Source organism: Sus scrofa, chromosome 13, assembly GCF_000003025.6.
Source record: "Sus scrofa isolate TJ Tabasco breed Duroc chromosome 13, Sscrofa11.1, whole genome shotgun sequence".
Taxonomy (NCBI): domain Eukaryota; kingdom Metazoa; phylum Chordata; class Mammalia; order Artiodactyla; family Suidae; genus Sus; species Sus scrofa.
The window spans coordinates 198,815,887-198,960,065 of record NC_010455.5 but is presented as its reverse complement, the minus strand read 5'-3'; the positions used below and the strand labels follow the sequence as shown (position 1 = coordinate 198,960,065).

At 39.4% G+C, this 144,179-nt stretch overlaps 1 long non-coding RNA gene across 1 annotated transcript; it reads right to left on the bottom strand.

The window, feature by feature from the left end:
- LOC106505851 lies at nt 88,051-141,492 on the bottom strand. The gene is made up of 3 exons (XR_002338058.1): nt 141,383-141,492; nt 94,335-94,427; nt 88,051-89,159 (listed from the first exon to the last, which is right to left on the bottom strand). It is a non-coding gene; the product is annotated as an uncharacterized LOC106505851 (long non-coding RNA).

Below are 144,179 nucleotides of genomic sequence, written 5' to 3'. Positions count from 1 at the left end.
GCAATGAGAGGAAGCTCAATGATTAGAGAGCAGATGTTTCTCGATTTCCTTTGCATGGGTTTTTAGGCAAACCCTATGTTTTGCACTGAGTACCTCTCTTAAATGTTTCCATCTCATGAAGCAAGACCAACCTACCACAGATGTTTTAGGAACCTTTCATTTTTGAACCTGTCACAGTGGTTTCATACAGGATAAAAAAGTAAGAAACTCACTGTCAAAGGTTGTACATTTTTCTTTATTGGCATCAGTTGTCAGAGTAGTAGTAAAGGCAAGCATCCATAACACAGAACTATGGGGGATGGGAGAAAGAATTCGTGGAAGTTCAAAGATCCTTCAGGCTGCACACTGCATCTCAAAGGAGGAACTGAGGCATGATATCCACAGCGAGGAAGAAACAGCAAGCTGGAGAGGAAGAGGAGACCGGGGTCACACCTGGGAATCTGCTCTCCCAGGTCTGTGCTCTCCCAACTTCGCTCTGCAGATACAGTTATTCTCTATGTCCACTGAGTTGTATATCTGAATGAACTCTATCTCATTTGCAAATAATGTCAAGATAAACGAGTTCATATAAACATATCAGGAAGTAGGAGTTAAAAGTTGTGTGTTGCAGAAAAAGAGACTCTTTCAAGAACATATTTATTGGACAGCATCACAAGCAAGCGTTTGAGGAATTACTGAGTTACTCTAACACGAATCAAACATGTTAATGTGATAGAATTATATTTTAAATTTAATAGCTTTGGAATTCAACTATAGTTTAAGCCACTGAGTGGAACCATAAGTAAATATCCCTTTTGACATTGACTTTACTGTGCTTACTTAGATATATTTGTCACTTAATCTCATGCTTTTCTAAAGAATGAATCTTTGATAAAAAATTCAATATTCAAGTTCTTACATATAAAAGGAGAGTAGACTACTTATCATTTAATGATGATAAAACCAGAGTTCCCGTTTTGGCACAGCAGAAACAAATCCGACTAGGAACTGTGAGGATGCAGGTATGATCCCTGGCCTTGATCAGTGGTTTAAGGACCTGGCATTGCCATGAGCTGTGGTGCAGGCTGCAGACGCAGCTCGGATCTGGTGTTTCTGTGGCTCTGGCATAGGCCGGCAGCAACAGCTCTGATTAGACCCCTAGCCTGGGAACCTCTGTATGCTGCGGGTGTGACCCTAAAAAGACAAAAGAAAAAAAAATAATGATAAAACCAAAACAATAAAATAAACATACACTCAAAGCATGGGAATCCCAAACTTGACTTTCTTGTTGTTATAGCTTGTTAGGAAACCTGCTGTTTATAAAATGTGGTCTCTTAAACCACTCTGATGTTCAGCATTAACCTTCCAGGGTTCAGCTCTTATCCCTCCCATTGAAGTTACTGCTGGCAGTTACATAGTAGTTTCAATTCAATCCAACAACAAAAAAAACCAACCAACCAAACAAACACATTTATAAACTACTTAGGAGTTGTCAGAAAGAAACAGAAATTGCATGTCATTCGAAGTAAGGAGTGGGTGGGTGTGGGAATCCATGCTCTGTGTAAAGAAATTTGAAGTTAAAAGCAAGTATTGGAGACATATGTGAGGCAGAAACAAAAAGTTAAAACAAGAACTACTGCATGATTCAAAATTCCACTTCTGGGTATTAACTTGAAAAGATGGAAATCAGGATCTCCAAAGAGATATCTGCATTCCCATGCTCCCTGCATCACTAGTTACAGTAGCAAGAGTACGGAAAAAACCTAAATGTCTGCTGACAAATGAGTGGAAAAAGAAAACCTGGTCTGTACATACAACAGAAGACTATTTATCCCTAAAAATAAAGTCCTGCCATATGCAACAACATGAATGAAGCTTGAGGAAATTCTAAGTGAAATAAACTGGTCACAGAAGGACAACTATTGCATGACTCTATTTCTATGAGGTATCTAAATTAGTCAAATCGGTACAAGCAAAGGGTAGAATGGTGGTTGCCAGGGTCTGGGAGGAGGGGAAAGAGCTGCTGTTAATATGGTTATAAAGTTTCAGTTATGCTAGAGGAATAAGCTCTAGAGAGCTGCTGTACAATATAATGCCTGTAGTTAACAGTACAGTAATGTGCACTTAAAAACATTTGTTAAGAGGGTAGATCTCATGATAAATGCTCTTGCCACAGTAAATTTTTTTACGAAGGAGAAGGAGAGGTATGGAGCACCCAGCAAACATCATGCACTGGTTATGCATAAGTCACTGGAGAAAGCCCAACAAAGTCTCTTTGTGATAGATGCCATTTACAATAAAGAGGGGCAACTCCAGATAGGTTAAGGACTTTGCCCCAAATCACAAAAGCACTAGAAGCATTCGACTTCATCATGATGTCTTGGTGAGGTCATGACGAAGTCATCTTTGGAGGTGACGGGTGGAGGGACAGTTGATCATTTGCATCTTCTACCCAATCTCTAAGGCCAGAAGCCACAGGCTAGTTGTTCCCCAGTTACAAGCTGCCCCATCCCGTTGGAAAAAAAGCTCTTAGAGCAGTCTATATGGGGTGAACTAACTGCAGCAATAGCATGCAACTCATGCATGGGAAAGCACCTGCCGAGGGACCAGGAGGCATTGATGAAGTGATAATACTGTCCAGGCAGAAGATCAGCTTTCCCTTGCCCGGATGTAGATCAGATTTTGTAAGTTTAGCTTTTCCAGCAATCTGGGCATCTGAAGAAAGAAGGGAAGCCTTCCTTCAATTTTAAAATAATTAGCAGTTGGGAGTTCCTGTTGTGTTTCAGTGCTAACAAATACAACTAGTATCCATGAGGATGTAGGTCCAATCCTTGGCTCCGCTCAGTGAGTTAAGGATCCAGCGTTGCTACAGCTCTGATTTGACCCCTAGCCTGGGAACTTCCATATGTGGTAGATGCAGCCCTAAAAAGACAAAAAATAAATTAATTAAAAATAAAATAAGATAATGAACCGTCACCGCCAGGCGTTCTGAGTTCAGGTAATGTATTCCTGTGATCTATCCTCTAGATTAATCTGCAGGAATCAGAAGCACAGCCCTGACTAGAGAAGACCTTCACTGACACTGTAGAGTCCCTTCCCATCCTTCTCTAAACAGGTCTAGTTATCAAGCTTTCATACATAATATAAGGCTTATCTTTTCCAGTGTGCAAAAGGAAGATCATAATTGCCTCTTCAAAAAGAAAGTTCTGATTTTGAAACTTGATAAACCTTCCAAATAATGATTTGGTTATGTTTACCTAATTCTTATTCATTGGTGAGTGTTTAAAAGAAATCATTATTAAACCTGGCTCACTGATTGCTTTCAATAAGTGTTAAATAATAAATAATGCATTGCTACTTGAATTCATCTACTTAGACATCTCTCAGGCCAAATGCTTTGGTGGAAATGTTCTAATCTACAGAATCAATCCACAACACGAGACAGCCTCTTGACATTTTGAGCTCCATTAAGAGAGTGTTTTTAATGCCAGATAACGAGGTAAACGGATAATTTAGATGACCACGTTCTGTCATTGTGCTCAAACTAATAAGATGAGGTACTATAATGACAAGTTACAACTCTACTTGAGACAGAATTTGAAGTGACTGCGCCCTCCCCCCAAAGATAACTTTGTTATCAAGGCAAAGCTTATATACTGCTTACTGCATTACAGGCCAGTAACTCGGGAGAGAAGTTGTTGGGGCAAGGAATAGTGACTTTTATTCAAAAAGCCAGCAGACTGAGTAGATGGTGGTCTAATGCCCCAAAGAACAATCTAACTGAATTAGAATTCGGGCTTCTTTTTCACCAACAGGGGAGGATGTATGGTTGGTTGCTGAAAACATTTTTTTCTCTTTTTCTTTCTTTCTCTTTTTCTTTCTTTCTCTTTTTCTTTCTTTCTCTTTTTCTTTCTTTCTTTCTTTCTTTCTTTCTTTCTTTCTTTTTCTTTCTTTCTTTCTTTCTTTCTTTCTTTCTTTCTTTCTTTCTTTCTTTCTTTCTTTCTTCTCTCTCTCTCTCTCTCTCTCTCTCTCTCTCTCTCTCTCTCTCTTTCTCTTTCTTTCTTTCTTTCTTTCTTTCTTTCCTCTTTTTCTTTCTCTCTCTTCCTTCCTTCCTTCCTTCTACCTCTCTCTTCTTAGGGCCACACCTATAGCATATGAAAGTTCCCAGGCTAGGGGTTGAATCAGAGCTGTATCTACCAGCCTACACCACATCCACAGCAATGTAGGATCCAAGCCCCATTTGTGACCCACACCACAGCCCAAGGAGTGAGGGCAGCAATCGATGAAATCCACATCCTCATGGATACTAGTTGGGTTCATAACCTGCTGAGCCATAACAGGAACTCCTTGCTGCAGATTTCTTGGTGTTGAAAGCCTTTGTTCTCATAGTTGTCCACCCAGGTCAGTCCATAATGTTCCTATAAACCTCCAACAAGACAAATGTTATTCTCTGTTCTGCAACATTTTATCTCTGTATAAATGGAAACGTGTTATACCTTTAAAGGTCAGAGCCTTGAGAATGGGCTATCCTATATTTAAGACTATATACAACATTCTTAACTTGTAGCAAAAGCAGTAGAATACAAAGGTTAAAGTAAAAGAAACAGATCCAGTATGGAGTTAGATTTGTTCTTTATTATTATGATTTGCTTTTTAATCTTATGTTTGTGTATTTTTCACCTTAATGGAGGCCCTACAAATCACCCCTAACTAGTTTTTCAAAGTGCTATGTATATTGTCCTATTACTGTGGTGTCTATTAAATGATTTAAATTTTCCCATTTTATTAGCATTGCTAAAAAAATTATTACCAGAAAGTCCAAGGACTTAAGATACCCAAAACCCTCTACATATTATTAGCTGTTATGTCTGTGTATTCTCTTCTGATTCTTCTGTAGATAGTATATACTTAAATAGTTTCTGAGGTTGAAATCAAAAAGTATGCACTGTTTTATAACACTTTTGAGGATTTGTATTGAACATATTTCCATGTGACAAAGGTTTTATTAAGTTTTAATAGTAATTATAATGCCATAACTTATCTAAATAATGAAGCATGTTTAACTCTTCCATTACTTTTGAAAATTCAGCTTGCTTCCATATTTTTAGTCATATAAATAATGCTGAAGTGAACTTTTTTTGTGCATAGAGGTTCTCCAGATCCCTTTTTCTCTGGGAATCAAGAATGTGGAGACATATAGTCCAGTTGCCATGTGTAAGCCTACTTATTCACCAGGTTAAGACCTTAATACTTTGTAAAGTGTATGGTAATACAATAAATGGAAAGTTACTTCATTCTAAGTCTATGTTTTAACCACTAATGAGGTTAAGCTTTTTCCCTTGTCTGTGTTCATCAACTGAATTTCATCTTGTATCTCCGCATATCATTTTTCTTTTGGGATCACTGTTTTATCATTTTGGGAAGACTCCTTTCGCATTTGGCCGGATTTATAACCACATCTGCAAGCATCGTATAAGATGAAAGGCAATGAATTGAAAGTAAGGATAATTAGTGTACATTTCACATGCTTGTAATTTCAAGCAGTAACAAACATATAAACTTTGAAGTGGGAGATAGAAAGTTCCCTGGAGGCAGAACTTCCCTTCATTTGTCCCACACTTTGCAATTCTCCTGGAGAGTTCTCCATAAATTGTTGTGAAATTGACTTGGGTACCTTGTACCATGTTATCTCTGCTCTCTCCATGCACCCTCCCTATCCAAGTATTGCTCTCTATGTCATCCCTGAGAACTTTTAGACATCACCTTTTCTAGGCTATGTTTGCAGTTTCTCATCTGCCTCCTTTTCTGCATACACATTTCCACTGTGGCTCACAATGTCCTGTAGTTAAACTTCTTTACACCTCAGTGTCCCCAGTGGACTGAAAGCTCCTGTGAGAGGACATTAAGGCTATGCATTTTCTTCTCCGCATCCTTAGTGTATAAAACGGTGCCAGGAAGAGACGGTGGTGCTCAATAAATGCTTGCAGGTGCTTAAGAGATTAAATTTCATATCAATATCACTTCTGTAATCCCGTCACATTATCTACTTTTAGGGTCTAAATCAACTCTTAGTTATAATGGACCAGGAGCCATACTTGAACTTCAAGGTTTTAGCTGTTTCCAGCAGATGCCAACACTCCCCACTTACCCCCTGTATCACATGAGCCAAGGACTTCACATCTCCTTCCAGGATCTCAGGATGTGGTCCAACTCCATTTGTGTTTTTTTGTTTTGTTTTGTTTTGCTTTTGGCTTTTGTCTTTCATCCTATTAAGTCCGCAGCAAGAACATATGGAGGTTCCCAGGCTAGGGGTCGAATCGGAGCTGCTGCTGCCAGCCTATACCACAGCCACAGCAACGTCAAATCTGAGCCATGTCTGTGGCCCACACCACTGCTCATGGCAACGCTGGATCCTTAACCCACTGAGCAAGGCCAGGAATCGAACCCACCACCTCATGGTTCCTGGTCGGATTCGTTTCCTCTGTGCCATGATGGGAACTCCCCAACTCTGTTTGTTTAATGTTGAACCCTTCCTTCCAAGACATGATGGAGTGACTGATAGCACTGAAATATAAGCTACTTTGCTGTCAACAAAGAGACTCCTTCTCTACTTCTTTCCTCTGTTCTTTCATTCCACATGCTTTTTAAAAATAAAGTCTTGCTCGCCTTGACACATCACTGTGTTTCGTAAAATAATGTCACTGTGCTGTGACACAATTGGAAATATTTGTGTACATTGCACACAACTCTCCAACTTTGGGGAGGAAAGATACATATGTCCATATCCCTGTGGGAGAACAGACTTAGAAACGCAAAAACCCTCATTTTTTTTTTGTCCAAAATAAATACATTTGTCAGACCCAATTAGACACTGGAGAAGATAGTGTCCAGCATGTTGGTGCAAAGGCTGAGATGAGTTCATGAGATCCTCAAAGATGAAGGTTTTCCATTCTGTTATTTAGAGAAAACCAGGCAGACTGCTTTGAAAGAAATTAAGATATTTCTGTTTACATGTTTTGATCTCATGATTATTGATATAACAGTTGTTCTTGCACATGGTTTTACAGCAGGCAGAAAATATCTCAGTTGAGTCTATACCTGAGTGATTATGGAGATTTGAGGAGCAAATCATGTCTATAAGTTATTTTCAAAATTATGTAACAAGAGCACTTAGAAACAGTCGTCTTGGGGCACTGCTTATAATCATGATCTAATGATGTGATTGTGACCTTGGCAATGAAGTAAGTAACAAAGTCAGTGTTGTCTCAGCCAGGAAATCTGTAGAAGGAAGCCACTTGATCTTTATACTTAAGTGTCTTGCCCTGTGACTGGTTTAGCAAATAGCTAGTGATGTCTTACCCCAGCTTACCTCCCACAAGATGTTAGAAGACAAGCATTTGGGAACAAAGGATGCAATGTAAGCACAATGAATGCTCCCATATATTTTAACATGATCACCGGAGTAGCTGGAATTTCCAATTTGCTCTTCACATAATCATCTCACTGAGAAAGGGAGAGGGGTTTCTTGAAGACAAGTATGTTGATTTGGTTCCCAATGGAATATTCTTGAGCTACAGATTCTTCTGAATATATAGTAAAGACACTGTATTAAATGTGTGACTTTTATGGCAGGAGAGTTAGAATTTGATTTGGGAGACCGCACGTAGGTTGAGTGTACTAACAGAACAGTGAGAAAAGTCTTCCGTAGATTCTGTAACTACATACCAGCAGCCATCATTGACAGATAAGAATGCTACTGCTTGTGGTGACAGTGGGTAGCCACACTGTGGAATTAAAAAAAAAAAAAATGCTGTCTGCAAAATAAACACTTCCTTTTTTTGAAAAAAAAAAAAAAAACCCTTACATTTAGACTCACTTAGAAGCAAACAGTTGTATCAACTTCAGAAATTTACCTTTGCTTTTTCTTAATTTTTCCTAACGCCTTGATAGGATAAACAAATTCTGGATTGCCAACTGAAATTTCCAAATACTCGTTCTGAACTAGAGTTTCAAATAATAATAATAATAATAATAATGGAGTTCCCTGGTGGCCTAGTGGGTTAAGGATCTGGTGTTTTCACTGCCGTGGCTCTGGTAGCTGCTGTGGTGTGAGTTCGATCCCTGGCCCAGGAATTTCCTTCTGCTGCACGTGCAGCTAGGAAAGGAAAACAACAACAACAAAACCCCACAAAACAATGATGAACCAGGGTTTCTAAACCACAGCATTATTGATATTTTGGTCTGGATCCCCCTGCTATGGAGTATCCTATGTGTCGTAAGATGCTGAGCAGCATCCCTGGCCTCTACCCGCCACATGCCATGGTCCCCTTGTCACAGCTAACATGGCTCCAGATATCGTCCAGTGTTTCCTTGGTTGGCAACCACTTTTCTCCTGCTTGGGAACCACTGCTCTAAGCCAAATCAAACTCAACCAAAACTGGAAAAGAAATCTAGGAACCTGACTTTTTTTGGCCTTTGTTGCTTCTTCACAAGGCAAGACCTTCCACCTTTCATGCCCCCTTTGCAAATCTATGAAATGGACATGAGGCCACTTGCTTCCTTCACTCCATAGACATATGGTGAAATCATTGAAGCAGCACCTGGCACATGGAGATACTCAAGAGAGATTTAAAGGATGAATGAATGATGAATAATTCAAGTGTACAATGAGCATATCTCTCGGAAGAGGACATCCTTACAGGTCCCATCTGCAACCCCAGAGACTCCTGGCTTCTGTTTATGTCTAAGTTCCCACAGTGTGGCTGCAAGGTGGGAGCCTTGCCCAAGAACTGTGTGTCTGCTTTTCTTAAGGACTAGATCCATGTTGCACAACTGACAGCTCTAACCCCTCACAAGATCACCCCAGCAGTATATACCTGTGTTTTTGTTGTTGTTGGCTTATCTTTTTCTGTCTTTGTTTTTGATTGTCAAAATGTCAAACGTCAAACTAGACTCATACCATAGCGAAGCTCATGCAAAAACAGAATTAATTGGTTTTACTATACTCCTCTTTAAGAAGTTTACATCCCGTTCTCCTGGTGCTAGTAGGATTCACATGTTCCTTTAGAGTTTCCTCCAATTTCTCCCTACCCTTCACCCCGACAAAGGGCTAATGTACATAGAGACACATGTGCCTCTATGAAACTAAAAGCTCACTTTAGATTGTTTTGCTTATTGTAATTGACTGAGTTAAATCACCAAATAAATCACTGTAGGAAAAAAATGAATAAATACTAGTGGCTTTACATACATGCCTTCTGTAGGAGAAGAAAGAAAAATCATTCATAGGTATTGATAAAATTGACTTACAGGGGTTTAACAAATAGCCCTAGGAAATTACTGACATTGTTATGTAAGCACTTACAGAAAATACCTTTGAATTATAGAAACTCCTTGTTTACTTTTCCAAATGCTGTCCTCAAAGGCTTTATAAGCACATTTATTTTTAATATGACTCTGTGGGAAACTAGTTGTAACCAGGCTTCCTTTATGTATTTAGGAAATGTTGTAAATACAGAGGTGAGAAAATTTAAGTTCCTTCAAAGTTTTGTAGGCTTTCCAAACAGCTTACTTTTCAGGTTACTTTTATTTTGTGATTTTGCAAAAGTTGGCACGCAGCTATTTAAAAACAATAATTGGTATAAATAAGTAAGTACTTACTTCCCTGATGATTATTTTGATAATCCAGAGAGTACCTTGTTGCAAAGTTCAATGATATTATCCTCACACAGTTTATAGAATAATAGTCCTGAAGTCAAAAGAAAATATTGTTGACAACAAAAGCAGTCATATTAGAAGCACTGAAATTTGGAGAGGTGATAATAACAGCACATCTAATTTCTACTTCCCAAATGTCATTTAGCACATTGAGGATTGATTAAATTAAGTAAGTGAATGAAGCAAAGTTCGGGGACTGCAAATAGACATTTTAAGAAGTTAAAATTCTAGGCCCAGTAGTAATCTGATCCCTACTGTCCTGTTAGGATGCTTCCTTCTGATCTCCTTGGGTAGGCTCTGGTCCCATCCAGTCCACTCTCCATTGACAGCCCGAGTGACTTCATCAAAGTGCAAATGTGGTCCTCCATTCCTGAGTCTGCCTCCCACACATCAGACTCTCAGATCCCAGGGCACACATCATGTCTGTCTTTTCACAACACTGCATCTTCAACATCTTGCATTGTGCTCAATGCAGAATAAGTATTTGGGAACCATTTATGGAATTTAGGAATATGAAGAAATTACACCCATGCCTTCTCTCCTCTTGTATTCCTGTCCAGGCAACTCCATCAGGCAATCATGTCTTTTGCTTTGTCAGTGGGAACAGAAATGTTCCCCAGCGGGTCTCATTCTGGTTCTAACTCTGCCTCTGCAAGATGGACTGAACTTCACCCTTTTCTACCTCATGGACCTCTACACAATTGAAGCCATTGCTACGTCTCCTCTGAGCCCTCTTAGCCCATTTCTCCCCATTTTCTTTAGTCATTCATCAGACATTTCTTCATTTTCTTTCCTCCCAGATATTCCAAGCTGTCCTATCAGACTGTTTCAGGTTATCTGTCTCTCTTATGGGAGAATAATGAAAAGCACATCTGGACAGCTTTCTGGGTGAGCTTCCTTATCTATTGCCAAATATTAATCTCCTGATGGTGGGGTTGGGCTAAGAGTCATTTCAGATGCCAGCAGAAGAGGCATAGTAATGGCAGACTGATTCAAGTTAAATTTTCTACAATATTGTCTTTGACAAACATAATCTGTAAAAACTGATGAGAATATACTATCATTTATGAATTGTCATTCAGTTTGTATTTCTAGTACCAAAGCTAGATTTTTTATAATGATTTTACTTTTAACATTACAGCTGGTTTACAGTGTTCATTCAATTTTCTCCTATACCACAAGGTGACCCAGTTACACATACATGTATACCTTCTTTTTCCTGATGTTACTATGTTCCATCATAAGTGACTAGATATAGTTCTCAGTGCTATACAGCAGGATCTCATTGCTTATCCATTCCAAAGGCAATATTTAGCATCTAGTAACCCCAAATTCCCAGTCCATCCCACTCCCTCCCCCTTGGTAACCACAAGTCTGTTCTCCAAGTCCCTGATTTTCTTTTCTGTGGAAAGGTTCATTTGTGTCATATAGTAGATTCCAGATGTAAGTGATATCATATGGTATTTATTTATCTTTCTCTTTCTGATTACTTAGGATGAATCTCTAGTTCCACCCACATTGCTGCAAATGGCATTATTTTGTTCTTTTTATGGCTGAGAAGTATTCTATTGTGTATATATACCACATCTTCCTAATCCATTCATCCATCAATGGACATTTATGTTGTTTCCATGCGCTGGCCAATGTGAATAGTTCTGCAATGAACATGTGGTGTATAAGTCTTTTTCAAGGAAAGTTTTGTCCAGAAATATGCCCAAGAGTGGGATTGCTGGGTCATATGGTAGTTCCATGTATAGTTTTCTAAGGTACCTCCATAGTGTTCTCCATAGTGGTTGTGCCAGCTTACATTCCCACCAACATTGCAGGAGGGTTCCCTTTTCTCCACACCCCATCCAGCATTTGTTATTTGTGGACTTATTAATGATGGCCATTCTGACTGGTGTGAGGTGGTACTTCATGGTAGTTTTGATTTGCATTTCTGTAATAATCAGTGATGTTGAGCATTTTTTCATGTGCTTGTTGGCCATCTGTATATATTTGGAGAAATGTCTATTCAGATCTTTTGCCCATTTTTCCATTGGATTGTTGGCTTTATTGCAGTTGAGTTGTATAAATTGTTTATATATTTTAGAGATTAAGCCCTGTCAGTTTCATCATTTGAAACTATTTTCTCCCATTCTGTAAGTTTTTTTTTTTTTTTATGGTTTGCTTTGCTGTACAAAAGCTTGTCAGTTTGACTAGATCCCATTGGTTTATTTTTGCTTTTATTTCTATTGCTTTGAGAGACTGACCTGAGAAAACATTTGTAAGGTTGATGTCAGAGAATATTTTGCCTTTGTTCTCTCCTAGGAGTTTGAGGATGTCTTATCTTACATATAAGTTTGATGGTATCTTGTCTTACATTTAATTTAATTTTTTTTTTTTTTTAGAATGAGTTTGCTATTCTGCCTTTTTCCTGAGAGCTGAGTGGAAAGCTCTAGTGATTTTAATGAAAGGATAAAGCATATGAATTTCAGCCAATGTTGCCACTAAACTCTCAGGTCTATAGATACATCAGGAGACTAGGGCCAAAGAGGGAATCAGACTGGAAGCACGATCTGATCTGTGCATCCTCTCTCCTTTCCAGAGGACCTCTTGGCCAGGTCATCTGCATGGACATGGTATAAGATCTTCAGACATTTGAGTGAAGGTGACTAAAGCCATTTCAGCATACTGATGAACTTGATGTTGATTTAGATTTCTCCTGGAAGTAGATATTCCAAGTCCAAGCTGTCAAAGAGTCTGAAGATAATTTAATACATATCATTTTGAAAAGTGCTACCTAAGTGCAACTTAGGAATCATAATTGCTATTTACTATTGTTATTGAATGTGTGATTGGTCAACTTGATAGTGAGACGTAATGTTAGATGTATATCGACAAATCTTCATCTGATTTCACCATCCTTCTGGCCATTTTTATTTATAATGAATCTTCCATCAATATCAAATTCTTATTAGCATTATTAGGATTCTACACTCTTCTTGGTAGTACAATGTAAAATTGATGGGATCAAATTTCTATTAAATGCAGAGCATGCTGCTGGGTTGTTATTTACACGGAGCCTTCTGGAAGGCTTGGATCATAATATCTTGTAAATAAACATTACATTCAGGGATATCACCTTTCATTTTAAAAGGGTCTTTAGAAAGCTTTTAAAATGGCACAGGGCTGGAGCACTCATTAAGATTGGAGGGAATGGAGCAATCATTTTATGCCTATGGAATTTATGGGTAATAAGTGCAAATTAACACTACAGAGAAATAGATGCAAACAAAATATATCTAAATTGAGACAGGATTCTCTGAAAAAGAGCAAAAAAATTTTTTTCATGTACTCATTTGCCCAGAGGTTTTTTCCAATTATTATAAAGACTAGAGTTTTCCATTTTGATCCTTAGTTATAATGGGGCATCATACTGGATACTCAACATGGTTCAAATGATGAAATTTTTTTTTTCCAGAGACCCAGGAACAGCTGCTACTTATTGAGTTACCAACACCACTTCCTTAAGAATGTGATTTTGTTTCAAAGATAGCCAAGTCTTGACCAGGCAATCTCAGCTCAGTTTGAACTATGATAACGTGGCATGTTGTTGTCCTATTATTATTACTAGGTACAGTTCATTAAGTGATTCCAGATCCTTCCCTCTTGTACTTCGGGAGGGGAAGCTTTATTGATTTTGGAGGCCGTAAATCAAAATGGCACTTTTATGATTGAGAGATATATACCAGTTGGAATATTTGCATGATGTGTTAGGAAAATTAGAACATTTCAAAAACTCTAAAGGAAGAAAGATTCATGGGGTAGAATCTGGATTGCAAAATGCATGGAAGCTTACTGGAATCTGTGAACTTGTTAGGGTTACAAGAAAGATGCTGATTTGCTTGCCAAGTCTCCCTCCTATGGGATTAAATTGAAGGCCGACTTTCAAAGTATTTCTTGTGCTGCAAGATTTTGGAATGTCTCCTCAGTGAGACAGTGCAAATACCATTGGTACTTTTAACTCATTCAACTTGTCTCCACCCTCCATTTTCAAACTATTTTTCTGCTACACAATGTAAATAGAGAGAGAACTTTTGTACTTAAGATGCAGCATCTTTCCCATAATCCTCTTTTAGATAAAAATAAACATCTTGTCATCAAAAATGTTCTTGATCTGCAGCAAAATTATCTCTCAAGTTGAATTGTGAAAGTTAGAAAAGGATGAAAAATACCCATACAAGTTCATACAACAGAAGCATTATTGTGAGTCAATATTCTGGCCTTCAAAAGCTAGAGAAATGCATGGAATATTTAGCTCAAAGTAATTTCAAAATTTAATTTGACCTGAAAATTCACTTTTTAGAATTTATTCTAAAGGAATCAATAAGGATATACAAAAATTATTCCTAAAATGATATTCCTTGCAAAATTTTCTATAACAAAGAGGTCTGTTCATACATAAGTATGCTAATAGAGATTAATAATTCTTTTGGTGGACTATAGTTATATATTGTAAAGATGTTCACTATTAATGCAGATGTATTCTTCAATACCACATAATCATTTCTCAGGAAAATATCCTTTTTTTTTTTTTGGTCATGCCAGTGTCATGTTCCTGGACCAGGGATGAAACCTAGGCCACAGCAGCAGCCCAAGCCACTGCAGTGACAATGCCAGATCCTTCACCTACTTGAATACAATGGAATTCCCAGGAAAATATTCTTTTTTTTATTTTTTATTTTTTATTTTATTTTTTTTAGTTATTTCTTGGGCCGCTCCGGTGGCATATGGAGGTTCCCAGGCTAGGGGTCAAATCGGAGCTGTAGCCACCGGCCTACACCAGAGCCACAGCAACGTGGGATCCGAGCCGAGTCTGCAACCTACACCACAGCTCACGGCAACGCCGGATCCTTCACCCACTGAGCAAGCGCAGGGACCGAACCCGCAATCTCATGGTTCCTAGTCGGATTCGGTAACCACTGCGCCAGGACAGGAACTCCCCAGGAAAATATTCTTTAGTCATTTTTCTGTTCCTATGTTATCAATTAAAAAGGACGATTTAGAGCAACTTCCTGTACAAAGGCTAGACTTAATTAACAAATGCAACAGCAATTAAACAACTTTTAGATGACGTTCAGCCTTCCCAAGGGACTTGATCCATTTCAGATTTTGACTATTGGAAACCTGCTTGTTAGGATCCTGAGCAGTCAGGGTTTACTTTGGGCATATCTGTTAAATAAAGTAGATATTTCATAGGAGATTTCTAGAGTGTTATTACTTTGAGGTCTTCAGCTCCTTAGTTGATGAGGATGTAAATGCTCCTAAGTGGAGAATGGTACCTGGAACATAGCGGTCCGTGGATACATGCTGAGTAAGTGCGTGGATACTGGCATTAGAGCCAGGGTGACCCTGAAGAGATCTGGCAAATTATTTAAAAACATTAACTGAGCACCTACTATGTTGAAGTGCTGGGGATACAGGCATCAGAAAATACTGTTTTGAGTTCTCTCGCAGCACAGCGTGTTAAGGATCCAGCATTGTCCCTGCAATGGTTTAGGTCACTGCTGTGGTGCAGGCTCCATCTCTGGCCTGGGAACTTCCACATGCTGTGGGCGTGGCCAAAAGGATAAAAAAAGAAGAAAGAAAGTAAAGAGTGTTCCGAAGGAGCAGTATGGTCTAGTGTGGGTCTGATCAAGTCGGATTAGCCTAATATAAATCAGAACATCCCAGTATAAATTTAGAAAGAAAGATCTGTGCATGGAATTATGGAAATGCGAGAAATCTATCATCTCATGGTCCTGGAACCAGAAGTCCGAGATTAAGGTGTTAGCAGGGTTGGCTACTTCTGAGGCTTTGGGAGAGAACCTGCTGCATCCTTCTACCCCAATCCAATGGTTTCTGGAAGCCTTTGGGTCCATGGCATAGAAGCATCACACTGATCTACCTACTTTACCTTCATATGGTGTTCTCCCTGTGTATGTGTGTGTGTGTGTGTGTGTGTGTGTGTGTTTCCAAATTTCCCCTTTTAATAAGTCACAATGGATTTGGGCCCACCCTAATGACTTGATCTTATTTGAACTAATTATATCTGTAATGGCCTTATTTCCAAAGAAGGTCACATCTTAAGCTACTGGGGATTAGGACTCCAACATATGAATTTCTAGAGGATGCATTGCAACCTATTACAATGGGGATGAAAGGATGGGGACACTGGAAAGTCTGGTGTCCTTCAGCCCAAGGGAACTTTTGTCATCATTGGTTCATGGTGGCAGAGACCCCAACAGGGAAAGGGTAGATTCCATTTCAGTCCAACAGATACATAATAAGGGAACAGAGCTAAGCACTGAGAATAGGATTTGGCATCACCTAGTCCTCTGACTGTGAACCTGAGAGGGAGCTGACCACCCCAACTGGACAGTGAGAGGAGCAACGGGTGAGGCCATCTACTCCATCTGCAACACTGGGTCTGCTGAGGGCTCTCTTCAGTTAGGACTTAACTGGATAAAATACAACCTACAAAAAATACTCTATGTTTAGAAGAAAGACTTGTCAATTTGAGGAGTGTATTCTGTGGAAGCCTTCTAAACACAGTCTACCAGGGTAACCAGAAGAAAATAATTCAGCAATGGGGATGCAAAAATATATGGTCTCTCTGAAACAGCACCTGAAAGCTGTGAGAAGATGACAGTGCCGTAAATAGATACCCAGATGAAATAAGGAGGATTGAAAAGAAAGTAAACACGGAGCAGGGTCAAAACTTCATTACACCCTGTTCAAGGCAGAATTGACACTGCGGAAAAGAGCATTTACAGTTCCCCAGAACCCAGAAGTTTAAGACACAAGGATGAGAAGAGTGGAAGAGAAAATGAAAGGCAAAGGGCCAAAAAACAGAGGTTTCACATGTGATGATGGGTCCTTATAAAAAAAGACCAAGCTAATTCAAAGAGAAGATAGTTTAATAAAGTACTCTTTTTTATTTTATTTTTAACTGAAGTATAGTTTATTGAAGAAAATGTGTTTGATTTAAAAAATACATAACCATAAGTATATTTAGGCTTTGTTTTCACTTATTATGATTATGTATTTAATTTTCATAAAGTTGCAATCATATATTACACATGCATTATTTCTTTTTTCCCATAGCATTATACATACACACACACACTCTCATATACATATATGTATTTCCTGTGTCTTTAGATAAGTTACACAAAGGATTTTTGATAGCCACATGTTATTTCATCATAGGACTATACTGTCATATGATAATCTAAGCATTCCATAATTTTATTTTGAAATTTTGCCTTTTACAAATAATGCCATACTATGTATTTTTGCTTACAATCTTTTTCTTATATCACACATTATTTCAGGAAGATCATTTCCTAGAAGTTGAATGATTAGGTCAAAGGACATGTAAACCAGATATTCCCAGACTTTAAGATTCCACAGACCAAGACATAAAAAAATAAAGAACCAAAATAGGGTTGTCTACATTTTATTTTGTCAAGTAAATACTTTAAGGAAAAGAGTCTATAGTGGAACATAGCTATTCCTAATAAAAAATGTATTTTACCCCAAAAATTTGAGAGGAGATAATCTCAGAATAAAAGATTATCTTTAGCTGAATAATTTAGTTCCATGCCAAACTTAGTATGCTGTATTACTATTATTATTATTATTATTTGGTTTTTTTAGGGTTGCACCCATGGCATATGGAGGTTCCCAGGCTAGGGGTCATGTCTTTATTATTTTTAATTTCACTCTACACTGGTGACAATTTAGTCTTCAATGGATTGTGTGATCCGTTGGTGGGTGCTTTGGAACTACCAAGTAACCCTCTGTTTCTGCAACATGGCTATGCATTGTTTGTCACTTTGAATGTGTACCTTTTTTTAACTTTTCTCTTTTGGGTTGTTACACATTTTGTAAATGGGCGGGTTCAAGTTGAATATGTCAATTTGAGTTATTTTTTCATAGTTCTTTTAAATCACTTTGTTGGAAAGCCGTCAGGCAGATGTGGCCTTTCTGCATTGCCAGGAAGAATCCCCATCTCTTGAGTGAAGCCTGGGAACAGGTGAGCATGCTGGAGCAGATGTTAAAGGCACAAGCCCTGTATCAGAGAGACCTGGAATCAAATCCTGCTTCTACCACTTTGCAATGGTGTGCTCAACTCAAAAATTAGGGTTGAGGAGTTCCCGTCGTGGCTCAGCAGGTTAAGAACATGTCTGGCATCCATGAGGATGCGGTTTGATCCCTGGCCTCACTTGGTGGGTTAAAGCATCTGGTGTTGCCATGAGTTGCAGGGAAGGTCACAGATGCAGCTTGGATTTGGCATTGTTGTGGCTGTGGCACATGTCTGCAGCAGCAGCTCCCATTCCACTCCTGGCCTGGGAACTTCCATATGCTACAGGTGAAGCCCTAAAAATAAGAAAAAAATTGCCGTTGATACTATTACTTACTTCATGAGGTGGTTGTATTTTCAGAAATTAGCCCAATCACTTGGTGCAATGCCTGGCATATTATTCTAAGTGCTTCAATAAACTTTACCTCGTCTTTCTGCAAATTTCTCCTTATTTTAAAATACTGTATAAATCAAGGCGGGGGAGGGGGTGGGCAAACATTTTCTCCACAGAGTTAAATATATTAGGTTCTGTGGATCCTGTGTCACAACCATTCAGCTTAACCATGCTAACATGACAGCAGCCATGGTTCATGAGAAACCAGTGAGTTAGCTGCGTTCCAATAAAACATTATTTAGAAACACTGACATTTGAATTTCCTATAATTTTTGTACACTACGAAATCTTCTTCTGTGTTTTCTTTCTAACCACTGAAACATATAAAAACTATTCTTAGTTCAGGGGGCCATACGAAAACAGTTGGCTTTGGAAGTCGTAGCTGGCCAACCCCTGCTATGAACCATAAGGATATGCTGCAAATCGTGTACTGAGTAGCTCCTTTGTGAATAACACACTTTCTTTCTTTTCAAAAAATTTTATTCAAGTAGAGTTGATTTACAATGTTGTATTAATTTCTGCTGTACATCAAAGGGATTCAGTTAGATGTATATTTATATACATCTACAATTTTTCATATTCTTTTTCATTATGCTTCCTCACAGAGTATTGAATACATTTCCTTGTGTGCTACAGTAGGGCCTGTTGTAATAAGACATTTTCTTGTAAAATAAGATTAAAGGTTAAAAATAGTTATTTTGCCAAGAAGGTTTTTAATACATGGCCCTGATGTATAGCAAGAAGACTTGTGGGGTTGTGATAGGTATGAAAATTCTGCGTCCTTACTCCTACCAGTGGAACAGTAGGCTGAGGCCCCGCAGGCTCTGTGGGCTCCGCCAGTCCCACTACAAGCTCTCCCTGGTTCCAGTGAGGACTAACAGGGGACGTTTCTGACTCCTGCCCTGGTGATCGTTCCACGGCACCGAATATCACGATTTTATAATGCATGCTTCATAGTTAGCTAGACACTGAGATTTTTATTCTTCAATGAAAAGCTTATTTAAAACTTTGTTCCCCTGAGAAGAAAAGAAAAACAATAATTTCATGTGGTAATTTTCCAAATTTCTGCACCATATCTGCATATCCAAACACAGCTGTATGAAGGCAGAAACTGGCTTCAGGCAAAGAATAAGCCTGTTTACCCTGATTTTTTGAAGGCAATGCATGGTATTTGTTCAGTGAGACATACTGTGTGGCCCCCACCCCAACTACAAAACAAACCTCGACCTCAAATTTAAAAAAACCCAGTTATTAGCAGTGTTCCCCATTGTCTCTCCATTTGAACAGTAGGAAAGGAGAAAGAGAGAGACAGAAAAAGAGATTTCACATTTCAAACAGAAATATTTACCACTGGTTAGTGAATTCTTTCACCTCACAATAAAAAATTTAATTGAATGATATTTTGGGTAGCCTTCTAAAACCTATGAGTCCTTGATTAAAATTTATTTAGCAGTTCTGGTCATGGCTCAGAGGAAGTGAATCTGACTAGTACCCATGAAGACGCAGGGTCAATCCCTGGCCCCACTCAGTGGATTAAAGATCCCGCGTTGCCATGAGCTGTGGTGTAGGTTGCAGATGTGGCTCAGATCTGGCGTTGCTGTGGCTGTGGCGTAGGCCAGCAGCTACAGTTCTATTCGATCCCCTTAGACTGGGAACCTCCATAAGCCATGGGTGTGGCCCTAAAAAAGACCAAAAAAGAAAAAGATTTATTTATATCATATACTTGTTCCTGAAGCTTCAGAACTATCCTGGCACCTGTAGTAAAACACTAAAATAGATTGTAGATGATTTAAATTTGTAGCGAGATTTAAAATTATTTCCTCTGTATTTTCTAGTTTTTATATAATGTGTATACTTATATATATGTAACTCTGAAATAATGTCAAAATGAGTAAGAAAATGAAGACAATGTAAACTGCACTTGACGTTTTAAAAATTCTTCTTACTTTTTCTTAAAAAAAAAGACTCTGACACATGATGGAACATAAGGAACTCTGCTGTTTAGCATGACATTTGCTATTTACATTGAAATATGGCTGATCCAAATTGAGATCTGCTATGAGCATGCATACACACTGGATTTCAAGGTCTTGGGAGGGAAAAAAGAATGTAAAATATGTCATTCATACTTCTATGCTGTTTACATGTTGAAACAACATGTTCCTACATTGGTGTGAGTAAAAATAAACAATTAGTGTTAATTTCACCAGTTGCTTTTTACTTTTTAAGTAGAGCTGCCAGAAAAATTCCGATCGCACTTCAGGGTTGTGTTCTGCTTCTACTGGCCCGCACTGTAATTGCTGTTAGGTTGTTTTAGAAAAGAATGAAATAATGCCATTTGCAGCCACATGGATGGACCTAGAGATGACCATCCGAGGTCAAGTCAATTAGTCAGAGACATGCCGTATTTGTCTATTCATATGGTATCACTTATATGTGGGATCTTACTTAAACATGATACAATAGAACTTGTTTGTAGGGGAGACTCAAATATTTTGAGGTCCAACTTAAGGTCACCAAAGGGGAAACTGAGGCGTGAGCGGAGAGTTGGATGCGCAGTACTATATAAAAGGGAGATAACCTTTAACAGGGACCCACTGGTTAGCACAGGGAGGCTTCCTCAATGATGTGTAATCATTTATGCGGGAAAATATATACAACTTATTTACTTAGCCATAAACCTAAAGCTAATACAACATTGTAAATCAACTATACCCCAGTAAAAAATTAAAATAAGGACTATGTCTAGGGTGATTCTTAAACACTGCTCATAGCAGTTAATTCTAGGTCAGGGAATTGGGTGACAAGTTGTGGAGGGAGACTCAACTTTTAGGGTGTCCTCTTACGCTTTTTATATTTTTTCCACATGCATGTATTACTTATGTAAAAGCCAAATAATTTTTCACATAATAAAAATTCTTAAAGAAAACCCCACAAATGATTGTTATGGTGGATTCGAACCTTGGAGGGTTTTAGAGGATTTTTTTTTTACTGTCCAAAAAATAACTATCAGCACATGTTGTTGGTGTATGTATGTGTGAATGTGTACTTATGTGTATCTGTGCATGTGGGTGTGTGTGAATATGATAATTTTTCTTAACAGAATTAGATACGATTGGCTCAAGGTCTTACTCACCCATATATTAAAGAAACTATGTTTCATTCAGAGAGTGGAATAATATCTTCGTGGGGAAAATTAAAACACATTCCCAAAACATCTTGTATATAGAGGAAGACATTAATAAAGTTTTAAACCCTGGTTTGGGACCCATCTTCCACAAAGAATGTAACTTAATGATCCTATGGTCATTTAAAACAACAAATATTTTTTCCACTGACATAGAAATACAACTGTTTGCTTTTAATATAAATTCAGTTTTCTTCCTTCTTAAAACAACCAATGGCAAGGAAATAATCCTAAAATTAAATATTTTATCTCTACTAATATTTAATTTTCTTTAATGATGAATTATTCCATGACTTACAGCCAAGGATAAAATTCTGTAAATTTCACAATTATCAGTTTTATTACTAATCATCTGGTTTATCACAGCCTTAAAAAACAATAAATTCTAAAAAGCTACTCCCAGGACTAATTTTTGTTCAGTTAATAGCTTATTTTTCTAACACAATCAAATGTGATACATTATATAAAACTCATATGTTAAGACACTAATTACAGCAACATCATCTTTAAACCATGTGTGTGTGATATTATGATTTATAATAAGAAATATATATTTGATCTTCATCCCTTTTCCTGGTACAAAGCTCCTAAAACCTTTGGAATTTCCTATGTGATTAGAACAATAAGGGTGAACAGAATATATTTCATTATTCATAAAAAGCAACTTTCAACCACAGTTGAGTTCATGTTAATGAAACAACTTTTGGAAGATCCTTTAACCTACCTGGGGGCTGGTAGCCAGGGAAACCAATCTTTTGATTGGAAGATTGAAACTTTCAGCCCAATTCCCTACACTCAAACTCTGGGGAGGGGAGAAGGGCTGGAGATGAGTTCAATCACCAATTTAGCCAATCATGCCTACCAAAGGAAGCCACCATAAAACCCATGAACTACAGAATATGGAGAGTTTCCAGGTTGGTGAACACCCACCAGTTGGTGCCAGGAAGGTAGTGCACCCCAAATTCCACTGGAACAAAAACTCCTATGTTTCATCTAACTGTTCACTCTTATCCTTTAATAACCTTTGAAATAAACCAGTAATCGAGTAAGGAAACTGGTTACCTGAGTTCTGTGAGTCTCTCTAACAAATTAATTGAACCAGAGAAGGGGATTGTGGGAACTTCTGATTTGTAGCCAAGAGGTCAGAAGTACATGTGACCACGTGGCCTTCAGATTGGCATCTGAGTGTGTGTGCTGGGGCGGGGGCGCAGCCTTGGTAGGACTGAGTCCTTACTCCGTGGGATTTTATGCTATCTCCAGGTAGATATTGTCAGCATTGAGTTGAATGGCAGGACACAGTTCCTGTCCCAGCTTGAGTTGTGCAAAACCCCCACCTATGGTGTCAGAAGTGAAGGGACAGTGGTCACAGGGTGAGAGTAAAGAGACTCAGGAAGAGTGGGTTCTTCCTTTACAACATGAAACTGCTCTTACGAGACCAGTTTTGCCTACTAAAATGTCATTTTTATCTGGTTCGACCCAATGCTTACAGAAGTCTCATCACTTCTCCTTTACTGCCTATTGGAAAATAATCTGTGTTCTAAGAACATGGGCCACTGTTTCCTTACGTATTTTAGTTTAACCACATTTCTCAGGCATTTACTTTATAATTCAACAAAAAATGATGTTCTCTTAACAAGTTTGTTCTTCCAATAAATAGTTTCCAAGCTGCTAGACAATATGGTATCTTTCCGTATGGCCTTCAGAAGCATTGTTGTTCCAGTTGTTGAAATATTTAACTGTTTAGCAACTCTGCTTCCCAAATCCTCAACATAAAACTTACTATCAATTTCAAACTATTATTTTAAAACATAGACTCCCTGTACTTTACAGCTTGGGCTCTCAAAATACCATAAATGGGGTGACTTAAACAACAGAAATTTATTTCTCCACAATTTTGGAGTCCTGGTGAGGAATTAGATTCCTGGTGAGGCTTCTTCTCCGGCCTTGTAGACAACCTCCTTCTCTCCTCACGTGATAGTGGGGAGGAAGGAAAGGACTGAGTGTAAGCTCTCTGGTGTCTCTTCTTATAAGAGCACTAAACCCACTGTGAGGGCCCAACTCTTATGACCTCATCAAACCCTAATCACCTCCCAAGGCTCCATCTTCAAATACCATTGCATTGGGTGGTCAGAGCTTCAACAAAGGAATTTGTGAAGGAACACAAACATTCGGTCCATAATACCACCCCCCTCCCAAAAAAATGAGCCATCTCTCTTATGTCATTAATCATCGCTTTCTAAAAACTTTCAAGACAGAAGACTCTATTTAAAATATGTATTTATTCATACAGTCATTTATTTAAGAAACACTTAGGAACTTCCAGTCTGGCTCGAGTCTGCCTCTCCTAGAATCTACTGTGATTCCTTCTACTCAACGCATCCTTAGCTCTGGTCACTTAAGTTTATTTATTCTCCCAAGTGTCTAAGCATCAAACCTTCATGTTTTACCTCCTTATTCCTCCACTCTAATTGCCTTGTATACCAGCTGCCTTCTTGCTCGTCTTTTAAGGTCCAGGTCAATGGGTACCTCTTCTACGACGCGCTCTACCTCCTCAGGCAAAACTAACCCTCCCTGCCTCCCTCTGCATGTGCTTTCACTATCCCTCTATTGCTAGATGCATTGGACTCCCCACTCTTTTGGGCCAAGGATTTTAGCGCAATGCCTTACCATGGTAGAAACTCAATAGAGGCCATTAGAATGAAAGTGACTATGATTAGTCTAGCTGCCAGGGACCAGGGACCATTGTTATAGCTACCAGGGACCATGGGCTCAGTCAATGTGTTCAAGGGTCTATCAGACAGAAAGTAAAGATTCCTTAAATGTATTGGGACTATTGGGCAGTGGGAGCTGAGGACTTCTGAAATTTTTAGAGGGTTCCATTCTAAGAATTTGTAGCTTTAGGTAAGCCCACAGATTTCAAAGGAGAAAGCTTACTCTAATGGAAGGCCAGGGTGTAGGCAGATACAGTGAGAGATCTCTGCTGTAGCCTGGGGGTCCTGATACCCACAGGTAAAGAGCTCACCTATGCTCGGGCTTTCATAAATTTCTCTACCACTGCCTTTCCCTCTTTGTCTTTTTTTTTTCTGTTGGTCTGACACCATCTAGAATTACATCAATCTTATCACAATTCCATGAGCTTTTCTGGGAAGGAACTTTTACTCATAAAAATAATGCAGAACTTCACCCTCCCCACTGTTGTCACATATTTATGAATGAAAGTCAAAGAGATCACTGGATTTATTTTATACTATTTTTTTCTAAGCCTTGGATGCATGCACTTATTATATAATGGTTATAAAAGGAACATTCATGTTTAAAGGAAAAGAAAGACTCAATGACTGACACTGGAAAATTAGCAAATACAGAAATAAAATATACAAATTTGTCATGGGTAAAGACAGATTCATTAGATCTGAGGCAAAAGGAAAATGAACATTTACTAAACTGCAGTACGAATGATAATTCAGGTTTGCTTAACAATTTTAACTTGAAAAGCTTTGAAGGGTACGTTTTAGGGATAAAAAGATTGTGAACCTGTTTCTCTTGTTTAAAGGGAAAAAAAAATCTAATGATTCCTTAATGTTTAGCTTCTAGGATTTGCAGGCTACATCAAAACGATAGTTTTTTTATGCATTAATGTTTACATAACTGCTATTTTTACAGACATTGAAATTATAGAGAGCAGCAATTGTTGAGGGGAAAAAAAGCAGTATAAATAAATAGAAGCTAGAATTTTCCCCCTTTAGAGGTAAGCTCTTGCTATTCCTAGACCAGAATACTTGTGCTATTTGCGTGAGCTTGCTCTTCAGGCCAGCAAAACACTATTTTTCCTCCAAAGAAAAACTCCACAAGTAGGAGGGCATAAATAGGCTAATAGAACAAAATTTTGACCCTCTGCAAGTGGTATAGCAAATAATATATATTTCTTTTATTTTTTTTGGAGTTATAATGGCTGACATGAGCTATCTCTTATTTTCTGGGGGAAAAAAGCCAAGTAGGAAGAATGGTTAAGCAGAGTGAATATGTATATATGCCTGTCCTTGGCTCCAGCACAGCATATATCCCATGTTCTTGGGAGGCTTGGGATTCTATGTCACAAAATATGCATTTGAAGGTATCATATTCTATATGGGCTCCTGGTTGGGTGTAACCAGGGTGCTGTAGGTCCTGAAGGCAGAAGGAGTGGCTGGAGGGAATAGTGAGGAGGTGATTCTCAGCAGGGTGCCCACACATCCCTTTGCCTAGATGAACCCCAGTTGTGGCCAGTTGTCTTTGGCGCAAGTTCTCATATCTCCTCTTTTACTCTCAAAACGTCTGACTTTACTGGATGGTAAATTTTATGGTTACCGTTAACTTAGAATAAGCATCAAGAATGGAGAGGAAGCACCCGGTTTAAGCCTCCATAACATCTCTGAGTCACCGCAAAGAAAGGCAGGGATAATATTCCTTGACTTGAGCTTGTATAAATACTATGTGAAGAGTAGCCCTTTCTAACAAACTTAACCATTGGTATTGGTCTGTAACTTCTATAACTGAAAACATTGCGCTTGCTATGCTAATACATCATCATCAATGCTCTGCAAATACAGCACTAACCAAGTCTCCTAGCCATTGATTACTGCCCAGCACCCTGTACCTCCACTAGGCATTGAGTTCTCCCCCTAAATCTCACTTAAATATCTCTCTAGAAACCCTGCAGTGTTCACTCCCAAAAACTATCCTGAAAAGGGCATGACTGAGGAAGAAGGAGCCTGGTCTAGGGATGAGACCCACTAGAAGAAGAGATGAAGGAGTTCAAGAGAGGTGACTATGGAGAAGTAAAAGATTTTGACGATGAGAAGATACCTGTTCTTCCATGTTTATAACAGCATTATCACAGTAGCCCAAAGCAGAGGCAGCCCAAGTGTTCAGCAGCAGATGATGGATGTGCAAAATGTGAACTGAATATATGTCTGTGTGCATATATATATATATATCCATTACATGTATATGTAATAAATTATAATTACTTATGTAGAAAGGAGTAAAGTACTGATCCGTGCGACAACAAGATTGGACCTTGAGGATATTATGCTAAGTGAAAGAAGCCAGACCAAAAAAGGACAAATACTGTGTGATTTCACTTTGATGTGGTACCTAGCATAGTCGCATTCATCCTAACAGGAAGTAGAATGATGATTATCAGGAACCGGGGGAGAAGGTAAGGGGAAGTTAGTGTTAAGCCTAAAGAATTTCTGTTTAGGGAGATGAAACGTTCTGGAGCTGGGTGGTGGTGATGGCTACACCAGCACTGGGAATGTAGTAAATGCCATTGGATTATGCCTTTAAAATGGCTAAGATGTAAATTTTATATTATATGTATTTTACCAAAATTCAAGTAGTTTGTGGATGGGGTGGCCCGGGGTGGGGGGGACAAGGAAATAAGCATGATCCCGTTTCTGGTTTGGTGTGTTAGTTTGCTGGGGTGATTGTAACAAAGTACTATAAACTTGGTGGCTTAAAACAACAGAAAGTTATTTTCTTATTGGTTCTGGAGGCCAGAAGTATGAAATCAAGGCACCAGCACAGTTGGTTTCTTGTGGAGATTCTGTTCCTTGACTCTTCACAGTAGCTGAAAGGTGGAAGCAACCCAAGTATTCATCAGGAGATGAGTGGATAAACAAAATGCGTGCACCGTGCACGTGTGTATATGCGTGCATGCATGGATGTGTGCTTGTATGTGTGTGTGTGTATGTGCGTGTATGCATGTGCACTGCTCTTTGGCTTGTAGGCTCCAATCTTTTCCTCTCTCTTCACATGGCCCTGTGTCTCTGGGTCTCAAATCTCTCTCTGCCTTTCTCTTATAAGGACACCTGCCATTGGATTTGCTTCCCATAAATCCAGGATGCTCTTCTGTTGAAAACTTAATTATATCTGAGACGTCCCTTTACCCAAATAAAGTCACATTCACAAGTTCTGTGTGAACATATATTTTATGGGGGGGGTCACAATTTAACCAGTACATTTGGCAAAAGCTGGATTTACTCAGAATTAAGAAGCAAAACGGACATCATCGGTGAGTGGCCCCTGCTCCTTTCAGTAGGCTAGAGAACCTTCTTCCTGCCCTCTGGCTGGCCATTGCACCCCACTTCACAACCCTCCCCCATGGGTCTACCCACATTTCCTGCCAGAGGCCGAAGCTCAGTCTGGCACAGATGAATTTTAAATTTTTCTTAAATGCCTTGTTTGCATTTTGTGTGAGAGAGCAAGCAGGCTGCTATCACAGGGGTGGAGGAATTTTCCATTTTACCCCATTCAGCCCTAGATTTTCACGTAAGGGGTCTTCTTGAGGTAGAACACTGACGCGGGGGGTGATTATGCTGGTGGAAATAGCATGTGAAACAGTCAGCAGAGCCTTTGCACTGTCCCCACATCATTTTGTATCAGCACCGCCCCCCTGCCAAGCCCGCGTGTCTGCCTGTTACCCCCGGTCTATGCCTTTTCCTTGGCCGAACAAATTTCATCCAGGTCCCTTTGATCATTTTCTCTTTCCATGCCAAAAATAAACCTTGTTATCCACTGTGTCTGGAACATCCTCCCACTTTCCAAACCATATTGTTTTTCATTTCTGTATTGATTTCAAAATCTTCCTCCTTCAGGTTGGTTTAAGTGATGCCATGACATCATGACCCTTATTCTTCATTAAGACGATGTTTTTTTAAAGACACATTGTTTTATTTTCCGTCCATGTAAGAGCCAAATTGTTGTCCATTTTCCTAGCACTTGTGCACTGGACCAGGCAGGCTATGTAGGCGCATTAAAATAGATTATAAAGCCTAATTCTGAGTAAGTAAAAGATATCTCCAGAAAATTTCTTTTTTTTTTTTTTTTTTTTTTTTTTTTTTTTTTTTTTTTAATGAGAATGGCTTTGGGTAAGTCACCTATCTGGAAAGGAATGATTTGTCATGAAAATATTTGAAGAACCTGTGTAAGACCTCTCTCTGGTGAATGAAGCAAGAAAAGTATAGGTGGATTGCTCCAGCATTCCCAGAAAAATGTGAGGCACATGAACATTATTTTTCTTTTAGTTTCAAGACGCTCATGTTTCATTTGATTTATATAAAAAAAATTCTTGGTCCACCGGATGGTTTGATTAAGTAAGCATTCTCTACTTAAACGGTGAAAATAAATATCAAGAGAATAATCCACATGCCAAGTGTGTTCAGTGAAGCAATATGTGTAGGCAGCATTGGAAACAGTGACACAGTGATTATCTGTGCATAACTTGGTTATAATATCATCACTGTCTAGACTACTAGACAATTAACATCCAGACATACTATAGCTCAGATTGAAGAAGGTCATTAAAAAATGAAAGAGAGATTCGGCCTCTTTGGGAAAGAAAGACCCAGTTCATTCTTTTCTAGAAAGGTATACTTTGGATTGAGGTATGCTTTTAGGTTCAGCTTCCTTTTATGCGACTCTGCTTGGTCCTCATTTCCGTAAAATGTGGGTAATGATGGCTACTTCTTGCAGTCATCTGGTTGAATACGTTGTATATATTTAGCACCAGACACATTTTTTTTTCTTTTTTACTTTTCCCACTGTACAGCAATGGGGTCAGGTTATCCTTACATGTATACATTACAATTACATTATTTCCCCACCCTTTGTTCTGTTGCAACATGAGTATCTAGACATAGTTCTCAATGCTATTCAGCAGGATCTCCTTGTAAATCTATTCTAAGTTGTGTCTGATAAGCCCAAGCTCCCAATCCCTCCCACTCCCTCCCCCCCTCCCATCAGGCAGCCACAAGTCTCTTCTCCAAGTCCATGATTTTCTTTTCTGAGGAGATGTTCATTTGTGCTGGATATTAGATTCCAGTTATAAGTGATATCATATGGTATTTGTCTTTGTCCTTCTGGCTCATTTCACTCAGGATGAGATTCTCTAGTTCCATCCATGTTGCTGCAAATGGCATTATGTCATTCTTTTTATGGCTGAGTAGTATTCCACTGTGTATATATACCACATCTTCCGAATCCAATCATCTGTCGATGGACATTTGGGTTGTTTCCATGTCTTGGCTATTGTGAATAGGGCTGCAATGAACATGCGGGTGCACATGTCTCTTTTAAGTAGAGTTTTGTCCGGATAGATGCCCAAGAGTGGGATTGCGGGGTCATATGGAAGTTCTATGTATAGATTTCTAAGGTATCTCCAAACTGTTCTCCATAGTGGCTGTACCAGTTTACATTCCCACCAACAGTGCAGGAGGGTTCCCTTTTCTCCACAGCCCCTCCAGCACTTGTTATTTGTGGATTTATTAATGATGGCCATTCTGACTGGTGTGAGGTGGTATCTCATGGTGGTTTTGATTTGCATTTCTCTTATAATCAGCGATGTTGAGCACTTTTTCATGTGTTTGTTGGCCATCTGTATATCTTCTTTGGAGAAATGTCTATTCAGGTCTTTTGCCCATTTTTCCATTGATTGGTTTTTTTGCTGTTGGGTTGTATAAGTTGTTTATATCAGACACATTTGTTTGATGTGATAATTAACTCCAGTTTGCACCTCTTCTCCTTCTGTTTTGCTTTAAAAGACAAATTTCAGCATTAGGAAATGACAGTGTTATAATGGAAGTCCTTATGAAAAGACAGTATGACCCCAGCCTCCTCAGTACAATCTCAACAGGCATATTATAAGGAAACAACAATATGCATCTTTGGAGTTACTGTATCTCTTTTATCTACAGGAAATTTACTTATTTATTTTCTTTTTGGCTGACCTCATGGCATGCAGAAGTTCCAGGGATGGGAATCAAACCTGTGCCACAGTAGCAACTTGTGCCACAGCAGCAACTTGAGCCACAGCAGTGACAACACCAGATCCTTAACCTGCAGAGCCACAGGGGAACTCCTCTACAGGAAATGATGCCCCATAAGTTCAAAGGATGGCAGAGGTTGTTGTGTGTTCACAAATTCCCAGTTCTTTATCTGTCTGCTGTAGTGCTACACCACATTTTGTCTTCTTCTTTGCAGTTGGGGGGTGTCATGTGATTGAGTTCTGGCCAATAAAATGCATACAGAATTAATGCATGGCACATCTATGTCTGGCCCTTAAAACTTGCCACCTAATTCTCCATGCTCTTTCTCTCTTCTCTTGTCCACTCACTAATGCCAGTAAGAGCCAGGAAAGGGCAGGCGTAGGAAAAAAGAAGCCTGAGTGGCAGCAAATCACTATTGGAAGAGACACAGCACCACCCAGAAGACTTGCATTTATCTGTGGCATGAGTGAGAAGTAGAATTTGATTTTGTTAAGTCACTGAAAATTTGAGGTTGGTTGTTATAGCAGACAGCCCACACAGAGCAATATCTGTGGCTGGCATGATAGCTCTTTATGTGGTGTGATCAAATAAGGAAGCTCTCGGATGTCCTCAAGGCCTGACGGCCATACAAATTTAAGGAACTGCATCAGTGTAGTTTACGGCGAGTCGGTCTTCTCATGGATGTTTCCCATGCAACTAATGCACTCCCTGCAGAGTGCCTATTGATTTCCAATACCCAAACTTCACAGAACACACATATTTTTCAATACGACATCCCCAAAGGGCAATACCACTACCAGTCTAGTGATGGAAAAAAAAAACCTGACAAAGCCAAATGAAGGGACCTCCTATAGCCTAGCTGACAATACTCCCCCAAATTGTCAAGGTCATCAAAAACAGGGTGAGTCTGAGAAACTGACATGGACAGCAGGAGCCCACAGAAGCATGACGACAGCATGGATTGTGGTATCCTAGGTGGGATCCTGGGGCAGAAAAAGGACATTAGGAAAACGCTAGAGACGTCTAAATAACACATCAACTTTGGTTTACAGTGAAGTTTCAATATCGGTTCATTTGTCGTGACAAACATGCATAGTAGTGTGGGATGTTAATAAGTGAGGAAACGGCATGGTGGAACAAAAACTATTTCAGCATTACGGTTTGTACATCTAAAACTGTCTCGTAATTAAAAAAAAAAAAACCCTACTAATTAAATAAAGTGAGGGTATCCGTTTCACAGAATACCTTACAGGAAAAATCTTGAATTACAAGAACAATTGGGTGAGAGTGGGTGTTGAAAGCACCTTTCAGGTCAAGGCCAGGTGTGTGTGCCTTGGGTGTTGTCCGCGCTGAGAGAGGCCAGCCTTGTACAAATAGCAGCTGTTGCTAACATCCTTGACCACTGCTCTGGCCATCAGGAAGCAAAGTGGCTGGCATGTATCATGTTAACCTGACGTTGATGAATACAAGTCAACAGAAGGTGGAAGGGCCTGAGGTTTGGAATGGGGACACACGGGGTCGCCTTGCACCGCGACGGTTCTTTGAAATTCATTCCCTCATAACTTCTTTGGAGCATGATTTCACTTTTCATCTGTTCTGTCTCAATTCAGGATTGGAAGTATAAATCCCTTAAAGGACTAAATGTATTTTATTCCTTTTGCCCTCTCCCCATCTTCCATAGCCCCTGGACACATGCCCACATGCTTGCTTATACACGCACGTGTGCATGCACGCACACACACACACATACACGCAGTACTTGGTCTGCCAACTTTTATAAACTCTGGGAGCATGGGCAAAAGTCATCACTATGGGGTAGACGGGGAGAGAAGCAGACATCACAGGCAGTGAGCATTGAGTCTTCTGCCCAGGGCAGAGCTTTTCATCTGATGGCTATCCAGGAGTTGGGGCAGGACACTTTGTGAAAACTCCGACACAGGACCAAGAAAGCAGGGAGTGATGCATTTTCTCTGGACTTATTATTTTTTTTCCTTAAACGTAAGTGAGCTCTCCAATTGTTGAAAGAGTTAATGTTTTATTTTTCCATCTGGTGATGAAAACATAACACCAGAGATACAGAAAGCCAGCTTTCAAAGGCAGATGCTGAAATAACAAAGTTGCTTTTAAAATGAGTACTTAAGAAAATGGCCGTTTTAAGTGGCATGGCACCAACATGGTTACGCCAGTATTTATTTTTCTGTGGAACGTGTGTGTATGTTGTGGGTTGTAAGAGGAACCCTGGCCAATCCTGGCCAGGCATAAAGGAATCATTTAGGGCTCTTCAAAATCATTAGGACTATTAGTCCTGACTTGAAATGAGTGAAATGCACAAACGCCTGCCAAGGAGGGAACAAGTTCTGCTACTTTTCAAAATCATCAAAGCGAGCTTCTCTGAAATATTTCAGAGCAGGGAGCCTTCCTGTGCAAAGGTCAGCAGCACAGACCTAGCCCACGTGCCAGGCTGTGGCTTCTGTTGGCCCCATGGCCATTCACACTGATGCATGAGAAGCTGTCATTGTGCACCCTCCTTGGGTCCAACAAGTGTCTTTCAGGAGGCAGAAGGTACACTTTCCTTTACCTGCAAGTAGAGGATATGAGCCTTCTCACAGCCACCCTCCTAAAGACATGGAGCCAGATCCCAGGATCATGACCTCAAGCCTTCCATTCCCCAAATTCACCACTTTTCACAGCACAACGAAGACCCTGCTTATTTCACTGATTGAGGTGTCTCAGGACACCTGCCTCATAAAAAACCATGTCTCAAAACAAATGATTGCATGTGGTTTGGAAGAAGACACTTGGATAGATGAAATGAGCTGAGTTTTTTTGTTTTTCCCCCACTAGGTGTACACACCCACATCGCTTGAATCACCTATATTTTATGTTTGGACAAAGCCCTTCACCTTGCAAGGTCCCAGACTTTATACTTTTTAAATGGAGGGATTGTCCTTGGCCAGAGGCTTTCAAACTGTGGGTTGTGATATCATTTTCATGGGTTGCAACCAGCCCTAAAACATGAATGGAATGGAATGGAATAGAACAGAAAGAATAGAGAGTTTCTGTTGGTTTTTTGTGGGTGGTCAATGTAAGTTCTGGTTTTAAGAAGTGTGTTGTTAAAAACACTTAATGCACGTAGACATGTGCCCACTATGTTACAGTGTAAAATGCACTGTGAATTTGGGACTCCACTGGCAGAGGTGATACTCTGATTTCTTTACTGTGGATCAAGCCTCTTTTTCAGTGTGCTGGCTACCCCGCTTGCCCTCCATCCTTCTTCACGCTGCTCCACGCTCTGGCAGGGGGTGAGCTCTGAGGATTGCCTCAGTGGCCTCTCTTGCTTCCTGGTCCCAGTTGGGTTCAGATAATAGGGAGCCCAGCAAGGAATGCTGGTAAAACAGACTGGTGAAGTCAGCCTATTTTTCCAGCTTGCATTTCAGGGGGGTCTCCACGAGGAAACACACCCTGTCCATCCTACTGTATCTTCAGATCCTTCTAATTTGAGTCTGCCTTCTGCCTCTTCTGGAATTGAGACAAATACAATGAACTAGCTTTAAATTATAGTTGTGTATAGGCTTTATCCAAAATAGTTTTATATATAAATTAAAGTTTACAGGGAGGAGGTAAGGGATTGTTGTAGTCTATAAAGTGCTCCCTTGGTGATTAGAAGGCTACTATATGGTTTTTAAATATGGGAGGTAGTAATTATGGTTCTTTGATGTAATCAGTGCAAATATATTCTAGAGATTAACTAGAATCCTATTTTCTCGTCTGGATGCCTTCCTGGATAATTGCTAGACAATTTAGAAAAAGGATCATAGAGAAACATGAACTAAATAAACACATTTCAGTTGATTATAATCAATTACAATGTATCATTTAACTTGATTTTCAATCCATGTGAACATTAAATTTCATTTCAATGCTCTTATTTGCCCAGCACTGTATTAGGTGTTTGGAATACATCAGAAAACACAATAAAGATTTATGCCCTCAGGGAGCTTACAGTCTAACAGAAGGAGATGGAAATTAAACAGCATTTATTATAAATAAATGCAGTATATCAAAGATGCTAAATGCTATGGGAGGAAAAAAAAAAGAAGATCAGGCTAAGGAGACTCATGGTTGCTGGAGGCAGGTTATGATATTACAGAGAAAGGTCAAGTTATGCCTCACTGAAAAGAAATTTGGGCTAAGCCTGCAGAGGGAGAGGTAATTGGCCAAGATGTCTGAGAGAAGAATATTCTAGGTGCAGCAAACACCTGTACCTGGAAGAGGTTGCCAATAGAGGGTAGGATCAACACGGAAGCCACAGTGACTGGTGCTGTGTGGGGAAGGGGCTCAGGAGTGAGAGACTGAAGAGGAAGGGAGTGACACTTTGGGAACTTTGGCTGTTATATTCCATGGCATGGGGATCCCCTGATGGGTCTGGGCAGAAGAGTAGCATGAGCTGACTTAAATGATTAAAACTTAGCTGATGTGTTAAGAATAGACCTTGGGGAGCAAAGTTGGAAACTATGAGATCCTTTAGGAGGCTAACAGGCTCATCTGGAAGAGACCCTGCTCGCTCAGAGTGTGGAAGTGTTTGAGGATGGTGAGAGATGGTTGAGTTCTGGGCATTTTTTGGAAGGGAGAGACGAGAAGATTACAGTGAGCTGAAGGAAAGAGTCAAAGATGTATACAAGATTTTAGGCTTGATTTAATGGGGGAAAATACCATTCATTAAACTCATAACACAGGAAGATGATGCCTTGGAGAGTCCACTATAGTACTTTTCCCAAATAATGGAGACGAATCTCATTGCAAAGATTCATTTTCCAAAGAATTTGCAGTTAACTCGGAGCAATTGGACACCTCCAACAGGACACAGTTTATACAATTCCATCCTAACATTTTGTCTCCCATGTTGATTATTTCATGAACTTTTTTGGTGGTTCTTGTTTACATCTGTCAAAGACTGCATATTGGGTGCCAGACTTTAAATCAAGTGTGTATAGGTGAAGAGAATCCTGTTAAAATAACATTTTGTATCTCACTTCCATGGGCTCCACATGCCTGCAATTAACCACCAATGTATGAACATTTGTTCCAACTGGTGCTAAAAGAGACATATTCAGGGAATTTTTTTGAAGATTTGAACACTTTATAGTGCTTACTGGGGAATAATTTTTTTTAAAAAAAAAAAAGAAGGAATATGAGAAGTCTGCAGGTACAGTTATTAATCCCAGAGTGAGGATCTTTAATATAATCCAGATATCTAAAACTTGTCATAAGACATAGGATTTATAGCGAGAAGGAATTACGTAAATCATAGAGCTCAACCACTGGCTTCAAACTGTAAGGAAAACAAGGCCCATTGCTTTAAGTGGCTGAGCCAAGGGCATGTAGACTAGAACCCTGGTGATGGGATGACTGGCTGGTGGATCTTCTCACCATTCAATCTATTTCACTTCTTTCTATCCTGTTAAAATGGAGAGATAATGGATTTGTCTTTCAGGAGTTGATGGAATGTCCAGAAACCCTGAGTTTGGGGGGCAGTGAGACCCACCATCAGAGCCCTGGTTGATTTTGCATCAATTCTTTTTTTTTTTCCTCCTGGTCACACCCATAGCATGTGGAAGTTCCTTGGCCAGCAATTGCATCTGAGCTGCAGTGGCGACCTATGCCACAGATCATTTAACACACAGCACCCGGCCAGGAATCAAACCCTTGCCTCCACAGCAACCCAAGATTCTTAACACACTGCACCAGAGCAGGAACTCTGATTTTGCATCAATTCTTATTTCTCCTCTCCATTCTGCCTTGGTGTCCACCTGAGCCACAGATACCACACCTTCAATCTCTGCCACCCCATTTTGTCAAGAATCTCAATTGAGGAAAACTCAATAACATCCACCCCACCCTTTGTGATACTAAGAGGTAGGTCTTTGGTCAAGATTCTGTCACCCAGCCTCCCCTATCGATCTGCTGACCTGGTCTGTGGAAGGCTCAGTTTTTCTGCTCACCTCCTCACCTACTCATGTTTTCTTAGTTGGTTTTGAGTGATGGAAAAATGACAGGTGAGCTGCTACTTCTTGCTTCAGTAATGCCACTTCTTAGCCCAGGACTGGAGGAATAAGAGCCAAATCCAGCAGATAACTGGGGTCTCACCACCTAAGGAGTAACGTAACTGGTGACAACTGCCCACTGGCCCAACACAGTATGATTAACCTAGCTTTGAATCCCCTGCTGAGGTCTCATGCCTCCTGCCAGATCATAGGGGTAGGTCTTAGGCACAGACTCCTGCTCATACCCAAGAGAGTTGGCTTCTGCAGACAAGCCAGGGTCCCCACCCCTAACCTGTCCTGGCTCATGGGTCTCCTACTAGGTTCCATGCTCACTCTCCTATCTCTCCCCACCACATTGTTGCAGTGTCACTAAAGAGTTTGTCTGAGATCAGTCCTGCGGAAGCTATAAATTCTCATAGTGAAAGGAACACTGGACCAGAAGTTAGAAGAACACAGTTCTGGGGAAGACGAATAATAAATTCTGCCCCATGGTCATGCCCTATAGAGTTGCTGTTAAGAGCAAACTAATACCTAAGGTGAGTCTGGGCTTTTTATAAACAACGAAACACTAAGCGGATGTGAAATGAAATTACAAAAAAGCTATGTGGCTTTTCACTATGGACAATTCCAGGGAAGCGTCAGAATTTTTCTCATTTATCTTCTCAATCCTTCAATATTCAATAACTATTTTTCAGATAATTATAGGCAGAATTCTAAGATGACCCTGGAGGTTTCTGCCCAGTGGTGTATAGTCAAGCACTAATCTAGGTGCTCCAGTGAAGGGATTTTGCAGAAGGGCCAAAGTCATTTGGCTTTAAGAAAGGGAAATTATTCTTGGTGGGCCTGACCTAATCAGGTGAACCTTTAAGAAGGGGCACTTCCTGGTGAGAGAGCTCCCAGAGTACGAAAGAGTCAGGGTGATGGGGATTTTTCATTGTTGTCTTTGGAAACAGAGGGAATGTGGGTGGTCTCTAGATGTGAGTACTCAGAAAGGAAGTGGAGAAATCAGCTAGACAAATTCAAAGATGTGAATTCTGCCAGCACCCTGAATGAATGTGGACACAGATTTCCCCCCAGTCTCCAGATAAGAACACAGCCACCCAGCACCTTGTTCTCAGTCTCATAAGACGCAGAGCAGAGAAGCCTACAACGGACTTCCAACTCATAGAATCATGAGCATGTAAATGAGTATTGTTTAAAGAAGCTAAGTTTGTAGAAATTTGTAACAGAGCAAGAGAAAACTAGTACAATGCTCTTCAAGGCAAGAGCTAAGACATCTAAAATGTTATACCATCCTGGAGTCCACACAGTGGCTTCTAGGAACTCTAATAATAAGCTTACCTTGGATAAGTCAGGTGAAATCATTACATAGTTTGAATTTTGTTTTCCCACAGTGGGAACAGATTTAGTCTTCTCAGGTGTCACAATATATCACCAAGCCCCAATTGATATGGACAGGAGGTGCTGGTGACATGACCAGTATTTTCAAGCATCGCCTTTGGTTGTGGGCTGCATCAAACCAGATGTAGCACTTGGGGAACTTGGACTCTTTGTAAACTGCCCCAGTCAGTACCAGAATGTCAATCAGATTTCTCATATAATGGGCATTCAGCTGGTCTATTCTTTCTTCTTAATGATTTTTAGGTTTACAAAATGCAGCAACTAGGGAATTGTGTGTGTATGTCTCTGAGTATGTGAGTGTATGCATACTCTTTAAGTAAACACATTTCTCCTTAATTCTTAAGTTATTGAATTGTGTTTGTTCAAGCTTACACAGCAAAAGAAAATGTAGCCTCAACTATTATTATATTGCTGCTTTATTTTTTTATACAATTTTATGTATTTTTTTTCTTTTTTACAAGTACAGTACATGAAAGCATCAGAATGGATTCTCTCATTCCTTCTAATTCCTCACAATTGTAATCCTCTTGATTTTTTTTTTGTTATTTCTTGCCATTCCTCACCTGCTCTATTCACTTTATTTATTTATTAAAATGTTCATTGAATGGTTTGCAACTTGAGTGGAGGAAAGGGAACAAGTTAAAGAATGAGGAAGCCACCTGGTTCTTCTGGAAAATGAAGAGAATGAGGGCAGTGCATTTACCAAGTTTTTCACTTTTTTTTTAAATTGAAGTATAGTTGATTTATAATGTGTTAATTTTAGATTTACAGCAAAGTGATCAATTGTGTGTGTGTGTGTGCATATTTACATAGCCTGTGTATTATCTACACCTCCTACTCCATCCTCCAGCAAAATGAAAAGTGAATACCTGTTTTTCCCTCAAACATGCCCATTAGAACAGAATCTCCATATTCCTCAGTTTCTCCACCTATAAAAACACACAACAATTGTGCTTATGTCATAATGGTACCAGGTTCACATATGTTTGTCGTGAAGGACAGATCGACCAGATTTTTGATACTTTGGTCTAAGTATTACTTTGAGGTAAAGGCAATTGTGAATCAACTGATGTAGACAGACTTCTCTGTCCTCCCTTTATCTGCCTAAAAGCAAGGCATAAATTTTCCTTTTAGAAAGGTGCCCCCCCCCACCTTTACTAGAAAGAAAAGAGCGACTCTTATCACTGAAGACAGGGAGTCAACATAAAGATGAGTTTGCATAAAAGACCTTACTTAAATAGTCCTTATCTTCCATTGGTTCCCCCATATACTTCCTGGTAACTTCCCCTAAATTTATCATTCCCTGACGCTTAAACCCTCTTTTCTTTGTTGAAAGGGTATATAAGCCCCTAGGTCAAACCACTTACTTGAGTTTCACTTCTATTCTATTTCATAACATATAAACATTAATAAAAAAATTGTGTGCTCTTTCTCTTATTAATCCAACTTTTCATAGTTTAATTTACACACCCCTGGAGAAAGATCCTAAGAGGGTGGAGAAAAAGCTTTTCTTCTCGATTAGTTAAAAAAAAGTCTTATCCCAGTGTCTGACATATGACTAGACAAATTTAGATATCACCATTACATTGTCCTACCTTACTTTCTTCCAATTATATTTTACAAAATAACTTATTAAATCTAAGTGAGATATAGTTTAGATGAAATGACCATTACTTTCAAAAGATCTTACAAAAAGTGTGGCATCCAATTTTAAAAATTCATAGCAGTTACAGTCTTTCTCCTTCACCCTGTTATTAAAGTTTGAATTTATATATAGTGAAATGATGTCTGTAAAGCTGAAATTTTTCCAAGCATATTGATATGTTTTTCTTTACAACGACCATAGTCTATGTAACAGTGAAAATATATATGTATGAAAAACTAAGTCCCTTGTCCCCATCCCCACTTTTGAAAAACCTGGGGATAATTGTTGTGCAGTATTACAAAGGGTATAGTTGTACAAGATAGTGAATCATAATTTTAAAGGTTATATTCCATTTATAGTTATTATAAAATATTGGCTATATTCCCTGTGTTGTACAATTATATCCCTGTAGCTTATTTTATACCTAACAGCATGTACTTTTTACTTCCCTACCCATCTTTCCTCTCCTTCTTTTATCTCCCCACTGGTAACCACTAGTTTGTTCTCTATATCTGTGAGTTTGTTTCTTTTTTTTGTCATATTCACCAGTGTTACATTTTTTAGATTCCATGTATAAGTGATATCATACAGTATTTGTATTTCTCTGTATGACTTATTTCACTTAGCCTAAGGTTCTTCAAGTCCATCCATGTTGTTGCTAAAAACAGTAAAATTTCATTCATGGCTGAGTAATATTCCATTGTATATATACCAAAAGCACTGTGCCTGTGAATGTGAAGGCCACCCCCAGTTTTGCCTACATCCAAGACTGTCTCTTGAGTACGTCAACAGCTGGTCAACTTTTCTGGAATCCTTGGGTCCAAAGGTCAAAGACAAAACAGATCAGACCTGTGAACATGGGTGGAGCAGGCTAGATGTGACCACAGGGAGGTGGCCAGAAGGGGAGACAGAGGGCAGTTGGAGACCTCCCCTGCTTCTCTCCTTCACCCCTGCAATTGTTGACATATGGAAATGAGGTCCTGGCTTTGCCAGACCTTCCAAAGAAGCCTCGTAAAATACCTATATTCATAGCATTGAAAAGTTATTCAGCATATCTTCATACTAACGGGCAAAACAAAACACATGAGCTGATGAATCGAGCTCAGCCCTCCAGGGTAGTAGCAGTGCTGCAAGTAAGAGACCTGAGCCTGCCTTCCATGGGCATTGCCCCCACCCCTAAGTTATCTCCCAAAGAGTTTTTTCAGCTCTTTGAAACTAAATCTCCAAACATCTCTATGTAGCAGGGCCTTTTTTTACCTTTGCATAACCAAATATTTCTTTGTGGTATTTTGAAGGGCTTTTTCTCTCACCCATGCCTACTGTCCCACAAATCAGGAACCATCTGCCTTGAAACCCAAATTCAAGGCATTGGTACGTGTTAAATAAAGAAAAGTTTGAGACCTCAACCTTCTAATTCTCCAGAGCTGTTGGCATCAAGTGTCACACAGAAGGTAAGCTCTGTGCATCTCTTTCTTCTAAACTCTCCAAGGGAAGAAGCTGAATTTTCCCATCAGAGGCACTCTCTCTTCTTATTTTATGTATTCTGGTGCATGCACTGTAAAGTGACATCTCTTATTCACCATTTCAGCAGCACACTTTATTGAGGCTCATCTTCCTCCCCCACCCCCCACCTCTGCCTCTTATCCTCATCCACAGTGAACTGCTTTGTGCTTTGCATCCTCTGTGGCTTTTCTCATTTTGAGTTTCACGTAGGCTCCCTGTAATGGAGTTAGTGAAGGCTCTTGGCTGCCTCAAATTTTCACTTTTCTTCTGTAGCCCCCTCAACACCTTTCTTTGAACCTTTGCCTTAGGAAAGAACATTGAGATTTGTTTAAATAATTTCTTAAAAAAATGTCGCTTCTGTGGGGGAAATGAGTTTAATAGAACTTAAAACTTCCAGAATGCACTCCTATTTAGCTGCTATCCTAAAGTATTTGATTTGCAATACTTTAGGATATAAAGTATTTGTAGGTTGTCGCAGCCTCTACATTCCTGGATTGTTTAATTCCCTCTATTGTCTGGGATATTAGTTCATCCCCTTTTTCTTTAAACACACCCAAAATGTTTAGAGGAGGCCTCTTGAAAGCGTCAAAAGAATTTGGCTCTACTTCAGTGTCAGTGATCTTGAAAATCTAATTGAGTGAAGCATCCTTACTTCTCCATCCTTTATTTGTGATACCAAGTTTACATCCCATATCTTCAGCTTAACATTAATTGTTTTCCTTTTTATTGTCTCCTCCTTGTTCCTGTTGATTTTGCCTTGCTCCTGTCCTGAGTCAATTCTCATAGTTCCCTACAACTACCTCTTACTCCAACAGGTCTTTATGGACTTCAATCCTGTCTCCTCACGGCCACATAAACTTGGCCATGTCAGCCCTGATGAGAACCTTTCCTTGGATCATCACGGCCACTGGGGTAAGGGTCAACCCAGGCACTTTGTGATGGAGCTCTCGTTCCATTTTAAACCCTGCCTCTTGCCTTCCTCCAGGGCTTTGCCCTCTTGGGAATAATTAGACATCCTCAAGAAATTAGAAGTTAGCCATTCTCTGAGAGTTAAGCACTTCATCAAGACAAGAGGGATGCAGATAGAAATATTCCAAGTCACCAGAAGGAAAAGGACTGGGTTATCAGCTAGTGAACTGCTTCTGTAAAATGACTGAATTATCATATTGAAAACAATGGTCGATCAGAAGAGAGCTGGTCACTCAGTTTAAAAAATGAAATAGAAGCAGACCCTTAGACGTAGAGAACAAACGTATGGTTACCAAAGGGAAAGGAGGGAGCCATAAATTTGGAGTTTGGAATTAACAGATACACACTTATTTAAAATAGGTAACAAATAAGGATATACCATATAGTGGAGGGAAACCTACTCAGTATTTTGTAATAACCTGTAAGGGAAAAGAATCTGAAAAAAATACATGTAAGGGAATCATTTGCTGTATACCTGAAAGTAACAGTCTTGTAAATAAACTATACTTCAGTTTTAAAAATAAACGTATTATAGAGGTAAACTAGCTCATAACTAGTTGACTTGCAAATGCTATTGTTTGGTCATCAGCAAGTATATTTTTATTGTGATCTTGACTTAGGCTGTCTGAACCCAAAGACACTAATCCCAAGGTTCTCAGCCAGTGTGATTCAGCTCCCCTAGGAAATACGTGGGGGTGTTTTAGTTTATCACAATGACTTGGGGACATCTGCTAGCATTTTAGCATCAGGGCTAGGGGTGCTAATGGCCTTGCAACATGTCCACACCACAAGGAATTACACATCCAAAATTCCTATAGTGCCCTCACTGAGAACATAGGGTCTTGGTTCTGATCTCAGCTTCCTGTTACAGAGCTGCCTGCAGAAAGAGTATGATGGAGATGTCTGGATTTGCAGATTTCAGGTCTAATTAAGTGGCTAGAAAAGAATACTCCCTCCTGTTTTGGTTAAAAAATTCCAGGGAAGAATACCAGTTGGAGCAATTAATTTTTTTGTTTTTCTTTTTAAAAAGAAATTATTGGAATATAGTTGACTCACAAAGTTGTGTCAATCTCAGGCAAACAGCAAAGTAAGTCAATACAACCACTCCTTTTCAGATTCTTTTCCTGCACAAGCTACCACAGTACTGATTAAATTTCCTTGTGCTATATAGTAGGTCCCTCTTATCCATCTATTCCATACATAGTAGTGTGTATACATATCAATCCCAACTCCCTCATTTGTCCCCCTCCCCATATTTCCACCTTGTTAAAAATAAGTTTGGATTTAAAATCTTTGAGTCTGTTTCAGTTTTATAAGTTTTATTGTAACATTTCTATTAGATTTCATGTATAAGTTATCTCATGTATTTTTGTTTCTCTCTTTGACTTACCTTATTTAGTACGATAATTTCTACGTACACAAGTATTGTTGCAAATGGCATCATTTCATGTTTTTTATGGCTGAATAACATTCAATTGCATATATGCACCATACCTTCTTTTTTCCAATTCTCTGTTTAGTTGCTTCCATATCTTGGCTACTGTTAATAGTGTTGCAATGAACTTTTTGGTGCACGTATTTTTTGAATTATGATTTTCTCCAGATAGATGCCCAGGAATGCTATTGCTGAATCATGTGGTAGTTATATATTTAGATTTTTAAGGAGGCTATACTATTCTCCATAGTGACTGCATCAGCTTAAATTCCCACCAGCAGTGTAGGTGGGTTTCCTATCCTCTACATCTTCTCCAGCATTTATTATTTGTAGACTTTTTGATAATGACCATTCTGACTGGTATGAGATAACACCTCATTGTAGTTTTGATTTGAATTCCTCTCATAATTACTAATGTTGTGCATCTTTTCATCTGCTTTTGTTTTGGCCATCTGTCTGACTTATTTGGAGAAATGTCTGTGTAGATAATCTTACCATTTTTTAATTGAGTTGCTTGTTTTTTTGATATAAAGTTGTATGTGAAGTTTATATATTTTGGAGATTAATTCCTTGCTGTTTGCTTCATTTACAAAGAGTATCCCCCATTCTGTGGGTTGTCTTTTCATTTTGTTAATGGTTTCCATTGTTGTACAAAACTTTTAAATTTGCTTAGGTCACATTTGTTTATTTTATCAAAAAAGATATTGCTGCAATTTATGTTAAAGAGTGTTCTATCTTTTCCTCTAAGAATTTTATAGTATCTGGTCTAACATTTAGGTCTTTAATCCATTCTGAGTTTATTTTGTGAATGGTGTTAGAGAGTGAACTAATTTCATTCTTCTACATATAGCTGCCCAGTTTTCCCAGCACTACTTATTGAAGATACTGTCTTTTCTCCATTGTACATCCCTGCTTTCTTTGTTGTAGATTAATTGACCATATGTATGTGGGTTTATTTCTGGGCTTTCTATCCTGTTCCACTGACTTATATGTTTGTTCTTGTGCCATTACCATACTGTTTTGATGACTATACCTTTGTCATCCACACACAAATATGATATCAAAACCAATACCTGTGAGAAGAGGAAAGTGCAAATGCAGGATATTGGAAATGCATTTGAAATTAAGATACCATCAATTTAAAATAATTTTGCATATTTACAGAATGCTGTGTCAAAGCCTTGTGAGAACCAAACACACACACACACACACACACACACACACAAGTACACACAATAGACATGCACATAAAGAAAAAGCAATCCAAGTGCAACAACAAAGATAGTCATCAAATAACAAGAGAACAAAAGAGAAAGGGAAAAAATGTCCAATATCAACAAATCCAAAACGATTAAGAAAATGACAACAAGTATGTACATCAATAATTGCCTTTAATGTAAATAGATTAAATGCTTCAACCAAAAGTCATAGACTGGCTGAATAGATACAAAAAAAAGATCCATATATATATATCCATAAAAAGACCCAATTCAGATCCAGGGGCACATGGAGACTGAAGGTGAGGGGATAGAGGAAGATTTCCATGCAAACAGAAATCAAAAGAAAAATGGAGTAGCAATATTCATATCAGATAAACTTGACTTTAAAGTATATTACAAGAGAAAAAGAAGGACACTACCTAATGATAAAAAGATCAATTCAGGAATAAATAACAATTGTAAGTATATATGCTCCCAACATAGGAGCACCACATTATATGAGGCAACTGCTGACAGCCATAAAGGAAGAAATCAACAGTAATACAATAATAGTGGAAGACTTTAAAATCCCACTTACAGCTATGGACCGATCAGAAAAACAAAAAAATCAATAAAGAAACATGAACCTTAAATGACACATTAGACCAGATAGACTTAATTGATATTTATAAAACATTCCATCTGAAAGCAGCAGAATACACATTCTTCTCAAGTGCAAATGAAATATTCTCCATCATAGATCACAGCTTGGGTCATAAATTAAACCTCAGTAAATTTAAGAAAATTGAAATCATACCAACCACAATGCTATGAGACTAGAAATCAACCACAAGAAAAACTGCAAAGAATACAAACAGGTGGAGGCTAAACAACATGCTACTAAACAGTGAATGGATCATTGAAGAAATCATAGAGAAGATCAAAAAATATCTAGAGACAAATGACAATGAAGGGACAATGATCCAAAACCTATGGGATGTGGCAACTGCAGTTCTAAGAGGGAAGTATATAGCATTACAAGCCTACCTCAGGAAAGCTCCCAAATAAACAACCTAACTTTATACCTAAAGCAACTAGAGAACAAAGAACAAGCAAAACCCCAAGTTAGTAGAAGGAAAGAATTAATAAATATCAGAGCAGAAATTAATGAGATAAAAATAAAGGAAACATTAAATAGAAAAGATGAATGAAACTAAAAGTCGATTCTCTGAAAAGATTAAAAAAAAACAAAGATAAACCTTTATCCAGATTCATCAAGAAAAAAGGGAGAGGGCTCAAATCAATAAAATTAGAAATGAAAAGGAGAAATTACAGCTGACACCACAGAAATATAAAAGATCATAAAAGACTACTAGAAGCAACTATATGCCAATAAAATGGACAACCTAGAAGAAATGGACAAATTCTTAGAAAGGTGCAACCTTCCCAGACTGAACCATCAAAAAACAAAAAATATGATTAGGCCAGACATGATCATTGCAATTGAAAATATGATTTAAAAATGCCCAAAAGCATAAGTCCAAGACCTGATTGCTTCCCAGGTGAATTCTATCAAGCATTTAGAGAAGAGTTAACAGCTAGCCTTCTTGAAACTCTACTAAAAAAATTCAGAGGAAGGAATATTCCCAAGCTCTTTCTATGAGGCCAACATCACTCTGATACCAAAACAAGAAAAAAGACACCAAAAAAAGAAAACTAAGGCCAATATCATTGAAGAATGTAGATGCAAAAATCCTCAACAAACTACTAGCAAACTGAATCCAACAATACATTAAAAGGATCAAATACCATGATCAAGTGGGATTTACCCAGGGATGCAAGATTTTTTCAATGTATGCAAATCAATCAGTGTTACACACCACATCAACAAACAGAAGAATAAAAACCTTATGGTCATTACAATAGATGCTGAAAAGGATTTTGACAAAGTTCAAAACCCATTTATAAAAACTCCCCTGGAAGTGGGCATAAAGGGAACCTACCTCAACATAATAAATGCCATGTATGAAAAACCCACAGCTAATACCATTCTCAATGGTGAAAAGCTGAAAGAATTTCCTCCAAGATCAGGAACAAGATAAGGATGCCCATGCTCACCACTTTTACTCTACATAATTTTGGAAGTTCTAGCCATGACAATCAGAGAAGAAAAGAAATAAAATATATCCAAATTGGAAAAGAAGTTAAATTGTCACTGTTTGCAGATGATATGATACTATACATAGAAAATCCTAATGAAGATACCAGAAAACTACTAGAGCTCATCAATGATTTCAGTAAAGTTGCAGGATCCCAAATTAATACACAGAAATCTCTTGTATTCCTATACACTAACAACAAAAATCAGAAAGATAAATTAAGGAAATCACCCCATTTACTACCACATCAAAAACAATAAAATACCTAGGAGTAAACCTACCTAAGGAAGCAAAATAACTACTCTGACAACTTTAAGACACTGTTGAAAGAAATCAAAGATGACAGGAATGGATGGAAAGATATGCCATGATCTTGGATTGGAAGAATCAATATTGTCAAAATGACTATACTATGCAGAACAATCTACAGGTTCAGTGCAATTTGTATTGAATTACCAATGGCATTTTTTCACAGAAATAGAACCAAAAAATTTTAAACTTGTATGGAAACACAAAAGACCTCTAATAGCTAAAGCAATATTGAGAAAGAAAAATGAAGCTGGAGGAATCAGGCTCCCTGACTTCAGACTGTACCAATTAGCCCTTTTACCAGTCAGGATGGCTGCAGCGTTAGATGCTATTGTGGGCTCAGTTTGGGTTGGTCCATCTTGTGACTGTTTCCAGGGTCTATCCCCAGGGTGGCAGGGGAAGGGGGTTGTGAAGCAGATGGGGTAGTAAGCAGACACTAGGTAGCTATAACAGCCTCTATAAAGTCTACATGCTGAACTGAATACTGGGTCACTTTTTTTTGGCTGCACCCATGACATGCAAAAAACTGGGGTCAGAAATTGAGCCTACACCACAGCAGTGACCCGAGCCAAGCAGTAACAATGCCAGATCCTTAGTTGCTAGGCCACCTAGGAACTCCCCTGAATGACTCTTAATAATGAGTCTTATTATTCAATGTTAAAGATTCAAACCAAGTGCAAGAGATTCCTAGGGCTGCTTAACAAAACATCACAAACATGTAGGCTTAAAATAGCATAAATTGACTCCCTCACAGTTGTGGGAGCCAGAAATCAGGAAGGTGTTAGCAGGGTCAGTTTCTTCTGAAGGTTCTGTAGGAGGCTCCATTAGCTTCTGGAGCCTGCTGGCACCCTTGGCATTCTCTAACTTGAAGCTGAAAGTCTATCTCTGCCTCTGTCTTCATATGGTCATCACCTTGTGACCCTGTCTTCCACATCTCCCTGTTCTTTCTCTTTGAAGGACACTTGTCATTGAATTTGTGGCCAATCCTAATCCAGATGTTCCCATCTTGAGATCCCTAATGACATCTGCAAAGATCTTATTTCCAAACAAAATCTCATTCATAGGTATGGATGTTAGTCCATGGACCTTTAATTTTTGAGGGACCACTACTCAACCCACTACACAGAATGATATGGTTATATCCCCAGGAAGCTAAGGTTGTTTTTCCCTTCCTGCATGACTTGGTTCTCTGAAGTCATAATTTATACCCCCAGAGCATGAATCATTCATGACAAACACACTCTCTAAAAGTAAAGCTTTTGAACAAATGTGTAGATGGACAAAATGAGCCCCAATTAAGCTCCCTTTTGTGACAAACCTCTTAGAAAAGCATTAACTCTAATCTTCAGTGAAAAGCATTGTAAACTCAAGATTGGATGGGAAGATGGTGTTTGAAATGGCCTAGGTTCCCTTTAATGGAACAAAGAAAGCCAGAATTTACTGTGATTATGATACACTTTTAGCCACACAAGGAGTCAGGGTCAGAGAATTAAGTGAAACCAACAAAACTGTGGCCAACTGTGGTTTTGTCTTTGGGAGACTTTGTGAATTATCAGCAGCCCGGGAGATGGAAATTGTCTCTTTCCATTCATGATGCCTTCTGGGTTTATGTAAACCCAGACTATCTCTGATCTTTGAAATAGCTTTTTCCTTTTCTTTCACTTTCAGTTTTATTCTTTTGTTGTTAGAGTATTGAGGAAAGTGTAAGTGATTAAGCCTTTGGTTGGCACTGGTGACAAGAATTATCTTTGGTTAAGCTAAGAAATTAGCACATAATTAATTCTATTTTTAGTAGTGATAATGTTCACTAGATCTTCAGATGGCTTCTTTACCCATCAGTCAGGGCTTAGCTCAAGTGTCGCTTCCTCACAGAGCCCATTCCTCTCTTTGAAGCATCTTCCGTCATGCCTACCCACTGCCTGCTAACATGATCACTATCCCCTACTTTATTTTTCTTCATGGCATTTGTGATGTTTTATTGAAGATATGCTGATTTGAATATGGCTTATTTCCTTTCCAGATTATAAGCTCCAAGAAGACAGAGCCTTTGGCCGCTTTGTATGCCCAAGTCCTAGAACAGTACCTGACACATAAGGGACTGTTGATCAATATTTGTTGAGTGGATGAATGAGGGCATGTGTGAGTCCCTTTGCTGGGGGCCATATGTACTGGCTTGTTTTCTTCTTAGAGCAATACTTCAACAAGGATGCTGAAGTGAGTCACAGTAGTTTCCTGGTGAGGAATAGCAGTTCAGAAATTAGAGAGGCAATATAAGACACTTGTGAGAGCACAGGCTTTGGGTAGCAACACCTCTCTGCCAGTTTCCACCTGGTTGTTATGCCTTTGTCTCCTCATCTGTAAAATGGCATGATAATGGTACCTTCCTTGTAGGGGTTTTATTATGACAATTAAACAACATTACATTCAGAGTTCCCATCATGGCTCAGCGGTAATGAACCCAACTAGTATCCATGAGAACCTCAATTAATGGGTTAAGGATCCGGCATTGCCATGAGCTGTGGTGTAGGCCAGGAGCTACAGCTCTGATTTTACCCCTTGCCTGGGAACTTCCTTCCATATGCTGTGGCTGTGGTCCTAAAAAAGACAAAAACAAAAACAAAACAAACAAACAAAAATATTGCATTAGACAGGAACAGAGTCTGGTACACAGAAGGTACTAAATACATATTAGCTGGTTTGGTTCTCCTTTTCCAGATAAGGAAACCAGATTTAGAGTGAGGTAGCATGAGCAAGAACATAGTGTTCCTGGGTGGCAGAGGCAGAAGATAAACCCTGATCCAGCTTCCTCTGGAGTCTGAGTCAAGTCTTGGCCATGATGTTAATTTATATGATGAATTTGAGATAGGCTTAAAAGAAATTAGGCTGATGCCAAAGGAGTCTGAAGGCTGGAGCACCCAATGCGCAAATGACCCTGCTACCAATGGGTCACCACAAACACAGTGGTCAATAGAGGGAAATGATATTGGCCAATGTGGGGAAATATATCACTGCTCTGCAAAACCATATCTGATGGCTTTCATTTTGACTTCCCAGAGGTGACAAAGCAGGAGCCAATTTACCAATAAGCAAGTCTCATCAGAGCCACTTCAAAAGATGGAAGAATGGTTTAGTCCAAGACATTGGATTGCATGATAAAAAGCAGAAGTCAACTAGGTGACTGATAGCATGGCTAACCCCACTCAGCCACAATGATGTAGCCCCAGATTCTTCCCTTGCCTTTAAAACAACACGTGCGTGTCCACTAAAGCCCTTTGTGCACCTTCGTGGCTCTTCTTGATCACCTGCTCCTTAGTCTATGGATGAGCTGAATCCATGCCTAATCCAAAATATGAACATGTTGTTCTATCTCTTCAACCTTATCTTACCTTCCTAACTTTGTTCTGTTTCACCAAAAGTTATTGTAATTTTTATCAGAGCAAAAACCAGTTACATAGTTTTAGAACATGCTTAGGCATATACTGGAAATAAGGGATGAAGTTTTGAATTTTTTCAGTGGACCATGTACAATGCAATTGGGCTTTAGAACTAGGAGTTCTGAGCCTCAGAGTGTACTGCTTTTATTATGTATCCTGGTCATCAAGGCTTAAGGACACCTGGAATATTGCCATCAAGGTCTTGAAAAATCCAAGCTAAAGTGCTGGCTCCTTTTCATCTGTTGACCTTCCTTTCCTTTGTGTGGCTTTTAGAAATAAATCTATTAAAGACAATTGACCAGCTACTTAGCTATGACAGAAAGAGATAAAAATAATTTGCTTACATTTTTTTTAACTTAGCTAATCTCCAGCAATTCTGAAAATACCAAACTGAAAAATACATGACTTTCTTTTATTGGTGACAATTAAATAACTGCTCTAATACAAAGAAGTAATAATAATTTGAATGTGTCAATTTCTCAAGAGTTGATTTCCTGATATTCTACAGAAACATTTATGTATTTCTAAGATGATTCTTTTTTGCTTTTTAGGGCCACACCAGCGGCATATGGAGGTTCCCAGACTAGGCGTCTAACCTATGCCACAGCCACAGCCACAGCCATGCCAAATCCAAGCTGCATCTGTGACCTACACCACAGCTCACAACAACGCCGATCCTTACCCCACTGAGCGAGGCCAGGGATTGAACCCGCATCATCATGGTTCCTAGTCAGATTTGTTTCCACTGAGCCATGATGGGGACTCCAAAGGTGATTCATTTTTATTTGATTTCTTTCTGTCTTTAGGATCTCCAGAGGATATTCACGTAGTTTTCCTATGAACTTTGTTCACACATAAAAAGAATCACTCAATTCTTTCTACTCTGACTATTGAGAATTAATATTATGCTCTAAAATATAGTAAAACTCCATGTTAATAAACATCAGCTTACATTTTCTCTGAACTTATATGTTTTCTCCATACATATCACATGTCCCATGTTACAAATATCCCAAATTACTACAGTTTGCCCTGTACTTAGAAGAATTTGGTTTTTTTTAAAAAAATGTCCTAGTAAATTACCTGCTACACAATTAGTATTGTGTTGTTATTGTGGGGTGCCTTAGAAAATATAACAGACAAAATTTGTTATGCAAATTCCTACTGTTCCTATACCCTTGAGAATATAGAGCCCTCTTCTAACAAGTACAAAGCCAGAGCCTCCTGCATCAAGTGCTAAATACTTAGCATGCTTAGAGAGACCACCAGTGCTGCTGCCCAAACCAGGGGTGACCACTAACCTGGGAGAATCTCTCCTTTTAGAAAGTCCTTTGGGGAGTTCCCATTTTGGTTCAGCAGATTAAGGATCTGACATAGTATCCATAAGGATGTGGGTTTGATCTCTGGCCTTGCTCAGTGGGTTAAGGACCTGGTGTTACCAGAACCTGTGGCACAGGTCAGATGCAGCTCAGATCCATTGTTGCTGTGGCTGTGGCATAGGCCTGAAGCTGCAGTTCCAATTTGATCCCTAGCCTGGGAACGTCCACATGCTGCAGGTGCGGCCATTAACAACAACAACAACAACAACAACAACAACAACAACAACAAAAAACCTTGGTTGCCAGGAATGATAAAACCCATATTAACCACTGTATTATCCTCTTCTGATATGTTGTATTATTGCTGACAGCAAAGTGCAGGAAGCTGCCACTTATTAGTTTTCTTCCATTTCTTTCCCAGGATCTTTAGCATCTGCCCCTTGTTTAAGGAAGCTGCTGACTTAGATGAATATTTTGTAAGCCACATGATACTAGGAAGATGGTATCTATTTAGAATAATATTTGTCCAAATAGTTGCATACCATGGCCCAGACACTTTTGACACATAAAATATACCATCATAGAGGCCTACCAGCTCTCTAGTGAAAGCACTTTAGATGCAACCATTGCTTGTCCAGCACTTCACCTGCATGTGTGCTTAACACCAGCTGTGCCCCTCGGGGGGATCCTGGGGAAGAGGCATCAGCCTGCAAATCCCAGGGATCACACACTGTGCCTTTGCTGTTCTTATCAGATCAACAGGTCTGACTTGACAGAGGGAAGAAATCAGAAGATGGCAGTGAATCTAACACAGATATTGGAGAAGAAGAGAAAGAATAGCAGCCAGAAAGATGGAGGCAAATATACCCTGGATGGGTCGGGTGGGGGTGGAGGAGACAGATTTTAAAGTGAAAAGAAGAAAACGTACTACAGCAGATGAATCCCACTGTTGTTAGCTTGAGTCAAAGAAACCGAAAGCCAAAGCTATGTACAAGAAGATTCTGTTCCTACCAAATAAACACAGGCAAAATCAGCCTGTGGTGTTAGAAGTCAGGATGGTGGTACCCAGCTGGGCTTTTGGGTGCTGATCACGTTCTTTTCTTGAACTGAGTGCTGGCTACACGGGTGGGGTCTGTTAGAAACACTCAAGCCATGTTTGTGATGAGTACACATACCTGCGTGTGTATTATACAAGAATAAAAACGTAAATTTAAAAAAGCGCAAGTGGCAAACAAGTGAGCGTAGGGAGTGAAAAAATAAAAGGAGAGAAAGATGAAGGCAGACGCACTGGATATATGGTCAAATCATAGGCCAGTCACATTATTTGTCTTCACCTGTTCTACAATATGTTAATACGAATTAAGCAAGTATTACACATCTACTATTTTCAGCTAAGGAAACGAGGTGATTTTTAAAAACACTGACATGTTAGGTAACAGGACCACAGGACCCTGGAGGTCTTGAACTACAAAAGTTCTGGCTTTCAAAGCCAGTAGCAAACCAAATCCTGTTCTGAGACAAGTTAACAAATGCCTCACCAAATTCCAAAAGAACTCGGTGAAGCTGGATAGATTCCTCTTATGTGGAGAAGTGGAATCCTTCCACATGAGCAGAAGCACTAGGCTAGCAAGAATAAAACAGTGTATGGGGCTCTTCATCAACCTGTTTCATAGTGACCATCTTTGTTGCCTCCTGGGGTTGACCAGATGACCGCCAAACTCATTTTGGCTCCTTGTGTCCTGGAATTTCTACATTTCCACGTGTAAGAACTGTCTATTCAGATCATGATTATAGCATAGTTTTATAACTTAGTACTTTTCTTCCATTCTTAGCTTGTCCTTTAACAAGGAAAACAGAGACCTCAGTGCTTATAAGCAAATCACTGTTTTGTTTGGTCTCAAGTCAAATGGGAGGCCTCCAAGGAGAACTCCCTTTTAGCATTTTCCAGTTAGAAAGCACTGCACACTGCACTAAGAAACCATGTTATTCCCCACTTTCCATTTACTTTTATTGCCGTTATTTATCTGAGAGGATCATGTTTCAAGAAAGACTCTTTTCCTAACCAAAGGGGGGAAAAATACATTTCTTCTTTAAAAAAAATCCAGCAAATGCAGATCCAGTAGAATGTCTATCATTTTCAACCCATGACATTTTTTTTAAGGAGTTTTGAAGAAGTGGATATGCGGAAGAGTGGTAGCTTATAAAAGCAGCTTGCTGGATAAAGACCTATTTGAAAAGGCTTTTAAAAAGTGCATCATTTACCCACTGGAGCTGTCAGGTTACCGTGTTTACTCAAGGGAAGGCAGTTTTTTTTTTTTTTTTGTAATTCTGGCCTAAGCTTTTCTTAAAACAGGATATTGACCAGAATCAATGCAGAGAATGGCTTAAAAAGACACAGGACAACCTGGCCTCGCTGGTACCTAAATAAATTGTCAGCCCAAGGTCATGCCTTCTATCAGTATCTGAAGCTATTTTTGAGTGGTGTATATTGAATGTGAACTGCTGAAGGCCTGAAATACGGATATAAAAACATCTTCAGGATGGGAAGCCACTTCAAGTAGCCCCTTGAATTTATCAGATTTCCCTCTCGTACTTCAAGAAACAGGAACATATATTGAATGCCCTGTGTCATTCATATTATTTATTAAAACTGTTTGTCTTTGCAATTTTGTTTATGTAACTGACTGCTCATATAATTTAAGTGAAATTGAATCTTAAATGTAATCAATTGGTCCTCTTTTCCTTTTAGGTAGGGCAGACACATACTGTGACTTGCTCTTCCATCACAAGTGGCCAGAAAATGTTCCAGAGAGATCACTTGTCTTGGACCTTGTTCCTTAATGGATGTACCAGTCAGTTACCAGAGCCCCAGAAGCCTGGGTAGGCTGCTATAACAAACAAGCCCACAGTCTCAGTGGCTTGATACCACAAATGTTTATTCCTTGGTCAGGCAAAATCCACCATGGCTTTGGGAAACTCCCCCAGACAACTGTCCTCCGTTCAGCAACCTGATAGTCCAGACTGCTTCCATCCTGAGGCCTGCCCACATCAACACAAGGTCTCTTCCATGTCTGCTGCCGTGGATAGTAGTAAGGGCAGAGTGTTTACCTTGCAACCCACTGAGCAGAACTAGTCCACATGGACCAATAACTTAGAAATGCCTAGAAGTGCCATGTGACTGCAAGGGAAGGAGAGCTTTATAAAGACAGAGCCCCAGGACTTCTACAAGAGTGGGAGAAAAGAAGCAATCTAATTATTCACCTTTTAGGTAGGATGTTGTGTGTGTGTGTGTGTGTGTGTGTGTGTGTGTGTGTGTGTGTGTGTGCACGCATGCATGCATGTATTGTGTATACATGTGTGATTATGATAGAGAGAGGGTAGGGAAAAGAGAGCTTGAGAGATATGAATTGTATGAAGAGGGCAGTGTGTTGGTGGCAGGTATTCTTCTGATCTGAAAATGATTTTAAGTAGTGTTGTGTGTGGGAAAGCCACAAAGTTTGACTGTGAAGATGTGCAAGTAGTGTTACTAGAACATAGCAAGCAGACAAAATAGATGTTAATATTCTTATTATTTTTGTTCATTGATTAAATAGGAGGTTTGAAAAGACATTTAAAATGAGAACTCTTTCAATAAAAAAATTAAAAAAACAGCTTTATATAGGTGGAGAAAAACAATGTCCAAGAAGGTGCTCCTATATAATTCTAAAACCAGCTCCCAACTGAGGACAGTTTTCATCCCGGGGAATCTTTGGCAAAATCTGGAGACATTTCTTGTTGTCATAAATGGGAGCAGGGTGTTACTGGCATCATTAACAAGTCACAGGACAGTTCTACAACACAGGATAATCCAGCTCACAATGTCAGTAGTGTCAAGGGTGAGAACCCTTAACCTTAAGTTCAAGGTTGTGAACTTAACTGTCTCATGGTAGGCAGGCTCTTTGGGGTTTACGTTTTTCCATTTTTTAAACAGACAACTTTTTTCCATTGCTCATATATTTAAAGATGAACACATGAGAAGTGGCAAACATCAGGTTTACTATGGGTCCCAAAAGGCAGAATTCCCATACACTTAAAACATAAATTTGAGAAGTGCTGGTGATATCACTGACTCATGGGACAGACTTTCAGGCATTCCCCCAGCACCTGCCATGCTCACAACACAAAGATAGGCACCAACCATGTGGAGATGAGCAAGACACAACAACCACACCCAGGGACTAAGTCTGAAACAAGCACACCCACAGATAAACCAAGCATGGTTGGGAGATATAGAGGGTAGATTTATCCCAGGAGCCATGATCACTTTGTAGGTATGAGTAAGTGTGGGTGTGTGTGTTTAATGTGTACACATGTATTTAATGAAAACCAGCGCACTTGTCCAAATATTCCCATATAGTCATACACCCCAAAATACATACCAACGTACAACGGAATTATGGTCTTTAATTTCTGTGTGGCTTTAGGGAGACCCTCTGTTCACAGCAGAGAGCCGGGTGTTTTTGTGAAGGCACTTTTAGATCAAGTTCAAAAAGAGATGCCCTGAAAGAACCACAAGAGATACAAAAAGATACAACGATACTCCCAAGGCATGGAGTGTGTGCCATGTTTTTACATCTGTACAATGAACATTTCTTGAGTACCAACTGTATGCAGAGGACAGGGGATAATATTATGAAACAGGAAGGGAAAGGGTATGTACAGTACTTTTCATGATAAAAGAGAAGATGGCAGACATGCTGAGAAAGAAGGCAGTGTGGAGAGGGTAGAGAAGTGAGGGCTAGTGGGTTGATCCCGAGGACTAAGCGGTGGACATTGTAACTTGGGGCATGACTGGTATTTGTTTATTTGTTTTCTGTCCACCTTTTACCTTGAATGTTTTGTTCATCACTGAACTTCCAGTTTGGTGTACTGAACAGTGCTTGGCACATAGTAAGTGCTCAGTAAACATGGGTTGAGTGAAAGAATGCATGAATGGATCTCAGTGTTATGGTGTGGGAAGCAACTTTGCAGGCCTGGGAGATGTGCGTATGGCAGGGTGGAGAGCCAGATCCTAAGGAATGGCTACCTTGTGGATGAGCGAATCCTCTGTTGGCTGCCTCATGGAAGGAGGTAAAGTGTGGAAGGAGGGAATGTCTTCCAGTAGTCAAGAGGTCTTTAAAGATTGAAGTTCAGAGAAAATGGAAGAGGGCTGGGAGGATTGAGAAGGATTACAGGGGCTCTGACAAAAGGAGTGACCTGCTTGGAGTTAGATTGTAGGTCTTGGGTCTGATAAAGCTTAAGGAAACTGTGACCATCCTCAGACAAGGGTCTTTGATGTCCCTCCATCCTCCCCAACCCCCACCCAAGCAGAGCAGGAATGTGAATCTGGCTTTGCAATAGCCAAGGATTTGGGTACATGCTAGAGAATGTACACAGGAAAAAATATGTTCATTTAAATATGCTTTGAGTGCTAAATCTGTCATAAAAACGTTTAGAAACTTTCTGTGAAACTTAGGAGATGCAGTATACCATTAAGATAGCCCCAAAATGGGTGTAGGGAATCACTGACCCTGTGAAACACAATCATCACATGTTTTTTGACTTACTGAGATGTAATTCACACAGCATAAGTTTACTCTTTTAAAGGATCCAGGATGGGAGGTTTGGGATTGGCATATGCACACCATGGTATATGGAATGACTGGCCAATGGGGTCATGCTGCATAGCACATGGAATTCCACCTGGTATTCCATGATAATCTATAGGGAAGATAATCCGAAAAAGAATGGATATGTGCATATGTATAACTGAATCATTTCGCTGTACAGCAGAAATTATCACACCATTGTAAATCAAATCCACTTCAGTAAAAATTTTAAAAAATGAAAAAAAAGTTATGGTCAGGAAAAATAAATAAAAGTAAAAATAAATGATCCAGTATGGCAGTTTTTAGTATGTCTCCAAAAGTGTGCAACCACCACAACTCTCTAATTCCAGAATGTTTTTGTCCCAGAAATAAATCCATACCTCTTAGTGGTCACACCCCATTCTCCCCTCCCCCAAGACCCTGGAAATCATTAATCTATTTCCTGTCTATAAATTTGCCTTTTCTGGACATGTCATGTAAATGGAATTATACAATAGGTGGTCCTTTTGCCTGGCTTCTTTCACTTGATATAATGTGTCCAAGGTTTATCCATGTTATAGCACATCAGAATTTTATTCTTTTTTATTGTCAAATAATATTCCATTGCATAGATGTACCACTGCTATGGACTGATTGTTTTTCCCAGATTCATACATTGATGTTTAAACTCCCAGTACCTTTGAATGTCATTGTATTTGGAGATAAGGTCTTTAAAGAGGTTATTAAGTTTAAAGGAGATCTCTATTTGGGGCAGTAATTCCATATGATTTGTGTCCTTATAAGAAGAGGAATTTTGATACAAACACATACACATAGAGAGGAAAGACCATGTGAGGACACAGGGAGAAGGCAGTGTATAAAAGTCGAGGAGAGAGACCTCAGAAGAGACTAAACCTGCCAACACCTTCATCTTGGACTCCTGGCTCCAGAATGGCAAGAAAATAATTTTCTGTTTATCATTCTTTCTGTAGAATTTTGTGGTAGCTCTAGAGAATGTACAAGTATATTCTGTTTTCTGTCCATTAACTGAGGGGCATTTGGGAATCAGATGCTTTTTCTCAGGGATATTCCATCTGGCTCTGATGTGCCAGCTCCTTTTCAGTGTGTGTAGGGGGGCAATGGAAGCCCCCTCCATCAAGCCAGAGTCTGTAGGACTTATAAGGGTACAAGTTCCAGCATGATGGACTCATTTCTAATCTAGGATGAAGGCTCACACATCCTGCATGACCATGAGGATGGACACTGAGATATCAGAGCCCTGGAAATTCCCACCGGCATAAAAGTACTCCTCTCGCTGCCTTGGCAAGGTACTACCTACATTCTTGCTTGGCTATAGTTACTCTAAAGGAAGGCTTTGATGGAGAGTAACACTTGAGGTGTGCGTGAATTTAGAGAAGACCTCCATGAAATGATATGTTCTCACTTACAACAGGACTGTGTGCTGTGTGGGCTCCTGGCCTCTCCCCAGCACTGATTACAGTCAAGCTGATGGCTATGTGGGAAGGCCTGCCCGGTCTAGCCAAAGCAGGATAAGATGGAGAATTGATCTTGGGGAGGTTTTGAGACAAGGAGGTGGAGACTCAGGCTCAGGACATCTGAAACGGGTGCTCACAGCTCTGTGTGGAGGTGGGCAGACAGTTCAGCTCAGACCAGCCGAGAGTACAGACCAAGAAACTTCAATAGTGTCCAATTCACAACCCACTATTGTCTGGCTTACTGTGTCAATATGCATGCCAGAATATACCTACATAAGAACATAAATAAGGAAGTGTATTATGTCCGCTTTCCATTTAAAGAGAGGTTGAGGATGAAAAAGCATCTTGGGTTGTAAAGGAATTTTCTCCCATTCCTTTGACCTGAGGTGTGAACCAAGGTCCCCAGACTTAACCATTGATGATGACACCTGAAAAAGTTCCTTACATTGTTCAGCTTCTCTTATTAGGAGACTCCCTCAGGCAGCTGAATGATAGAGAAGGCAGACGTCTCTATGTGGGGTGTGGCTGTGTGCTTCACGGCACATCAGCCTAGATGTGGTATCACAAGGAAGGTGAGAGGAGTCAGGCATCAGGGAAGGTGCCTGATTGCACTGTCAGCACCTCCGTGTGTAAGGAGGAAACTCACACCAGCACCACCGATCCTGTGCTTCTACCCCAGCCATCCTTTTATGTGATCTTGGATACTCAGGGCTGTTTGTGTAATTGCTTCTTGTAAATGAGCTCCCACTCTCTGCAACACTTTACAGTAAACCACTTTCCTTCGCCATCTGGTATCCAGTTGTTTTAACCGGGTTTCCAGGATTTGCATCAGTCATTTACAAGAACCTTTTTAACCTTCACAAAATGAAATAATTGAAGTCTATCCTTTCAGCTCCACATTTGTTTGAGAAAGGCTTTGAAATCAAGGGATGGAGAGATGGAAAGACGGGTGAGATGAAAAGAAAAGGGCTCAGCTCCTCTCTCTGAGAGGCTCCAAAATGCTGCCTTTGAGGTGAGGGGTCGCGAGGCTGGAATGGTTTATCACCTCTATGAGGGGCTCATCCACATGGAAAAACTCTTGTGATGGCGAAATGGAGCAGCTGATAAGCTGGGAAACAGAGTGCCCTTCCCTTGACCCTGGTCTAGAAATCCTCTGTCTGCCTGCTCAGGCCCTGGATTACTCAGCCTTTGCTCCCTCCTGCTTAAGCCTTACTCAGAGGGAGGGGAAAACGAAGAGACATCCAAATGTGCATATTGTGTCATGTCTCTTTGGCAATGTAGGTGAAGAGGGGGTTGGGACTGGGACCGCTGGATAAAACAGACAAACTTGACCTCCATTCTCCAAGAAACCCGGAGTATGAAAGATTTAGTTGCAGATAAGAACAAAGTTAAAAGGTGTTAACTCTTTGACTTGCTGACCAACTCTTTTCTTTCTCATTTCTAGTCCTAATCACAATAGATGACACAGATGCCTCTAGAGTCCTAAATAGACACTTTAACTGCAAATAAACTCTCCACATTTCCTACAAAAGGCTCTTCCCTCATGCCTATGACTTACATCTTTATCTCGTGATGACCTGCTAGCCCTTTGGGCAGGAGTTAAAATTCACTTCTGACTGAAACAAACCACAGTTTAGTTGGGTTAGTTGGGTTATTCTAACTGTCTTCTAATCAATAATTCTCATATCCCCCAAATAACTTAGTCTGAAGGTGATTATTTTTAATATACCACAAAGTCTTCATGAGAGTTGCAAAATACTTCCCTAAGGAATGGTTTCCATTTTCGCTTATCTTCCTGTCTTTTACCTTCTCATCCCAAATGTTGATGAGAATCTCACCTGTCTTTGGGGCAAAAGTGAGGAGCACATTCGTGAGAAAAAGAACAATTGGTGGCATCTGGAGAAATCTGGTTCCTGATAGCCCATCGCAAACAGGGTGTGCATCTAAAAGGGCCCCCAAGTCTTGACGGGGAGAGGTGCAGGATAATTTCAGTCCCAGTAGAAATACACATCCCACAGCAGGAGAAATGAGCAGTGGTGTAGTTATTTACACTGTCCATTGAGAAAAAGGGAGCAGTAAGTGTACCATCCAGAAAGACTTCCTAAACTTCGACCCTGCATGACTTTCTCTCCTTGTCATTTCTGCTTTCTTACTACTCTCTCCCTCTACAGGCTCCTGACACTCTTCTCTCCCCACCTCCTCAATGGCTCTCACACCCACTGCCTCCCAACCGTCCTCTTCTTTCTCACTAGAAACAACCTTGCATGCTCTGCAGCAGCCCCCGACTTCCCATAACAAAGGTTTGGCAGCTGGTCCAGCAGAGCGAGGATCCCACCTCCTTAGAAGGCTAGGCTATGGACAGTGGGGTGAATACCCATAACTGCAAGTATTCTGACTCAGCGGAAGTGAGCAGGACTGAGATAAAGAACAGCGCGCTCTGAGGTGGATGTAGCCCCATGGCCTGTTCCCAGAGCTTTCCGGGAACATCCGGTCATGTCCTCGCATGAATTTACTTCTGAGTTGTTGCTGGAGGTTGCCCAGTGTCTTAATGAGCTGCTTGTTAACTGCATTCCATTAGGTGAGAGAAGCCTAGGATAGGCTTCCTAGGAAAACTTGATTTTCATGTAGTGGTTTCTTGGTTCCTAATGTCTTTCCTCACTTTATTCATCTTCCTGGCTTCTTTACACCACATAAGAAATCATTCCTTTGCACCCAAAGAGAAACTCCGGGGTGCAAAATGTTGATAGATTTGAGTGAGAGTTTTTATTGCTGTTGTTTTCTATTCGCATAATCAAACAATACTTCATTTGCAGTACCTCCTGATAGCGTTTCCTAAACTGGAAATGTAGAGACTGGTTCTCAAGTTTGAAACCATGGCCATCCATGGAGGGGTCCTCCTGTGGGTTAAGCCCCAAAGATTTAATTCTGTAGAAAACATGGGGTTCATGGAAGAAGTGGATCCTCTCTTTGAAGCCAAGATGGAAAAGATCCCCCTCCAAGACGACTGGGTCCCTTTGGACTCTGCTATTTAAGCTGATGGTCACAGACTTAAGCAATGAGTTTCAACCATATGAGCTTTTAAACACTCAGACTAGTCTGTGATGCTGACAGTGGAGTTCTGAAAGAAGGGTTCATAGCTTTCATCAGCCTACCAACCCTAACCCTAACCCTAACCCTAACCCTAACCCTAACCCTAACCCTAACCCTAACCCTAACCCAAAGAGGTCTATCAACACTATGGCACCAAAGAACTTCAATAGTTCTGTATGACACACACCATCAGAAGGTGACACCCAGAGTTCCCGTTGTGGCTCAGAGGAAATGAATCTGACTAGCATCCATGAGGACACAGGTTCAATCCCTGACCTTGCTCAGCGGGTTAAGGATCCAGCATTGCCATGAGCTGTGGTGTAGGTAACAGATGCGGCTCGGATCCCACATTGCCGTAGCTATGGTGTAGGCCAGCAGCTGGAGCTCTGATTCAACCCCTAGCCTAGACATCTCCATATGCCATGGGTGTGGCCCCAAAAAGACAAAAAAAAAAAATATACAGGTGACATCTAAGAAAATCAGTCTTAGCAGCGCTGATGGCAAAGACTGGCTTAGAAAAACCTTCTGTTTAGGGAGCATGTTGGGATTCAACAGTATATACATCTGGCACTTTTATTGGATACAATGTCTTTATTACACCAGGCACCCACTGTGTTATAGCCACTCACTTACTTAGGAAACTCCTGTCTGCTTTCTTTGGGGGTTCTTGGCGGCTGTCCCGCTGGGCACCTTCCTGTGTTAGCCTGGGCATGATTCCCCTTTAAGCAGGGAATAGATCTGACATGAATGGAGCCTGTGCTGAAGCCCAGGTCCAGTGTAAGCAGAGCAGGCCTGGATTCTGACTGCTTGGTGTTCCAAGTCGACGTTTTGCTGAGAAATATTAAGTGTAACTGAATATTACAGGGCACACACTGTTCCCGCTCTACATCCAGGGCATCTGATCAATGGGAAAAATGAGAAGTAGAAATAAACAGAAAAGACAGAGAACTGAGCAGGCAATTGGGCTCAAAAGAAGACTGAGTAAAGCAGAGGAAATAATTTTCCAAGTAAATACAGATAACTAGGGGGGAAAAGGCCAACGCTCGGTGGAGAAGAATTGTCTGACTGTCTTGCCCTGGGTCCCTGGGCCGGGGTCAAGCCGGGGAGCTTGTTGGGGCCCAACATTTCCCTCTGGGGCCTGGTCTCTCCTTAAGTCCTGCTGTCACAGGCGATGCCAGGAACAGGCGAGATGCAGTGCAGTCGGAGGAAGGAGGTCCAGCCTCCAGGAGAAAACAACCCAGTGGAGCGGGAGCAGATGGATGGCAGCCAGCCAGGCAGGCAGGCAGCCGTGGAGCCCTGCAGGGTTTTATTCTGAGGAAAATGTGGGTTAAGGGAGGAGTTGGAGCCTTTTTACTGAAGCAAGCATTGGGAAAATTCACCCGAGAGAACTGGGTCCCCTTGAGGACTCTGCTGTTTAAGCCAATGGTCCTCTACCTTGAGACATTCACCTGCACATTAACTCCCAGAACCGATGGTTCAGAAGGGTATGTGATGTAGGCCGTGCATGCATAGTCACGATGCCCGCTCGGTAGAGCAGGGTTCTCCTTTGTTGTGGGGCTGCCTTGTACATCATACAGTGAGGAAAATTACCCCTGGCCTCTGCTTACTAGATGCTGGTCCCCTCCTCACAGCTGGGACGACCAAAAAAATCTTCAGACATTGCCAACTGTGCCCTGGGGGACACGATCACCTCCTAGTTTAGAACCACTGTTGTACTGGAAGAACTAAGACCCAGAAGGCTGATGTGGCACATCTGGGTTTTCATGAGAAATTGATGCAAAGCCAAACTTGGAACCTCTAACTATGGAGTTTTGATGCCATCTCAGCCTTTCCTATGACTGTAGGGTCAGCTGAAGCAGGACAACAGTGGAGAGTTGGGTTCTGGGTTCAGACCTGGACTCTGCACTTGGTGTACTACCTTTGTGAACACAGCTATGTGACCCCACTCCATTGCCTCAGGGTCTGTATGTGTTGAACAGCTTTGGTGATAGCAACACCCACCTTTTAGGGTAGTAGGCAAGGGAAACACGACCGGCCAGGCAGCGTGCACAGTGCAGTCTTGCTACATGATGAGTCCTCGACAACATCTAGTCGTGGCCCTTCTCCAGTATCTACTGTACACTTTTATAAGCCCATTTTATTTTCCTTTGCTTATGTGGTTCCCTCTACCTGGAATGCCCATCCACTGACTTCTTCCTATGACTCACTCCTTTCTGCCCATAGAGACACAGTTTAAGTTCATTCCCAAAGAAGGTTATGGACCTCAAGAGCATCCCCAGAGCATTGGGCTTATCACATTGTATGTGTTGAAATTTCTCTGTTTTGTCAGTCTTATTTAGACTTAGGCAGATCAGGGACTCTGTATAATTAATCCATACCTCCCTGTGGCACTCAGTGAGTGCGTGGGATTTTGTTAGGTAGAAATGGGAAGAGTGGGTAGCCTTCTGGGTGGAGAGAATCTTAAGAGGAGAAATGGAAAGATCTCAGAGAGCAAGGATGATGCTCAGAGAATGCCTGGGGCTGGGTTGAAAGGTATGCCTGCCAAGAAGAGACAGCGTCCAGAGGCCTCATGTGGCAGTTTTGTACTGTTTACCAGGCCATGGTAAGCTCTCATATGCCTTGTTGATGGCAGGAAAATGGGCTGGATGGTGACTTGATGGGAGCTATACCAGGGGAAGATTAAACTGGTAGTCGTTTGCAATATAAATTGGACTAGTCAAGGTCTAGAGACAGGAAAAAATTAGTCAAGCAGCTTAAATAACTACAGCAGATGTCCATAATTCCAAACACAACTGTAAAACATCTTTGAGTTAGTAAAAGTGCTAATATTGGGAGAAGGGTGACAAATGACCCATCGCTGATAGCTTGGGGGAGATGAGAGGAGCATCCTCAGAAGTGGTACAAGTCTTGGGGGTATAAGAAGGTTGTTCTGCCAGTGAGGGCTGTTGCATAGGGGATGGGCTATCAAAGAAAGTTCTGGCGTATTCTCTGAAGATCTTTAAAAAATAGAGATGGCTTTCCCCAGATAGGGCTGGTTAAGTGTCTTGACTGAAGATAGGAAAGGGGGGCAGCAGGGGAGGTGCTAACTCGGGCTTTAAGCCAGCCTTTCTTAAGACATGGCCAGGTCTTCCTTTTTGAATCTCGTATAATTATTTGTAAAGTCAAAGGATGAATCTGAAGTCCCCTTACCTGCTCTGGTGTGAGCAGCCTGGGTCTGAGGTTGGGATGTGCGCCTTGTCTGGGTAGCTCGATGCTGCTCGGTGGAACAGTGGGTTCTCCACCCCAGGCATGGCCTCTGGCATTCTCATGGATCAAGAAAATCTGGGAAGCAGCTAAAGAAAAGCAGATCTCAACTGGAAAGTCCATGCTACTGTGTGTTCTCTCCAAGTGCAGCTGTGGTCTGGCAAGCCAAGAGCCTTGAGTGATCTCCGTGCACGGAGTCTTGCAGGAGAGAGCAAATGGGCTGCTGCCCTGGGCTAGGCCCTTTGCCCTCACCTGGGCTTTCAGAAAGGGAGGTGGTGTCCTGAATTATTGATGCCCGCCTGAGTAAACAGTTGCAGAAAATAGGAGGAACCCCCTGCCCCTCCCATCGCCATGAGGAAAAGAGGAGGAGGGAAGCAGTTCTTTCAGAGATGGTAGCAAGTTTAAACAGGACAGTCAGGGCCATGCCATCCCACTCATGGAGCCTCCTTCCCAACTTCCCACCACAGAGACCCTCTCATTTTTGCTTCATTTTGTATTAAGACTGTGACTAATGGGCTTGAAGTTACCACAAATGAAGACACTCCAAGCTAATGCAAAAATAGACACGATGCTAATATTTGCAAATAAAATGCATTCAAAACAATCCTTGAAGAGCGAAAAGAAAGAAGCGAAGAAACAATCCACAGCTTCTTTGCTTTGCCCAATTCCATGGGCGAGGGAAGAACCCCCTTCGTTGGGATCCCTGACAGAGAGAGTGAAAGGTGTGGAGCATCTACTGAAGGAAGGCAGTAGAGAGAAAATGATGCGACTCTAAGTGGTGGCAGGTGACAGGTAAGATGGGAAATGATCTATCACATTGAATGTTTTCACCAGCTTGTCGCCCTCTTTCAACATCTGAATGGGACCAGGGCAGGACTTCCCGTCGTGGCGCAGAGGAAACAAATCCAAATAGGAACCATGAAGTTGCGGGTTCGATCCCTGGCCTCGCTCAGTGGGTTAAGGATCTGGCATTGCCGTGAGCTGTGGTGTAGGTCGCAGATGCAGCTTGGATCTGGTGTTGCTATAGCTCTGGCATGGGCCGTTAGCAACAGTTCCGATAAGACCCCTAGCCTGGGAACCTCCATATTCTGCTGGTGTGGCCCTAAAAGGACAAAAGACAATAAATAAATAAATAAATAAATAGGACCAGGGCAGACTGTACAAATGCAGCACCCCCTTCACAAGCATGGCCTGTGTCTCAGTTGTCTCCCCACCTGCAGAGTAAGCGGCCTTCATGGGCTTGTCCCTTCCAAGTGAGCCCATGAGAAGGCTCAGTGTTCATATAAGTTCTCTGTGCCTCTGACCAACATGTCCAGGGAGCCTACTGTGTGTTAGGCATGTGCTCTACTGTCTGTGCTAAGATGAAGACAATGTGTTCAAGGCATTCACAGCCTAGTCACAGGAGCAATTGAGAATATGACTGTTGGCTTAAGCGCTTCCATTTACTTTGAGTAACAGGAGTTAATTGAACACATTCCGTGCTTCCCCACAGCTCTTACCAGGCCTTGGGAGGTTTCAGCCCATTGTTACTGCCAAATGCAACCCACCGGGGACAGATACTATGTTTGAAAGAATAGTCTGAATTCTCTCCGTAGAGTTGGTTAGGAAATAATCTTCAAGGAAGTGGGCTTATACAAATAAAAATAAGATGTAAATCGAAAAGAAAGGCATACATCAGCAAAACAGCCACAGGCCAGCAAGGGTTGCCAGTTAGAGTTCCCTCCACAGATACTACTGAGTACTCACATCTGAGATGCTGGACCAGGGGCTGCCCCTGGTATAGGGGACAGGAAGTTGTTTAAGAAGCATCCATAGTATCCACGTTTGTTGAAGTGGATCAAACTCAGAATAGGATGCCCCTTGCTGAGCACTGCAGAAGCAAACTGTGCAGATGATCAGAGCGCTAACGTTACTAAGCAATAAAGGATAAATTCACCAAAGGGGATGGTATATCTGAGGTCTTGAAGAACAGGTGGAATTTTGAAAGCAAAAGAGAAGAGAAGAACATCTCAAGATGAGAAGGGCGACTAGGGATGGGGATGAGAAACAGAGCAGGGAGGCCAGTCTGAACAGCCTTGAGAAAATAAGGTCCAATCTGACTGACACATCTCCACACCCCAGGGGCCAGGGTGGCTCAACAGGCAGCATCACATCTTCCTTCTGGATGCTGCTGGAATTCCCTGCAGCCCTCGCTTCCGGCTCTCTACCCCAGCAGTCTCTGCAGGGTGGCCAGTGTGGTCCTAAAGATAAATTAGACCACATCATGTACCTTCCCCCGACAAAGGTGCACAAAGTTCCTAAAATCCCAGCTCACATCTTTCTTCCATTTGCAAATTCTGGTCCAGTCTCAGTGGTCATCTTTCTGCTTTTTGCACTGACCAAGCTCATACCCCCTTTAGGAGTTGCAGACTCAGTTCACCAGGAATGGGCTATCCCTTGCCCTTTTGAATACCTGGCTCCTTCTCACTTATGTATCCGGCAACTACTTACTGATGCTCTTATGTACCACCAAGGGGGTAGATTCTTGGCATAATGATTCAGAGAACTTCTGGTTGTAGCTAGAATGCCACCTCTTCAGAAAAACCTTCTCTAGCTACAGTACATGAAGCCACTGCTTCAGCCCTTTCGGTCATATGTGTTTCCTTCGCAGTGTTTCACACCAGCTGTAACTATTTGGGTGCATCTATTTGTTTTCCGGTCTTTGCATTCCCAGTTGGAAAATGAGGTCTAGAAGGATGGGGGTTATATATTATTTTTTGTCCTCAGCATCTAGCAGAGATCACTGGGCACATCAAAGGCCTTCAATGAAAATACATGTTTAATGAATAAATGAACGAAAAACAAGGTCCAGAGAGATTGATTAGGACCATATTTTGGAGAGCTCTACTTAGGGAAAATCTTGACCCTTTGCATTGCTGGGCTCTCTCTAGATGCCTATGGACACAGGTGGGAATAAGACAGAAAAGAGACCTGGTATCCTGGGGCTTACAGTCTAGCCCAGTGTCATCCAGCATAACTTCCTGTGATGTCAGAAGTTGTCCATCCAATATGGCAGCCATGAGTCACATGTGGCTACTGAGCTCTTGAAATGTGACTGGTGGGCCTGAGACACGGAATCTTTTAGTTTCAGTTTTAGTTAATGTAATTCGAATTGTCACATGCTTCTAGTGACTGCTGTACTGCACAGTATAATTCACGAAGACCACAACTGCCTTATCAGATGGACCCCAGTGTCTTTTGTAAGTCTCAGGCCTACTAAGTATTATTAGTAAGTTTTAGTAGTCTTAAGAATCCTATAAGTAATAGGCTTACTTTGGATTAATGCTACCTCTTTTGGGAAAATGCTAATTCTTCCAAGGTTTTTACCTCTAACACCTCCCTTGATCCCCTCCAGCCTGCCAAGCTTTTCTCTCCAAGGTGGCACAGGCACAGCCTATAGGGTATAGGTTGTAGGACAGCTCATGGGCTAGCCTCTATGTCCTCAGGGTAACAGTGGACTGAGGGCTTCACACCTTGATACAGGCCCTTCTTCTCTTCTCTGGAGTTTCTTCACTTCTTGAACATGTTCTTATTCTGCCTGGTCACAAGATGCCTCACTGATACTAATCACTGCTACCTGTAGCTCACAGAGCCCGCAGCCGGACTCCCTAACATGAACAGGATGAGCAGTCTTCTTCCTCGGAATCCCCTGGGATTTCACTGGCTCTGCCGACCTGCCTCTCCTCAGCCCCACCACCTCCGGGTCCTTGCCTGGCACTGTTCACCTTGCTGCCTCACTCACAGGGTGCCGATGCCTTGACCTTCTGAGCCTCCCAATGGGACCTTGGTACATGACACAGGAACCAAGGGACACTTGGTAGCCCTGACTACCCCAGACCTTAAACTTAAATCTCCATGCCTCTTCTGCTTACTGCCCTGCATTTACTCACCACATGGGGTGATGATGATACAAGTTGGTTTATGCCCTGAGCAAATTCCCACTTGTGAGATGGTAGCTTGCACTACCGTGTACTCCTGCAGAAATCCAGGCGCTCCATGCTCTCACTTCAGGGCACATCCTCCTTTGCCTCTAACACCTCCCTTGATCCCCTGGTGATTGCTGGCCAAGGCAAGTGTGTCTGCAGGGGGCCATTCACACAGATCTCGGCAATTCTCATGGTGTGGGTGGGCTTCACTCCTGCTGGGAGACACACAGGCCACGTGGCCCATTCCAAATGGATGGACCTCTTGGCAGTGACAGGGTGAATTGTGACTCTCACACTTGGTGCTGTAACCTAAGTAGGCTGCAGGGGCTGGCTGGATTTCCACATGGATTTGTGTCATATGGGGCAACTGATGTTCCTCCAAAGAAAATTTTCTAATAAAATATATTGATTGGTTTACTTAGAGTCACCTATTAGTTACCTTTATACTCTTAGCCCGGCTAGAATTTGCTGCTTATAGCCCATGAACTCCAAACAAAGCAGGAATGGGTTTTCGGTAACAGCATCTGTTCCACCAACTCCAGTAACTGAAGGAAGAACAGAACAGGAGTGTTCCAGATGGCCAAAGGCACAGAGGGACATCTGTAGTGTCTTGTGTCATTAAATGACCAAAGGCTAAGTTCATTGCACAGAGAGCTTAAGGAGACTGAGGACCACAGGGACAATCCCAGGGAGGGAAAGACTCAGTCAAGGGGGAAAGGGTCACCGACAGTCCCAGGGCTGTGGCAGTCAAGTTGTATTTGGAGCATGGTGGCCCACTCCTTAAAGCTAAACAGTGGACTTTATCAACATGTCATCATAGCATCATCATCTCAGGCTGGGAAAACCCAGATTCCATCTCCTCTGCATCTCACCCCTCTTTGACATATGTGTCTCTGAGTCATCTGGGTTGATAAGATAACAAAATATCCTCCTAGGGAGTCAGCACAGATGGCTGCCAATAGCATTGGTTCTGCTGAATTTCAAAATGTTGGGAGTGGGCAGCAGGAACCAGTACATTCTGAAAAATGGCATTCTAAATGCAGTCCATGGTGCTTCTCTTCTTGATGTGTTTGCTTCTTGCGGCCCATCACCCCTTCCCCAAGACTGTGCAGTGGGTGTTTGCCCTTACCTGCATCCCAGGCACAGAGCACTTGGTCTAAAGCCCAAGCAGGCCCCCACCCTGTCCTACCTTGTGCTGCCACAGCTGCTCCCTCACTGAGCTGCTCTCATTCCTGGGATGCACCCAGACCCCTGGGCTCCAGGAAGGGCTGCATAAATGGGCTGGACTAGCCCTTATTTACTTATACTATCATGTACAGATGTGATGCTTCTGCTTTCAGTGACCCCAGCTCTGCTTCTCTGAGAAGGGCTTGAAGCAGCAAAACCACAACTCTGTTTGGCCCAGAAAAAATCCTGGTCCAAGAAACTATCCAAAGGCAGTTCCTCCGCAAAGTGGCAAAACCAAAGCAAAGAAAGCGAACAAGTCAATAGCTTGTTTATTCCTACACTTGCTTTCCTAGAATAAGAGTAGAGTGGAACCCTTCATAGAATAACAGTGGAGTGAACTTTCCTTAGTTCTCCCAAACAGTTTGAGAGTTGTAGATCTCCGTGGATACAGGGAAGCTCTGATGTCACAGAGAACGGGACCTTTACTCAGCTCTGCCAAGTTCCACAGTCTCTCTGAGCCTCTGTTTCCTCATTTGTAAAGGATATAGTATCTCCATCCTGGGCCTCCAAAAAGGATGTGCACCTCTTGGTAAAGTGCCTGCCCATGCTGAGTTTTCACAAATGGGCACTGGTGCTAGCTTGCCAGCAAGCCTGCCCCTCTCAACACACCTAGAACTACCTGAAAGCTATAGAAGTCATGACCCAACCCTCCCTCTTTGCAGTACACGTATCACAAGTTATCAGAAAAGAAGCTGAAAACTTCCAACGACACACCAAAGACAACACATACATGGAAATATGAGAGTTCCCAAACCACAAGGTTCCCAGTCTTTTGGGTGCCTTCCTTCTGCCCCTCAATTGCTGAACTGGTGGATGCTCTGGGTGCCGTGCCATGTGACAAGTGTCTATGGCTCTCAGACATGGCCATCAACTTTAGACCTTCTGAAAGTCCTACCCTCCTGCACTGGGTCTTAGTTTCGTGGTTTCATTTCATAACTGCCTCTTACACTCATGGCTTTAATCTAAGGAAAAGCAGAAACAGTCATGGCTATGAGACTGACACGTATTTACTGAGATAATGAGGCCACTTGCCCTGTTAATTTTTAAAGATACCACCTTAGAATGCTTTTTCACTCAATGTCAACTCCCCCCTCTTTGTCCCTTTCAACATATCAGAGAGATATTGCTGGAGAATTACCCTTGGAATCTCATCTCTCATCCACTTGTGGTTTTTCCCTTTCTCTAGTATTGCCTTTGTCATCCCCACTTGTGACAAGCTAAAGGCTGTGTTGTCAAAGTGTATATTAATAATCTCATTGCCTTTTTATCCCTTGGATATCATCCTTGGTTATCTCACACCAGAAATGCAATGGAAATTACTTAATGAAAATGACAATTCGTTGATGTCACTGAAAGGGAGTGCTAAGCGTGATGAGAAACAACAGCTCATACTCTTCTGAGAGATAAACAGCTCTTGCTGATTGGCCCCAAATGTGGCAAAGTGATTCAGCAAGGGAGCTGGAGGAGATTCCAACTGAGAGCTAAAGTACAAAGTAATCAAATGGGGAGCTGGAGAGTAAACCCAGGGGATGCCTGAATGCCTGAGCTTGAAGCACAGCGTAGTTCAGCTTGAAGACATCCCTGCCTTGCAAACACACTGCATGATTCGTATTACCTAAAAGTAATGAGATGGGTCTTTCACAAAATGATCTTGTCTAAGTATCAAGGTCAGCAGGAAATGGCCAACATTTCAACCAGACTGCCTTGTGCCTAAGTCAGTTCAGCAGCACACAACTAAAAAAAAAAATTTTGTTTGTGTCCAGGCCTGTAGGAAGTAGATATTCCTGGGTCAGGGATTGAGCCCAGACCATAGCTGTGACCAGAGCCACAGCAGGGACAAATTTGGATCCTTAACCCACTGAGCCACAAGGGAACTCCCACAACTAAAATTTTTTGAGAGGTGATAAAGAAAAAAAAAATTGCCTCATCAGCTTAAAATTACTATATCTTCATAATTAAGATCAAATTCCAAAGAATAAAAAATTCAAGTATTGTCTTAATTGTAATAGTTAACCAGAGGGAGTTCCCATTCTGGCTCGGCAGTAACAACCCTGACTAGTATCCATGAGGATGTGGGTTCCATCCCTGGCTTGCTCAGTGGGTTAAGGATCCGGCATTGCTGTGAGCTGCGGTGTGGGTCTGCAGCTGGAATCCTGTTTTGCCGTGGCCATGGTGTAGGCCCACAGCTACTGCTCCAATTCAACCCCTAGCCTGGGAATTTCCATATGCTTCAGGGCCGGGCCCTAAAAAGACCAATAAAATAAATAAATAACCAGAGAGAAGAGTCTTCCATTAAATACACATTTTTTTTTTTGAGAGAGAGAGACAAGTTTTAAAAATATGGGACTGATAAAATAAAATATGAACTGTTGATGTCACCAACACTTATCCCAGTGAGTTATATAAGAGTTCTGTACATTCTCACTAATATTTCTATGGACACTTTTGGAGGTCCCCTTCCTTTTGTGAAAAGGGACCAGCATCGCGTGAAATGGCCCCGCCCCTTAGCTGTGGGTTGATTGGTCCAGCCTGAACGAATCATCTTCTCTGAGAGGGTCTCTAGGGCTACGCGCGGTGGGCTCTGGCCAGGCTGCAGGAAGAAGCAGAGAAAGCCAACCTGTAAGTTGAAAAACTCAAAGACGAGCCTCAGAAAAAATCGGAAATGAGATTCCAGGGAACACCAGAGAGATGGAAGGAGAAACTTGTATAGTTAGTTTTCTAGTTCTTGTTTCTGTCTCTTACAACGCCTGGCTATAACTCTTTCTGGGGATTCTTGAGATACTGCCATATACTTCCAATTACCTTGCCTGAATCTTTGGTAATTTGAGCTTCCATTCCTTCAGGGAAAAAAAAAAAAAGAGAGAGAAAGAGAGAGAAAAAGACCAAGAAAGTTTCTTTTAAGATTCCCCTTTAATATCTGTATTAGTTAGGATACGTATCACTTGTTTCTCTAATAACAATCCCCAGAGTCTCAGTGATTTAACATCGTAAAAATATATTTCTTGTTCACACAACAGGTGTAGATGCTCTGTGGGTGGCCTTCCACATGGTCACACAGGGATCCAGCTGCCTTCCATCCTCTGGCTCACCATCCTATAGAATCCCCTGGTCCTTGTTAGGAGTTCAGTATCCAGCTGGTAGACCCAGGAGAACGTAGTGAAGCGTCATGGAGAAGTTTCTAAAGGTCAAGCCTACAAAGCGCTTGTGTCACTTGTGCCAGGTTCTTTCAACCAGAAGTAAGTCACATGGCCCCACCTAAGAGGAAGAAAAACATATATTTTATATTCGATGATAATAATATTTATTTAAAAATTGTAATCAATTGTTATTTCCCCAATACAGTTTTTTTCTACTGTACAGCAAGTGACCCAGTTACACATACATGTATACATTCTTTTTTCTCACACATCATCATGCTCCATCATAAGTGACTAGATATAGTTCCCAGTGCTACAGAGCAGGATCTCATGCTAATCCATTCCAAAGGCAATAGTCTGTGTCTGTTAACCACAAGCTCGGAATCCATCCCACTTCCTCCCCCTCCCCCTTGGCAACCACAAGTCTATTCTCCAAGTCCATGATTATTTTTATCTGTGGAAAGGTTCATTTGTGCTATAGATTAGATATGATATCACTTATATCTGGAATCTAACATACAGCACAAATGAACCTTTCCACAGACAATAGTACTTTTTAAAATGATAATGATAATAATAATTGTAGTAGCTGATAGTTTTGGAGGCTTCCCATTCACCAGGCACTGTAGCAAGTAGTTTTTAATCCTATTTTTATTATAACAAAGGTTTAAAGCAATTAAACTTTCATAAAGTTTGCCACTAGATGTGTCCAATTCAGTGATTCTAAATATATTTCCAAAGTTACAGGACACTTACCATAACCTAATTTTAGAACATTTTCATTATATTAAAAATAAACATTCACTTGATATTAGTTATTTCCTGTCCCATCATCCCCCACCCCCGACCCTGCCACCACCTCCTACTTATGATTCCCCACCCTAGGCAACTACTGATCCACTTCTCTCTCTATACATTTGCCTATTATGGCCATTTCATATAAATGGAATAATGCAATATGTGGTCTTTTGCGACTGGCGTACTTCACTTAAAATAGTGTTTTTGAGGGTCATGCATATTGTAGCATGGATTTTTTTAACTTACCTATTCAAGTATATATCTTGTTATTGACTCATGAATGTTTTTTTAAACTCTGGGTTATAATCCAATACTTGTGTCATTTGTTGTGTTAGTCGAATTGTTCCAGCTTTGGTTCTTAGCATTTCCTTCAGGTTGGTACTGTGTCTCTCTGACATCAGCTTATACCTTTGTTTTTCTTTGGCTTCCTTACATTCTGTCAGTACCAGATGCTCCAGGTTTTCTTTTTCCCTGTCTTCGTCCTGGCATCCACCAGTCCCCTTCTTTTTTTTTTTTTATTGTATTAACTCTCTTTAATTCCGTCTGAATTTTCCTTTTTTTCCTTTTTATATAATAATTTTCATTTTTTTTTCTATTATAGCTGGTTTACTGTGTTCTATCAATTTTCTACTGTACAGCAAGGTGACCCAGTTACACATACATGTACATTCTTTTTTCTCACATTATCATGCTCCATCATAAGTGACTAGATATAGTTTACAGTGCTACACAGCAGGATCACATTGATAAACCATTCCAAAGGCCCAATAGTTTTCATCTATTAACCCCAAGCTCCGAATCCATCCTACTTCCTCCCCCTCCCCTTTGGCAACTACAAGTCTATTCTCCAAGTCCATGATTTTCTTTTCTGTGGAAAGTTTCATTTGTGCCATATCTTAGATTCCTGATATAAGTGACATCATATGGAATTTGTCTTTCTCTTTCTGACTTACTTCACTCAGTATGAGAGTCTCTAGTTTCATCCAGCTTGCTGCAAATGGCATTATTTTGTTCTTTTTTTAGGGCTGAGTAGTATTCCATTGTGTGTATATACCACATCTTCTTAATCCAGTCATCTGTCAATGAACATTTAGGCTGATTCCATGTCTTGGATGTTGTGAATAATGCTGCAATGAACATTTAGGCTGATTCCATGTCTTGGATGTTGTGAATAATGTTGCAATGAACATGTGGGTACATATGTCATTTTCAAGGAAAGTTTTGTCTGGATATATGCCCAAGAGTGGGATTGCTAGGTCATATGGTAGTTCTACGCTTAGTTTTCTAAGGTACCTCCATACTGTTCTCCATACCAGCTTACATTCCCACCAACAGTGCAGGAGGGTTCCCTTTTCTCCACACCCCCTCCAGCATTTGTTATTTGTGGATTTATTAATGATGGCCATTCTGACTGGTGTGAGGTGGTACCTCATGGTAGTTTTGATTTGCATTTCTCTAATAATCAGGCATGTTGAGCATTTTTTCATGTGCTTGTTGGCCATCTGTACATCTTCCTTGGAGAAATGTCTATTCAGGTCTTTTGCCCATTTTTCCATTGGATTGTTGGCTTTTTTGCTGTTGAGTTGTATAAGTGGCTTGTATATTCTAGAGATGAAGCCCTTGTCAGTTGCATCATTTGAAACTCTTTTCTCCCATTCTGTAAGTTGCCTTTTTGTTTTCTTTTTGGTTTCCTTTGCTGTGTAAAATCTTGTCAGTTTGATTGGGTCCCATTGGTTTACTTTTGCTTCTATTTCTGTTGCTTTGGGAGACTGACCTCAGAAAACATTCATAAGGTTGATGTCAGAGAATGTTTTGCCTATGTTCTCTTCCAGGAGTTTGATGGTATATTGTCATATATTTAAGTCTCTAAGCTGTTTTGAGTTTCTTTTTGTGCATGGTGTGAGGGTGTGCTCTAGTTTCATTGATGTGCATGCATATGTCCAGGTTTCCTAGAAATACTGACTGAAAAGACTGTCTTTTTCCCATTTTATGTTCTTGCCTCCTTTGTCAAAGATTAATTGACAGAAGGTGTCTGGGTTTATTTCTGGGTTCTCTATTCTTTTCCATTGGTCTGTATGTCTGTTTTGGTACCAGTACCACACTGTCTTGATGACCGTGGCTTTGTAATATTGCCTGAAGCCTGAGAGAGTTATGCCTCCTGCTTGGTTTTTGTTCCTCAGAATTGCTTTGGCAATTCTGGGTCTTTTGTGGTTGCATATAAATTTTTGGATTGTTTGTTCTAGTTCTAAGAAAAATGTCACGGGTAATTTGATGGGGATTGCATTGAATCTGTAGGTTGCTTTGAGTAGTATGGCCATTTTACAATATTAATTTTTCCAAACCAGGAGCATGGAATATCTTTCCATTTCTTTGCATCCTCTTTAATTTCCTTGATGGATGTTTTATAGTTCTCAGCATATAAGTCTTTCACCTCCTTTGTCAGGTGTATTCCTAGGTATTTGATTTTTTGGGGTGCAATTTTAAAAGGTATTGTATTTTTGTATTCCTTTTCTAATATTTCATTGTTAGTATATGGAAATGCGACTAATTTCTGAACGTTAATCTTATATCCTGCTACTTTGCTGAATTTGTTGATCAGTTTGAGTAGTTTTTGAATTGAGTCCTTAGGGTCTTCTATATATAGTCTCATGTCATCTGCATACAGTGACAGTTTTACCTCTTCTCTTCCTATTTGGATGCCTTTTATTTCTTCTGTTTGTCTGATTGCTCTGGCTAGGACTTCCAATACTATGTTGAATAACAGTGGTGAGAGTGTGCATCCTTGTCTTGTTCCAGATTTAGGTAGGAAGGCTTTCTACGTCTCTCCATTGAGTATTATATTTGCTGTGGATTTGTCATAAATGGCTTTTATTATGTTAAGTATGCTTTTGCTTTTAAAGATTAAAAAAATACATTTTAGCCTAAAAAGACAATAAAGAAATAAATAATAAAGCTTCTACACAGTTATTTCATGGATCTTGGGATTCTTCTAGGTCTTACTAGGGTGACTGAATGAAGGATAATAATCAGCACTTCTTGAATACAGGTATCTCCCAGAATGACTAAATTAGTATACAATTATCTTTCAGATCTAGAGAAAGCTTTAACCGCTTTACCAGGACAGAATGTAAAACCAAACTCATCTTTGATTTCAGCATGTTAGGGTTTTCTAGAGAAACAGAACAAGTAAGATGTATGTATACAGGGATTTATTATAAGGAATTTGCTCACACAATCATGGAGTCTGGATATTCCAAAATCAGGGCAGGCCAAAAAGCTGGAGACTCAGGAGAACTAAAATTTCAGATCAAGTCCAATAGCAGTTTGCTCTGGAACCTGGAAAAACCATGGGTAGATGAACTTTGAAGGCAGTCTGATGGAGTAGTTTCTTCTATGCAAGGGAAATGGGCTTTGTTCTCTCTAGACCTTCAACTGATTTTATGAGGCTCACCCACTCAACATTTATTGTTTTAGACTCTCTATTAAATGTTGAATATCCAAATTATCTCTGGATAATTTTTTACTGCAAATGCACATGAATTATATTTGTTGGAATGGAAAATCCAGCCTGTGTAGATTTAAACAAACAAACAAACACAAACAAACACAAACAAACAAAAAAACCTGAACGAATTCACAAATTCTTAACCATCACCCTGTTAAGATGATTAATACTAGTAGCCACACTGAAAAGCACCCAAATCTCACTGGCTTAACAAAAATGTTCACATCCTATCATTCAAAGTTCTGCATGAGTCAATATCTCTTCTCTATATGGTGACTCAGGTATCCAGACTCCCTTCAACTGCATAGCAGCAGTTCCACATGTGGCTTTGTGGAAGCATAATTAAGGTCCCCCGAAATGTCCATGCCCTCATTCCCAGGACCCATGCATGTTACCTTACACAACAAAATGGACTTGGTAGATGAAATTACGTTTATAGACATTGAAACTGGGAATTCTGCATTATCTGGGTGGACCCAATCTCAGAATCCTTATAAGTAGAGACTATTTCCCAGCTGACTCAGAGAGATATGTGAAAAGTGCTTGCCTCACCATAGCTGGCCTGGAAGATGGAGCAAGGCGTCTTGAGCCAAGGAATGCAGGTGTCCTCTAGAAGCTGGAAAACTCAAGGAAATGGAGTCTTCCCGGGGACCTCCAGAAGGAAAGGTCCTGCCAACCCCTTGATTTTAGCTCCAGCAGACCTATGTTGGATTTTTGACCTCCAGAACTGTAAGATAGTAGGTGTGAATTATTTAAGACACCATTTATGATAATTCGATACAGCAGTAATAGAAAAGTAATACATCTTCTGAGTCTCCCTACTCAGAAATTAGGGAGAGAAAGCGAAGAAATTAGAGGAGAAATTAGGAATGAAGGAGGCACCCAGGTTTTTCAGTGCTCCAGAGAGCAAGGGTTCATTTCCATTTTGCCCGACCTTCAAGTGAAGGGGAGACACCTGGGAAATATGGATGAGTTGTGATATTCCATGAGCAACACTGGTCTCCAGCAAAAGCATCTAACACCATTTTTGGCACATGGTGAACACACATTAATACTGATTAAAAGGATCAGCAACTATGCAGTGAACTGGATTTCAGCTGCCTACACTCACCTGGAAGAGCTTATCTGGGTTAGAAACAGTGCACACACAGCAGGAAGACTGCTCCTCTTTGGGTTTGCATTCCGTTTTCTAGCCCAGGTCTAGAGTAACAGTGGGAAGAATGCATAATTAGGTTTACAGACACAGGCATATTTTTCAAACATAATCTTTTTTGGCCTCAAATTTTTATAACTTCCAAAGCCAAGTTTAAACTATACATTATTGATACACTATAACTTAGGTAAATAAAGATCCTAGAATGAGATTATTTGAAGCATAAATGTATATATGTTGCTAGTTTAGACCTGGTTTGCAATAGAGCTAATAACTGGTTATACAATTGAATTTCCCTGAAATTGACTTTTCATTAAGTAAAATGAGAAAATGAAAATGTGGTTGCCTTAATGGATTAGACTAAAGAATTTATGTGAATGTTTCAGGGGAAGGTATAAGAATCCACTTTGGAAAAATATCTTCAGGCATCCAGGAGATCCATGGTTAATACTCACAAATCACTCGTGGATCCTTTGATCTGCTAGAACTACAGGTTCCAGATTTAGTTATACAAACATCTACAAGTTGCTATTTGCTATTATTCATTTCAAAGAAAAAGAATGATAAGAAAGCACTGTATATTAACAAGTTAAATTGAGGTTTTTCTCTCAGGTTTTAAATTGGTAAGTTTCAAAATTTTTCAAACTTGTATCTCAAAAGCTTTATTACATCATTTAATATTGCACTTAACTTAGCTTTCCCAATTTTTTTGTGTGTGTCTCTTGTTGGATGTTGGCCAATGCAATATCTGATTTGTATTCATGTCATAGAATCTGTTCCTATTATACTTTGAAATATTGATTTGCTCATCATTCCAAATTTAAAATCTGTAATAAACCAGTTTGTCTCTGGTACTTAAACATGGCCTGGGATATTTACTAAAGATAAAAATAAGGTCCTGTCGTTAAGTGAAATTTAGTAATAGATTCAGGTTTTTGGGACTCAAAGCTTAAATTGCTAAAAGGCATCATTATTATTTCGTAGTCTGGGTGGGAGAAGAGTCTTGCCGACATCAGAATGGTCCCAAGCATGGAGGATTCCATCCTTTAAGGCACATTTAAAAGTTTGTGTTCAAGTTCATTTAGTCTTGGCAAAAGTCAACTTCCTGTTTTTAAGGAAAATGAAATTGACTCAAATTGTATGAATATCAAGTAAATTGCCAATGAAGCAGTGTTTAGCTAAGTAAAACAAAAATGAATCACAAGTGTATGAATTTTTGTATGATAAATGAAAATAAAAATCTAAGGGAAGAAACGTCTTGTAAAAAGCTTTTGGGATTTAATCAAATATTTGGAGATTAGTTTGATGGAGATAATTATTCATCTATCCTTTGCTATTATTCTTATTTTGGGTATAATCAGATTTTGGTTTCTTTGGTCTTCAAATTAATGATATCCCTTGGTTTCAAATGTATAAGAGCTGTATTATAGGGTAGATACTTAAACAAAAACAGACTCCATAAAAAGTAACCATTATTCACATTTTCAACACAAACTCCATGTGTAGAGTATGAAAAGATTTGGCCACAGTTAAATATGTTCACATCGCTGTGTTTCTTTCCACCCAGAAGGGGAATTACATTAAATATACAAGACATAATATTTATGTTGGCATGATTCGATCTATTTACCCATTTAAAGTAAAGACTATTAACACAGGCATACTGCAGGACTGAAAGCATGATCGGTACTTCCTTCCTCCATTAATTCATCTATTCAATTGATCCACAAAAATATATGAAGCATTTGCTACGTTCCCCACCCTGCTTCACAAAAGCATACTCTCATATTTTCAAAGACATCAGTTATTCCCATGTCTTCTTTGTGAGTTTGGGGGCAGATTAAAAATGCCCAGAAATTCTTGAACCTCCCCTCTGGGGGAGTGTTATGCCCCCGACCCTCTATCTGGGGGGCTCTGTGATTTGTTTGGCCAAGAGAGTATGGGAAAGTGACATGGTGTCCTTCTAATGCAAGGTTAGGTTACAAAAGTCTTGCAGCTTCTGCCTTGGTCCTTTGGAAAACTTGCCCTCAGAACTGAGTCACTGTGTAGAAGTCCCAGTATACAGAGACTGGGGCTGCTGTGCATGATTGGAGGAACCCAACTCACAGTCCAGGAGAGGTTCTAGAAGATGAGATGTCACATGGAGAGAGAGAGAGAGCGAGCGAGAGAGAGAAGCACCAGGGAGCCAGATGTATGAGGGCAGAGGATATCTGGAAGTGGTTTCTCTAGCCCCAGTCATGCCACAGCTGAAGCCACATAGAGAATAGAGATGGGTCATCCAGTCAAGACCTCCCCAAACTGTGAAGAAAACAAAATCATTGGTTTAAGTTGACAAACTATGGGGTAGTTTGTTACACAGCAAATATGACTGGAGCAAGGCTATTATAGTAGATTACTAAGGTAATAAGGACTTGCTAGTGGAAAAGAAAACCTTTTCCTTGGGAATTTAAAAAAAAATCGGGAAGAGCTGTAGTATATTTGTCTTCTGAATGCAAATTGTTTAAAGCTTTTATACCATAAGGTCATCCTCCAAAATCATGGATCTAAAATTTTGATTATTGATAAAGCTAGACTCACCCCCTTGTTTCTTTTCTAAAAACTTAATCCACACTTATTAGATTCCAGATATTGGGATTCAAGAGTGAAAAAAAATATCACAGTCCCTGCCTTCAAGGACTTAAAAAAAATGCTCTAAATTGTTCTCCTTTGCTATAAGACTGGTTTTTGGTAAGGAGCAACATCTAACACCTTGAGGAAGTTCTTAAGAATGGGAGATTAATTCCACTGATGATTACAATTTCAAGAGTGATAGTCAGTTGCCCTTTTTCCGTGATAGTAAAATGGACACGTATAGTACAAGAGAAAAGGTGGTATAGATTATATTCTACTGCTCACAGCTTTTGACACGGTCTCAGATGTCTATGACAAGTAGTTGTGTTGAAACATTCAAAAGAAAATCTTAGCATAAAAGGTCACCCACTGTTACTTGAATCTTGGGGGTCACAACGCAGTGACTGGATGAAGTTGTTGCAATTGATTTTCCAAAGCAATCTGTTCTTTTTTAAACTTTTATATTGCATTTTATTTCTCATAACATCTATATTCATTTGAAAAATATTTCTTTGCATATTCTCAAACATATTTATTTAGTTCAAGGCTTCATTGATATATGACTTCCCAACTGTTAGGAAGATCTCTACAGCCCCGAGAGGATCAGAAGACCCCGTGATTTTTATTTCTTCACATTTTTTAGTTTTTTTTCAGTTGAATTATTTTTTATTAAAGTATAGTTGATTTACAACATTGTGCCAATTTCTGCTGTACAGCAAAGTGACCCAGTCATACATATATACACATTCTTTTCCTCACACTATTTTCCATCATGTTCTATTCCAAGAGACTTGATATAGTTCCCTGTGCTGTACAGCAGGACCTCATTGCTTATCCATTCTAAATGTAATAGTTTGCATCTACCAACCCAAACTCCCAGTCCATCCCAATCCCTCCCTCTGCCCCCCTCCCCCAGCAACCACAAATCTGTTCTCTCTGTCGGTGAGTCTGATTCTGTTCTGTAGATAGATTCATTTGTGCCATATTTTAAATTCCACACATAAGTGATATCACATGGTATATATATATTTTTAATTTTACTGAAGTAGGTAATATGTTCTTTTTATTTTCCCACTGTACAGCAAGGGGATCAAGTTATCCTTACATGTATACATTACATTTTTTCCCCCACCTTTTGTTCTGTTGCAACATGAGTATCTAGACGTAGTTCTCAATGCTACTCAGCAGGATCTCCTTGTAAATCTATTCTAAGCTGTGTCTGATAACCCCAAGCTCCTGATCCCTCCCACTCCCTCCCTCTCCCATCAGGCAGCCACAAGTCTATTTTCCAAGTCCATGATTTTCTTTTCTGTGGAGATGTTCATTTGTGCTGGATATTAGATTCCAGTTATAAGTGATATCATATGGTATTTGTCTTTGTCTTTCTGGCTCATTTCACTCAGTATGAGATTCTCTAGTTCCATCCATGTTGCTGCAAATGGCATTATGCCGTTCTTTTTTATGACTGAGTAGTATTCCATTGTGTATATAGACCACATCTTCTGAATCCAATCATCTGTTGATGGACATTTGGGTTGTTTCCATGTCCTGGCTATTGTGAATAGTGCTGCAATGAACATGCAGGTGCATGTGTCTCTTTTAAGTAGAGTTTTGTCATGAATATTTTCTCAGGTCAGTCTCCCAAAGCAATAGAAATAAGAGCCAAAAAAAAGGTAATATGTTCTTGATGCACCTCCTTAAACTGCTGTTGGAGTTCACCATTCAGCTGAGCCAGCACTGGAACAAGACAAATATTTTTAAAAGGGCGTTGTGGTAAAACAAAACTTTTTTGTGAAAGTAAACATAGTAGTATACAAAGGATGTCATGGGATCCCAGATGAGAGAATGGGGTTTGTGGATATAGATGTAGATAAAATGCAGATGTAAATGTAGACATAGATATAGCCAGTGCTTTTTTAATATAAAAATGCATACATACAATATATATTATTTACATTGTATACACTTATACCCAAGTATGTGAGTATATACATATAGATATTCTGGGATGCATTACCCTCAAATTTTCTTTTTAATATTATATATTATTATATAATATTAAATATAAATATAATAAATTTGGGAGTTCCCGTCATGGCGCAGTGGTTAACAAATCTGACTAGGAACCATGAGGTTGCAGGTTCAATCCCTGGCCTTGCTCAATGGGTTAAGGATTCGGCATTGCGGTGAGCTGTGGTGTAGGTTGCAGACGTGGCTCAGATCCCACGTTGCTGTGGCTCTGGTGTAGGTCAGCGGCTACAGCTCCGATTAGACCCCTAGCCTGGGAACCTCCATGTGCCGTGGGAGCGGCCCCAGCAAAGGCAAAAGACAAAATAATAATAATAATAATAATAATAAATTTGTCATCCAATGATTAATTTTTAAGTTATTACAGGTTACTAATATTCAGTGTTTAGTAATAAAGATGTCAAATATATGCCTTAAAAAGTTTTCTGGACTCCATGCCCACATTTTCTGATAAAATGACACACAAACATTTTTCCTGTAAGAACTTGTACTATTCACCTTATTCCCAACACGGCTTTCCGTTTAGACTTAGAAAACAGTGATGAATTTGTCCTGAAGGGAAAGGAAGTGATCACTTTGGAGACTTAAGAACCAAGTTCGTATTTTAGTTCCACAGCTCCACCCACAACCTCACTCCTGGACTGTGACCCAGGAAAGTTACACATGGCTGGTGAATATTAATAGAAGCACAACAAACCCTAAGTGATCTGCCTTTCCCACCTTATCCTCAATATTTCCATGTGTCCATTGTTAAATGGGTTAACCTCACTTCAGACTTGCTGATTTAAGAAATATGTCTGATGAAATTACCCTTCCTAGTAATGCGTAAAAAGACATTTTAACTCATTTGAATGATGCATTTTATTTGTGTATTGTCTGTGTTTTATTATATCAGAGACTGGAAATATGTTAAAACTGGCTTCCTAGATATTGCTCCAGTTTGTAAAATTGTAAGTTTCCAGAATCTTCTAGTGCTTTCCTCACGACGTTTCTATGAATAGTCACACAAGCATGTAGAACCTTTCACAGACACATATACACACACAATCTTGGAGGCTATGAACATTTTTATGTATGGAGGATAATTAAACAATGTGGTTAAGAAAACAGCCCAGAAAGAAATTGAGTTTCAGCTAAGGGAAGAAATCATGGAAGAGAAATGGCAAGACCGACCCCATCACCTGATCAGGTGCCTGAGCTTATCTCTGGGGATTAACTCACAAGGACTCACATGATGGGACCAACCGTTGAAAAACTGGAGCAGACTGTGTTTATCTTCCTGCACATTTGGTATGCTTCTTGAGTAGAAATCCCTTCTGAAGCTAGACTGAGAAATCTGCACTCGTCACATTTCTTCACTCATTCCACAAGCATTTAGTGAGAACCTTCTTGCTCAGTGGGCAAAGTAGTGGAAGGAAGGCATGCCATCTCCACATTCTGATGAGATACCGTGATGAACATCAATTAGACATGGCCAAGTTCTCAAGGTCCAGGGTTCTGAAAGCAGATGGTCCATGGACAAGTCAATTTGTCTCCAGTTCCCTTCTTGGGGCTATTTCAATATTCCAAACCACATCAGGAGACTGATTATAAAGGAGGCACATCTTGGCTAATGGGTTAATTTTTGCTGGTGAGTTTTTCCATTTAACTCATCCATGGGGTTTATGTCTTAACTCTCTTGACATCATTCTTTTTTTCACTGGACTTGGGCTCTATTTGGTAGAGCAGTCTTGACTTTTTCGGTCTACTTCTGTTTTCAAAGGTCAGCCAGGAAGTAGAGACGCTGTTTACTCCTTGGTTTTTTCCTCTTTGGTGAAGACAAAAAAGTCATTCTTCTTTTCTTTCTGCCGGTCAAATAAATGTAATGACATTGTAGGAATAGTTACGGGAAATATTTTCCTTCAGATAAGTTTTCTTATATACCAAGTTTGCATTCTGCTCATACTAAGAGATTAAAAAAAAAAATAAACACCACAAGTTATGAAAAAATTGAGGGAGGATGTGCTCTCAGAACCTCCCTGGGTGGCTGTTACCAAGACAGCATGGCAAGAAAACACTCATTGTTAGAGTCCAAAGTGACCGCAATACCCAAATCAGCAAGATTTGGGGTTCTGTATTATATTGTGTGGGTACTTTAAACTAGCTAACCTAAAGTCTTAAACTAAAAATCTGCTTTTTATTAGCCTGGGTTACATGATAAAAATATTTTTAAATTATAAATAAATAATTGGCAATTTTGCCTCCTGTGACTTCAATGTACAGATAGAGTTACTTATTTAGAAGTGACAATGAATTGAGCTAAATGTGCATTTTTAATTCAATAAAACCCAAGCCACTCCTTGGAATCTGTTATAGTTTGACCACCTTTTTCATATATTCTTATAATTAGTATTATTATTTGCGTAAGAATAAATTGACAATCCAGACAGCAGCTCTTTTACAACCACATGGTACTTTTTTCTCTCAGTTGCAGGCATGGGAGAGATTTGAGTTTAAAAATATCAGTGGGCTTTGGCACCCGCTTCCATTGGCAAAACCATTCACCAGCTGCTCCTATCCCATATTTTGCTGTCATTTTCCATGCCTTTCGTGACATGGTGTTTAAAGTTTTGGTCATTCAGCACCACAGCCGTTCTTAACTTACATGACATCTCCTAGAAGCCATCGCAGCCTGAGGATGTGGCTTCCTTACTTGGTCACCACCCAAAACATCTCCTTGGGGGAAAGGGCAGTTTTTTAGAACTTCCACAAGAACGTGGATTCTATTAGGGGGTGGTTGAGAACAAATGTAGGGTATTTGTGGGTGGAAAAGCATCATCTCCCATCAGCATGCAGCACCTAGCTAGTTCTCTATAGGACACAGGAGTAACAGGAAATTAGGAAGAGAATAACAAACTTTTTTTGGAAAGTCAGTATGTATGTTTAACAAAAAGGACCATAAATGCCAGTCATGGTCACCTGGAAATGTTCAAGTAAAAACAGCAGAAGAGGAGTGCAGGAAAAGGCATTGATGTGTAGTGCTCCTCTGTAGGGTAACCAACCACCAGCCACATGAGGCTGTGGAGCACTTGAAATATAACTAGTCAGAATTGAGTTGTGCTCTAAGTGCGAAATGCACAACAGATTTCAAAGACCTAAAATGAAAAAAAAAAAAAAAGAATGTAAACCGTATCATTAATATATGGTGAGTTTGGGACTAACAGATACACACCACTGTATAAAAAAGCAGGTAAACAATAAGGATCTATTGCACAGGTAACTACATTCAAAACCTTGTAATAACCTATAATGGAAAAGAATCTGAAAAGGAATTCTTTTCTGAAATCACTTTGCTGTACAGTTGAAACTAACACAACATTGTAAATTAATTATGCTTCAACAAAAATTAATTTAAAAAGAAAATATACTGATCCACATTAGTTATCTATTGCTGTGTAACAAATTGCACCACAATTGAGTGTCTTCAAATGACAGTATTTATTATCTCACAGTTTCTCTAAGTCAGAAATCTGGGGACAGTTTTGTTGGATGGCTCAGGGTCTCCCTTGAGGCTGAAATCAAGGTACCAACTGGGGATGCAGTCATCTGAAGGCTAACTTTGACAACTTTTATCCATTTCACCCCCCCCCCAGCCCCATCCCCTCTGGAAAATACTACACTGTTTTCTGTATCTACAGTTTATTTTTGTTGGTTTTGGTTATTTATTTATTTACTGGTATATGTTCCACAAATGAATGAAGTCATCCAGTATTTGTCTTTCACTGCCTGACTTATTTCACTGAGCATAATTCCCTAAAGTTCCATCCATGTTGTTGCAAATGGCAAAATTTCATCTTTTTTTATGCTGAGTACATTCGTATATATATCACAACTTTATCCATTCATCCATCAGTGGACCCTTAAATTGTTTCTATATCTTGGCTATCATAAATAATGCTGTGATGAACATAGGGGTGCATGTATCTTTTTGAATTAGTATTTTCTGATAAATACCCAGATATGGAATAGCTGGATCAGATGGTAGTTCTAGTCTTAATTTTTTGTGAAATCTCCATGTTGTTTTCCCTGGTGGCTACACGAATTTACATTCCAGCAGCAGTGCGAAAGAGTCACATAACCCAATGTTTAAAATGGAATTCAGATAACATTCCTTTCAAGATTGGTACTGTGTTTTCTGTTGTACTCATGGCCATTTATCTAAAATACATGAGAGATGCAAAGGGAGAAGCTGGAAACTGACATCCTGACAGATGCCTGCAATAGAGGATTTTATGATATCTAATCTCCACAAGAGGGTTGAGAGGTAGGGCCTTACAGCCGCCCTTGTCAAATAAAGAAACTGAGGCTCACAGAAGACAATACTGACCGCAGTTGCATGTCTTGGTACTAAATTCCTACAGATACATTGGAAACAGAAAGGTAGAATTTTCTCATTGTATTTCTCTTTTATCAATTTCTATTCCATTTGACACTTGGAACTGAGTATTAAAAATAACATATCACTTATTTTTAAATTATTAAAATAATAATGTTTACTTTACAAAATTAAGAAACTATGGAGAATTGGAAGTGTGGGGAAGGACATACTGTGTTGTATCAATTAAATATGTCATCCCGAGTGTTGGGAGAGCTAGTGTTGGCCAGTAGCAGCAAGACACAAGTCAATCTCCATGGTTACAGACTTTAAAGAAACTGGAGGGCAGCAGATTTTACAAGCCTCAAGGGACCAGCTGGGTCTTTCTGATTGAGGAAGATTCCATTTAATAAATTTCTGGGTGGCATAGGGCAGTAGTGTGGGTGAAGAGGATATCAGGGAGATGGCCAGTGACTAAAGGTTAATGGCTCATTCCTCATAATTCAAATGTTCCTACCGTGTTTAATGGAAAGTTTCTTATGAAAGGTTTGTGACCTTAAACCAACAAGTACAGAATCATACTCAGTTGCACAGTTAGCAATCTTAAAGTAGACCTGTTCTAGAAATGATTGACATATTTGGATCAATGGATCGATGAATCGGAGACCTAAAACTATAGGCACCTGGGCACAGGGACCACAGCTGTTTACGTCTGATAATAGTTGATATTTGTTAATAAAGCATTCAAGTCCTGTCTCTGGGGCTGGGGTTGGGGGGCTCATTGCAATGTCTGCGTGGTGAATGAGTGAATGAACATCACTGCCTGATGGAATTCAGGCCTTTGAGCACAGGGTCCTTGGCATTCCTCCACATCCAAAAGTGTTCTTGAACTTCAGTATTGTTTTACTTGCACCAAAAGAACTTGTCTGGAAAACACCTAATGAGCCATGGTAAGAAATATCACACCATGGTGGGATCTCCCTGCATTCTCGCAACCCAAAGTTACCTGATCTTACTCTTGCCAGTGAGGCGTGTCAATAAAGGCCAACCCAAGTGTGTGCTTTGGTTCTGAGCCCCAGCTGACAGCTGTGCCGAGTTGATTTAATGGGCTCTGTGCAGACAAAGGCAAGGATTTGCAATGTTAGAAGTGTCTTCACAGGTGAGAAGACAAAGATCGCTGACATGCCTGTTTCTCAGAGCCCAGGTCCCCAACCCAGGCCTGGAAGCACATCAAAGGCCACACTTACCTTCTTTTCATGCTCTGGGTCTGACTTCTCTCCCTTTCTGATTGCACGCCTGCAATACTCACTAGTTGAACAATGGGGCTATTATGCTCCTGGGAGAAGAAAGATAATTACCTGGAAGGCCAGGTGCCAGTGGTAAGTTTCCTTGTGTCCAATTACTGTGTGATAAGTGGCTCAGGCTCTGTTTTTCTTTTTCTTTTTTTCAAGCCTTTACTGTCATGCTGCCAGACTGGCCCTGAGCCCCAGTATCAGCACAGGGCATCTAGTTTTGCTTTAAGCTTGGGTTCCATTGTCTTTCACTCTTTCCCAACCTGGGATCTGGTTATATTTATATTTCTTTATCAGTGCTAAAAAACAAGAGTGAATCAGTTGCAGTAAAAGGTGAACTGCAATCCCAAAGTTTCCATTTCATCAACAGAACCCAAATTGCTTTTAATCACTGATTGGTTTGAAAGAGGTGAGGGCGATTATAAGAATAAGGAGGGTAGGACAGGGATGTGTCTTTGAGTGACATATCTGAAGACTCCCACCGGCCCCCTCCATTAGCTCAATCAAGATTGATCAAGGAAAAACAAACTGTTCCCATTGCGGCTCAGAGCATTAAGGACCCGATGTTGTCTCTGTGAGGATGTGGGCTCAAACCCTGGCCTCACTCAATGGGTAAGGATCTGGCTTGCCACAAGCTGCAGCACAAATCACAGATGTGTCTCAGATCTGGCATTGCCACAAGCTGCAACATAGGTGACAGATGTTGCTCAGATCTGGTGTTACCAAGGCCATGGCGTAGGCTGCAGCCATAGCTCCAATTTGAACCCTGGCCCAGAAACTTCCATATGCCGCAGGTGCAGCCTTAAAACCAACAAACAAATCACAAGTGAATGGCAATAAGTTCCAGCTACACCCGTTTCATTCCTGGGTGACGGGTGTCTGCTATGAAATGATTACGATATCCCCCAGAATGTTTTTACTTGTAGTCGATACAAATAATTATGAACAATATTGTTATCATGGTCCTAAAACACAGGCTGAAGCACATAACCTATGTTTTCTCGTAAGTTCTCTACAGCAACCTTAAAAAGATAGTGCTATTAATTCCATGTTAGAAGAAGATTTGGATGCTTGACCAAATTAACATCACAAGGTTCCAAAGCTCAATATTGGTGGCAGATAAGTCTGCTTCTCTCAACCACTTTACTATAATGGGAACCTTTCACCTCCACTGGGCTGTTTTAGGAGATTCAGTGCCCCCCAACAGTAATAAAAACACTTCAGAATAGTATGCACATTAATTAGGGTCCAGATAGTCTCACTCAGTCTGCACTGTAGGTGCCTGATTGCTTTACGAGGCTAGTTGAGCTTGAACAACCTGAGTTGTGAAGTCTCCACCATTTTATCAGGTGTTCTAAGCAATTGAAGGAATTTGGAGACAGTGGTATTAGCCTGCAGGATGCTGGACAAGATCACTTGCTAACCCATTGCTTTAGTCCCTGGGGTCTGACTTGTAGGGTTGCATGGGCTTCACTGCTAACAAACCCCAAACCAGAGGCACATGTGAAGATGTCTGTGCCCACCTTCAAACACCAGCTTTGCTTGTCGTAGAGGGTCCTCTCCAGGCCCAGATGATCATTTTGTTGGGCTGAAAGCTAAGTTTCTAGATTCATCTTTGTGATCAACTTTGATGAGAGATGGAGTCCCCGAGTTGCCGAAGATCCAGAATTTAGCTCAAATGCCCTTTCTGTGACTTGTCGAGTTTTTCATACTCTCAGTTTGGGAAGGGCGAGGCTGAGTTTGGGATGTGGGCCCATGAACAAGTGGTCAATGCACAAGGTCTGCTCTGGCCCCCTCTCATCTCCTTGTCTGCTGAAATAGTTCTGGGTTCTGTCTCCCTGTCACTCCGTACATGTCGTTCCTCTGGGCTCCTTGGACTCAGAAGACTTAGCCCTTATGAGCCCCAAGCATGCTCTCTCTCACACATACACAACCCTCTCAGACACATGTTCTCTCTCACATACACACACACACACACACACACACACACACAGATGGATACACACTCACTACCTTTCCCTTTCCAACAAATATTCACTCTCTTTCTCATTTGTACACACACACACACGCATAGTCACACACACACACGCATAGTCACACACACACACAGCCGTAATCATCTCTTCCCATTTCTATCTATCTCTCTTGGACACATCTTCACTCCATATGTACATATGGACACACATGCTCACACCTCTCTTTCAGACACATATTGAGGTGCTTGCTCTCTCATCTACACAACACACTTCTCAAACACCTGCACACACACAAAAAAAAACCCTGCATATAATATCTTGTACATAAGAAACATGATTTTGGAAGAGATTGGAGTATTTTATACCACAGTCTGAATACTTAAAATCAAATACGAGACTCCTGTTCATGAAAGCCCCTCGGGGTAGTTTCTGCTGTGGTGCAGTGGGTTAAAGACCCGGTGTGGCTGCAGCTGTGGTGTAGGTCACAGCTGCGGCTCAGATTCTACCCCTGACCCTGGGCATTTCCATATGCCATGGATGTGGCCACAAAAGGGAAAACAAAACCCCCTTCAGGTATAGATGTGCTTCACCGTGTTCCCATCTTCCCCTTTCTGCACCTCTCGTCTTCATTCTTCCTCACATCCCTAAATTCCCATTCCTTTCCAGGAAAGAACAGTTTTGTGAGCAGTATTTTCCTTCGTCTTCTGTTTCCAGCATCTCCGTTGCTATTCATGGTAGTACAAGGAAGTAGGAATTTTAATTATATTTAGAGTGCAAAAAAAAAAAAAGACATATAATTTTGAAGCTTAATATGGCAATATCCAATAATGTGCCCCCAATCTTGATAATTAACATTCATTATGAATTCAAATTTGTAGATTCTTCTAGAGAAAATGAATAGTTTTCAATCATATCAAAGAAACTTTGATCTTCTCACAGCCTGGACACAGCTGGTCAGGACAATAAAAAGTGGATTAAATGTCAGGAAATATCGAGTCTGGAATTGAATTATCTACAAACAGCAATATGACCATGGTAGAAATTGTGCACGCCACAAATACATAAAATTTAAATTTGAATAAACTAAAAAGAGATTTTTTTTCTTGGATGGGAATGGGAAAAGACCAGAAGAGTTGAGAAGAAGGAGGTGCCATTTGAAAGGAACCTTCAGAGTTCCTTGGTGGCTCAATGGATTAAAGATTTTCTTTGGTCACTGCTGTGGCTCTGGTTAAAGCTGTGGCATTGCTTCAATCCCTAGCCTGTGAACCTCTGAATGTGCAGCTGTAGCCAAAAAAAAAGAGAAAAAAACAAAAAAAGGAACCTTGAACAATGGGATGGGTATGAAATTCTGATTGAGAGGTACCTTTCATTAATGATGAAAATGTACAACTTGAATTTTTTTTTACCTCTATTACAATTCAAGTTTGTTAATTTTATTGTAATGCTACATTTCAAATTTTGAGTATAGAATACAGAAAGCTTTAATATTTGGAGGATAAGAAAATTCTCATATATTCATTTGGACTAGTGCTTATAGTCTTAAAAATAATTAACATTAAAACAACTTTTAAATTTTAAAATGGTTACTTGTCTATTATGCCTTTAACCTTTCTATTACTAAGCACTGCATTGTGTATAGAGAGATAAAATCAAATGTAAATATGACATAGCATTAAGGAATTAGTATGTATCTAAAAAAATTTTAAGCATTAATTTTGATGATTTTCAGGATTAGGTGGAGGAGAGAAAATTTTAATTTGCAATTGAAATTTGCAAGCCTGAAGTTTTTCATTTCCAAGTTGTTTTTGAATGCTTTGTTATAAACTTCCTTCCCTGTTTTAGACAGTATTCTAAATTAATTTTCCCACTGACTAGAGTCTACTTAGGCAAGTCTGCTTATATAGTTAAATGTAAAAACTAGAGTATCCTATTCAGGCCACAGAAAGTCATATTACTTTTGACTAAATTATTCGGTATTCGTATAAAATTAAGTTCAACAGACATCAGTGTAACAATTACAGGTCTCTTTAAAGTCCTTATAATAAAGCTTTACAATTGATTCTGTAATTTGCATGCAAGCTTTTATGGTCAATCATTGTGTATTAAGTATACAACTCTGGTTTCTTCGCTTTCAAATACTTTCACTGAACAAGTAGCAGGAAGCAAGACCCAAATGCTGCCTGCCATTTTGGTGACAAGTTGGTTACATAAAGAAATGAAAGCAGTAATACCTGGTGAACACAATGATGGCTCAATAAATACGGAAGTTGCATGAGTCTAAGACGCAACTTAAAGTTGAGAAAGTTCCAAGATTCTTTCTTAAATAAAATTTTATATTTAGCATAATTTTAGATTTTGCAAAAGTTGGAAAGATAGCTCAGAGGGTTCCTGTATACCCTTCACCCAGTCATCCCAGTTGTTAACATTTTATGTTACTGTGGTATTTTTGCCACAACAAAGAAACCAATATTGGTTTATTACTGCCCACTAAACTCCAGATTGTATTTGGATCTCAACAGTTCTTTGATGAATGTTTTCTTTCCATTCTAAGAGCCAATCCAGGACACCATTTTGCATCTTGTTGTTGTGTCCCCCCAGTCTCCTCTGGTGTGTAACAGTTTCTCGATCTTTCCTTGTTCTTCATGACTTTGAGAGTCTGAAGGAACACCAGCCAAGTATCCTATAGAATTACCCCCAATCTGGGTTTGTCTGTTGTTTTCTTCATGGGGTTCTAGACTTTTGGAAAGAATGGGCAAAAGTCAAGGACCCTTCTCATCACATTCAATAAGAAGTATGGGATATCCACATGACATCATGGGTGATTTTAACCTTAACAGTTGGTTAAAGGAATGTTTCTCAGCTTTTTCCATTATAAATGTAATGTTTCCCCTTTCTTCATCCTCTATACTTTGGAGTGAATTTCTAAGCCTAACCCACCTTCTGGGTCAGCAGGGCCCCACCTCCTGGAAGGGGAGGCATGTACATATATTACTTGACAGTTTTCTGAAAGGGATATTGGGTCCTTCCCCTTCATTTATTTCTTTATCCATTGAATCACTTATTTACATTAGTATAGGCTCATGGATAACTTTGGGTTATAACCCAGTACTATATTATTTATTTATTTTTGCTCAAATTACATCCAAGGTAGCCATTAGAAGCTCTTTCAAGTTTCCCCCCGTCCCTTTGATGTGTCTGTATGCTTCATGCCTGTGTATATGTATTATGTAAATACTTCCTTACCTGTTGGTTCTCCAAGATGCTCCAGGCATAACTTGTACATTGCTTTTTCCGGCTCCGCAATCAGTAATTTCCCCAATGACCTCTAACAGACTCCTTTAACATATTAAGGAAAAGAAAAACAAATTCTCACTGCAATAAATGTGGTATCATCATTTGATAGGGATATTATTTTTTGAAGTTTCTATCAGATAAAGAATTTTCAAAAATTTGTAAAAGTTGAAGTTCCCATCATAGCTCAGTGGGTTAAGAACACAAGATAATCTCCATTATGATGCGGATTCAATCCCTGGCCTTGTTCAGTGAGTTAAGGATCTGGCATTGCTGAAAGCCATGGCTTGGATCTGGTGATGCTATGGCTGTGTCGTAGGGTGGCAACTGCAGCTCTGATTCAGCCTCTAGCCTGGAATCTTCCACATGCCACAGGTATGGCCCTAAAACGAAAAAAAAAATTGTAAATGTTAGTTTGAATTTGCTGAGCTACTATAAAATGTTATTAATTCCAATTTTTATTAGAGCATAATGATTCAAAGTGTCAAATATCTCAACTTTTAAATCAACTTTTAACAATAAATTCCTCGAAAGAACTTCTGAAAAAGTGTGAGTAAAGTATTTGATTTGCCACATTTCAGATTCTATACAATTTCTTTTTAAAGCATTGAACCCAAAAGGTTAATGGATCCATCAGGGTGGGCCAGGTTATGCTGCAGTAACAACAATTAAAAAAACATGTTTCAGTGGCTTAAGACAACAATGGTTCATTCACACTTGGAATACATATCCACTTTGATGAGTAAGAAGCTCTTCTCCATGGGGCCCCCTACTCAAGGCTCCAGGCTGAACAAGTATCTACTGTCTGGATTCAGTATTGTCATCTTGACAGGAGAAAGAAAACATTGCTTGTGACCAAAAGAAGTTTTTCAAATATATCATTAGCCAAAGCTAGTTGCATGGCCTTGCCCAATGTCAAAGGTTGAAATTCTACCAGGTGCCCAGAAGGAAGTGAGCTAGAAAGATGAATGGACAGCTCTAACAATGGCCACTCTTGGGCATGTGTCTACCTCTAGGTGACCTAACTATCCCTGAGCTTCCAAACTGCAGAAGTAACTCTTTCCTTTAACATACAAAGAAGATTCGTTAAAGCTCCCAAATCACACGATGGAAAGGAGTCTTACATCTTGTTTTTCCAAAGCCCCCTGAGGGGCTTACATTTTCTTGGTTGTCACTTGTGACGTCATGTTATAAGCTGCTTCTTCAGCTCTAAAACTACTGTCTGCTTTTGAAATGAGTCTACATGAACACAATGGCCTCTGAAAAGATGACAGTTCAGAGAAGACTGATCTGCCATGATTAATTAATCTTGGGTATAGACGCAGTTCCTACCCTAATTCTTCACAGTAAATCTACAATTGGGCTAAGGTGAGATTAAAGTTTACTGAAGAGCTGTAACACAAACTCGATAAGGGGTAGAATTAAATATCCATCACTTTTAATTACCCATGATATTTCCAATCAGAAGCAAAATTAACATGCTACTGTATTTCCTTTCCACATTTCTTCCATAGGTGCCTATTTTAATAATATAGTTCTAGATCCTGCTGTATCTTTTAACATTGAAATGTTTATGTCATTATGTAATTTTAAAAAAATCTTGCTTTAATAATTGCGTAATAGTCTATCATATGGAGATTCTACTACTTAAGTATTTTCTATAATAGATATACCCCTATGTTGTCAACTTCTATTTTTTTCATTTGGCAATTTAAAAAAATTGAATAAATTTGACATGTAACATTGTATAAGTTTAAGGTATACAGTGTGTTATTTTGATATATTTATATACTATATTATGATCATATAGGTAGCTCTATTACCACATTACATAGAGTACACTATTACTGTCTGAACTCATTATACTGTGTATTAGATCTCTGTCTGATTTGCTACCCGTTACAAGTTTGTACCCTTAAATGTTGTCACCCTCCCCCCACCCCACTCCTTGGTAACCACTACTTTACTCTGATTTCTACAGGTTTAACTTTTTCAGATTCCACATATAAGTGCTATCATACAGTACTTGCCAAGTTCTCTGACTTATCTCACTCAACATGATGTGCTCAAGGTCCATCCATATTGTCACAAATCTTTTCTCATACTGGAATAAGAACTAAATAGATGTTTCTCCAAAAAGGACATTAAAATGGCCAACACAGAAAGAGGCTCAATACCACTAATCATGCGGGAAAGGCAAATCAAAACTACTGTGAGAGGAGTTCCCATTGCGGCTCAGAGACTTAAGGACCAGACATTGTCTCTGTGAGGATGTGAATTTGATCCCTGGCCTGGCTGAGTGGATTAAGGATCCAGCATTGCCACAAGCTTCAGCGTAGATTTGCAAATGTGGCTCAGATCCAGTGTTGCTGTGGCTGTGGTGTAGGTTGAAGCTGCAGCTCTGATTCAGCCCTTGACCTGGGGATTTCCATATGCTACAGGTTTGGCTGCAAAAAGAAAACAAAAAACAAATAACAACAAAAGAAAGACCCCACCATGAGATAGTATATCACACCTGTTAGAATGGCTATCATCAAGAAGACATGAGACAACAGGTGCTGCTGTAGATGCAGTGAAAAGGAAACCCCTATATGTTGTTGATGGGACTGTAAATTGGTTCAACCACTATAGAAAACAATATAGAGGCTCTTAAAAAAATTAAAAATAGGTATATCATATTACTATTCATGGTAGCCAAGATATGAAAACAACCCAAACGGCTATCAACAGATGAATGGATAAAAATAATGTGCTATATATACACAATAGAGTATTATTTAACTTCTATTTTAATAATAAAAGTACTCTGCGATGGACAATTTTGTAATACATCTTTATGCATATCTCTTATTAATCCCATATTAGAAATTCCTAGAAGAGAAACTACTGAGTCAGAGAGCAACCGTTTTATGCTCTTAATCATTACAGTTAAATTGTTTATAAAAGAGATTGATTTCAGTTTATGCTTTAATCATCAGAGTGTGTGAATGATTCCTCATCAATATTAAATAATCCTGGTAAAATGCTTTTGTTGTCTTTTGAAGAACATAATAATAAACCCTAAGAAGAAAAATAAAAATACAGAAATATTCATGGATAGATTTTTGAGTTACACAATATCACCTTCTATTTTAACTGAAGTATAGTAGAGCATCTATTTGGCTGGCAAATAGCTATGATTAAAGATTAAAGAACACTTTGATTATAGCACACCCAGTGTTGGAGTTTCATGATGGCTCAGTGGATTAGGATACAATGTTGTCACTGCAATGGCCCAAGTCACTGCTGGGGCAGTGGATTCAATTCCTGGCCTGAAAACCTTCACACGCCGCAGGAGCAACATTAAAAAAAAAAAAAATAGTAGACCCAATGTCAAAATAACAGCATTTGGTTGTAAAGTCCTTGTGATCTCATTATTTGTCCACCAACGTACCAGCTTTATTAACCTGCTTTCTCTCATACAAAAAAAAAAAAAAAGGCTTTTTGCATGGTTTTATTTGTTTTTAGGAAAAACATACTTTTATATAAATAAAAACTCATAAACATACCACAAAAGAACATAAAAACAACATGCATTGGTAATTTAAAATCTGATAAAATGTTTGGGATTTGGAAAAAATAATAAACTTCCAGATGATGGAATTGCCCTTGTCAGTTTCCCCAAAGAATTGTTCTTATGATAAACATCAGAAGTACATTTTTAAACAGAAGAGATACATTCTACACTTTCTGTAAAGGAGGAGATTTCCATTCTACAATTGACAATGTAGCAATCTAAAAAATAATGATAAGGGTTTACTCTCTGTACACTTTCAAGCTCCAACCAATGGTTCTGACTTACAAGACAAGATTTAAACCAGACATGGGGGCAACCTAAATGATTCCTATATTTAGGCTAGTTTCATAGATTTTTGTGGCTTAGTTACAATGACCTATAATGTGTGTGAAAATCACCTACAAATACACACACACATATATGTACACATTTAGGTATTAAAACAAAATGAGACACAATAATTTAACCACAATATTCAGAGTTGCTAAAAACCAAGACAGCTCCAATTATTTAACCACAGAAATACAGAATAATTTAACCACAGCATACAATGCATATAACCATAAATGTTAATTTAATATTCATATCTAGAATAGCTCATATTGTAAACAGATGGTAATATTTACCTTCCCAATCCAGTTATCTGGAGGATAGACTACAGCATCGACCCCAGACTTGATGGACAATAATTTACTGTAGTTGTATATATTCAGCCAGCCTGCTTTGTCCCTATGCCTTTCCTTCTGGGATAGGACATTTTTCAAACTTCCTTCAAAATTTTGAGACATCAACCATTTAATTAAAATCATTTGATTTTAATTTGATTAAATTCAGTTAAGTGCAATAGTGATACCAAATAAGTTTGTTTTGCCATGAACAATTAACCTTACCTAAAGGGAAATCATTTATGAGAGAAAAATAAGATAAATCATACTAGTGCTGTGCCATCTCACATTTCTCTGTATCATTGTTTTGGTGTCTCTGAAACAACTGAATATAGAATGGAGTATGGCTTTCAAGCTGGTCATAGTTGGGTTGAATGATGACTAAATAATGTCATTTATAATGCCCAGAATCACCTTTGGCAGTATGTTTTTAATAGATGCTAGTTAAACAAATGAAAAAAATGATGATATATTAGCAATCTATGGCTGTGGAACAATATTGCCAAAAACTTAACAACTTAAAAAAAAAAAAAAAACACACTTATCACCCGAGTTTTTGCGGTCAGGAGCATGGACACATTTTTCCCCTGGGTCATCTACTTAAGGGTCTCATAGGCTGCCATGAAAGCCCTGACTGGGGCTGTGGCCTCATCTGAGGATTGATGGAGAAGGGTCCAATTCCAAGCTTATACAGATGTTGGCAGAATTCAGTTGCTTGTGGTTGTAGGACTTGAGAGCTTATTTCATTGAGGGTGTCACCTGAAGGCTCTTGCAGGCTAGAGACCATCTTTGGCTCTTAGGGACGGCCCCTAGTTCCTTGCTGGGTATTTACATCTTCAAATCCAGCAAGGGATGGAGAGACTCTAGCAAGATGGATGAGACAATTTCATATAATGTAATGAAACATGGGTATTTACATCTTCAAATCCAGCAACATGGGTATTTACATCTTCAAATCCAGCAAGGGATGGAGAGACTCTAGCAAGATGGATGAGACAATTTCATATAATGTAATCATGCGATCACATACACGATCCCAAAGCCACATACACCATGTGTTTACCATAGTCTGTTGGTTAGCAGTAACTCACAGGTCCTGCCCAGACTCAAGAGGAGGGGATCAAACCAGGGTGTAAATACCATGAGGCAGAGGTCATGGGGGGCCACTCTAAGACTCCTCCCTTACATGTGGATATTCAGGTACAAATGATGACTTAACATGAGTGCCTTTACCCCTTTCCTAAAGGAAATTAGAACACATGTACTGTCTGAATGATGCACTATTGTTTGCTGTGTAAAGTGGCTGTGTCCTTTTATTAAGTTTGCATTTTATAATCCACACATTCCACACAACATCAGACATGTAGAAATTAGGGACTGATATTCCCAAACTGTGGCTGCCTCTTTAAGAAATATCAGATGCTGTAACATGGAGAGAGTCAATTATGAACTATGGTATCAATTGTCAGAGTCACAGGAATAAAGGTAACACATAATAAAGTTTGCTGAGCATCCACTTTATGTCCGGCCCGGGACCAACCACATACATGTGCTTGTTGGTCAGGACAAATGTCAGAATTCCTCCTACAGGCTCAATCCTACAAGGTCCTCCATCGAGGTGGCATAGGTTGACTATGTGACTCTGATCCTCAGCCACACTTGATTGGCACAGGGTGGTCACAAGCCCAGGGGGCCAGTAGGTATCTTCTCAAAAGGGTGGACTGCTTCCTCAGACTGAAGCTGGAATCTTCGATATCACAAAGGGAACCTGGCACTAACGAGAACTGATGCTTAAATGACCCCAAAGAGACATGACCAGCTTGGGATGCAAGGAGGCAAAACTTATAAGGAAAATGAGGAATCAGAAGCTGAAGGAGCAGAATCCAATATTTGTTCAACAGATAATAGCTGAGTGCTTAAAAATGTGCTAGGCACAGCGCTGGATGTCAGGACTTTAAAAAGAGACAAGATAGACAGGTGCTAGCCCTCACAGAGGTGAATTCTACCAGGGAAGAGAAAAATAAAAATTAAAAAAAAAGGAAAAGAAAACTATTGATATAATCTGGTGAAAGCAACACAGATGCCCACTCTGTGACCCAGTGATTTTATCCCTAAGTGTATACTCAACCACAGAGGTAAGTTCTTATGTCCACCAAAAGGTGTATACAGTTTTATTCATAATGGCCATAAACTGGAAACAAAAATGTACATCCAAAGTAGGATGATTATAGTCCATTATAATAGTCCAACATAATGGACTATTACACAGTCATAAGGAAAAGGAACAACTTATTTTAGACACAACTATAGGGGAAACCTTATAGCATTCAGTGGAATGAAAGAAGCCACACTCGACAGAGTACATGTGATGTGATTATGATGCTATGAAGTTCAAAATAGGCAAAATCAGTAGGCTGGGAAAAATCAGATCAGTGCTTGCTTCTGGAAGAAGCAAGGGAAGGAAGGGAAGGAAGAGACTTTGGAGACTGACTTGGGGAGGCTACAGGGAAATCTGGGATTGTAGTTACGTTCTATTTCTTGCTATGGGTGGTAGTGATGCAAGTTTAGATATGTAAAAATTCATCAAGCTGCACACTTAAAATCAGTGCACTTTGGTATATGTTATACAGCAATACAATAGAAAACGCATAAAAATAATCACATGCTGTGCTTTCTGAGGAAAACAATAGTAGGGCTGAATGGGGGAACACTGCAGAACCAGGGCCTCTTATAATTGAGTGGTTTGTATAGGTCTCTGGGGAGGTGCCCTTTCCACTGACCCTGCCACTGGAAGATCAGGTGGGAGACCCATCCTGGCAGAGGGCATGGCAGGTACAAAGGCCCTAGGCAGGAAAGCACCAAGCAGGAGGTAGCTCGAAACTAATGTGCAGAAAGTGATCTGAAGGAAGGTGGAGAAGTGGGCAGGGAGGAGGTCATTCAGAGCCTTGGAAGCTACAGGAAAGAGCTTAGGTTTTAGCCTAAGTACACTGGGAAGCCAGCAGAGGGTTGTAAGTGGGACTGTGAAATGAGCTCATTTATATTTGAGAAGCTGTCTTTCTGCCTCTAGGGTGTAGTGTGGATGGGAGGACAAGGGTGAGGAATAAAGAGATGGGTGGTGGGAACAAGAGTCTTGGGGAGGGAGAGGGGAAGGACAGATTTGAGATCTAGTCTTGACTTGGCATCAGCAGAACTCACTGGTGGGAGTTCCCATTGTGGCTCCACAGAAACAAATCTGACTAATATCATGAGGATGTAGGTTCTGTCCCTGGCCTTGCTCAGTGGGTTAAGGATCTGCCATTGCCCTGAGCTATGGTGTGGGTCACAGATGTGGCTCATATCTGGCATTGCCGTGGCTGTGGTGTTAGGGCAGCAGCTACAGCTCTGATTTGACCCCTAGTGTGGGAACCTCCATATGCCATGACTGCGGCCCTAAAATGACCAAAAAAAAAAAAAAAAAGAACTCACTGGTGACTGAGTGTGAGATAATGGCTCTTGAATGGATTGGCTGGATGGCCCATGACACCACTTTCTGAAATGTGGAAGACGAAGGAGAAATGGGACAGAGTGGGCAAGAAGCAATAGAACAACAGCAGAGAGTTTAATTTTGAGAGGTCTGTGCACCAGTGGAGGAGGAGTTGGATACAGTAGCCTGGAGCTCAGCTGAGAGCCGTCACCATTACAATGGTTTGTTCACCCTGGATGGATGCGCTCACTCGGGGGGCGGGGGGGCAGGGTGTGTGGAGAGAAGGACCAAGGAAAGGAGGACCACAAGCAGGAGGATGGGTGTGATCATCCCACTGTGACAACAGGAACCTGTGTCATCTAACAGGTACCAGGGCAGACCTCACAGTGCTTTCTCCAAAGGCCCTGGGATCTAGCCTCCAATATGAGACAGTCCCTCATTTCTCTGGGTGTAGCCCTACCATTCACATCCCTCTAAAAATGCCAGAGTGGATAAGCCATTTTTATAATAAAAGAAACCAACTTCTAAAAATTGCCTCATTCGATGCTTACTAAGGATCTGCAATAGTAACATGACCATCTGACAGGTGTGGAAACTTGGTTTGGGGTTAAGAAATGTAGCCTGTGTCAAACAGCTATTAAATGTCATGAGTAGAGCTTGATGTCAAGGTTCCTTCCAGAGCCTGGGCAACAAACCATAGAAAGAAGAGAATGAAGGCAGCATCTGGTTACAGTTTATGCCATCAGTTAAAGAGACTATCTCCCCAAAATGGGAATACAAAAATCACTCATGCATTGACATCGCTGGCAAAACAGAACATCAGCTTCTCAGGGTGTGCAGGTCAAGTTTGCTCCAGTTACAGGGGATCTGGTTAGTCCTGGGATTAGAAGGTCAGGGAAGGCTTTGAGCTTGGCGAGAAGCAAAGGCAAGGCCAGGTATAAAGATCCTGAGAGGAACACAGACCAACTGGCCCAACGACAAAGTTCAATGAACAACAGAGCCCCCACATCAGCCCTCTGCCGAGGTGTTTCTGTGGGTCACCCTGGGAAGCCATCTCTCCTGTGCTTCACTGCGAACAAAACTGGGACTTTTCCCAGAATCCGTCCCATGTCCTAGACAGATCATTTCATGTAAATCCACATGGTGAATAATTCATACTTCCTCCTGTGGCCTGTCCAGTAACAATGATCCAGTTCTTCTGTGATCATCATGAATATCTGAGTTAAAAGCTGTCTTATCAACACCCTATTCTAGGATGGTGCTGTCAGTGCGTGAGACCCAGAGTGGGAAAAAAAATCCAATGGGAAATTCCCTAAAAAGTGCTCTTTCTCAATGAGGGTCAGTGCTGTTCAGCGCACTGCATCACACACACACACACACTGTCACATTGTGATATTCTGTTTAGTAATTATGATAACATATTTGGTTCCTTTTCGTGAAGTATACCATCCGTTTTGATTCACCCTCATGCATCTGGACAGCAAGGTTTGTGGGTGGTTTTCTCTTCTGTGATGATATCTGTGACACTCAACTTACATGAACTTTTTTCGGCATATTTTGAATTCTAAGAAAATCAAAACAAAAAAAGTAGGTGCGTCAAGACTTCCTCTTTTTCCGGGACATGTCACCTCTTTCCTATGTCATCATTATTTCTCTTCCCCTTTCCTCCAGTACCCAATTATTCTTGTCTTCAAACTGCACTGCTCCTTTCCTGCCCAAACCCCTGTGTATTAGTTTCCTGAGGCCTTCAGTACAAAATACCACAAATCAGGTGGAGAACAACAGAAATGGATTCTTTCACACTCCCAGAGACCAAAAGTCCAAAACCAAGGTGTCATCGGGGCCGGGCTCAGCCCGAGACTCTGGGTGGAATCCTCGCTTGCCCCTTCCAGCTTCTGGTGCTGATGATACTCCTTGGGGTTCCTCGTCTTGCATCTTCGTCACCTCGTGCAGCTCACTGCTGCCTCTTTCATCAACGTGGAGTTTTCCTTGCACATCTGCATCCAAATATTCCTCTTCTTATAAGGACACCGGTCACATTTGGATGAAGGTCCACCCTAATAATTTTCATGTCAGCCTGAGGGCATCTGTGAAGACCCTAGGTCCAAATAAGGTCACAGTCACAAGTACCAGGTATTAGGACTGTCACACATCTTAAGGGACACAGTTCAGCTCTTCAACCTACAACACCCTGTGTCACTTATGGTTAGTTGTGGTATGAGGTCAAATACTCCCCCAAATATGCCTTAAATTTCTTAATAGTATATGTATTGAAAGCTGTATAACTTAAATTCCCTCAAGGACAATTAACCACACAAATTACCTTTTCAAACTAAAATGTTAGTCCTTTGAGGAAACCTCTGTATTAACAAGCATCCTTACATGCATACACACACGGTTTTTCTCTGTCTTTTCTCACCCATTTATTTCTTTTTTAGGGGATTTAATCATGTTATAATACATGTTTTGAATTGTCATACATATGAATTCAAAAATCAGCCTTATTCTAGCTTTGCTCTTTTCCATTTAAAAATCAAAGAAAGAGACTAAAATGTCTGGCCAGTGAAATCAGCCACCTGTGGTGACCCCTTCTTATTTTCCCTTCTGGCCCTCCTTTCAGCCCTAGCAGTCTCAAGAGCAGGACGACTGTGTAGACTCAATATTCTGTTGGCAGAATGCTGTATCAGTTAAGAGTGTGGACTCTGGAAGGCAGAAGAAGAGATTAGAGTCAGGCTCTCACACACTCATGACATGTTTTGGGTTCCATAATTTAGCCACCATCAAGGGCTCGTTGTGATGATGAAGTGAGATGATACACCGAAAGTACTCAGCCCAGGCCTGGCTCCTAATAATTGCTCATTTAACATTTAACACTAGCTGGCTATATAAGCAGTATATATGTGATATGCTAAAATTAATCACTAGTGGCAACTTTTAAAATAATATACATAAGAGTTACAGAAGGAATTGTGTAATTATTTTTAAAATCTTTTCTGAAAACACCTGATTTAGATTTTTTTCCCCTACCTTTGGCCACACCCATGGAATGTGGAAAATCTTGGTCCAGGGGTCAAATCTGAGCCTTACCAGCACCCAGAGCTGCAGTGACAAGGCCAGATCCTTAACCTCATGAGCTACCAGGGAATTCTTGCTTTGACTTTTGAATAAGAAAAAAGTTTGGAAACTTGTATTTGAAGAGTTTCTGAAAATTAGCGAGTTTTAATTTACTTTGTTGTTTTTTTTTAAGTCCTCAAATATTATGGATCTTGATGTGGGTGAGATGCTCTGGACTATGACCCTTCTTAATAAGAGTTTCTAAAAAGCATCTAACTTTGATATTAATCTCAGTAGCAAGAGATAGACTTCTGCTCAGAAAGACTGTAGGATGTGGAGGCAAACAGACAAATTTGCATGTGACATTGAGCAATCACTGAACATTTCTGAGCCTCAGTTTCTTCATCTTGAAACTGGAATTTCAAGAGCTGAAAAGACTGCCACTCAAATGCTATGACTCAGAGTTTCAAAAAAAGAGAATGTTCCTTATTTTCCATAACTGATCTCATTCTGCGTTGGAGCTTCCCTATTCCCTTATGAAAGGGGAAGAAGAAAATTCAGACTGGTCTGTATGAGTACCTTAGTCTCTTCTGGTTTAAAATATGCTCTTTCAGATTAATTCAGTCACTTCTGAGTAAGCGGTCAGTCTTTTGAGGATTTAAGTTCAATTTGGGATTTCTCCTTGGGGCCATCACGATCCTTGTTGGACATCATCCAGAAGTGGGGTGCTGGAAACACTTTGGGTCCTGGTGCTTCCCCCTGGGTTCTCTCTGGTCCATGAAAAGACCCCAACACAGAAAATCACTTATATAATTCCATGTATATGAAATGTTCAGAGTAGTTAAATCTGTAGAGAGGAAATAAATTAGTTGTTGACAGGGGTCAACAGGAGAAAGGAAATGGTGGATGACTGCTAATGGATAATGGATATGGGATTTCTTTTCGGGGTGACAGCAATGTTTTGGAATTAGTGGTGACAATCATACAACTGCATGGATATACTAAATGCCACTGAACTGTATAATTTATAAAGGGGAATTTTTTGGTATGTGAATTGCATCTCAATTTTTAAAATCACTCAATGTAAGGATGACACTTGATGTGGTTTACTTTGTTATTTGTTCTTAGGTATATATTTTGTTCCAACTGAAATTCACTTTTCTATGGAAAAAATTTGCACAAATTTGTGTGGGTTGGTTTGTGGGTTTTCTATTCTGTCACACTGATGTATATGTTTGTCCTCACTGCTTCGATACTGCATCATCTTGATTACTGCAGATATACAGTCAGTCTTAGCATCAAGTACACATTCCTCCCACATTACTTTGCTCAGTCAAGGTTCTTTGGGCTCTTGCAGGGCCTATGACTTTTCATGTACATTTTAGAATAAGTTTATCTACATTTACAAAAGTCTTGCTGGATTTTGTTGGAAATCACATTAAATCTATAGATCAATTTAAGGAAAATTGACATTTATATATTTTTTACTAGAGTAGGGTTGATTTACAATGTTGTGCCCGTTTCTGCTGCACAGAGAAGTGACCCAGTCATAAATATAAATATATGACAAGGGACATTTTCCCTTTCACTATATATGAAGGTAATATAATAATAATTATAATATATATCATATTATATTATATTACATTATATTATATTATGCTATAATTATATATCCATCATAGTCTATCCCAAGAGACTGGATATAGTCCCCTGTGCTATACAGCAGGACCTCATTGCTTATCCATTCTAAACACATCTTTAATATATGTTGCATCTTCCAATCCTTAAATGCATTATGTCTCTCCATTAATTTAGGTATTGTTTGATTTCTTTTATGAGCATCTTGTAATTTTCTGTAAAACATGCAAATTCTATAGCTGTTTTGTCAACTTTATACCTAAGTATTTCATTTTCTTTGACAAGATTGTAAATGGCACTATGCTTTAAATTTGAATTTCCTGAAGTCCATTTTTAGGATATAGAATATGTAATTAATGTTTGTACATCAATTATATATCCTGTAGCCTTGCTTAATTCACTTCTTAGTTTTAAGAGTTTTTTTCTTATATATATTCCTTGAGCTTTTCTACATAGACATTCATGTCATTTATAAATAAGGAAAGTTTTATTTATTTTTTCCAATATGTATTCCTTAAAAAAATATTCTTTTCGTATTGCAGTGGCTAGAACTTATAGCACTCTATTCAATAAGAGTGGTGAGACCAGACATCCTTGCTGGGAACTTCCTTGTTCCTAGTCTTGTAGAAAAAGCTTTAAGCCCTTTCGCCATTAAATAGGATGTTATGCATGAACAATTTTTAATCACATTTGGGCAGTGCCATGTTGGTCCCATACTATGCTGAATTATCAGGATTTTCCTAGGAATGTGATGTTTTCCTGAGTCTTTCCCTGGCAAGAAGAAATGACACTTCTTCCTTCAGGAAAGAATCTCAAATCTTTCTGGTTGTTTCAAACACCATGCCCCTGCCATAAGTCTCCATCCTACGAAGTTGAAGGAGATGGGCTCACCTGCCATTTATTTTCTCCTTTCTCCTAGTTTCGCACAGGAAGGTCTTCCTTCCTTCCGTCCCGAAAGCTCTTAGGAATGGAGCTTCCACCACATCCTATCTTTCTGATTACTCAAGGACAAAGTGTAGTATATGGACTCTTGAGGGCTCTGAGACCCTCTCAGCAGGTCCACGAAACAAACAAACAAACAAAAAACTATTTTAATAAATATTGACATGATTTGCCTTTTGCAAAATGTTTTGACATTTCCACTTACGGTGCAGAAACAGTTGCAGGTAAAATAGCTAGGCTTTTAGCAATAATGAAGTCAAAGTCATCAAACACAGCTAGTATTCATCTTGTACTTCACCACCACCCACTCACACTGAAAAAATGTCAATCTAACTAAAGAATGTCCTTGGTGAAGCAATAAAAATTATTCTTGCTATTAAATTTCAACCCTGGAGTACACATGCTTTTAATATTTTATGTAACAAGACAGGAAGTATGCATAGAGCATGCCTGCTGCTTACTGGAGCACAGGAGCTGTCTCAAGGAACACACCTATTGTGAACATTCTGAACTGGCCTTTTTTCTTAGAATACTACTTTTACTTGAAAGAATGATCGACAGACAAACTATGGTTATTCAGACTTGAGCATTTGGAAGACATTTTCTTGAAAATGAACAAAGTGAGCTTCTCACTTTAAAAACAACTGAGGGCATTTGTCGCCAATGATAAAATCTGAGTTTTTAAGTGAAAATTAGAATTTTAGAAAGCTTGTATCCACCACTGTGAACCAACTTCTCAGTACTTAAAGATATTTCTGATGCAATGGGTGGTGATATTAACAAAGGCATTTTTTTTAATATTGAGTAACAAAATATGTTAACATTTGGAAGACCTGCATAACTTAGTGAATTAATATTTTCCAAATGACCAATGTATGATATCGCAAGAGTATACATGAGTAAAGATCTATTTAAAGTACAAGAGAAATCAGTTTATTTTAATATAAAAGAGAATGAAAATTTGTTCATATGGTTTCAGGTTCCATGCTGCAGCTAGACTTTTGAGAAACTGCTACTCGTTGGGTTCTAGTGCAGCATCAAAAAAGAGTTCCACAATAACCTGGGATGGTTATTCATACACTTTTACCTTTTTGAGCTATATATGTGTGTAAAGTTGGGTTTTCTTTATATCCATCAACAAAAACAATGGACTGAAACAGAAGTAGATATGAAAATGCAACTCTCTTCTATTAAACTAGAAATAAATGAGATTTGCTGAAGTGTTTTTGATAAGTCAGTTCTTTGTTTTAGACAACATAATTATTTTCATAAAAACCTTATTTTAACATGTAATGAGCTTAACATTGTTAGTTTTAAATGAATTAATAAATATTTTTAAAGCTTTCACTTTAATTTACAAATATGGTAGCCACTGATAGAGCTGACATTAACAAACAAAAATTCTTGGGGGGGGGTCGCACTAATTTGTAATAGTGCAGAGGGTCCTGAGACCAAAAAGTTTGAGAATCTACTGGTTATTTTGACAAGTATTCTCATTTCTACTAAAGGGAAACGTTAGGTATTTAGCAAATTCTTTTCTCTTTTTACAAACCTAGCATGCAGGACTGTTGCCTCATCTGAACTTAACAAATTGAGTTTGCTCCACAAAGCTGAACAAATTTTCTTTGTTTTAGGCAGTATCTGCCTTCACCTAAGCAATAAAATATCTTTGATTCACAAAGAAGATGTAAAAAAATGGAAAGATATTCCATGTTCCTGGATTGGAAAAATCAATATTGTGAAAATGGCCATCCTACCCAAAGCAATCTACAGATTCAATGCAATCCCTATCAAATTACCCATGACATTTTTCACAGAACTAGAACAAACAATCCAAACATTTATATGGAACAACAAAAGACCCAGAATCGCCAAAGCAATCCTGAGAAACAAAAACCAAGCAGGAGGCATAACTCTCCCAGACTTCAAGAAATACTACAAAGCCACAGTCATCAAAACAGTGTGGTACTGGTATCAAAACAGACAGACAGACCAATGGAACAGAATAGAGAATGCAGAAATAAAGCCTGACACCTATGGTCAATTAATCTTTGACAAGGGAGGCAAGAACATAAAATGGGAAAAAGAAAGTCTATTCAGCAAGCATTGCTGGGAAACCTGGACAGCTGTATGCAAAGCAATGAAACTAGAACACACCCTCACACCATGCACAAAAATAAACTCCAAATGGCTGAAAGACTTAAATATACGACAGGACACCATCAAACTCCTAGAAGAAAACATAGGCAAAACACTCTCTGACATCAACATCATGAATATTTTCTCAGGTCAGTCTCCCAAAGCAATAGAAACTAGAGCAAAAATAAACCCATGGGACCTCATCAAACTGAAAAGCTTTTGCACAGCAAAGGAAACCCAAAAGAAAACAAAAAGACAACTTACAGAATGGGAGAAAATAGTTTCAAATGATGCAACTGACAAGGGCTTAATCTCTAGAATATACAAGCAACTTATACAACTCAACAGCAAAAAAACCAATCAATCAATGGAAAAATGGGCAAAAGACCTGAATAGACATTTCTCCAAAGAAGATATACAGATGGCCAACAAACACATGAAAAAATGCTCAACATCGCTGATTATAAGAGAAATGCAAATCAAAACTACCATGAGATACCACCTCACACCAGTCAGAATGGCCATCATTAATAAATCCACAAATAACAAATGCTGGAGGGGCTGTGGAGAAAAGGGAACCCTCCTGCACTGTTGGTGGGAATGTAAACTGGTACAGCCACTATGGAGAACAGTTTGGAGATACCTTAGAAATCTATACATAGAACTTCCATATGACCCTGCAATCCCACTCTTGGGCATCTATCCGGACAAAGCTCTACTTAAAAGAGACACATGCACCCGCATGTTCATTGCAGCACTATTCACAATAGCCAGGACATGGAAACAATCCAAATGTCCATCGACAGAGGATTGGATTCGGAAGATGTGGTATATATACACGATGGAATACTACTCAGCCATTAAAAAGGATGACATCATGCCATTTGCAGCAACATGGATGGAACTAGAGAATCTCATCCTGAGTGAAATGAGCCAGAAAGACAAAGACAAATACCATATGACATCACTTATAACTGGAATCTAATATCCAGCACAAATGAACATCTCCTCAGAAAAGAAAATCAATCATGGACTTGGAGAAGAGACTTGTGGTTGCCTGATGGGAGGGGGAGGGAGTGGGAGGGATCGGGAGCTTGGGCTTATCAGTCACAACGTAGAATAGATTTACAAGGAGATCCCGCTGAATAGCATTGAGAACTATGTCTAGATACTCATGTTGCAACAGAAGAAATGGTGGGGGAAAAACTGTAATTGTAATGTATACATGTAAGGATAACCTGACCCCCTTGCTGTACAGTGGGAAAATAAAATTTAATAAAAAAAAAAAAAAAAAAAAAAAAAAAAAAAAAATATCTTTGATTCAATCTGTGGGGAGCCACAGGGCAAAATAATTTGTGAAGAATTACCAAAAAAAAAAAAATACATTGCTTCACCATATCAAAAATAAGATTCTGGTTCCATTAATATTAAGTGGGATTTGTGTCTTAGTAACTGGCAGAGTACCCTATAGAAAGTAGCTGTTCAATTCCTGTGGTTCTAGTCTATAGCCATCTTTCTCTAAACAAGATACAGATCCAAATCCTACCAAGAAAATACTATTGAGATTTTCTCAGAGCACAAACTATTCCAGGCAGTAAAAGTGACATTTCTTAAATCACTGCTCAAGAAGTATTTATTAAGTAATTGAAATGTACAAGGTACTTAGCTAGCAAGATGCTAGCCAGAAACACAAAGACCATTAGAATAATACAAACATTATTTTATATGCTCAAGAACAATGGTTTTCAATTTTGTTTATACATTGGAAACATCTAGAGAATGTTTAAAAAGTACCAGTACCTGGGCGCCACTCCAAGAAATTCTCATTTAGATGGTCTGGAGTGTGGTCTGGACATCAGTATTCTTTAAAATCCCCCACTGAATTTTAATGGGCAGTTGAGGTGGAGAACCACAGACTCAAACTAAAGGGCTTCAAATAGATACACCCATACTTATTGATTTGTTCATTTATTTCATAGTTATTTGTTGAGCACCTGCTATGTTCCAGGTACTCATTAAGGTGCTGGAGATAATAGCAGTAAACAACACAAGGCACCTGACCCCAAGAGGCTCGTGCTCCAGCTGAGGAGAGACAGAAGCTACATACAATAAATACATAAATGCATGACATTGGTTATATGAACTCCAAAGAGAAGTAAAGCAAGGTAAGGGAAAGAGTGCATGGATGAGGGTGAGTTTTAAGATAGGGCCACTCAGAAATCCTCTCTGACAAAGTAGCCTGAAGACAAAGAGATAACTAAGGAAGTTAGGAAGGGATCCAGGCAGCTATGAAGGAGGGCCATTCCAGGCGGAGGGAGAGTCAGTCTGAGCCTTGAAGTAGGAGCATGCTTGCATGTTCCATGCACAGGAAGGAGGCAATAGCCAGAGCCATGGTCAAGGGCAAAGCAGAGGCAATGGACTGAAAGGAGTCTTGGTAAGGACTTAAGTGAGACCCTAGGGGACTGGCGAGTTCTGAGCAGAGCAGTAACATGCTGTGACATAGGCTTTAAAAATTCACATGATGCAGGAAGCATCGGGTGAGGGTGAAAGCAGGGAGATGGGTTAGGACGCCTTTGCAGCAATCCAGGTGGGTGATAGTGGGGCTTGGTCTGAGGTGGGCATATTGGAGGTGGTGGGAAGTGGTTTTATCCAATACATATTGTAGACAGGAGGCTGGCAGAACTGGACTTGGGGGGAGAGGTAGAGAGTCAAGAATTACCTCAGGGCTTTCTGCCAGGTAGGTGGAAAGCATTTGCTCCAATTTATGGATGAAAAATTGAGGCCAAAAGGGGAAGTAAGTGAAGAGTGCAAGACTACAGAGCTGATAAAGGATGGTTCAGCTACTTATCACCTGCCAGTTCTTTTTCCTCTAGATCCAGTCCTTGTATTTTGTCAGATTATGACCCCACAGTGATGTATAAAAGAAAATCCAACTTTGTTGAAGTTTATAGTCTAGCAGTGGAGTCAGAACCTAGAGAAAAAAAAACACTAAGTTTTAATTGACACAGTGGCAACTATCTTGCACTAAATGCCATGTGGGTGGGAGAAGCCATTGTGCTCTATGAGGTCTGAGACTGTCAGTATGGTGAACCTGGGAGAGCCGGGGTAGGAAGAGTAGAGAGAAAGGAAACTCGTCCACTGAAATAGTTTCAACAAAAATCATCCTTTATCATATAGAAAAGGCAAGGAAACTGATAGACACACACATCATGTTCAAACATCTAAGTATGAAGCTATTTGGTTATACCAGTGGGTTTTGAATATCTGGGTGTGGGGGTGTGAGGGGTTGGAAAATCAAGGAGTTAAACATGGGTTTGAAAAGATAGTTTAGGACCAGATTAGAGAAGATACGAAATGCTCACCTAATAGTGAGCGAGCCCGTAGTCTCTTCATAGAGATAATAGAGGTTAGAAAAATATGAATGTGATTTCAAGGTGATAATTAAGCTTATTAGGAAAGCAATAATAAAATCTTCATTAAAACAGGTCAAGAACACAGTTCTAATTTAATAACAAGTTGGATTAATCAGCCAGGCCTTAGAAGAAGTTTCATAATCGGGAAAGCCTTTGAACTTGATGGGTAATTACTGTCAATAAGAACAGAGATCTCTTTGAAATAATAAGGCATTAAAATAAGGGGTAAAAGCAGTTGAGTGGCTTCCATTTGCACAAAACAACAAAACAGCTTCAGGCCAGGTATATGCCTGACTCAGGAGAGGCTGAAAGCATTGCTATATGTGACCACTTGGTAAGCGCTAGAATATTTTCATTTGTTTTGTGGGTGTGGCCAAGACAGAGCAACTGGGAAAATATTTGTCTGGCAAAACTCTCTCCATAACACCTAACTGGTTTGGGGAGCTTGGAAGGTGTATACTCAGTATGAATTGGGCGTATTTAGTTAGGTCTTCAGTCCATCACAATCTTGGGTAGGCTATTATGCAAAGAGGATGAGCCAGGAAAAATGGTCTAGATATGTTGGCGTAGTCTTTGTCCCAAGAAAGAAACATGGTTTTAAGTCAAAATTGTGGACTCTTTTAAGAAAACGGTAGCCATGTTGAACACATTTAAAAGCAAAAAAAAAAACATTAAACGGGTCCTCTTTGGCCTTTTAAAATAAATGAACTCACTTAACCTCTCTTCTGCTGCTTTAGTGGAACATCTGGTCAAGATGATTAACAGAGTTTAGAACTGGAAGTATCTTCAACCATTTAGAAGTGTTCAGAGACAAGGTGAATACAAATGGGGTAAAGTTAGGTAAAGGGTGAAAAAGAACTTGTCCAACACTCTCAACACCTGCTTTCCCCAATACACTTGAATAATATTATTAGGGGTTAAATGGGAGTACATCTTCATTTTTCCCACAGATGGTCTTGGGATTTGGGGTAAAAAAAGCCTGAAATTATATAGGTAAGTTGCAGAAACATCAGAAAAACAAAACGAAACAAAAACAAGGGGAAAAAAGAGGATTACCATTGAACTAAAAAGCATGGGATGCCACAGGAATATGTAGAAGTGAGTAGGTTAGACAAAATGAGGGACCGAAGTGGAATTCCAGATTTCTTGGATTCCTGGCTCTGTGGGCAAAGGGGAAGCTATGGGAGTGTTTGGATCCAAGTATGCTGTGTGGGAAAGGGAGTGGATTACTTTGCTCTTCACATCAGTGTATGAGCCACACCCTTTCAGGATGGGTTGGAGAAAGAGCCACCGATCAAGAAATGTTTCTCCTCCGCAAACCCCTTCCATCTGGGGCTGGTCAGGGGAAAATGGACTGAACTCCAGCCTTGATGGAGGAGGAAGTATAAGCAGGAAGAGAGGGGAGGTGCAGAGGCACCCCACTCATCTTATGGGTTTTGTGGAATCTGGAAAGATTCTTAGATGGGGAAGAAGAATTTATTTCCAGTCCAACTCTGTCACTTACTTGTGATGTGATTGTGGACAAATTCATAAATCTCCCTTTTCGTTTAGCTACAATCCCCTTTCTAAAATGTGCATGATGACTGCCTCCTACTCAGTATATACTTTATTTTATTTTATTTTATTGGCACATAAAATTTTTTAGTAAGGGAGCATGAGTTAATCCTATTGAAAATCAAAGTGCTACATATATGGGAGGTATTATTATTTTTACTGGTGGTGGTTTTGGTGGATAGAAGGGGGAGTTGACTTTATGATCCACAGGACTAGTTTAGCACTGGCTGGCAGCTTTCTTCCTTTTCCTCATGCCCATGTCCCAGCAATGGCTTGAGAGGGAAAAGAGGTTTTGTCCTCTGATTTATTGTGAAGGTCAAGAGACTGACAGATGCCAGGCAAATGGAAAGCTGTGAAGAACACTTTTAGGCGAGCTTCAAATTGTCTGGCTTTCTGATTTGCTTGTCAGGACTTAAAACTATTTGATGTCCAGTAGAGAAAACGGTCTACATCTAAGTCTCAACTACAAATTTCTGTTATTCTTAATATTCTTAAAACACACAGTGTTGTAATCTTTGAGGAAAATTCATAATATCTCCTTGCATTCATAACAGAATAAAGTGATGAATTTACTTAAATTCCATATATGGGATTTTGCTTTGACACAAGGAATAATTTCTCGGTGCTCTGGCCAAAGATCCTACAATGGGTTTCTAAGAAAGGTGGCTTATCTGTCCAGGATATATTTAAAAATATGGCAACTTCCTGCCTAACTTTAAGAAGACAGATTCCACTTCACTTAAGCTAGTTAGTTATACTCAGCCTGTTAATTTGTGTAATCAACATTTTTTTCTGACACAAATGGTGCATCATTAAATTGCATCCTCACTAAAACATAAGCAGATTTGGAGTACAGTACAGTCTAAGGTCATGGTTCATATACATGGTATAGTGGAATACACACGGCACACAAAACCAGACCTCATGTACCATTGTTGGAGGATAAAATTCAGCCTGCTCTCCACTTGCTAGTATTCATCAAAAGATGTATTTGCACAAAGGCATAAAGCAGGCTCCTAGCTTTCACAGACTGTCAGAAATATCTCAAATTTTTTATCCTAATTCCTATTCCTTATCATAACCCATAGTAAGAAACACAACTATAATTTTGGTCATAATCCTTCTTTCTTTGTACAAAAAACCCACTACTTGACGTATATTCTGAAAAAGTAATTGGTCATGAGTGATGATAGTTTATTCAAAAACTTGAAATTATTCTCTTGGAATCATTTATCCATTTTAAGATAGTAACTATGATAGTTAATTTTATATACCAACTTAAAGTGTGTTTTTGAATGATATTAGCATTTAAATTGGTGAAGACAAAGTAGATTGCTCTCTAAACTGTGGGTGGGCCTTATCAATCAGTCAGATGTAAAAATAAAAACAGCAGCCTCTCTGAGCAAGTAGAAATTCTTGGAGTTCCCGTCGTGGCTCAGCGGAAATGAATCTGAGTAGCATCCATGAGGATACAGGTTTGATCCCTGGCCTTGCTCAGTGGATTAAGGATCCAGCATTGCTGTGAGCTGTGGTGTAGGTCGCAGATGCAGCTTGGATCCCGTGTTGCTATAGCTGTGATGTAGGCCAGCAGCTACAGCTCCAATTCGACCCCTAACCTGGGAACCTCCTAAAAAGACAAAAAAAAAAAAAAAAAGAAAAAGAAAAAAAAAGAAGGAAAGAAAGAAAAAAGAAAAAAAGAAATTCTTAAGCAGACAGATTTCAGACTTCATCTACACAATCAACTCTCTTGAATCTCTAGTCTAGCCTAGTCTAGTCTACTGGCACTTGAGGCACTGGAGCTTTCAGAAAGTATGACTGTCTCTTTCTGGTCCCAGGGAAAATATCTGGACTCCCAAGACTGTGTCAACTCTGATGCTCACAGTGCATCCTGAGGTGGCCCACTCACCTTTTCTGGAATTATTACCTGTAAAGTGGGATGCAGAGCACCATCTGCCATCTCAGTGATGAGTTGTTAATATTTACTTGATAAAGCTTGCAAAGTACTTTGAAGATGAGAAAGTTGACACCCACACTGTTTTATTGTTCTATCTTACACTTGATTATATTCTTCCTAAGAGATCTCCACAGGGCTTGGTGCACCCTTTGAGTTTTACTGTCTGGTTTCTGTGGTAGATTTTATATCTCCATAAAAAGATGGTATAATGTTTTGATTGTTTTCCTAGACATCAAAGACATGATTTCTAAGACATCTAAACCAGTTTCTTTTTGTTTCTCTTATGTAAGCCAGGACACCACCCCTCCTTCAGGGATGCGATACATTAACTCATGAAAGTTCTTGGACCAGCTGAAGGTGTAGGATGGTTGGCTCCTTGCTATTCTATTTATTATAAGAGATAATCCCTAACTCAAGGTGAAAGGTCTGTTATTAGCTTGGGTCATCTTGAGTTTTTCCTAAATTATGAATAATTCTCTTCCTCGTTTCAGAACCTGAGGCATAGCAGAAAAGCAGTGTGTTACTCATAGATTCAAGACCTTTATACATACAAACCAAAATTGTTCATTTTCCCAAATATCATTTAACAATCTTTTTTTTTTTTTTGTCTTTTTTTGTCTTTTGTTGTTGTTGTTGTTGTTGCTATTTCTTGGGCCGCTCCCGCGGCATATGGAGGTTCCCAGGCTAGGGGTTGAATCGGAGCTGTAGCCGCCAGCCTACGCCAGAGCCTCAGCAATGCAGGATCCGAGCCGCGTCTGCAACCTACACCACAGCTCACGGCAATGCCGAATCGTTAACCCACTGAGCAAGGGCAGGGATCGAACCCTCAACCTCATGGTTCCTAGTCAGATTCGTTAACCACTGCGCCACGACGGGAACTCCTAACAATCTTAATACGCATGTGGCAACCTTCGTTTCCCAGATATATATTAATTATTGTGTGTTTCTATTAATGTGTGCCAGTAAAAAGAAGGAGCTAAAAGAATGTTCCTCTTTGTGATGATGAAGATGGGAGGGGTATGAAAACATTTGCAAAACCATTCCCAGATTCTCACATTCCCAGGGGCAAAAAGCAATGAAACGTTGGATCAGACAGTCCCACAGAGGTTGCCTAATCCTAAGCATTAACCAGAACCTAAGCTGCACCTCAACTGCTCCCTCATTTTCTGCCCATTGCTCCTTCTCTGCCACTATCAATTTAAATTATTTGTGTTCTTAAAATTAAAAAATGTGTTAAGAGAATGGCTTAGTAGGGTCAACAAACAAACATTAATAAAAAACATCACAGCTCTAGACATTGATTTAGCTTCAGGTAAAGACAAAATGTCATCTGAGAGGACATGTCCCTAGGTTGAATTATTTCAAAATGACGCTAATTACACATCAACTTTGTTTGTCACCAAAGACTGGTTCCCCTTAAATTGAAAAATGCAGAAAACATAATGTTAGATTTCTAAATGATATAGAATTGAGAAGGAAAGGTACTTTGGTAGATGACAGAATCTGGATTCTAGGATATCTCAACTAGCCATGATGATAGGCTAAAGTCAATGAGATGATATCTACTGAGGATAGGCATTCCTGTTGTGGTGCAGTTGAAACGAATCTGACTGGGAACCATGAGGTTGTGGGTTCGATCCCTGGCCCCACTCATGGGTTAAGGATTAGGTGCTGCTGTGGCTGTGGTGTAGGCCGGCAGCTGTAGTTCCAATTAGACCCCTAGCCTGGGAACCTCCAAATGCTGCAGGTGCGGCCCTAAACAGCCAAAAAAAAAAAAAAAAAGAAAGAAATCTACTGAGGATAACAAGGGAGGTCAGCATTGACATTCGGAAAATCAACCACAAGATACACAATGGATAGACCTACTTAGACTGAACTTCCTTGGAAAAAGGGACCTGGTTGACGGCAAACTCAGTTCAGGTCCATGTGATTGGACTGACAGAAAAAGCTGATACATCACAGATAACACTGTAAGGTTTGCAGTGTTCGTATAAGCAGGTTTAGTGATATATTCATTCATCTTTCTTTTTCATTCAATGGTAAGGCAGTATATATGGAATGGTAAATGTCCAGTCTAAAGAACAGAGCCACTCTACAGCTTACTCCAAGAATACTATTGTGTGAATTCAGGATCTGTATTCTAAATTTTCACTTTTTTCCAAATCTTAAAATTTGGATTGTAATATTAAAAAAACAAAAAATCCCAGTTTCCAAACACCCTGAATTAAAAAAATATTACCTATTTGACAGGCTTTTCATTTTTACCTCCGTATTGGACATATTGTCTGGATCCCAGGAGAAAGTTGTCGACTGATGGTAATTATTTAGGTTGTCATTTTATAAGTCATCTTATACGTGACAGTTCAATCAATGGAAATGAATAAAATCACCAAGGAGTATATACAGTGGAGGAAGTTAAATCCTTATACCTGTTTTGTCTTGGGCTATATTTTTTTTTTAGAATGGATTTTAATTTAGCTACAGATCTTCCTTGAATTATAATGGTGTTACATCCTGATAAACCCATCATAGTTTGAAAATATTGTGTTGGAAGTGCATTTAATACACTTTAATTTACCAAACATCATAGCTTAGCCTAGCCTACCTTAAATGTGGTCAGAACACTCATATTAGCCTGCAGTCGGGCAAAATGTTCTAATGCCAAGACTATTTCATAATCAAGTGTTGAATATCCCATGTAATTTATTGAATGCTATACTGAAAGTGAAAAACAGGACAGTTGTATGGCATGGAACAGTTGTAAGCGCACCGGTTTTTTATCCATGTGATTACATGGCTGACTGGGAGCCGTGGCTTGCTACTGCTACCCAGAATCACAAGAGTATCAGACCACATATTGTTTGCCTGGAAAAAATTCAAAATTTGAAGTTTGGTTTCTACTGACCACATATCCCTCTCACCTTATCCTAATGTTTCAAAATCATAACTTGAAGCGTCCCAAGTTGAGAACTGTCTATGTTGGCTTTATAGCTACTCTACTTTGCATTAATTTTTAGTTGTTGTTCGAAGGACTGCTGTACATATTCTTAACTTTTCACAGTCCACTTTGAGTTAATATCCTACCACTTCACGCAAAATACACAAACTTAGCAGTTACATAGTTCCATTTATGCTATTCTTTACGCTGGAATTGCCATTACCTACGTGTTTTATAAATCTCATAATACAAAGTTTTAATTTTTTCTTGTAGCCCTTTATATCTACCCACATATTCACTATTTTCAGTGTTCTTCACTCTTTTCAGGAGAGTCAGTTTGTCTCCAGTATCAATTCTCATCATTTTGAAGTCCTTACAGCATATCTTGTAGTGCAGATTGCTAGCAATAAATACTCTTTGTTTTTACATAACTGAAAATGGCTTTATTTTGCCTTCATTCTTGAATACTATTTTTATTAGATATAGAATTCTAACTTGAAAATCTTTTTAAAAAGTCATTTCAACAATATTGATTAGTTACCTTCTGATTTCCATAGCTTCTGATGAAAAGTTAGCTGTCATTTATATTGCTGTTTCACTCTGTATCATACGTCATTTTTCTCTTGTTGCTTTAATAACTTTTTATTAATCTTTGATTTTCTTTCAAGTAATCATTATGGGCTTCACTGTGATTTTCCTTTGATCTTGACTGAGTTTGCAGAGCTTCTTAAATCTAATTGTGTCATCAAATTTGGGAAATTTTCCAGCATTAGTACCTCAAATATTTCTTATGCCCTATTATCCTTCTTGTCTCTTTCTTTTTTTATTTTTTTAATTTCCCCAATACATTATTATTTGTCTCTAAGACTCAAATTACATGTATGTTAAGACTTTAACATTGTCCCATAGGGCAATCTTTCTCATTATTCAGATATTTTTTTTTTTTGGTCTTTTTTGCCATTTCTTGGGCCGCTATCGCGGCATATGGAGGTTCCCAGGCTAGAGGTCGAATCAGAACTGTAGCTGCCGGCCTATGCTAGAGCCACAGCAACGTAGGATCCGAGCCGAGTCTGCGACCCACACCACAGCTCACAGCAACGCCGCATCCTTAACCCACTGAGCAAGGCCAGGGATCGAACCCGCAACCTCATGGTTCCTAGTCGGATTCGTTAACCACTGAGCCACGATGGGAACTCCATCATTGTCCAGACTTTATAACTGTATTGATCTATCTTCAACTTCACTGGTTTTTTTCCTTGTGTCATCTAGTTGTTAAGCCTTTCCAGTTAATGTTTTGCTTCAGGTATTTTCTTTTGCAGTTCTATTCTGTTATTATATATATGTTTTATCTAGCACTTTTTCATTTTTTACACATGTGTTTTCTTCATATTTTGGATCACATTTAAAATATTTACTTTAAAATCCATGTCTACTTGTTCCAATGTCTGGGTGATTTTGAGGTCAAATTCCATCAAGTCTTTTCTCTTGGGTTTGTTTATGGTTTCTTGTTTCTTTGTATGTTTAGCAAGTTTGCCTCATATGTCTCATAATGTTGGGTATTGTGAAAAATATGTTTCAGAGCCACTGGATTCTGCTATATTCCTCCAAAGAGCATTGATTCTTTTGTCTTAAGCAGGCAGTTCATTTAGTTAGAATTAAATTCCAATTTCATCATTGTTGTGGTGGGCAAAAGCTGAAATTCATGTTTACTTCCCTTACCCTCAGCTGAACTACTTGGAGTCTGCCCTGAGCATGCATATTTCAAGGGTCATTCAGAGATCTGGACAAAATTTATACACAATTTTTGTATATGATTCTGGCTCTCTCTTATCTTGTTTGGTCTCCTCAAAATGTGTCATCTGTTTTTTCAAACATGTAAAACTATGACTTCTTATCTAAGTTTTAATTGTTTGACTGGGACCTCCTACCTGGCAAACAAAACAAAACATAACTGCAAGGAGCAGACTTATCACTGTTATTTCCTTCTTCCAAATAGCCACTGCCTCTCAGTCTCTGCCTTCTTTTAGTATCTTTCCAAAGTCTTCAATAATTGATTTTCTTATATTTTGTCCAGAATGCATAGTTTTTATCTATGATACAGTTTGTCTGACAGACACTATTCTACTATGAAGACAGTACTTTTGCTATTACCAGAAGCAAAAAATCCCAGCAGATAGAATGTGAAGTTGGGAGAAACCTTTCAATTCAGGTCCACTGGGCAATTTGACCACAACTGCACTAACTATTTGCAATGCTCATCCGATCTAGAATTCCTTCTCTCTAGAGCCTAGACTACCAGATACACTGAAGTCTCCTTTTAATCCTCCTAACTAAACAATTAGTGCACAAGCAACTCCCTTCCTAACTAAGACCCACACCTCTGGAGTCATTCACCCCAAATCCGTTTTCTATACTGAAAGTGATCTATATAAAAAAAGATCATATCATATCACTTCCTTGCTTAAGAATTCTCCCATATCTCCTTATTTGCCTACAGAAGAAATCCAAATATCCTAGCAAGGCCTATATGATCATATGAGCCCTGAAATCTGGACATTCTGCTTCCTCTATAATTACTTCCTCACCCCTTTCCTACCCCAACCAAGCATATGTGCTCCAGGGACAATCAGATCTTGCTGGTCCATGAAAGTCACCTGCATTTTCACAGTGCTACATACAGGCAACTAATATCATCTTACCCTGCCTTATTTCTTTAGCCATTTGATATTATACTGTATGATTATACAATAGACTTATTATATCATATTATAGACAATATACTATCATGTCTCCTTGATGTTTATTTTATCTGTATCTTATTTTAGATATAAAATATAAATTACTTGATATAAATAAATTGTATACTATGTGTATTATTAGAGGCCCTCTACATTGGTATGTAAGGATCATGCAATTAAACACTTGGTTTTGTTCACAGTACTATCCCCTCTATTCAGAATAATGCCTGGCTTACATTAGGCACTTCAATAAATACTTACTAGGTCAATATTGCTCTTGTTGCATAGCATTCCCTCTCACTTCCTGCCCAAAACCTCCTAGCAATGTATCCTGAAAACCCAGCTCGATTGTTATCTCCCCTTAGGAGTTTCCTCTCAACATCCCTTCCTTTATATACAATAAATTGTTAAGACTTCATCCATTTTTCCATAGAACCCATCTTCCTTATTTCTCTGGGTTTACCACTGTACCATCGTATTAAAGCAAGATTACTCAAAAATTGAATTGACTTGTAGTCTCATTCACTAGATGTATTCACAGCACAGATTCCCTTCAGAGTGGCTGCCCTTTTGGCTTGGCTCTCCATTTGGAGAGAAGCCCTTTTGTTCCCATTAAGCCCATAGATAATGTCTAAGACAGGCTTGACTATACCAAATTCTAAGTGTGATTTTTAAATTATAAGTGTGATTTTTTTTTGCACCTTGGGAAAACTGACAATAGTTTATCACTTATTCCAGCATCCATAGATATGAATTGGGAAATTACAGGAAAAGCTGCAAGTTGGTTTTAGGGTCCCAAATAAAAACATTCTCTTGGATTTATTATTTTCTTATATTTGCAATTAAGCCTCTTCAGGATTGAAACTTGAGGCTTATTTCTTTTTCATGTTGAATTTGTGGTCAAATTGCACTTGATGACTTTGAGATTAATTACCTATTTTCACTCATTCAGAAAACAAGAATTATCCTAGCATTTGGAGAACAAGCTTTTTTCAACCCAAATCTACAATGAATTGGCATAAATAACATAATGAGAGGTAAATTTCTCAGTTTCTATATTTACCACTCAGGGTAAATATTTGTTAAGTGCTAAAATTAGGTTGCAAAGTCTGTAAGTCTATAGTTACATCATCATCATAAAAGAAGGTCAGAATTAGCCTGTCTGTGGTCTCCTCTGAAATCTCCTTTTCAGAAATTAAAATAGTGGGGTATAGGGAGCTTTCAAAATAGACCTGGAAACAACCTAAATGTCCATCAACAGATGACTGGATTAAGAAGATGTGGTAGATGTGGTAGATATACTCAGTGGAATACTACTCAGCCCTAAAAAAGAACAAAATAATGCCATTTGCAGCAACATGGATGGAACTAGAGACTCTCATCCTGAGTGAAGTAAGTCAGAAAGAGAAAGACAAATACCATATGATGTCACTTATACCTGGAATCTAATATATGGCACAAATGAACTTTTCCACAGAAAAGAAAATCATGGACATGGGGAACAGACTTCTGGTTGCCAAGGGAATGGGATGGACTGGGAATTTGGAGTTAATATATGTAAATTATTGGAGTGGATAAGCAATGAGATCCTGCTGTATAGCACTGGGAACTATAGCTAGTCACTTATGATGGCACACGATAATGTGAGAAAAAGGAATGGCTAGTCACTTATGATGGAGCATGATAATGTGAGAAAAAGGAATGTATATGTGTATATGTGACTGGGTCACCTTGCTGGACAGAAGAAAATTTAAAAAACCCTGTAAACCAGGTATAATGGAAAAAAAATAAAAATCATTAAATAAAAAAATAAAGTTATCAAAATGCTAAAAAAAAAAAATGAAAGCACCCTTTTAACCCTATTAATCAATTTTATAACTCTTAGTAAGTCCCGGAGACCTGACTGATGTTTGTTCACTTCCCACAAAATAGTAGATAAATGTCCACAAGAGAACAAGTATTCTGTCACTTCCTCAGTGTCTCTGGTAATATAAGAGTTTTTAAAAAATGTTCATGTGTGTTTGCACACACAACAATGCACATATAAATCAAAGACGTCCCCTGAAATAAAATGCTGAGGTCATGTGAGCATATTTCAGCCTTTAACTTAGACACTTAGGCTGCATGCCCAGCTATGACAGAGTCCATGTTTATAAAGTTAATTTAATTTCAGTTGTTAGTATCAGTTACCATCATCCCAGATTTAAAACCACCAGCCCAGAGACTTGCTCTGAGTTCTTGCAGCCCCTGGTAGCTCTACCAGGCATCTGGCACTTTTACGCAAACTCCCTCATATTGTTCCTGGACCATCTATTTCAACAGGCCTTTTCTCTTCATTTTATTACAAATTCTTGAATCCAAGGATCATGTCTGATATTTCTCAGAATCCTCGTTAATGTCTAGTCCAGAAGCCTGTTCTAGCAAATGCTCCAAAAAAAGTTGTTGATTGATTCAAAATGGATTTTCAATTTTATGAAAAATATTTTTAGAGTAAAGGAAATATTCACTTTTGCGTTTGGAAAATAAGATGAATATGGCTAAAAAAAAAGTGGAAATGGGGTGACATGTTATGGGTTGCAAATTTCCACATCAACGCATAACTTCAATATAAAATCCCAACCCAACTTCATGAATAAAATAATGAGACAAAATAGGGAGATGTGACAAACTGAGTTTAGTATTCTCACTTCTTCAAAAAGTTTTTCCACCATAATCAATGGAAAAAAACAGAGTTGTCAGTCTTTTTTGAGAGGAGGAGGCATGTGTGTTTTCTCTCTCCCCCCTCCCCTCCTCCCTCCTTCCCTCTTGTCCCTTCTGAAACTGAGTCAGACCAGCCATATTTCCAGTTAGAAGTTGGCACTGGAGCCCAGCAGCTGTTCAGAAATGTCCAAGTGGACAGCAAATGGCGTTGATGGAGTTAACGGCAGTGACTCACTTGGGACATTCACAGCAGGTCAGCTGAAACCATCCCTTGCTGTGAAGAGAATTCAGTCCCATTGGGCAAAAGCCCAAGAAAATGAGCTGAGGATGATAACAGCATAGTGCCTCTCAGTTGCCACTGGTTGCTTTTCTGTTCTCAGTTTTCACAATTTTTTTAGAGATGGATTTTTTTTTTTTTCTAACGCAATCAAGAACAGTGATGGGAAGAACAGGCTGAGCAGCTGTTGACTTTTTGAAATCACAGAGGGGAGGTTTGGTATCTGGAAATGCTCAACACAACTTGCCTTGCAAGCTTTGACGATGACTTTCACATATAAAATTATGGGTCAGAAGCAGGAAGCTGAGGACTCTTTATGCCAGTAAATCTAGCTTTGGCCAATGTAAGATTTAGGGGATTTCAGAAAGAGTTCATTCATGTAGAAACACTTTTCTACAAAATATTATGATAGTTTTAAATGTACTGAACTGAGCAACAATAAAAACAAACCAAAAAACATACGAGAAATCAGGCATGTTCATATTTTGTGAGCTTATACTTTTTCCTTAACACAGGAGGAAATATATAAAAATATGTTAAAGCTCTTGGGTGTTTTTGCATTATAAAATATGGCATGATTACCTATAATGGAAAATAACCTGAAAAAGAACATATATATTTATTTTAATATATTTATATCTATCTATATACCTGAATCATTTTGCTGTACACTTGAAACTAACACAACCTTGTAAATTAACTGTATTTCAATAAAAACTACAAAAATGATATGAAAGAATAATAAAGACATATTTAGAGAAAAAAAACCATGATCACTTGAAATATCACAATCTTTACACAAGACCTATTTCTATTTTTGTTTTTTTCCAAATTATTTTCTAAAAACTCTATTAAGACAGATATCTTAGATTTGTTCTTTACAGGTAGAAATTTAACAAATGAGGAATAATAATTCCTGATATTAAGGGTCACTAGACATAAAGTTCATTTCCCTAAAATTCTGGCATGAGATCATAGTTTCCACATTTAGATGAGAGCTTGCTTCCATTGCACTTATTTGGTAGAAAAATCTGATTTGGCTATTTGAATGCACTATTATGAAGTTCCTCTTTGTGACTGAACCCCAAAGCTGATTCTGATAGTTTCAGACCAGGCTGAAAACAGAATTAAAAAATGAATTAATTTTCTTTCCTGAGAATAAAATATTTTCACTGAGTAGACTTCAGTAAAATAAATGACAATCAAATGGTATAGCTTGGTAGGTACTTTAATGGATTAAACAATTTTAAAGTGAATAGTTTGAAATGAATTCAGCAGTTTTTTTCAGCTAAGGTCCTTTGAGAATACATATTCTAAGTTCAAAGGAGAATAATTGTTCTTTCTGTATTTTTAGAGAGGACTATGGGTGTGGTGGGTGCAGGGAGTTTCATTGCTTACCCTCTGTCTAACTCATGGTAATGCTTAATAAATATTGGTTGAATTAATTAATTTTGACCACAGGAGCTGGAGGGATGACAAGGAGTGTCATCTTTTCTTGGCAGAAGAGCATATTACTCATTAAGAGCAAGTGGGAGAGGAGATGGGAGTTAGCGTGCTTTGAATCCATACTACTGGAAGGCAGGCTGGAAAGAGGAGTTGGGAAAGCAGAGACAGTAGTATGAAGAAGTTTTTGTTGGCTTGAGCTGAACTCCTTTGTTCACATGGTATCAAAGGCCAACTGAAGATGCCACAACTGGAAAAATGAAAATGAAACAAGGTATCAGGGTATCAATGGAGTTAAAAAAAGGTGGGGGATAAGAAGAGTCACAGAGACATAAACAGCTTTTAGAATTTATCACTTTGTTTCTGTTGTTTCTGTCCTGTTATTATTCTCCATAGCAGCAAATTCTCTTCTCATCACTCCTTCATTTTTTTCTTGTTACTTCCCCAATACAATTTTTTTCTCTACTGTACAGTAGGGTGACCCAGTTACACATACATGTATACATTCTTTTTTCTCCCATTATCATGCTCCATCATAAGTGACTAGACATAGTTCTCAGTGCTACACAACAGGATCTCATTGCTAATCAAGTCCAAAAGCAATAGTTTGCATCTATTAATCCCAAGCTCCCAATCATTTTTACCTAAAATTGGACTGCCAAAGAAAAACAGCTTAAATGGTAGAAGCACTTCAGCATTCTTGTGAGGGGTCATACTTTCTTTCCTCTAATCCTGTTGATCTTTTAGACCCATTTCTGACTATTAACTTGGTCATCTTATGATTAATTAAATGGAGAAGGTCATTGATCTTTACAGGTGTGAAAGATTTGCTCCCTATAACTGTATGAGGACATATTTCTTTTTTTTTTTTTTTTGTCTTTTTGCCATTTCTTGGGCCGCTCCCGTGGCATATGGAGGTTCCCAGGCTAGGGGGGTCCAATCGGAGCTGTAGCTGCTGGCCTACACCAGAGCCACAGCAACACGGGATCCGAGCAGCGTCTACAACCTACACCACAGCTCACGGCAATGCTGGATTGTTAACCCACTGAGCAAGGGCAGGGACCGAACCCGCAACCTCATGATTCCTAGTTGGATTCGTTAACCACTGCGCCACGACAGGAACTCCGAGGACATATTTCTTATTTTTAAAATATCAGTTATATTTCTTTATATATATATATCTATAAAATATATATAGTATATATACACATAGGATATTTCTATATTATGTATAATTATTATAATATGATGTATGTATTTGAAGAGAGAGAGAAAGATGAGAAAATAAACTGATGAGGTTTTTAACCTCGTAACTATTCTGTATCAAATTTAATTTTTTGGAGTTCCCATCACGGCTCAGTGGAAATGAATCCGCCTAGGAACCATGAGGTTCTGGGTTTGATCCCTGGCCTCACTCAGTGGATTGGGGATCCAGCGTTGCCATGAGCTGTGGTGTAGGTCACAGACGTGGCTCAGATTTGGCGTTGCTGTGGCTCTGGTGTAGGCCAGCAGCAACAGCTCCAATTAGACTCCTAGCCTGGGAACCTCCGTATGCTATGGGTACGGCCCTAAAAAGATAAAAAGACAAAAACATAATAATTTTTTCTTCAGGCACATGTTTAATTGATGCTATTTGATAGGAGTCTCTTAAGATACTCTAATTTCAGGTTAAAATTTAACCTCAAATAATACCTGTTTGAATACCACTCAGGACATCACAGTATGGTATTTATAAAGGAGTAGGCACGGATTAGGTCTTTTTTTTTTGTATTAACAGACAGTTGAGAAATTCAAGTTCTATATGAATGCGTAGAAAGACTTATCTGTTGATAGATGATAGATAGATATACACATGCATACAGTGACACACACACACGTACACAAACAAACAAGCACCAAAGGCATTAAAAAAAATGGCCCCATTGTAGGGATTTTATTATAGGATATCAGGTTATGTTGATCTCCCACATGGAGATCTTGGTATTTGTCTCATCTACATCTAGTGTCCGAACTCATTTTTATTAGCAGCCCTTTTCCCATTACGCTTCCTGTGCTTGGTAATGCAAATAAGCAGAATTTCGTGTCACTGTGCCGGCGACACTCCTTATGAAAGCCAGGGAGGAACGAAAACTGGAACTGGAGTTAATGGTACTTTTTAATAAAAGGAAAAAAAACTGTTTGGTTACCACTCCCTGATCTGGAGGACCTGCTAATCTCAAAGGTATGAGGTAATTCAGACTCTGTGGCACAAGCTCCCTCCCAGGCATCTGCCATTTCACAGTTTGTCTTATACACAATTAGAATATTAAGCTATCTGTGAACTATTTCGTGAGATGTTCAAAATATGCTAGAAGAGTCCTCCTTCCCAATAGGCAAGAAGTCAATGAAATTATACACCTTGTAAACTGGAAAAGGCAGATAAAATAATGATGTCAAGTCATTATTTCTGAAACTGTCTTTATTCCTAGAATGTGGCTGTGCTGCTGTCATGCGCCTTTTCGAGACCTCAAAATGAGGGAGGAGGTCAAAGAGGTTAAAGCGCGGCTGAAGGCGCCATGGAGTGTTATTTGTACCTGGAGTCAGTATGCTTTACATTTTTCATGTGGACAAGGTCTTTCCAGCTATTGTAGTGAACTTCAGAATCTAGTTGTCACTTGCACCAAATATCAGCTTCACCTTCCAACATTGTGCCTCAATTGTGTCAGGAGGTCATTTAAAATGAGGTTCTGGCTGCCTTGTGAAATGTGTTTGTCTTATAAAGAAAAAAAAAAAAGTTAATTTTTAGAAAGACAACCTGACCTACTTATTATTAGTATTATTTTTTTTAACCAGGCATATTTGGAATTAGAGCCTGCCTAAATTCTTGTCCTCAAGGCTGATAAAAACTTTCTAAGGTCAGATGGCTCAAATCTGGAAATCCCCCGGGTTTGGACCCCCATACTAAGAAAGCTGTGATGCAGGACAAATTAATGGGAACAGCTGGGCAGAAGGTACCGTCCCAAAGTTTACGCCATCAATGAGAGTCATGAAGTTGAATCCCAATAGCGGTTAGGGCTTAAATAATCTAGTTAGACTGTTTATATCAACACTGCTTAAACCAGAGAAGGTAAACCAGCTGTTGGCACCCTGGCTTTGGTCTCAGCTCTGTCATTTACCAGCTGGGATTGGTGCCACTCTGTCTATATTTAAATCCTGGCTTCATTTTTTAAGTGGATGCCCCAGGGCTGCGGCTCTCTAACTGGATGACTAGGGATATCAGAATCACCTGAGGGTTTTATGAAAACAAAGCGTTTCTGATTCAGAAGTCCAGGGTGGGGAACAGGGGACTGCATTTCTAGTGAGTTCCCAGGTGAGGCTGATGCTCCTGGTCTGGAGAATGACTGTTGAGAACCACAAACCTAGGACAACTGAATTAACCCTCTGGCTGTTGAGGTTTCTTCCCTGTCACATGGGAATGACAGTACTGCCCACTTCACAGGGCAGTTTTGTGATTAAATAAAGTAATATGGGGGGTCTTAGAATTCCACCCAGCATATTGTATTAATTAAGCATTAGCCATTCATCACAGATAACAGGGATAGAATACGCTGCCCCTCAGACTTTTATGTTTATAGACATAGGCTAGCTTTACCTTAGAGAAATCTGTATCAAATGTACTATTAAATAAAACTCTACAGCAGTACTGAATATGTAATTTTTGAGGGGGAAACGCTGTGCCTTTTAGGTTTTTAATTAAAGGACTTTGCCATCGTAAAACCTCTCTGGGAAACAGAGACTCTGAAAATTCTTCCATTTAGAATGGATAAGCAATGAGGCCCTACTGCATAGCAAGAGGGAGTTATATCCAGTCTCGTGGGATAAAACATGATGAACTATAGCATGAGAAAAATAATGTGTGTATATATATATATATATGACTGGGTCATTATGTTGGAGAGCAGAAATTGGCATAGCACTATACATCAGCTATAATTTAAAAAATTAAAAATTAATGAATAATAAATACACATGGGATTGTGACGGAAATTCTCCCACAAAGATGTTCATACAAGCATGTGCATGAGCTTGTGTTTATGCAATGGCTTTGGATGAAAGATAATGGTAGAAGAACTGCCTAAGTCAAAAATAGACTGGACCATCCAAGAAGCAGTCAGCTGTGCCTTTTCTTTATTATTTTTTATCATGTAAATTATGCAAAATGATCTCCATTCTCTCCAATGACTTACTTGCAAGTGGGCAGAATAAAAAATAATCCTGTTTGGGAACCAACCACCCTATATCCCAGAGCTAGCTAGGGGCCATTTGGATAGCTGCTGGACCTTGGGCAAGCCACAGACCTTCTCTGAGGCTTAGATTATTTAACTAAATGAAAGGACTCACAGTAGATAATCTCAAATCCACTTCTAGAATGTATGGCGGAAATTATCTTAGAAGATAAACACACTAATGGACTTAAAAACAGAATTTTTTTTCTCACCCACTGTCTGTAATAAGCTTCTCTCATATCATGGCTAGATTATCATACACCCTTTTCCTATTATTGAACTCATATGAGTTCAGACTGTATAAACTCAAAGTGTTCTTTTTTTCCATAGAATCCCTAATGTGATAATCTTGACACTGTGCCATATCTACTTGAGCCAGTTGAGGACATCTCAGGTTATTCCTCATCTGGATCACCAGAATGTTATGTTTTATCTTCAGACCTTTGCATATGCTACCCATCGCCCATCCTCTGCTCTAGCCTAGAAAACTCTTTCTCTCCTATTTTGCCCCCTTTCTAGAAGCTCTCCCCACCCTCCAGCACCCCATTCTGGCCTCCCTAATCAGGCCCCATTTTATTCTCCAAGTTACAGCTTAGATTCCCTTCCTCCAAGGAACCAGGATTGGGTTACCTTTATGGCTGTCCTACTGACCTGTATTTGGAATGTGATACACACACACTTGCATCTTACTGTTCTGTTACTTACTGTCTGTATGGCCTTGTGCAAGTGTTTTTGCTGAACCCCAGATTCTTAATTCTTAGAAATAAATAAAACTTTCTCATTGGGCTGTCACTAGGATGAAATAAGAAAGTACCTAACACCCAGTTCAGTGGTTGTAAATGATGGCTTTCATCCACCACAGCTAATTGGTCATCATTATTGCACAGTCCTTAAATGTTAAAAATCTAAAGTAGAGTTTTGGAAGTCATGGATCATAGTCAAATCATGGTTGAAGCCTTGGGCATGACATGGGTTGAAAAGGTGCTCCATATGCTTTGTGTCCAGATAACTCTCTCATGCATCAAAATCAACTGGAGGGTCACCTGTCCCCTTTTCCCATCCCCAAGAGTCAGTCAGCTGGCCTGCAGCAAAAGATGGCCTTTGATATCTATAAAGGCTCTCAGAGGAGCAGCAAATTTGGGATCCACTGCTTAGGATGATCCACAAGTGCAGAGTACAGGGAACATGCTTTGATGGAAGCCTGATTTGCATCTTAGAATGTGTATCTATCCCTTTATTTAGAAGTGGATCATAGTGGTACTTTACAAAAAGTTAGGATGTGGAGGTGCAGACAGACCAAAACCTTGACCAACTTTCTTTTACATTGCATAGCTGGGACCTCCACCTCATAAAATATGGGAAAAATTAATTTGATCAGAAATGTTTTAATGGTAAAATCTTTCAAGTGGCTATCTCAACCATAAAAGTGACCAATATGAGGCTGAACACTCCTTTGAAAAGAAATCAGCTATAAATAATAAACTTCTGTAACTGAAAGATTTGAGTGATTGATTAAGCTTACTTAGTTTCAGTTTCCATTCAAGGCTGAAAATTGTTAACTCAACACAATGGCTTTTTGTTTTGGCATGATTGACGCTGAGCTCATATTTCTCAGCATAATTATATTACCCAACAGGTTCATCCACTTCCTAGTGATGGCTCCAGTTCTTCATAAGACAGCTGAGACCTCAATTTAGTGGAGAGTAGGTGTCTTCTTCTTTGTTATAAGTCTCACAGCTGGGTCAAATTTGTTAAATATGTTTGATTTGCCTATGGTACATGACTTAATATGAGAACTTAATCTGTCCAATCCACTGTGAATTTGGCAACAGTAGTAAGACACTTTTAGGACAACTTTAGAAGTCTTGGATGATTATCACATTTATATCAAATAAACCAAAGTGTTAAGAGCTAGTGGGAGGGAATGAATACTGAATAAGTCAAGCTTCATTCTCTATTTTGTTCATAAATATTAAACGCAAATTTGTCACAATCAGCAATTGAATAAAATCTCATTCTAACATAAAATTTTTATTCCCCAAATTCACTATTCAAGTTATGTATATCATCACAAAGTAGGGTTATATAGGTAAAGACCAGACATAAGACCTAAAAAATCAATATAGATCCCAAATTACACAATAGAAAATTAGACTTAATTTACATTTTCAGGAAATTATGTCCAAAAATATCAGAACATACATTATTTTCAAGTGCACATGGAACATTCTCAAGGATTGACCACATACTGGGGCACAAAACCAACCTCAACAAATTTAAAATTATAGAAATTATTTCAAGTATCTTCTCTGACTGCAATGGCATGAAAGTAGAAATCAACCACAGGAAAAGAAATGATAAAAAATACTTACTACATGGAGACTGAAAAACATGCTACTAAAAAACCAATTGGTCAATAAGGAAATCAAGAAGGAAATTAAAAAATACCTTGAGACAAATGATAATGAAGACACAACCACTCAAAATCTACGGGATGCTGAAAAAGCAGTGCTCAGAGGGAAATTCATAGCAATACAGGCTTCCCTCAAAAGAGAAGAAAAATCTTAAATCAACAACTTAACCCGTCACCTAAATGAATTAGAAAAAAAAAAGATCAAACAAAACCTAAAGTCAGCAGAAGGAAGGAAATCATAAACATCAGAGAGGAAATCAATAAAATAGAGATTTAACAAACAGAAAAAAATCAATAAAACCAAGAGCTGGTTCTTTGAAAAGGTAAACAAAATTGAGAAACCTCTGGTCAGACTCACAAAGAAGAGGAGAGAAAAAACCCAAATAAACAAAATAAGAAATGAAAAAGGAGAAATTAGAGTTCCTGTTGTGGCATAGTGGAAATGAATCTGACTAGGAACCATGAGTTGTGGGTTCAATCCCTGACCTCACTCAGTGGGTTAAGAATCCAGCATTGCCATGACCTGTGGTGTAGGTCACAGACACAGCTCAGATCTGACATTACTGTGGCTGTGGTGTAGGCTGGAAGCTATAGCTCCAATTAGATCCCTAGCCTAGGAACCCCCATATGCTGTAAGTATGGGCCTAAAAAGCAAAAAAAAAAAGAAAAAAAAAGAAAAAGGAGAAATCACAACAGATACTACAGAAATCCAAAAAAAAAAAAAATGAGAATACTATGAACAATTGTATGCTAACAAATTTGACAACCTAGAAGAAATGGACAACTTCCTAGAGACTTATAGCCTGCCATTATTGAATCAAGAATAAATAGACCAACTGAACAGACCATTCACCAGAAATGAAATTGAATATGTAATAAAAACACTCCCTACAAATTAAAGCCCAGGACCAGATGGCTTCACAGGCGAATTCTACCAAACATACAAAGAGGAACTTATACCCATCCTCCTTAAACTTTTCCAAAAGTTTGAAAAAGAAGGAACACTCCCAAAGACATTCTAAGATGCCACCATCACCCTAATACCAAAACCAAAGATACTACCAAAAAAGAAAACTATAGGCCAATAGCTTTGATGAATATAGATGCAAATATTCTCAATAAAATTTAGCCAACTGACTCCAACAACATATAAAAAAGATCATACACCATGACCAAGTGGGATTCATTGCAGGTTCACAAGGATGGTTCAAAATACTCAAATCAATCAACTTCATACACCACATTAACAAAAGTCAAAAATCAAATGATGATCCCAATACATGCAGAAAAAAAACATTTGACAAACTCCAACATCCATTCATGATAAAAACTCTTACCAAAGTGGGTATAGAGGGAACATACCTTAACATAATAAAAGCCATTTATGACAAACCCACAGCAAATATAATACTCGATGGAGAAAAGCTGAAAAACTTACCATTAAAATCTGGAAGAAGACAAGGATGACCACTCTCACCACTGTTATTCAACATAGTATTGGAAGTCCTAGCCAGAGCAATCAGACAAACAGAAGAAATAAAAGGCATCCAAATAGGAAGAGAAGAGGTAAAATTGTCACTGTATGCAGATGACATGAGACTATATATAGAAAACCCTAAGGACTCAATCCAAAAACTACTCAAACTGATCAACAAATTCATCAAAGTACCAAGATATAAGGTTAATATCCAGAAATCAGTCACATTTCCATATACTAACAATGAAATATTAGAAAAGGAATACAAAAATACAATACCTTTTAAAATTGCACCCCAAAAAACCTAATACCTAGGAATACACCTGACAAAGGAGGTGAAAGACTTATATGCTGAGAACTATAAAACATCCATCAAGGAAATTAAAGAGGATGCAAAGAAATGGAAAGATATTCCATGCTCCTGGGTTGGAAAAATTAATATTGTAAAATGGCCATACTACTCAAAGCAACCTACAGATTCAATGCAATCCCCATCAAATTACCCGTGACATTTTTCTTAGAACTAGAACAAACAATCCAAAAATTTATATGCAACCACAAAAGACCCAGAATTGCCAAAGCAATTCTGAGGAACAAAAACCAAGCAGGAGGCATAACTCTCCCAGGCTTCAGGCAATCTCACAAAGCCACAGTCATCAAGACAGTGTGGTACTGGTACCAAAATAGACATACAGACCAATGGAAAAGAATAGAGAACCCAGAAATAAACCCAGACACCTTCTGTCAATTAATCTTTGACAAAGGAGGCAAGAACATAAAATGGGAAAAAGACAGTCTTTTCAGTCAGTATTTCTAAGAAACCTGGACATCTGCATGCACATCAATGAAACTAGAACACACCCTCACACCATGCGCAAAAAGAAACTCAAAATGGCTTAAAAGACTTAAACACAAGACAAGACATCATTGAACCCCTAGAGGTGAATATAGGCAAAACATTTTCTTATATCAACCTTACAAATGTTTTCTCAGGTCAGACTCCCAAAGTAATGGAAAGAAAAACAAAAATAAACCAATGGGACCTAATCAAATTGACAAGTTTTGCACAGCAAAGGAAACCATAAAAAAAAAAAAAAGACAACTTACAGAAAGGGAGAAAATAGTTTCAAATGATGCAACTGACAAGGGCTTCATCTCTAGAATATACAAGCCACTTATACAACTCAACAGCAAAAAAGCCAACAACCCAATGGAAAAATGGGCAAAAGACCTGAATAGACATTTTTCCAAGGAAGATGTACAGATGGCCAACAAGCACATGAAAAAATGCTCAACATGCCTGATTATTAGAGAAATGCAAATCAAAACTACCATGAGATACCACTTCACACCAGTCAGAATGGCCATCATTAATAAGTCCACAAATAACAAATGCTGGAGGGGGTGTGGAGAAAAGGGAACCCTCTGCACTGTTGGTGGGAATGTAAGCTGGTATGGAGAACAGTATGGAGGTACCTTAGAAAACTAAGCATGGAACTACCATATGACCTAGCAATCCCACTCTTGGGCATATATCGCGACAAAACTTTCATTTAAAAAAACATATGCACCCGCATGTTCATTATAGCACTATTCACAATAGCCAAGACATGGAAACAGCCTAAATGTTCACTGACAGATGAATGGATTAAGAAGATGTGGTATATATACACAATGGAATACTATTCAGCCCTAGAAAAGAACAAAATAATGCCATTTGCAGCAACATGGATGGAACTGGACTCTCATACTGAGTGAAGTAAGTCAGAAAGAGAAAGACAAATTCCATATGATGTCACTTATATCTGGAATCTAATATATGGCACAAATGAACTTTTCCACAGAAAGGAAAATCATTGGACTTGGAGAATAGACTTGTGGTTGCCAAGGGGGAGGGGAAGGGAGTGGGATGGACTCGGAATTTGGGGTCAATAGATGAAAACTATTGCCTTTGGACTGGATAAGCAATGAGATCCTGCTGTATAACACTGTAAACTATATCTAGTCACTTACGATGGAGCATGATAATGTGAAAACATAGAATACATACATGTATGTGTAACTGGGTCACCTTGCTGTACAGTAGAAAATTGACAGAACACATTCAACCAGCTATAATAGGAAAAAGTAAAAATCAATATTAAAAAAGAAAAAAAAGAAACACCAGAAAAAAAATCAGTATAGACAAAAGTATATCTTTTAAGAATAAACAAAAAATATTTCATAAAATATTTATTTTTTTAGATTTTCATTTTTATACTATAGCTGACTTACAATGTTCTGTCAATTTCTACCATACAGCAAAGTGATCCAGTCATATATATATATATATACATTCTTTTTCTCACATTATCCATCATTATGTTCCATCACAAGTGACTAGATGTAGTTCCCTTTGCTACACAGCAGAATATCATTGTTTATCTACTCCAAAGGCAATAGTTTGCAACTACTAACCCCAAACTCCCAGTACATCCCACTCCCCCCCCACCCTTGGCAACCACAAGTCTGTTCTCCAAGTCATGATTTTCTTGTTTATTTTCTGTATATAGGTTCATTTGTGCCCTATATTAGATTCCAGTTATAAGCAATTTCATATGGTATTTGTCCTTCTCTTTCTGACTTACTTCACTCAGTATGAGAGTCTCTAGTTCCATCCATGTTGCTGCAAATGGCATTATTTTGTTCTTTTTTATGGCTTAGTAGTATTCCACTGCGTATATATGCCACATCTTCTTGGTCCATTCATCTGTCAATGGATATTTAGGCTGTTTCCATGTCTTGGCTATTGTGAATAGTGCTACAGTTAACACAGGGGTGCATGTATCTTTTTAAATGAAAGTTTTGTCCAGATATATGCCCAGGAGTGGGATTTCTGGGTCATATGATAGTTATATATTTAGCTTTATAAAATATTTATTTTATTTGTGACAGAAATGAGGCTTATTTTCACCTGAATAATAATTTTGACTCCTTGATAATAATGGCCAGCCAAACTACACCTAGCCTTCTCAAGTTGTCATCTAAGTTAATTATGAAAATAAGTGAATTTTGACCAGGTGTTTTCCTCTTTTTGTTCACCTCTTCTTAGAAAATTAGCCCATTAGAAAACACCATTGCCTGTCTTGATTTCCTGTGGTAGAAGTATTATGATTCCTGGCAATGAAAACTAAGATGGCTATTGAAGTCTTGCAGCAAACAAGTATAGAATGCTAGTCCAGAGTACTAGGCAACCTGGAGGTTAGGATGCAAAACTGCAGCAGAAAAAATGAGACTCTGTGGTGATCAGGAAAGTGGATCAGGAAGGAGAATATATTTAGTCCTCTGTGCACCTCTGCAGCTTTGAAGTTAAGCCTTTGCCATGAAGTAAGATCTAGCCTAGCTTGAAGGCTATCTGATAAAAGAGACTGGTACTTTGCTTTCTAAAATCCAAGTTTCTATAGACAGATGAGAATTCAACTGCCCATTAAACATCAGTTTGCCATATGGTTCTGTCTCATAATTACTGTTCTTTTCTTTCTATAGATTTCTTCCAGTTGATCTCATCTCAGATCATGATTTCACCTCCCCTTTAACGCTTAAAAACTTTCCTCCATCTAGCCCAGGATTTGGAGTTTCCATGGTGACCTCAACTCAATCCATCTAAAACAAACTTAATTGTGTCACTCCTGTGCCATCACTGGCCCTCCTCTGCCCTTATCTCTGCCACCTGCACCATATTGCTGCACTCCCCATCCTTGCTTTTGCATTTGAATCTGCCCAGAATGTTTTTCTCCAGACATCCTTGCCTGTCACTTCCACAGTAAGGCCTTTATGAACCATCCTGTCTTATTGCTCCTCATTACCCCCCTAATCCCCAGCACACCTGCTCCCACACACTGTCCTCTGCATTTCCTTTGAGCCGTAGTTTCATGGGCTGAAAAATGCCGTCCCCCCCACCCTGCCACTGCCAAATTACATATCTGCATCCTGATCATTGGAATCTGTGAACATGTTACCTTATCTGGCAGAGACTTTGCAGATGGGATTAAATTAAGGAGTTTGAGATGAAGAAATTACCCTGGATTATCTAGGTGAGCCCTTAATGTAATCACAAGTGTCCTTTTGAGAAGCAAGCGGAAGGAGAACTCACACAGACAGAAGAGGGGAAAGTAAGGTGACCCTGGAGGCAGAGATGGGAGGGATGCACTCACAAGCCAAGGAATACTGGCAGCCACCAGAAACTAGACGAGGCAAGGAACGAAATCTCCCCCAAACTCTCCAGAAGGAGCAAAGCCATGTCAGCATGTCACCTTGACTTTGACCCAGTGATACTGATTTTGGACTTAACGATCTTTAGAACTGCATGAAAATCTATTTCTGTTTAATGCCATCCAGTTTGTGGCAGTTCTGTTACAGTGGCTAGGATTAACTACCACACATAGTAATTGTAACTGCTTATCACACTTTGAAAATGGCTTCTTCATTATATTTTTGGTGAATATTGTTGGGCTCTTCACTAAAATAAAGGCTCCAGGAGGCACATATTTTTGGCTGTTTAGTGTCTAAGGCAACTTAAGTGCCTATAACAGTACATGAACATAATGGCACCAAAATATTTTTTAGGCAAATGGTGAATGGGTTGTCTCCAGCTGTCTACACCCTTGAGTTTTCCCAAACCTGCAAAAGTCTTTTCTCTGAAATTTCCTGATTTTTGAATGGCATCCACATCAGTGCATACTCTTAAATCCTCCCTCTCCTTCACCCCTTACAGCCAGCAGTGGCTACGTCCTGTCCACTCTACCTCTTAAGTGTCTCTCAATTGTCTCCTCTACTCAAATCATTTCTCCCTTCAATTTCCGCAGACTCTTAGCTCTTCATGGTTCTCTCCACCCTCAGTTCCTGCTGCCTGGTACCTCATTCTGACTCCTGCTCTCCTCCCCAGTCTTCTGGCCCTCCACAGCATGCAACTGTATTCCTACCAGACTGAGCACCAGAGAATCTTTGCACCTCTGTTCTTCCTCTCCCTTGAGCGTTGGGAGCACATGCTCTTCTCCCTTGTCTTTTGTTTAACAACAAAAATGTTTCCAATTTTCTACACTCTTGCCCCCCGCCCCTTGTATTGTGCCTTGCAGGGTTTTTTTTTTTTTCCCATCAAGATGTAGAGTCTATGTTTCCTTGAAACATTTCCTCTTGGATCCCTTCAAATTCTCTGTGTCTTGCTCTGTATGGTTGAAGACAGCAGAAGCAGTGTCATGCTGGTTTGCTGCCTCTCAAGAAACCCTGCCACCTCCAGGTGAACAAGCTTGGGCTAGCATGCTAGGACACAGAGTCCATGAAGAAGACTGAGGCAGGCCAGCCTATAGCCACCTGACCCCCAACATGCGAGGAAACCCAGCCTAGATCAGCAGAGCTGCCAACCTAAATCTTTAGTGACCACAGATGCATGATTGAGTCCAGGCCATTCCAGGAGAACCATCTGGATGACCTATAGACTATTGCCTATGAATAAGTACTTATTATTTTAAGTCATTAAGTTTCAGAGTTTCAAGCAGAAATAGCTAACTGATACATGGGCAAAAAAAGCAAATGTTAGCTAGTATTATTAATTCATGTTAAGATAGAATGTTACCATTTCAATAAGCATTTTCTATCTTCTTCAAAAGACTACTACTCTGATGTCTCATAGTACCCTGCATGTAACATGCCCTCTCTTTCATCTCTATTGTTTTGCTTATCACCTTGGCATTGATACTATTTGTATGTGAAGCAGTGTGTTGTAATACTCAATGCTATCAGCTCTGGAGCCAGGCTGCATGGGATTGTATTCTGACTCCACCATTTATTACCGCGTGACCTTGGCAAAGCTCTTTGTCCATATGTGTTTCGGTTTTCCCATCAGTAAAAGGAGGATGATGAAAATATCATAACCTCCCAGAATGGTTAAAGAATCAATTAAATTGATGTCTAGAAACCTCCAGGTGCATACACTTTACTCAGTGTTTGCGGAAGGAAGAATTTGTTTCTCCTAAGTAGGCAGTTGACTTCTTAGGAGAAGGGTTCATGTCATCTCTGTTTGGGTAAATGTAACACTATATCTAGCATCCAGTAAGTTCTGAGAAAAAAAACAAACAAACTGCAAACATCTTTCTTGAATGGATGACAACATACATTTAAACTGGGTCTAGTTTATCAAGGAGGATATGGGATTTTCTGATTTTTGTTTTGTCCTGTTTTGCTTTTTTTATGCTTAAAGAGAAACTCACTGAAGAATGGCTACCATATTGCTAAAAATTCTCTAGATTTGTTATAAATCAAGGATTAGTTTTCTCTTGCTACTATAACAAATTACTACAAATTTAGTGCCTTAAACCACTTAAATTCATTACCTTATAGTATTAGAGGTCAGAATTCCAATGTAGGGCCTCCTGGGGTGAAATTGGGACATCAGCAAGGCTGCTTTTCTTTTAGAAAGTTCAAGGAGGAGTATCTGTTTCTTTGTCTTTTCTGGTCTCTATAAGACACTTGCCTTCATTGGCTCATGGCTACTTCCTCCTTCTTTAAAACCAGTAGGATTGCACTGCTGGCCGTTGTTCTTTAGTCACCTCTTCCTCCAAACACAACCAGGGAAAATGCTCTGCATTTTGATTCATGTAATTGCACTGGAGCTGTCTGGATCCTCTCCCCATGTCTTGGTTTTTAACTTAAGCTACAAAGTCCTTTCTGCCATGTTTTAAGATAACATGTTTACATATTTAGAGATTCTAGAGATTGGGGTGTAGAAATATTTGAGGGGCCATTGTTCTGTTCAGCACAAGAGAAAACAGAGTTCATTGGTCAAATCTCCAAGCATAATCACAGAATCCCTAGGGACGTGACTGGAAGAATTCTGGAAAACCATTGTGTCCACCCATTTGGGGGCACTATTTGTTGCAATGCAACGTGAATGGAGCCCCTCAAAGTTGTGTGAACTCAGTAAGACTACCAGAAACTCAGAAAGAGTTTCTCTTAAACTTCAATTTTGGATTTGTAGCTCTCAAAATGAGCTTTTTTTGAGAGGGTTGGGGGGATAACTCTGATTAAATTAGAATTTTAGAATTCTATTTAATAAATCTTTCTAGGTCCTGCCTTGCTGACAGGAAAAACTGGTTTAGTCAGGTTCAGTCCAGAGCACTAGTTCTCAAACTGTGTTTCAGTAACATACTTCAGGATTTTCATATTTAATTTAATTTTATATAAACTATTTCAAACACTTAAAGCTCTATGATAAACATGAGCACTCAGGCATATTATCTACTGAGTTTTGATACATTTATTGTTACTTTACTCTGTGATGTTCACTGGTTTGGAGTTGACCCAAGATTGAATTGTCTCTTGCCATTTTGGTTGAATGGGAAAGGATCTTGATGCTATAAAGCAGATTTTTCTTTTTTCCCCAAAAAGGATGAAAGAGAGAAAAATGATCTTTCTTGGCTATTTCTGTGTCATGAGTTTTTTTTTTTTTTCATATTGTGCAATAAAACAACATAAACCAAACAAAGGAAAAAATAATAATATTATCAGCAAGCACTCATGAGGTATTTATCACATGCCTGGCACGATTTTAAACACTTTACTCATACACGAATATCAATGTGTGTAAATTTTGCAATAATCCTATGAGAAGGTACCATTTTACAGAGGAGGAAACTGAGGGCTGGGATGATTAAGTGGTTCTTCTGAGGTCAAAACAGCTGATGAATGGCAGAGACCATGAAGTTCTACTCTATGTTTTTATTTACAGCACTTCCAATATTTAGTCATAATTCTGATTTATCAGAGCCACCGGTATTGTTTTCACTAGTTGACCTTGGAGTAACTAAATATAGTTGTTTAGGACTAGAGGAGAGTGAGAAAACATTCTTGTCCTGAAAAAAGTGACAGATAAGAACCAGAATCAGACCTTCCACAATGTAAGTATTGCATTACGCCTTGCTGATGGGCAAAAGCAAGGCTGAAGGAGGAAGCTGAAGTTTCTGTAAAAGCTGTACGGCTGAAGTTGCTGTCACTTAATACTGTACCCCAGAATTGGATTCTTAATACCGAACCCCAGAACTGGATTTACCCACCCAGCAGAGGGTGGAGACAGCCAGGATCCAGCCTTCCCTGTTGGGTTAAGGTGATGAGAAAGCAGACAACAGGCAGATATCAGAGTGGAGATAGGATGAAGCCCATTATCCCTGCCCAAATCCATCTCCTCCATCTCTCAATCTCACCCACTGAAGCTGTAAGAGATTGGAAGAGGCTCCTAGAAGGAAGCCTTAGTGACATCTGCCTTTGTGTAAACAAGTGGAAGGGGAAGAGGAGTCCTCCAAAAAATTACAAACCAGAACTCATCAAATGCAATTTTAATATATAAAACCCCACTTGGGTGTAGTATGTATCAAAGTTCTAGGTGATGTTTTTGTTTGAAAGGAAAATATGGTTGCCTTACTTAGCACATGTGTAAGTCATACTTCTGAAAAGATGCAAATAAGTTATACCTTTTTTTTCATTTTGTTCATTTTTTTTTATTAGCGTATAGTTGATTTACAGTGCTGTGTCAAATTCTGCTGGACAGCATAGTGACCCAGACATACATATTATACATTCTTTTTCTCATGCTATCTTCCATAAGTTAGATCTTATTTAAAATGCTCAACTTACCTTGCCCAAAGAATTGTTTAGAAATTTTCAGTTCTTTTTGTTCCACCTTGTTCCAAACAACCTTGTTCAACCTTGTTCCGAACAAATTACATGGACTGCTTCAAGGCATCAGGTAAAAAGTTTGACCTTCTACCTGATATTTTTTCTCAGCCCATCTTATTGTTTCTGTTCCCAGGGCCAAGGAGTAACTGATACATATTTAGGTTCTCAGTAAATATTGGAATTACAGATGACAAATGAGGAGGATTACCAGCGCCAGAAAATTACATAAGATCAAGGCTAGGTTTTCCCATTCTTTGAGACTGAATGACAGCCAGTAGTTGTGAAACTCTGAGTTGTTGAGAATCACTCAGGCTGCTTTGTAATGAGTCAGGAAGTCTGAGGCCCAACCCAGGCTCACTTAATAATCAGAATATCTGGAAGTAAGTCTTGTGCATTTATAATTTTAAATACTCCTAAGATTCAAAGGAAAATAAGTAAATTTGGATAAAAGATATAAAG